General features: G+C 36.5%; 2 protein-coding genes across 4 annotated transcripts; both read left to right on the top strand.

Moving 5' to 3' along the window:
- Window positions 1–65,205: 65,205 nt before the first annotated feature.
- Window positions 65,206–78,048, top strand: LOC140791272 (E3 ubiquitin-protein ligase SP1-like). The gene is made up of 11 exons (XM_073141751.1): window positions 65,206–65,612; window positions 65,711–65,763; window positions 72,398–72,522; window positions 72,620–72,715; window positions 73,375–73,512; window positions 73,589–73,654; window positions 73,954–74,066; window positions 74,163–74,273; window positions 76,319–76,362; window positions 76,450–76,558; window positions 77,716–78,048. The coding sequence occupies exons 1-11, from the start codon at window positions 65,539–65,541 to the stop codon at window positions 77,816–77,818; spliced, it is 1,032 nt and encodes a 343-aa protein (XP_072997852.1). The 5' UTR covers window positions 65,206–65,538; the 3' UTR covers window positions 77,819–78,048.
- An 8,242-nt stretch (window positions 78,049–86,290) lies between these two features.
- LOC140791284 (sodium/hydrogen exchanger 1-like) lies at window positions 86,291–126,734 on the top strand. 3 transcript variants are annotated; one of them, XM_073141771.1, is made up of 14 exons: window positions 86,291–86,648; window positions 86,740–86,858; window positions 92,585–92,682; window positions 95,719–95,778; window positions 95,865–95,911; window positions 95,993–96,187; window positions 96,619–96,665; window positions 114,839–114,905; window positions 117,116–117,216; window positions 120,382–120,483; window positions 123,660–123,798; window positions 123,945–124,007; window positions 124,109–124,189; window positions 126,176–126,734. In XM_073141771.1, the coding sequence occupies exons 1-14, from the start codon at window positions 86,481–86,483 to the stop codon at window positions 126,521–126,523; spliced, it is 1,635 nt and encodes a 544-aa protein (XP_072997872.1). In that variant the 5' UTR covers window positions 86,291–86,480; the 3' UTR covers window positions 126,524–126,734. The 3 variants fall into 3 exon arrangements, with proteins under 3 accessions (XP_072997872.1, XP_072997874.1, XP_072997873.1); XM_073141773.1 differs by lacking the exon at window positions 95,993–96,187; XM_073141772.1 differs by lacking the exon at window positions 123,945–124,007.
- The last annotated feature ends 17,445 nt before the right edge of the window (window positions 126,735–144,179 follow it).

Genomic DNA, 144,179 nt, shown 5'->3' with positions numbered 1-144,179 from the left:
TGTTTAGACAGTTGGATGGTTTTATTCCTCTCTAACTTTGAGATGTTGATACCTTTTAAACTTGTGTTAATTTTATTTGTTGAAGTTCATGTGAACTTGTGTCTAGACTTTATATGTTTAAGGATATTTTATTTGCTTTTATGGTTGACAATGTGAACTTGTGCAAAGACATTTTATTTGCTTTTATGATTGATAATGTGAACTTATGTAAAGATATTATATTTGCTTTTATGGTTGATAATGTGAACTTGTGCAAAGATATATATTTGCTTTTATGATTGACAATGTGACCTTGTGCAAGAATAATTTATGTAATGCCCCCGCTCGGCAAAAGCACGTGCACGCCCACACGCCCACACGGCACGCGCGGTGCACGCGACAGGACGGGCGGGGCCCATCACGCACAGATACACTCATGTGCACATACAATCATGACATCATCAAATAACACCTGCTATCACATTCATACTCACATAATCCAATACCAAATATATCATACTGTCAACCAAACAAATATGTTAAAATATGAATATCCAAGTCCATAATGATACATACTATACCACTACCTACTCTGGCAGGACTCACACAGGCCACAACAAACTATCAAGATACAATTAAACAATTGTCACATGAGTACACTATGATTCGACCTGTATTATACAAATCATCGTCTAATACAAAAAAGTACAAATATCAATATTGGTACAACTCAATTTCTATATAAACTATCATTTATACCGTCTCACATCTATAGCTCACCTCATCATTGCTCTAAAATATCTTCTCAAGATATCACAAGTCGCTATCACTGTACCACATATCTGAGAGGTTAGAAAAGAAATAAAGAGAGTCATGAGCAAAAGGCTCAGTGAATAGACCTTACCCCGAATCAGTGATGTCAAACAGAGAGTAAATCATGTACTGGATAATATGAATAAGAAAGAGCATCATGTCATGAATGAGTATAAATAGAAAATAGATAACATGTCATAACTGATAAGAGTACTTAATCATCGACAATGAATAAACATATCACCACGTCATACAATCATCATAACTCTCTCTCAAATATGATACATAATGCATGCCGACCATGACAATGTTATGATATCAAATGCAACCATATATGATGTATATTGACCACTCAATAATTAGGTAATCAGATGATAATGAAATCATATGCATTTCTCAACATCTCAGTCATCAATGCCATCTCTATATGCCATCATCATACTAGACCACTATGCACAGTCAATACCCAGTACCCGGCCTCAACATCATGTCCAAAGGCTCAGAGCATACTCCGCCACCCGCAAGAGTATCTCTAATATAACCATACCCCGCCACCCGCTAGGGTATCAACATCCATCCAGACCGGGCACCCACATAGTTGATAGAAACCTCGTGAGGATAGGTCGCCACATATGCCCTGGCGAACGGCATGTGTCCGAATGTCTCCTGCACACACAGACTAACGACCTCAGACGTAAGGCCAATAGGATCGCGACTATGTCGAGTGATCAATCATCTCCAGGCACGCCCTAACCCTCGCGCCCACTCGGGTATCCTCACGCTTTCTATCAACTATCCTACCAATCACATTTCATGCTTTCCTTCTAAATGACAGATCATATGCATATATTCAGTACGATAACAAATCAATGCATAACAGAAATTTAGGTGGAATAGGAATCAAGAGAAAAATGATGCAATGTAGTCTCCAACTATATAGTCAACACATGCATACTCATGCTAATCTATTATATGCATACTCATGCTACAGACCAACTGGACATAACCTCACCACAGTATAATCATATCTCATCATCTCTATTTATCATCATCATACTCATATCCAAGATCAGCCTAATTATATGCATGATAAAAATATGCTCGACTGTAATCATCTCTAGATAAAGTCATATAATCATTCTAGAGGCCAAAACATGCATGTACATAATATATAATATAAGACTACTCACTGTCTGATCAGAAGACACGAACCACGCATCTCTCACGTCCGTCAGTCAAACATCAACTCATCGTCAAGATCCACGGGGTCTCACATAAGGGGGTGCGGGGTCTGAAAATATTTAAGTAGCATAAAGTTAGCCGTTCATCTAATTAAAATCTGTTCATGTAATATAAGATGATTTAGTAGGTTTTAGAATTTTTACTTATCTTTATAACTAGCTAGATTTTAAAAATAAAACTATAAATATAGATAAAAAAACCTAATTATAATTATATCTTAATTAATTAGAATTATATAATCACCACTTTATAAAATAATAAATAAATACATAAGCCTAGTATTTTATTTGTTACAAAATAATAATGTATAATAGATTATTAGAATTACTTAAAATGTATCTCATAAGAATAATAGTATATAAATTTGATAATTATAATTTACAAATCTATATATTACTCTAATAGGGATATAAATAATAAATATAAGTATTACCTATATTTATACCTAATTAATCATTAGCTATACAAATTATAATTAATAATAATTATATTGAAGAATATATAATATTATTAAAATAGTAAATGTCTAAATAATCTATTTGCATTAATTAAGAAGAAAATTACCTAAATAAATAACATAAATAAAATAATTAATTAATAAATTAATTAAATCTGCCATCAGTGCTGGGCTCGTCTGCTACAGTGCTCGGCCGAGCCCAGCACTGCGCAGAAAGAAAGAGACGGAGCTAAGGAAGAAGGAGAAAAAGAAAGAAAGAAAGAAAGAAAGAAAGAAAGAAGAAAAAGAAGAAGAAGAGGAGAGGAAGAGAAGAAAGAGAGGAGGTGAGGGAGGGGGTTGCGGACCCGGACCAGCGGGGAGGGCACCGGCCGCTGGTGGCCATCCAGTGGCCGGCCTCTCGCCGGCGGCTCGGCTCCGACGAGCCCGAGCCGAAGGCAAGAGAAAGAGAGCTAGAGAGAGAGAGAGAGAGAGAGAGAGAGAGAGAGAGAGAGAGAAGGAGTGGGAAAGTGGGAAACTTACCTCGGTGGTGGCAGGCCGGCGACAGCACGAGGAAAAAGTGAGAGAAAGTTTGAGAGAGAGAGAGAGAGAGTTTGAGGGGAGGAGGAGAGAGAGAAAGACCGAAAGAGAGAGAGTGGGGAGAAGAAAAATATATAGAGAGAGAGAGGCGGTGCGGAGGGAGGCTCGGGCGGCAGTTGGCGCGTGGCGCCTCACCTCACCACGCAAGCTGCATGAGCAGTTTGTTTAGGCACGAGTGCCCAAAAACTTTTATTTTTTTTAATTTTTTTAAAATTATTATTTTTTTTTTATTTAAACTTGATTTATTTATTTTTTCTTTCTTTATTTTTGTCTCTTATTTCGTTATTTTATACATTATTATTATTATTATTATTATTTTATTTATTTATTTTTCTAGGTTATTACATTATTTATTATTATTATTGTTATTTATTTATTTTTCCTGGTTTATTACATTTTCCTTACCCCCTTATAAAAATTTCGACCCCGAAATTTAGATCATACTAAAATACAAAATCAACATTACTGGTCTCACGAATTTTTTTTCCCACAAATCAACAATTCTAATGTAACTCCTTTAGATCCAAAACTCGTACATCATTTACTGCTCTCTAATCCCTAACTCCTAATTTTACATGATCAAAGATAATCTCAATATAAGAATGAATTTTCTAAATCTAAGCAAATCTGGTAATTGTACTATCGTTATGAAAACATCAGTTCTAGAAAAATATTTATAATAATACTCGTCCTTAACAAAAATTGTTAATGCTAACTAATCGCATACACTAATACTAAAGTATGGAAAGTGTTGACATCAATTAATTGCATCATGTTATACTCCAAGGTACCTAAATCTGTCCAAATCTATCACTTATTCTACTTACCGCCACCATATAACAATGTAATGCCATGATCACCTATGACAACACAATACAACCTATTTAAGTAAATTATCTCCAATTTACTGAATGTATACTCTAATACCTAACCATGCTCAAACGATCATCCATCAGTATTATCACTAATACTAAGTAGAACGGTAAATATATAGTATACTATGGAATGATCAAAACACTAAATTCTAACTTCTTTTCCAAAATACATTTCTCGCTGATCCCAATTTTCACTCATATCCACTCTGCTATCATCAAATACTTAGAAATTATTTTGCTCCTAGACATTAGTAGAAATTCTCTTATCCAAAGATACACCGCTCATATACTTAAACTATTATGCAAATTACTAAATAAATCAATAGAGATCACACATATCCATATAAGACTACAATATCACTTGTATTCATAATACATTTTATAAAATACTATACAGCACATCTGATCCAATCTGTCAAAGTTAATCATAATGCAACATCAAACAAATTTATACACCCTTCTGATTCTCCACATTATCTTCCTTCTTAATTTGCAATATCTGAAAAGTTAAATTCAAACTACCTTAAGAAACATACATGATAAAATTTATAATGATCTTTCTATCAATCATTTTCTATATCCAAACTATTCATTCCTCGATTCACATAATTCTAGTTTGATCATTATCTATTTAATTACTATCACTACTAGTATATCCACCAACATATCACTTAATGATAACGATATTCGGATCCAAAGACTATCTACTGAGTTCTACGAAGTAATCCAATAATCTCTTCAATATCTCGACAGATATAATATTCAATTCATAATATTAATCTATTGCTACACAGTTATTTACTAATCCGTCATACTTGATCTTTAAGAATACATAAACATGACTTAGACAAATCCACAAAATATTGTACAGGAACTAAAGCTATTAAGATTAATCTCCCAAATTAGTCATGCTATTATGATCTGCCAATAAAAATGACTGACACTAACTGATTCATATAGATCAGAAGACATCCAAAAATATAGGTTACAACCTTACTAGTATATCTTCTATTTTACTTTGATCAACTCACAACCTTAACTTTGCAATTCATTAAAAGATCAAATTTCCACAAACTATAATGGAACCAATCATGAAATCATTATCTCACAATCATGAAATCATTATCTCCCAATCAAATATTTATATCTTAAGACTTAAATACAAACATGTGAGTTTTTACAACCATTAAGATCAATCTCATCATTCTAAAAGGCTCGCTCAATAACCTCTAGTAATAATCGAACATGTAAGTCAACGGGTAAACAATTGCTAATATAATCACTTTCCTATACATCATTATCTGTTTATTATCTAGCAGTATAATAAACATCCATCGATACATTGTACATGAAATATCATAGTCCTCTATATTCCTTTCATTATCGTCCTATGAAGCAATTAGTTCAACTTCCAAATTATCTATCAATCATAACAAATGATCAAGTCTATAGGCTCTATGAATAACTCTATCAAATTATCTCTCCAATTAGTATCATTGAAATAACTAACATGTCAAAACACATAATATCTCAATTTAACATCTATACCAACATATCTCATTCCTAATTAAATCACCTAAACCTCATATTTCTTCAAGAGTCTCAATTTAATATTCTATCATATCCTCTATACAAAGTCCACTATATATACTGCACAATTTAATCGTATAGTATCATCAACATCCTTCTACAACATCATTAATATCACCTAATAATCATAATAAAATAAGTTTGTATACTTGTAATTAAAATTCATAACCCAACATACACGATCTTCAAGCTATAATATTCTTGTCCTCTAAATCAATGTCCAAAACTAAACTAATACTCAAAATATACTTTCACTGTCATATATGCCATGAGACTATCAGCTTAGTACTATCATCACCTTATATAATTTATTTCACTATCATTCTTTCTATCTAATCATATTTACATAATTAGCAACTTCTAAACCAAACTTACTATCATGTCATCCAGAACTATATACGTTACGTCTTAACTATTGACATCACTCACAATCCAATAACTGTATCCATGTCATATTTCCTATACCCATTATCCTATTTGGTAATCAACTCAAAGGTTTAAACGAGATGTTAATCCTCTAACAATATTGTTAGCTACACATATCGCTATTAAATCACCCATCTTATCGATACAATCAAAATTTCATACTTACTAACACAAATATCTTGCAAACATAATTTATCATACTAGTCATCCGAAAATTATTTTCTATATACAATCATCTATATCACAACACATAATTTCTTTTCCACTATACAAAATCATCATATGTCTTACTTATCCATCCATAATCCATAATTATAACCCTCATAAAGATCAAAATAGTCTCTCTACGCATATATCTCTTTACATCAATCTCCTAATGTCAAATATATCCATAAAAGATCAAAAATCCAAAAATATGCTATATCTGCTCAGAATAACTTCAAATCTACTTATAATAATTCTTTTGTACAAAATACATATCTCCACATATTTACAAATTTCTACACTTTATCACAACATATAAACAACTCTATATATCCAATATTATGCTCCACAGACTATGACACCTCAATATCAATATCAATGCATGATTTTAGTAATACCTCTTCCTATTCATTAGTCGCTCAGATAAATTCTCAATATACCAATATCATAAATTATTTCTATCAATATCGACAAGTATCAAAACTTAATAATCTTAACATCACAACCTAGATTCCTATCTCAACCAATTAATATCAAACTCATCGAGATTGACTACTAGGGTAATCCTAAAATTAACTGATAACTACTATACTTGATAGTTTGCCAGATCATCCTTAAACCTAAGCTCTGATACCACCTGAACTGTAACGCCCCCGCTCGGCATAGGCACGTGCACGCCCACGCGCCCACACGGCACGCGCGGCGCACGCGACAGGACGGGCGGAGCCCGTCACGCACAGATACACTCCTGTGCACATACAATCATGACATCATCAAATAACACCTGCTATCACATTCATACTCACATAATCCAATACCAAATATATCATACTATCAACCAAACAAATCTGTTAAAATTTGAATATCCAAGTCCATAATGATACACACTATACCACTACCTACTCTAGTAGGGCCCACACAGGTCACAACAAACCATTAAGATACAATTAAACAACTATTACACGAGTACACTATGATTCGACCTGTATTATACAAATCATCGTCTAATACAAAAAAGTACAAATATCAATATTGGTACAACTCAATTTCTATATAAACTATCATCTATACCGTCTCACATCTATAGCTCACCTCATCATCGCTCTAAAATATCTTCTCAAGATATCACAAGTCGCTATCACCGTACCACATATCTGAGAGGTTAGAAAAGAAATAAAGAGAGTCATGAGCAAAAGGCTCAGTGAATAGACCTTACCCCGAATCAGTGATGCCAAACAGAGAGTAAATCATGTACTAGATAATATGAATCAGAAAGAGCATCATGTCATGAATGAGTATATGAATGTATCCTCACTAATATATAAATAAAAAATAGATAACATGTCATAACTGATAAGAGTACTTAATCCTCGACAATGAATAAATATGTCACCACGTCATACGATCATCATAAGATAAGACTACTCACTGTCTGATCAGAAGATACGAACAACGCATCTCTCACGTCCGTCAGTCAAACATCAGCTCATCGTCAGGATCCACGGGGTCTGAAAATATTTAAGTAGCATGAAGTTAGTCGTTCATCTAATTAAAATCCGTTCATGTAATATAAGATGATTTAGTAGGTTTTAAAATTTCTACTTATCTTTATAACTAGCTAGATTTTAAAAATAAAACTATAAATATAGATAAAAAAACCTAATTATAATTATATCTTGATTAATTAGAACTATATAATCACCAATTTATAAAATAATAAATAAATACATAAGCCTAGTATTTTATTTGTTACAAAATAATAATGTATAATAGATTATTAGAATTACTTAAAATATATCTCAAAAAAATAATAGTATATAAATTTGATAATTATAATTTACAAATCTATATATTACTCTAATAGGGATATAAATAATAAATATAAGTATTACCTACATTTATACCTAATTAATCATTAGCTATACAAATTATAATTAATAATAATTATATTGAAGAATATATAATATTATTAAAATAGTTAATGTCTAAATATTATATTTGCATTAATTAAGAATAAAAATACCTAAATAAATAACATAAATAAAATAATTAATTAATTAATTAATTAAATCTGCCATCAGTGCTGGGCCGAGCCCAGCACTGTGCAGAAAGAAAGAGAAGGAGTTGAGGAAGAAGGAGAAAAAGAAAGAAAGAAAGAAAGAAAGAAAGAAAGAAGAAGAAGAAGAAGAGGAGAAGAGGAAGAGAAGAAAGTGAGGAGGTGAGGGAGGGGGTTGCGGACCCGGGTCGGCGGGGAGGGCACCGGCCGCTGGTGGCCATCCAGCGGCCAGCCTCTCGTCGGCGGCTCGGCTCCGACGAGCCCGAGCCCAAGGCAAAGGAAAGAGAGCTAGATAGATAGATAGATAGAGAGAGAGAGAGAGAGAGAGAGAGAGAGGGAGGGAGAGGGAAAGTGGGAAACTTACCCCAGTGGTTGCAGGCCGGCGGCAGCACGAGGAAAAAGAGAGAGAAAGTTTGAGAGAGAGAGAGAGTTTGAGGGGAGGAGGAGAGAGAGAAAGACCGAAAGAGAGAGAGTGGGGAGAAGAAAAATATAGAGAGAGAGAGAGGCGGTGGGGAGGGAGGCTCCGGCGGTGGCGGCGGCGGGGCCCATCGCGCCAGCTGGCCATAGCCTGTTGGCTGCGGCAGCGGCAGTTGGCGCGTGGCGCCTCACCTCACCACGCAAGCTGCATGAGCAGCTTGTTTGGGCACGAGGTCGGCCACGTCGTGCCCAAAAACTTTTATTTTTTTTAAAATTTTTTTTATTTTTTTATTATTATTTTTTATTTAAACTTGATTTTATTTTTTTTTCTTTCTTTATTTTTGTCTCTTATTTATTTATTTTATACATTATTATTATTATTATTATTTTTCTAGGTTATTACATTATTTATTATTATTATTGTTATTTATTTATTTTTTCTGGATTATTATATTTTATTTATTTTTATGGTTGACAATGTGAACTTGTGCAAATATATTTTATTTGCTTTTATGGTTGACAAAGTTAGAGAATCTCATGATTGTTATTGTTGTAATTCTTGGGTCAAGGTTTTTGCTAAGTCTATAATTTGATATCACAATGAAGTATTGCTATGTCTATTACATATTGTTATTCTATTGAGAGTTTTTTTTTCTTAGTAGTTATCTTTTTCAAAGATAGTTCCAATCATCAGTAAGATTCTTTCTTAGTAGTTGTCTTTCAACATACATGAGATATGTCTAAGTTGGAAGGCCATAATCTGTTTAAAATCCAATAAGTATCCGTTTAGGATCCAATCTATATTCGAAGACTATTTGATTCGTATCTAAAACTATCCTGAAAAAAACTGAAACTTACATGAATAATAATATGCAAAAACGTAAGAAACGCCCTAGGAGATAGAAACAATAACACGCTATCAATAATAATATGCAAAAACTAGAGTGTGAAAAAGACGATCGCAAACACAAGAAAATTTTACGTGAAAAAACCCAAAACTGGGTAAAAAACTACGAAATCAAACTCGGATCAAAACCAATCACTAAAACCTATACTAGTTAACAAAAAACTTACAAATCACCTGTCAAACCCCACGACTCAATCTGTATCAATCTTGTTCGCTAAACCCCACGACACACTGCTTCCCGTGATAGGTTTTCAAACCTTAGTGACCCTCGAGGTTGATCCTTCTGTCTTAGTGACCCTCGAGACGTAGTTCTTCTAGATTTGATACAGATGCATAAAGTTGAGAACGATTTAGCACTTTGTCTAAAGTTGAGAATTGATCTGCAATGGCCTCCAAAAGGTAATCTCAATATCATGAACGACAAGCTTCTCTAAAAAATGATCTCTAATTTAATACTTGATAGTCCTCATTTCTAGGGTTAGATTAAACCTTTTTATATTCTAGAGATAAAATAAATATCTCTTAGAGATAAGATAAGTATCTCTTAGAGATAAGATAAATATCTCTTCAAAGATTCTTCATAGATTCTCTTAGAGATAAAATAAATAGAGATAGACTCAAATCTAAGTCAAATCAGCCAAGGTCGTTCAAACACCCACAAGGCACATTTGAACGGGCTTGAATGCCTATTATTTTCTTCTTTCTTGGGAAAATGCGTTCGAATACCCAATAGTCCGTTCAAATGTCTGAGTAGACTATTGAATGCAGAGTTGTTGTTCCTGTGCCCTTGGATAATTTTTTATACTACTTTGACCATCATGACATCGTTTAAGCATTTTAATGACGATTCCAAAACCATTTCGAATACTTTGACTTTAAATTCAATCTTTCATTTCAAACATCTCATAAATTGTTATAACTTGTGCATATGCTTATATAAATAAAAATTATATTTTGAAACACAATTTGCCAATTACATTAGTACAAATAAAACCTAACATATCCGATCCATATCCGTTTTTTTCGGATATAGTTTTAATTTTTGCTATCCGTCAAGTATCTGTATCCAGATAAAAAAATATGGATCCAGATGTGGATTGAGCACTATATGATTCGTATCTGATTCGTTTTCACCTCTAGTGGTGACCACGTGTTAGTCTATTATTTAAAAGTAAAGACAAGTTGTAGATGTATTTAAAAAAGTATACAATTACCTCACACCGCTCATACAAGGTTAAATATTCTAATCCTACCAGTTTATATGTGAAGTGTCAACAGATGATATTTGCTAATGGAGAGTACGAGCATATATTCGTAATAGCCATGGGATGTGGGAAATAACAAAATACATTAGTCATCATAGTTGTCTCAACCCTTCACTAAATGAGGATCATCATCAATTAGATATCAAATTTGTGGCTCACGAACTTATAGATTCTGTGAGAAAGAATATAAGTATAAAAATAATTAGTCTCCAACAAGAAATTATCCATACTTATTATTATTGGATTTCATACTGAAAGGCATGGAGAGCAAAACAAAAGGTCATGGCAAATCTATTTGGTTATTAGGCAGAATCATGTAAGCTATTTCCTTCATATATGATAGAAGTAAACGCAAAAATCCTAATACAATGGTCCACTGGGATAAATTCAAATTAGATGACCCAAATATGGAGATGTTTAGGCATGTTTTTTGGTCCTTTGGAGCTTCAATTCATATATTCAAACATTATAAGCCTGTAATAAGTATTGATACCACATATTTATATGGTAAATATAAAGATGTCTTAATTATTGCTACAAGCACTAATCAAAATGATTAGATATTTCCTCTTCTATTTACTATTGTAGAGAGCCACAATGCATTGAGTAGGGGTTGATTTCTTGCATGTTTGCATCATCTTGTTGTGCATCAAAGACAAGAAATTTGTTTGATTTCAGATCGGCATCTTTGAGATATTAGAGTTGTGAATGACTCTTAACAATGGTTGAAAGGAGCTAATGGCTTATCACAGCATTTGTTGCAATATATAGTTAGCAATTTTAATAAATATTTCCACAATACTACTTTAAAGAATTTTGTTTGTCAAATTGCTATAGAAAATCAAGTCCAAAAGTTTGACTTTCGGATGTCACGAATTGAACGGTTACATCCAGATGCAAAGAAATGGCTTGATGAGATCCCAATTGAAAACTAGGCTCTAGCTCACGATGGTGGATATCGTTACGGACTCATTACTACTAATTTGTCCGAAATGGTTAATAATGTAATGCTTAATGCTCGATTCTTGCAAATAACAGATTTGGTGCAAGTAACATTTTATCACTCAGTCTCCTACTACTATAAAAGGCACAAATAAGGAGATGATTAGTTAAGAACCAACCAATGGTTCATGCCTAACATCACTGCTACTATTTGTGTAGATCTTGAGATAGCAAACTTACACATTGTGCGTGGGTTTCATCACCGTCGAGGTATTTTTGGCGTTACCACTGCATGTTCTTTACGAAGTACAGAAAGAGATGAAATTGAAGCATATATGAACACATGGGGACCTGAGCTTACGCCGTTAACGATCAAGGTTATTGGCCCAAGTACGTGGTCCAATGTTATTACCTGATCCATTAGTGAGATGGATTAGTAAAGGGCGGCCAAAATCAACAAGGATTCAGAATAAGATGGATGAAAGGAAAAGGCATCAAGCAATCACATGTGGGCGTTGCAAATAGCAAGGCCATAATCGGCGAACTTGTCATGTTACAAATGAAGAGTTAAACATAGACATTGCTTTAAATATATTAATTTTACACTTTTTTAAATATTTAGCATGTTTACTATTTTATGTGTCATGTTACTTTTTTTATATCATGATCTTTGATGTGATTCGGATCACACTAAGTCATCACGTGCATAGATACAACCTATGGACCCTATTTCTTATTTTGGTTTAGTTATTTTCTTCAGAAAATAAGAACTGGAAATCGCGTTCGAACGTGAGGAGATCGCGTTCGAACGCACTCGTTCAAACGCCTGCATACGTTCGCACATACAAAAAAACGTGAATTGTGCGTTCGAACGCACTCGTTTGAACGTCTGCATACGTTCGCACATACAAAAGACGTGAATTGTGTGTTCGAACGCACTCGTTTGAACGCCTGCATACGTTCGCACATACAGAGGATGCGGATTGTGCATTTGAACGCACTCGACCCACGTTCAAACACACTCGGCGAAAATACATTATTTCCAGGTTTATTAATTGTTAGTTTGGCTTATTAGGTTAGCCTCTTAATATGTGGATGGCAACCTAATTGGGGAATGAATGAATATTGAGTTTTCCTTCCTTCTCCCTCTACCCTAGCTCTTTTCCCTCCTTGCTCAAGCCCTAGCCATGTATCATCTCGATGCCGATTACTCCTAATCCTCTTCGACTGTCGGGTCCTCCCCCCTCCTTGGGATCTCGACCAACTTCTCTCCCCTCATCTTTATCCCTTCATCACTTTGTGACACTAAATCCATCACCATTACCACCACCTTTATCATCATCATCACCATCACCCACCATCTCCACCTCCACCGCAATATTGTTATTTTCGTCCTAGGTGCAGTCAGAATCTGCCAAGAGTGTGAATATCAAAAACATAGATAAGAAGATAGAAACGATCTCATATAGTTTCATAATTTTCTGACTATGAGAGAATATTTTAAAAATATTCTTCTCTGACTGCACGGACTGCTTCCCTGCATCCGAGCTTCATTGGAAACGGACGCACGATTCATAACAATCTTTAGCATACTTATGAATGTAATTTCGTGCAATTGTGAGCACATGACTGCACATTAGAATCCAAGCCCTATAGATGGATCTATTTTGAGGTTGCAAAAACAACATAAATTTGAGGCTATTTAGAGAGGCGAGGTAAGAGCTATCTTTACTTACCATCTTTCTTGTTCTCTTAAAACTTAATGAAGGTGGAATAAAAAAAGTTTACTATTAGTTATAGAATTTTTTATTGTTAAAAGCCTTGTTATAGATGGTTCATATGACATGCTCTAAGTGGTTCATATGACTTACTTATTTTTATTTTTGCAAATTACAGGATCTAGATAGCCTCACTTGTCGACATCGTTTTACACAAACTTTGAGATAGTAGGTGCCACATTCACAAGTTCTTCATCTTCTTGTTCAGAGCATATTCTACTTTGTATATAGAGTAGTAGAGATTACTATTGACTGAGCACTTATTACAACTCTAGTTGAGTGTTGGCAGTGAGAGACACACATTTTATATTGCAGTCAGGGAGGCCACCGTGATTTTGCAAGATATGGTGATACTTATGGGTTTGCGTGTCCATGGTCCAGTTGTCACTAGTAGCACAGATTACAGATGGCCGGAGTTGTATCTAGAGCTTTTAGGAGTTACGCCACCTCAGACTGCTATGCAAGGTCATGAATCCGAATGCAGTTGTGTGACACATTTGCGACACTACCCACAGATGCTAATAATCAAACTATACAGAGATATGCTCAGATTTCAACCCCCTTGTTCAAGACCCCATAGACTTAGCTATCGAGGCCTGATCGTTGTTGTAGCAGCGTGAACGAGTGGTTGTTTGGTAATTACAATGGTGGTGAGTAGTCTTATCCTCTAAACGCTTTTCTCAAATTAGGTTATTTTATATATTATGTACATGCATGTTTTGGCCTCCAGCATGATTATATGACTTTATTTGACAATAATTATAGTCAAGTATATTTTTATCATGCATGTAATTAGGCTGATCTTGGATATGAGTATGATGATGATAAATAGAGATGATTAGAGATGATTATACTATTATAATTTTATGTCCAGTTGATCGCACATGCCGTTTGCTATGGCATATGTGACGAGTTATCCTCACGAGGTTTCTATCAGCTAAAAGGGTGCCCAGTCTGGATGGATGTTGATACCTTTAGTGGATGGCAGGGTATGATTATATTTGAGATACTCCATACAGGTGGCAGAGTATGCTTTGACCCTTCGGACATGATATTGAGACTGGGTACCGAGTGTTGACTATGCATAGTGACTTAGTATGATGACATACAGGTGGCAGAGTATGCTTTGACCCTTCGGACATGATATTGAGACTGGGTACCGAGTGTTGACTATGCATAGTGACTTAGTATGATGACATATAGAGATGACATTGATGACTGAGATGTTGAGAAATGTATATGATTTCATTATTATCTAATTACATGATTATCAAGTGGTCAATATACATCATATATGGTTGTGATAGGCTACGAAACAATTCCTTCAGGATGTGAATTTATTGCAGAAAGCAGTCTGTGCAATCAAGGGAAAATATTCACAAAATATTCTTCCATAGCTAGAAAATTACAAAGCTAAGTGGAATCGATCTCTAACTCTCTGATCTACGTTTTTTGTATTTATGCCCTTTATAGATTCAAATTGCAACTGGGACGAAATTATGATTTAGTGCGAATGATGGTGGTGGTGACGAGTGGAGTGGATGTTAGGGTTATGGACGGTAATGAAGATGAGGATGGATGGTAGATGTTGTTTAAGTGATGAAGATGAAGGGGAAGAAGTGGTCGAGATCCCAAGAAAGAGGGAGGACTCGATAGATAAGGGAGATTAGAAGTTAAGAGAGACCTTGCCAATGGTAGAGGTGGTAGGTTGGTGAAGAGGGATGAGGGAGATTAGGGTAGAGAAGATAGAGAGAAGATAGGAGGTAAGAAACTAATAATCTAATAGCATAATAATTTTAGCTGCCATCCACACCTTTATAGAGGCTAGCCAACAAGACAAAATAACAATGATTAACCCTAATTCTAGAAGATTCCCAACAATTGTGTTCGAACGCACAAAAGATATTTTCTATCGATGCGAACGCGATGTAGGCTTTTGAACGCACATTTTGCATTCGAACACGCATTTCGTGTTCACTATTTTTACGAACCTAATGCAGACATTCACAAACGCATTTGAACGCGCTTTCAACCGTGTTCGAAGGCGACCTATAGAAAATTTATTTTAATAAAAATAAATAACTAATGTAATAATAAAAGACTCTAACTAAGTGTACCAGGTTGCATTTGATACAATAGCATGGTCATGGTCGGCATGCATCATGTGCCATATTTGAGAGAGAGTTATAATGATAGTGTGACATGGTGATTTGTTTATTCATTATCGAGGATTAAATACTTTTATCAGCTGGCCACGGCGGGCCCCCGCGCCGCCGCTACCCCTTCTCCACCGCCTCTCTTTCTCCCTCTATATATATCTCTCTCTATCTATCTCTCTCTCGGTCACTCTCTCACTCTACTCTCTCTCTACTCTCTCGCATTCCTTCCTCTCCTCATTGCCGACGTCGGCCCGCCGCCACCTTCCCAAAGCTGCCGCCGCCGGTGAGAAGCTCTTCCTCTCTCTCTCTCTCTCTCTCTCTCTCTCTCTCTCTCTCTCTCTCCCACTCTCGCTCTCTCTCTCTCTCTTGCCCGAGCTCGAGCTCGTTGGAGCCGAGCTGCCGGCGAGAGGCCAGCCGCTGGCAGCAGCCGGTGCCCTTCTCGCCGGCCCGGGTCCGCACCTCCCTCCTCTTTCTTCCCTTCTTCTCTTCTCTTCTTCTTCTTCCTTCTTCTTCCTTCTTCTTTTCTTCTTCTTCTTCCTCATTTGCTTCTTCTCTTCTTATTTTTCTGCAACAGTGCTGGGCCAAGCCCAGCACTAGTACTAGTGGTCCATTATCCTTTTTTATTTTATTATTTATTTATTTAGGTATTTCTATCTTAATTAATACAAATAGATTTAGACATTATTTATTTTAATAATAATACATATTCATCATTATGATTATTGTTAATTAAAGTTTATTGATGATTAATTAGGTTATAAACTATTACACATAAATATAGGTAATACTTATATTTATTTACTTATATGTATATTAGATTAATAGATAGATTTGTAAATTATAATTATTAGATTTATATTCTAATATTCTTATGATATACATTTTAAGTAATTCTATTAATTTATTATATATTGTTATTTTTGTAACAAATAAAATACTAGGCTTATGTATTTATTTATTATTTTATAAAGTAATCTTTAATTAATCAAGATATAATTATAATTAGGTTTTTATCTATATTTATAGTTTCATTTTTAAAATCTAGCGAGTTATAAAGATAAGTAGAAATTCTAAAACCTACTAAATCATCTTATATTACATGAATGGATTTTAATTAGATGAACGGCTAACTTCATGCTACTTAAATATTTTTAGACCCCGAACCCCTTATGTGAGACCCCGTGGACCCTGATGTTGAGTTGATGTCGGACTGACGGGCGTGAGAGTTGTGTGGTTCGTGTCTTCTGATTAAGAGTGAGTAGTCTTATCCCCTAGATCCCTTTCTCAAATTAGGTTACATTATATATTATGTACATGCATGTTTTCGCCTCCGGCATGATTATATGACTTTATTTAGAGATGATTACAGTCGAGCATATTTTTATCATGCATTTGATTAGGCTGATTTTGGATATGAGTATGATGATGATAAATAGAGATGATGAGAGATGATTATACTATTGTAAGGTCATGTCTAGTTGATCTGCCACTGCATCATGGCACGAGGCCGGCCATGTCGTGCCATATAATTAGTTTTTGTTTTTGTTTTTTGGGATTGGGTTGTTACAGTTATGCTGCTGAATCAATTGCATAAAAGATTGGGTCAACAAGGTAAATTTGATCTGCTACTAGTGGATCATATGTTCCCATATATGCCTCTAGTGATGATATTGAAAACGAATCCTAATAATTCATCGGGTGGGATGGCTCCACGAACCAAGAAAAAATTGATTTCTTAATCTTTGTCGTGGATTGACCCTACGAATTAAAGAGGAAAGAGTCACTATTCGCCGGAGAAGTCCCTCTCATCTATCTCACCCATCCTCGGTCGGACGATTCCCTAAATCTCCCACCTCATCAACCAACGGTCGGACGGATTCTCCAAATCTCCTTCCTCACCATACAACGGTCAGAATATCTCTGGATCGAACGGTCGGACGATATCCCATATTTCCCTCCTCAATTTCGTAATTTTCCCCAAATCCTATATAATTAACGACCAGCTGCCTAACGAAGTTTAATCCGAAACTTCTCCCACTTGGTCTTCTTCAAGGTTTTCAAGAACGATAGGGTGGGGAAGGCATCATCGATGATGGAGATGGAGGAACAAAGAAGAGGAGAAGAATACGATGATGACATTGTCGGTACCCACTTTATTCCCACAGAGGAGGAGCTCATCGTCGATTACTTGTGCCCGTGGGTCGCCGGCCACCCGATGGCCTCCGACTTCGTCACCGTCGCCGAGGTCTCCTCCATCCCTCCGTGGGAGCTTCTTGCCGGACACGAGGAGGCCTACTTCGTCTCCGAGCGGAAACAATTGGGCTCGTCGCGGACGAATCGGACGATGGAGAGTGGGAGGTGGAAGAAGGATTCCACCAGCAAGGAGGAGACGGCCGTCCTCGACTCCGGCGAGACCGTGTGGTGGAAGAAGAGCATGTTGTCGTTCCATCTCACAGGATACGACTGCAGCAGTGGGTTCGTCATGCATGAATATCAACTGTGTGAACCAGCCGGCTCTCGTAACCAGCAGAAGAAGAGGAAGATATCTAACTCGGTGGTGGACTCCTCGTCTTCTTCTTCTTCTTCTCCCCAGCCTCAATGGGTTTTGTGTTTCATTAAGATGAGCCCAAAAGCCCAGAAGAGCAGCAGATCACGCAAGCGTGCTCAAGAAGAAGAGGTTTCCTCGGTGTGTTTGACAAAATGCCCTCCATGGAATAAATAACTCGATACTAGCTTCTTTTTAATTGTGAGCATTACTAACTGGATAACTGTTGTTTATCTATACTTATTAGCAAATGCCTTACCTTCTAGCATGTATCCACCTCCTAACACGACATGTTTTATTTAAATTTGATTCTACAATGCAGCATTAGACTTAACTGTTTTTAGCAACTGTCCGTGCCCTTCACATTGGTTTCCTGATCTTACTAATGTTGTTTCCTTATATAGAAACAGAGACAAAGCAAGTTCTGTTCATTGCATTATAGGCAAAATGATCAATAGAAGCAAGTTTGACTTGTCCAAAAGAAAAGAATGAACTCAGAGGAAAGTCTAGTGTAGGAGTAATGACATCTGCAAATGTTGATAGTTTAAAGTCTGATGCTATTGTTATCCTTCTAGGTCCTAAATGCAAAATCAGAGGGTACAGCTATTATTCTTGGAGGTAATGCTGAATTTATGTATAGTTTGAAGTAGTGTGAGATGCTAATGCGATGCTACTTTAGATCGTACACCATTTAGTTGTCATTAGATCTTCAAGGTCATTTATGTACTACAATCACCATTGATGCTATCATAGGTCCATAACTGTATTTGTGCTGGTTCTATGATAATATATATGACACAAAGTAGTGAAGCCAATAGAAAGGATCTTTGTATCTGTGAAAAAACTTCCACCAAGAAAAACATGGAAGGTAGAACTGTGAATAAAATTATATTAGTATTGAATTTGATGAAATATATCCAGTCTTACTGCATATTTCCGGAATAAGGAATAATCTTTATGACTGGAATATTCTTTTGTAGTTTAATTGGATCTGTTGATATGCATGTCTTTTTTCGGGCAAGGAACTTAACTTTTCTTTGTATTTGATGAAAAAGGCTGTGAAATTGGTTTATAATGTCTTTTGTGCTTGGTAGAATTCCGGTTGTACTTTGTTTATGTTTTATGTGCATTCTTGCAGTCATATTATTAATAAATTAGCATTAAGGACATTAACCTTTTTGAAGTTAATTCTTAAGATTTTGTCATTTTGAAGTACAGTCTTCTGTTTTCTTTCTGTAATAAAGTAAAAATGCAGAAAAGACATTATTTTGAACTAATGGTACTAGTTTTCTTGACTCTTTGTTTAGGATGTGTGACCCACGAGGATTGTTTATTCATTTCATAACTTTTACTATGCTTTGTGGAGATTTACTTCATGCTTTTCCATGACGTTCTTACTGGTAAAGGTTTCAAGTTCCAACAGCATGTGTTTTTTCATGACATTATTCTGAGGGATGCATTCACCAAGATAGTTGAGGAGTATAAAGCATACACAGAGGAGGAAAGAAGGTTCTTTTTTGTCCACACGATGGTTTCACAAATTTACGCTATGGACCTCGTAAGATTGATAGTCAGATAAAGCTAAATCTTGCAATTACTCATTATCTCGAGTTACTTTATTGGTATCTGGAATTCTGAATTGCAATTTTCTTCCCACTTAGTAACTAAATTACATAGGAATCTGAATGAAGATGCATATCCAAAAAATTGTCACATTGTCTGGAAACACACTTCCTTTTTCTGTTATGCCATGGCTTATCCTTTTTGTCTTTGAGGATCTATCTAGTGACAAATGTTCAGATCGAATTATCATCTTAAGCTTAGAAAAGTTCAATGTGTAATTCGATATATTGAAGTAAACATGCTTTCACTCAACATCATCATCACTCATATATAATCATATGTTTGCACAAAAATTTCCCTCTGAGTACATTATGCACTCTATTTCTGTGAAGTGGTTAATACTGGATATTCTCTGCCTCGTCCATCTGACTCATCAATATGTTCTGTCGGATGTCCACAGCTATGTAGTCAACTTATTTCTATTTTTCAATGTTATGCTGTTATATACAATATAATGTGGGCTTGATTTCACCAGTAGGTTGATATTGTTATATAAGATCTACTTTGCCATTTGGACTGTTCCTTGGCTATATCAAACTATCACTATATGGATGACATAATCATATCACATGAGACACCCAAAAGACTTTATCAGATGTATCACAAACAAAATAGAGAGAAGGAGATGATGCTTTTTTGCACATAATCTTTTGCTTTATGTAAAAAGGCCTTCAAAGTTCAAAGTTCCATCATTGTTATATCCCCAGTTCTTACAATATGCTTCTGCTGATGTACCGATTTTTTTAGGTGGTATATATTCATACACCAAGATGGCAAAGGAAGCATCCTTCAAATAAAAGGGTTAAACTTTGTTACTCCGTTTTAAAGCTGATAATGTTTTATTAACTGTGCTACTCTATAAAATATAGATTGAATATTTATAATTAAATTCATATTTACTCATATATATATGTGTGTATTATAGTAATTTGTTATGTACTATCAGGTATAAATCATGAAGTAGTAATCTTACACATTTACAATTTTACCTGATTGGGTAATGACTGTTTCAGGGTAATTGATGATTAATCAAGAGCAATAATCACAAATATTTAATTAGATTTTTGTTAGTACTTATATTCTTATTTATATTTATAAATAACTCATATTTATATGTTTCTATATAAGAAGAGAAAAGCCACTATATGCTTACTCTATAATTAGTTCTAAAGCTAGAGTTACAAATAAAAAAAATATAGTTTGAAGTAGTTGCATACTAATGTTAATTAAATGTATTATATAAATCTAGTTAATTAAGAAAAGTAAAAGAAATAATTAGAAATCTAATAAATCATCATATTTTATACGAATAGATTTTAAAGCGATTAAAAACTAATTTTATTTTTCTTAAATATTTTTATATTCTAGACCCTCCTTATTTGAGATCCAGCTGACTGTACCACCAAGGAGTTAGCATTTGACTAAGAAGTATAAGGAATATGTAATTTAGTATTTTATGATTAGAGAATTCATGATATCATATTTTCGTTGAATTCTCTACCACAAAAAATTTTGATATACATGATTTATTATAATACTAGATAAATACATATGATCCATCATTTAAAAAGAATTTATGAAGTTATTTTAATAGGGCAGATGATAGTAAAATCATAGAGAATACCCGAGTAGATGCTATGGTGTTCCTGATGAGATGATGAAATCGGATATATTGACTTCGAGCAGGATTATGAAATTGAATACTGAGTGTGATCTTGATGGTTTAGTATGGTTGTGACATTCAAAGTTAAAATTGATGATACTATGATATTAAGAAATACATTGATTCTCTTTAATTTTGACATAAATGATTATCGAATAACTATCATAATCATATATCGTTACTTTCGAAATTATTACAACCCGATCATAATTGTCATGCATCATATTTTATCATATTTAATAATGTAATATTACGATCATATTATATATATATATATATATATATACATGTTGATGCTTTTTTTATATCAATCAGTATATGATTTACTCTTTATTTGACATTTCTGATTCGGGCTAACAAAGATGAGGTGGGCGAGAAGTTTTAATGATGTAGATGTGATGCGATCCAGGCCTAATCGAATTGAATCACGGGGATATTGGGCTCGATGGATTAAGTCTATCTATCTTTTAATTAATTCATGATGTAAGCCCTTAAGATAGTTAGTTAAGTCATGTAAGCCCATGAAGCAAGTCCAATTAAAGTTAAGTAAGCCCTTAAGGTAAGGTTAGATAAGTTAAGTAAGCTTTTAAGACAAGTTTAATTAACTCATATAAACCTTTAAGGCAAATTAAAGTTAAGTAAGCCCTTACGGTAAGTTTAAATAAGTTAAGTAAGCTTTTAAGGCAAGTTTAATTAAGTCATATAAACATTTAAGGCAAACTATAGTTTGAGTCATGTAAGCCTTTATAGCTAATTCTAATAAGACTCATTATACCTAGCAACTATATATAGAAGGGTTTGGCTGCTTTGTTTAAGCATTCAAGCAGTCAAGTATTAAGAAATTATTGAGTTTACCTAATTTATTATTATCATATTTACCATTTTATCTTTGTCATTAGATCGTCTTTATCTTTGTAGGGGTAGATCTTACTAGTAGAACCTTTTCGAACTTTCAAACCCTAGCCACCATCCTCCAACATGAGTCGACTTACTATTAGGCTATCCACCACCGCCTTTGGTCATCGCCACCCTCCAACGACTATTGCAACATTGTATATTTTCACTTATGTCATATCCTGACATTCCTTCACTATTTTATTTTTAACTTTTTCACGTGAAATAAGTCATTATCTAGATCTAGTTCATAAAATTGGTATCAGAGTGACGTTCCTCGTATTATCACGCAATCTAAAATGAATGAGGAAGGAACGACCATGGAGGATTGGGAACTCAATTCTATTCCTTTGGGAGTTTCTTTGGCGTCCCCTTCACCACTAGCAACTATTGATGATAAGCCGCCAACACTATTGGCCAGTCGCGGCTATGACCAAGCTATGAGGAAGGGGATGAGCCGGCGGCCCTACAGCCTCAACCCCTCCTCCGATCGTGGTGGAGACTAGTGACCACGGGTCATTTTCCCGCTTCAGAATGGAAATTAGGGCCAAAAACCCTAGCTTTCTACTAGCGGTGATCCAGCCACCACTAGCTGTAGGGGATGGCCGACCCAACAGACCATAGTGTCTCTATTCACTACAATGAACCAGAGCTGCGTGGCTGTAGGTCTGGAGCTTTGACAACCACCAACAACCACTGTTGGTTTCCTCAGGCCAACTGCCAGCTAGTGGTGGTTGTTGCAACTATCGGCAACTATTGGGTGGTGAAACTCAATAGCCACCACCACGAGAAGTTGCCCATATGTGAAGGCAGCTCCGCTAAGGTTTGCCGCTGCCACTACTCCCTTATAGTGGGGCCATGGGTCCCTTCTATGATCACCGGGGGCTGATGGACTACTAGCAATGCGCCCTGGCCGCCATGGTACCAATACAAGCCCGATCTCGATTTTGGCTTGCCACCATCTCTCGTTGTTGTTCCACCACCGTAGGGACCTGCCAGATGACAACTGTCAGCGACTAACCACCCTACTCAGCCGCCACTAAGGCTACAGCAACCTATGGCGGCACCCCTAGGCCAAAATCCTATCTTAGCATAAGGGTTAAGATTAGGGCAAGTGCATGGTGAAGATGAAGTGCATGAATTTTGAAGCATGCTAAATTTTCATGAATTAGTTCGATCACCTCATGCGAACCAGTTTGAGGCTTATATGCATGACCCTAAGCCCAAGTACGAGCTTGAGGATGACTGGTGAAACGACCCAGTGCACTCATGCCATCGGACTAAGCCAAACTTGCATGCATCCCAAGGACGACATGAGCTAGGCCCATGGGCCTAACCCATGTGACTGGCATCAACCATGAGGTCACTTGGCTGGCGATGACAAGGCCATATTTTATGATCCAAGCTCGGACTGTCAAACTTGATTTTCAAAATTCTCTTAAGGAGACCCGCTAGATTGGACGTATCCAATGGAGCAGTACTTCACCTACCATGGCACGCTTGACCACCAGAAAGTCTAGCTAACATCATTCCACTTGAAGAACAATGCGATTAGGTGGTACTAGTTGGTTGAGCGGACTTGACCATTCAAGTCTTGGCAAGATTTTATGGATGCAATTTGTGCTCAGTTCTGTCCGACCTAGTACGAGGACTTTTAGTCCATGTTGACTAAGCTGACCCAGTCAACAACATTTCAAGCTTACCAAGAGGAGCTCGAATGGATCTGCAACCAGGTCACCAAATGGTTAGGCTCCACCCTAAAGTGCATATTCATTAGTGGGCTCAGGCCTGACATTTAGGCTGAGGTCAAAGCTCTAAGGCCCACTAGTTCTTATGAAGCCTTCTCCCTAGCTGTATTGATGGAGTCAAAGTGACCAAAAAGAAGAGACGAGGAAGGTGACTCATACCTTGGCCCACTTCATCCAACTCTTATTCTTGCGCCAACAGATTACGCGCCAATTTGTACCTAGTAACTTGAAGGAGGGCAAAATGAAAGGGTTGTGCTTTTACTTTGGTGACCGTTTTACCCCGGGTCATAAATGCAAGCACCAACCAGCCAACATCATGTTCTTAGGCAGTCACAAAAATGATAAACTTGAGTTCACTAATTGTCATGATTAGTTCTATTGAGTACAAGGACGTATGAGTACAAGGACGTCAAAGATTAGCCACCTTGAGGATAAGATATTGGAAGCGTGGTGGGTTGATACGATTCGGGTTTGATCAGATTGAATCACGGGGACATTGGGCTCGATAGATCAAGTCTATCTATCTTTTAGTTAATTTATGATGTAAACCTTAAGGCAAGTTTAGTACAGTTATGTAAGCCCATAAGAAAAGTCAAATTTAAAGTCAAGTAAGTCTTTTAAGACAAGTCTAATTAAGTCAAAGTAAGCCTTTAAGCTCATATAAGCCTTTAAGGTAAATCCTAGTTCAACTTGTGCAAGCCTTTAGGGTTAATCCTAGTAGGGCTCATTATGCTCGGCCTCTATATATTGATGATTTAAGCATTTAAACATTTAAGCATTGAGAAATTATTGAGTTTAGCTAATTTATTATTATCACATTACTATTTTATCTTAACCGTAGAACTTTTGAGCTTCCAAATCCTAGCCACCATCCTCCACTACAAGCCGTCCTACTATACGGTCATCTAATACCATCCTTGATCATCCGCCACCCTTCGACGACCGCCGCAACGTCAAATATTTTCACTTATGTCCTGTTCCGACCTTTCTTTACTATTTTATTTTTAACTTTTCACCCCGATCTTCAATTCATATGAAACCAAAGCCATTATAACCCTAATAACAAGTCTACCACCCATAAAAATATCACATTTTTCTTACATTTAGATCAGTCCAGCCCAGGTTTGGTTCATCTTGAGCTTGAGTCGGCTTAGTTAAGACATTCTAATAAATATATCAAATTTCTATCATATAATACAAATTTTGAACATGCCAAATTATCTTCCTATAATCATTATTCTCATTTAACTGAATATCCGAAAGATAGCATGCAAAGGCTTTTCTCTTGCTCTTCCAATAAAACTCAATTTTAAAATTACTTCATAAGTTAGAATTTTTTTCTACTACTCATCCAAATAGACTCCTTTTATCAATACAAGGGTCAAAAACTAATCAACCAATTCACATAGATCTTCTATACGATTTTATGAAGTTTGAATTATTATGATTCTAATTAATATATACTAACAATAATTTTAAAAGATATTGTCATCAAATATATAACTTGTCACTAATGTCAATGATGCTTATTTAAACATGGTGAGTATCCTCATCTCTCCTAATTCCATATGGACAGAATTCTAGAGACTTGCAGAATTATTGGTAAACATCGCTTTGATACCATATTGAAATACCCACCATTGAGCACATATGCTCCTCACACAGATAGAACCCACATAGTACTTATGTGATTTGTTGGTCAAACATTTCAACAAGGTATCCAAAATAATAAACCAAATTTTGTCAAAATTAATCCAACAAAGAGTCCAAATTTATCATACGTCGCCATATGTCTCTAAAATGCATGTTCATAACATAATAGATAAATACCCACGCAGGAGTAACATAACTAATACCAAAAATTAATTAACAATCTAGCTAATCCTTGCCTATTTCTCTATGACCTTGATTGCATCAATTAATCTAAAAATATTTCACCAAAGGATAGGCAGCAAATATATACCTCTATAATATAAGAACTATATAATACAAAATGTAATAATATAAATAATACTTAAATAATAATGTATTAAGCTCATAAATTTAATAACAAAGATTCATCGATAAAACAAGATCACATGCTCTCCTAGAGCCTCAATCAATGAGGAGCAATAGACATCTAATGGTAATGTCGCTCGTACATGCCTAGCGATGCTGCATATAACCGGTTATCCATGGTCTCAAATCAAGGATCCCAATCGTAAGCCCATCCTCACACTCATCATTGTATCCCCTATGGGAAATCATGATCCCCCAGCTTAGAAAGAAGCCTTAACCCTATGTTATCGAGTACCGCTAGAGCTATAAACCCTATCTCATAAATATTATTTTTAAGATCAGTAAGTGTCTGACCTCCAACTCGATAGTAACCACATTTGGTCAAACTTGGCATACAGTTTACCTGATTGTCCTCCTAGGACTAACTGTCCTCCTAGTACTAACGATCTCAGGCATAGACAATCAATAAATAAACAAATAAAAAAAAATATATATATATAGTCTGTCTCTAACCATGGCTGAGTGAGTACAAGGGTACTACCAAAGTGGAATCTAACTATTTGGAATCTAACTATTTGGTGATACGTGTTCATGATGTAATGTCTAATACACATAGCATAATCATCATAACTAAAGTGCATACAGTATGCAAAACACATACGGTCCTCATAATTTAATAATGCATAAATACCAATAAATAACACATGAATATGGATGTCATAATATTACTATAGAATCAAAATACTAGCATCATTACATCATATTTATATTATCCTTAGATTATAGATGATTCATTTGCTTGAAAATGCTCATAGTTATTTGCTTCCCTCCACGTCACGAATATCCTCCCCGTTCGGATGTGGATCTCGACCGCTTAATCCGAATAATCTAATTTTTGCATCCTAATCATCGTCAGCACAAATTTTGATGCGCTCCACTATTGTCTTTCTCTTTCATTTTCTTCTTTTTTTCTCTTTCCTCTCTCTTTGGTTCTATTTATTCTCCCTTTCTTTTGTTTTTGTTTTTGTTTTTCTCTTTAATCTCTCTCAAGTTTGATTTTCTTTTCTCTTTTTCTCCTCGGTACTGTAACATTGCTACATTATCGCCCCAAATTTGCCTTTCTTAAACTCCCCTAGGTTTTCTTCTATGCCCTATTTTTATAGTTAAAAAAATATAATAAAGAGCCCTATTAGAATAAGGATTATAATTGTTGGTAATTTCATGTATTTGACATGAATTTTTTATTAACTTTGAGCTAAGTTTTAATTGGGGCCTACACATTATTAATGATGGTTTAATAGTAAAATTAATTTTGCTCAAAGAGTACTTTATTGTTATATATTCACTTAGTTAAATCCATGAAGAGAAGTGAATAAAAATTGGCTCTAAAGTGGGTATCATGGCAATGGAAAATAAAGGAAAGTGAGTTTAATACTATTAGGTTTTTATTTGTTGGCAATTGTGTACAAAATATTCTAAGTATATTTTTTCATGTATATGAGCTTTACACAAGTCTAGAATATCTCTGGTTTGAAGAATTGTAAGATTATTGGAGAAAAGCCGTCGAGTTCACACCGCGTTCACAAATGCGTTCGAACACGGATACTGCGTTCACACAGACAGAGAGCCGCGTTCACAAACGCGTTCGAACGCGGTGCGTTCACAAACGAGTTCGAACACGAAATCTACGTTCACACAGACAGAGAGCCGCGTTCACAAACGCGTTCGAACGCGGTGCGTTCACAAACGAGTTCGAACGCGAAATCTGCATTCACACGAGACAGAGCCGCGTTCACAAACGCGCGTTCGAACGCGGTGCGTTCACAAACGAGTTCGAACGCGAAATCTGCGTTCACACAGACAGAGAGCCGCGTTCACAAACGCGTTCGAACGCAACCTGAAGAATTCAAGCTGTCGCGTTCGAACGCACTCGAGCCCGTTCAAACGCACCAACAAAGTTTAATAATATTGGACTTTCATGAGTGCGGATAAGATTTGGATTTGGCTCTATCTTGAAGATCGTGAGTACGGATAAGATTTGGATTTGGCTCTATCTTGAAGATCGTGAGTACGGATAAGATTTGGATTTGGCTCTATCTTGAAGATCGTGAGTACGGATAAGATTTGGATTTGGCTCTATCTTGAAGATCGTGAGTACGGATAAGATTTGGATTTGGCTCTATCTTGTACTTTCGTGAGTACGGATAAGATTTGGATTTGGCTCTATCTTGGAGATCATATATAAGGATTGTGAAACTATCTCTAGGGTAGTTGAAGAAGCATTATTGAAGGAGACTTCTTGAGGCAACATCGGTTCTTCAACTAACAAGGTTCCACTCATCTAAAAATCTTAATTTTTCGTCTTAAGGGCTATCTAGACGAAAGATCAATCTCAAGGGTTACTGAGATTGGACTTCAATCACGAGAAGCGGTGAATCGTGGGTTCTAGCGAGCAAGACTGAGAGGAACAAAGTCATTTGGATCGACGGGTTGTTTTGAGAGTCAGTCTTGTAACTGCTACTATTCTAGTGATTGGTTTTGATCCGAGTTTGGATCCATGGTTTTTTCCCGTTTGGGTTTTTCCACGTTAAAATCTTGGCGTTCATCTCTGCTTTCGTTCTTAATATTTCTACGGACTTTTACTTAAGCGAACGAGTGATATCATTGCCTAGTATTTAGATACATACTTGTGTCTAGGGGTTTTTTCAAATACCATATTGGATATTTGAGAAATATTAGTATAGTATATAAGTAACAAACTTCTTTTAGACTTTGGGCCCCAAAAGGGATACCTATTTTATCGGTAAAGATTACTATGCAACTTAACTCACACGCGTCGCTCGGTTCGCACGGGTCAAGTCCAATTTTAATTTTTTGCCGGGTTCAAATCTGGTTTGGTTCGGGTTGGTTGGTTGGATGAACCTACGTTGAAGTGGTGTGTCTCTTCAATGAACAGTTAATCAGTCAGTTGGTTGGTTGAACCCGACCCGAAATGGTGCATCCCTTCACATTGTAACTGTTAATTGGTTTCAAACCCAAAATGGTGAATCCATTTGTGACCATTTGTATCTTTTCGTCGAGCTTGTTTAATTCTATAAATAGGCTGTCAGTCTGCATAATTTGATATATACAGAATTTTGGTTCATTCCTTCTAAGTCTAGGTCGAGTCTGAAAAATCCCTAGACACACGTATGTATCTAAACACTAGGCAATAATATCGCTCGTTCGCTTAAGTAAAAGTCCGAAGAAATATTACGAACGAAAGTAGAGATGAACGCCAAGATTTTAACGTGGAAAACCCAAATGGGAAAAAACCACGGATCCAAACTCGGATCAAAACCAATCACTAGAATTGTAGCAGTTACAAGACTGACTCACAAACCAACCCGTCGATCCAAACGACTTTGTTCATCTCAGTCTTGATCGCTAGAACCCACGATTCACTGCTTCTTGTGATTAAAGTCCAATCTCAGTAGCCCTCGAGATTGATCTTTCATCTAGATAGCCCTTAAGACGAAAGATTAAGATTTGTAGATGCGAATGACCTTGTTTGTTGAAGAACCGATGTAGCCTCCAAAAAGTCTCCTTGAATAATCTTCTTCAACTCCCTTAAGGGGCAACACTATCCTTATATATGATCTCCAAGATAGAGCCAAATCCAAGTCATATTCGTACTCACGAAAATCCAATAAATTGCAAACTTCATAGGTGCATTCGAACGCTGCCCGGGTGCGTTCGAACGGCCTGACTTGATCTCAGGTACGTTCGAACGGGCCCAAGTGCGTTCGAATGCGACAGCTTAAATTCTTTAGGTTGTGTTCGAACGCGTTTGTGAACGCTGCTTTCGGTCTTCGAACTCGTTTATGAACGCTGCTCTCGGTCTGTGTGAACGCAGTATCCGCGTTCGAACTCGTTTGTGAACGCTGCTCTCGGTCTGTGTGAACGCAGTATCAGCGTTCGAACTCGTTTGTGAACGCACCGCGTTCGAATGCGTTTATGAACGCGGTGTGAACTCAACAGCTTTTCTCCACTAATCTTGCAATTCTTCAAACGAGAGATATTCTAGACTTGTGTAAAGCTCATATACATGAAAAAATACACTTAGAATATTTTGTACACAATTGCCAACAAATAAAAACCTAACAATCTCCCCCTTTGGCAATTTGTGACAAAACACCTAGGTTACAAGATATTACAAAGACTTAAACTGAGCAATCAATAAGTCTAGAATATTTTGCACATCAATCCCTGCAAAGAAACATATACCAATCCAAGATCAAGTGAAAATAACTTGAAATGAAAAAAAATCAAAATACAAGTTATCACAAGAGCAAAAATTTAAACAGACAAAGATTAAACACACGTTATCACAATTACTTCAAGTTAAGTTCAAATGCCAACGACACTAAGACAAAGTAAGGTTTCAAACATTAAGTAAACTCCACTAAACTCCCCCTATGCCCATACTCCCCCTACACACCTAGACACCTAAACACTAAGACACTCTCCCCCTTTTTGGCACAAATGCCAAAGACTAGGAACTCGGAGGAAACTGACGATGAAGAATCATCAACACGGAATCAAGTACAATTCCCTGACGGGCTTGCTCAGTACGTAAATCATTCACCGCTGAATGGAGATCCTACACTTGAGTACTAAGCTGATCGAAACAGTCCGAGTACTGTGGTAACTCCCCCTCAGTGGGAGATGAGTCATCGGCAGAGCTATCATCAGAACTGTCGAGGTGCGATGACCGACCAGCGGCGGAAGAGGATGGTTTGAGAGGAGACGACTGGTCGTGAGTTTGACTCCGCTTCAGAGTTATCCGATCCAATGGTTTCTGCGAAGTAAGAGAAGGTTCCAAAGCATCTACTCGCACCCCACTCTGAGTGCACAAATTTGTAAGAAAAATGCCAAATGGTAATCCCTCACGAGGTGCTTCTTTCTGTGCAGCTGAGAGAATCGAATCATAGATCACTGCAGCTAAGTCAATAGAGACTCCCGATAACATGGCATGAAGAAGGAACGCACGATCCAAACTAATGCTGGAATGTCGAGTCTTGGGGGTAACATTGTACAGACAAAAGAGGTGAAGCATGCGAGCCACAGATGTCAGCTTTGCATGCGGCATCATGTTACCTTTCCAACGTTCCCCTTTGATCAGGACAATACCGGCATATTCATTGACATCAGGAAGTGGAGCAGACGTTGGATACTGGAACTCACCATCAGGAAGACGAAGTTCAGCACGAATAACATCGGAATCTAGGTATATAGATACACCATGAACAGTAGAATCTATACAGTGATAAAAAATCGTGGCATTACTAAAGAATTCTCGAACAACTTCCACATAAGCACTCCTGCTCATCCGACACACTGATAACCATCCTCGTTCAGTAAATATCTGTTCTATCCCCAAAGTAGAAAAATCCGAAATGACCACGGGTCGTTCACAGATGACGGGACGGGTGCCAAAATTATGTTTGTAGCGACCCGCAGCCGTTGTTGAAGAAAACTTGGGAGCTGAGGATGGCGATGAAGGCGGCCTTGGTTTCTTGGTCACTGTCGTTTTTTTAGGCATTCGTGAAAAGAAAACACGTTACAATATTCAATACATGCCCAAAGCAACCAAAAAAAATAGCAAGAATTCCAAAAAATGTTAGAAACCATGAAGCCCTAAAAGGAAAAACATCTTTCACTTGAAAAACGCTAAGATATCACGTTCAATCTCACAAGAACCATCAAGAATTTAACATTAACGTGATCAAAAGTTGAGAACGCACAAAATCAATCAAGATCAAGCATGTTTATTGAATAAAAAAACTAGGAAAATAATAGATGATCATACCTTGCAAATGTGAGGAGAAACTCAAACATTTGGTTGAAGGACACTAGATCCGGAGGAGATCTACCCCCAAAAAGGATTTGTAGTGAAAAATTCGATTAAAAACACCAAGATCTTGAAGATTGAAGAAGGGGAAAATGAAGGGTTTTTAGGGTTTTGAAAATGGAAGATGAAACCCTTGGGTTTGGACGCAGTATTTAAACAAACCCACGAGTGCGTTCGATCGCACCAGTCCGCGCGTTCGAACGCTCTGCGTTCGAACTCAAGAATCCTCGTTTGAATGCCCTTTTTTTTAATTTTAAAACTAAAAACAAGTTAAAAATCTTTTTGGAGATGAACTTCTAGAATTTCAAAATATATTCAAGACATAGAATATGACAATCAAATGAAATAAGTCATACACAGATCAATCAAATCATCAAAAGCAAATTATAATCAATTCGAATGCATCACTCAAAATTAAATTAATCTTGATTGATCATAACGATATGCATATGCAAGATGAGCATAGATAACATGAACCAATCTTCTTAAACAAACTTTACTATATAAACAATGATGCAACACAGTAGTCAAACCGACTTAGTATTAAATTTTTTCACTTTTTGACTTATTCTCCATAAAATAACAGGAATTTTTCCTGTAAACATATATGTGCAATGATGGCTTTCACACATGAGTAGGTAGCCCTTTTCTTGTAGTACAAATCAAACAATGTGCAAGAAGAAATTCACATATATCATTTTTTTTAATTTGCAAATAATGTACTGAGTCAAACTGGACTCGAAACAAGACGGCTTTCACACTAACTCATTGTAGCCCTTTTCATTGATCTTTTATAAAAATATATTTGATAACTAAGCATGAGGTCAAACTGTGCAAATCAAAGTTAATAGTGAGCTATTTTAAAAAAATAATTCATGATATCATACTCACTCAAGAATACACATACGTTATGAGTGCATTAAATTTGGTTTTATTATTATAGAAGTCGAGGGAGTGACAAAATCAAAATTGAAACAATATACTATAAGATGACAAAATTGACTATAATAACTCATAATCAAAAGAAAAATCATATTTTTATGTCAAGAGTATATTATTGAATCTAGGAGTGCATCAATTTTTTTTTATATGACAAAAACTCTCGACAAATCTGAAACTAAAAATAGGAGTTCTAGCATGTTTTGCATTTTCTAAACCAAATTTAGTCACAAGATTCTTAGCAGACTTGGTTTGAGCGATAAAAATCCCTCAGTCCAATTGAGTAATTTGAAGTCCTAAAAAGAACTTCAACTCACCCATCATGCTCATCTCAAAATGACTGTGCATTAGATCAGCAAACTCCTTAGCTAATAATTGACTCGTCGCCCCGAAAACAATGTCATCCACATATATTTGTGCCACAACTAAACTCTTGTTTTCACGTCTAATGAATAATGTCTTGTCCACTCCCCCTCGAGTGAACCCCGCATCCACTAAAAAGGTGGTCAACTTCTCATACCAAGCTCTTGGAGCTTGTTTTAGCCCGTAAAGAGCCTTTTTCAATTTAAAAACATGAGAAGGAAATTTTTGATCTTCGAAGCCCTTAGGTTGTTCCACATAAACATCTTCATTCAGAATACCATTCAAGAAAGCACTTTTAACATCCATTTGAAACAATTTAAATTTTAAATGACAAGCAATGGCAAGCAGTATACGAATAGACTCTCAGGAGCAAATGTCTCATCAAAATCTATACCCTCAACCTGAGTGTATCCCTGTGCTACTAGTCTGGCTTTATTTCAAACTATATTGCCATGTTCATCACTTTTATTCTTGTAAATCCATTTTGTTCCAATGACGTTCACATTCTTAGGTCTAGGAACTAAATACCAAACATCATTCCTAGAAAACTGCTCTAATTCCTCATGCATAGCATTAACCCAAGAATCGTCTAACAATGCTTCCTTCACATTTTTAGGTTCAAAAGAAGATGTATAACAAGTAAATGATACCTCACTTTGGATTTGTCGTCTTGTCTTAATTAGTTCATTCACGTCTCCGATCACTTGTGACAGTGGATGATTTGATTTCACTCTGGCAGATAATTTCGTTACGTTGCAGTCATTTTTGTTCATTTCAACTTTGTCCTCGTCATGATTCTCAATTTCCAGATCAAGCTCCTTTCCTATTTCTTCGTAATATGTATCTACAGAAACAGAAATAGGAGTAGCTTCAGTTAAGTCAGTCGATGATTCATCTATCATAATATTAGCTGATTCCATAACAGTAGAAGTGTTAAGATTAAATACTCTGTAGGCTCTACTATTATTCGAATACCCCAAGAAGATGCCTTCGCTACTTCTAGTGTCAAATTTAGTCAAATATTCTCGATCACGCAAGATATAACATTTACTACCAAAAACTCGAAAATATTTAACACTAGGTTTCCTACCTTTCCAGATTTCATAAGCAGTCATATTTGTACCTGGTCTTAGATAAACACGATTTATCACATGTACCGCTGTATTGACCGCCTCTGCCCAAAATCTTTGAGTAACATTTTTAGCGTGAAGCATAACCCTAGCCATTTCCTGCATAACTCGGTTTTTTCTTTCAACAATCTCGTTCTGTTGTGGAGTTATAGGAGCTGAAAACTCATGTTGAATACCAAGAGAATCGCAAAATATAAAAAAAAATTCATTTTCAAATTCTCTACCATGATCAGAACGAATCCTAACTAGGGTTGTAGATTTTTTATTCTGCAATTTTAAGCATAGTGATTTAAAAATTTCAAAGGTTTCAGACTTCTCACATAGAAAGGCATCTCACGTAGAAAGGAAACCCGGTATAATCTGGAGTAATCATCGACCATTAAGAATATATAGCGTTTACCTCCAAGACTTTCTGTTTTTGTTGGACCCATCAAGTCCATGTGAACTAATTGTAGCACACGGTCAGTAGTAGCTGCATTTACCTTCTTGTGTGAGATATGAATTTGTTTTCCAATTTGACACGAACCGCACACTCTTTTTGACATTTCTTTCATCTTAGGTATTTCTCTTACCACTTCATGTTTGGACAGAGTAAATAATTTCTTATGATTCACATGTCCAAGACGTTGATGCCAAAGATCTGCAATGTCGAAAGAGGCACTGTTACATTTCAGTTTATGTGAAGTTCTAACAACATAGCAATTATCAGATGTTCTAGATCCAAAACATATAACATTACATCATGATCTAGAATAGTACAATAATTTTTGGAGAATTTTACCTCAAAAATTTGCAATGAGGTCGAATATGCTCTAGAATGCCGCAATGATAGCATGTCGGAACAAACATTTTTCTACTCACCTTTTATCGAGGAGTGTGACTAGAGTTTACCTTTGGTACCGTCGAAGATTCACCAGTTTGTAGATTCAACTTCAGTTTGGAAGGATTCATCCAGGATTGCTTTGAAAATGTGATTGATGGCTTCAGGTATTCTTCCTTTTGTATACTTGTAGAAACAAAAACAGTTTTATTATTATTTGAATTACCAGTATATCCAACACCATACCTGTCTTTTCCAGAGATCTGAGCCTTTAGAATCTCGTCCAGTTTGTTCTTCCCTTTTAGAAATGTAACTTCCTTATGCAATCGCTCTAGTTCAATTTCATCAGCCTTCATTTTATTTTTCGCATTGCCAAGTTGTTCAGAAAGGTCTTTGACACGTTCAAGCTCCAATTTGTACTTCTCCTCAAATTGAATTCTTTCTGGTTCAATTACCTTGAGTCGTTGAAGTAGTCTAAGATTGCTTTTCTTGAGTTTAAACGACTCCAGGTACAAGTCATTATATGCCTTTTGAATTTCAGATTCATCTTCCTCAGGTGGTAGCATATCAAGATCATCTGTACTATTAGTATCATCAATAGAGTCAGTATTAAGCAGAGAAGAGGCAAAGGCTACAAAGTTTTCTTCGTCTTTTTCAGAATCATCATTAGATTCATCTGAATCATCCCAATTAACTTTCATAGCTTTACCCTTTCTCTTAAGACGATTAGGGCATTCTTGTGCGATGTGTCCAAAACCAGAACATTCAAAACATTGAACTTTATTCTCAGAATTTTTATTTTTCTGTTTGACATTGTTGTTGCTACCTCCTGAATTCGAACTCACAGTATTCTTCTTTTTCACAAAAGTTTTGTTTTTTTCAAATTTTTCAGCATTCAACTTGTTTGGCTTCCGAAAGAATTTATTGAACTTTTTGGCAAACCTAGCCAACATCTCAACATCTAAATCACCTTCATCATCAGACTCCTCTAAATTTTGTTCAACAGTGGATAGAGCCATCCCTTTGGACTTCCTCGGTTTTGAAAGACTAGACTCAAATGTTTGTAGATTTCCTACCAATTGTTCAACTTTCATAGAGTCGATGTCTTTACTTTCCTCAATAGCTGTAACTTTCGCCTGAAACCTTTCTGGAAGAGACCTAAGGATCTTATGGACAATTCTATTTTTAGGAATTTTCTCTCCTAGGTTGAAACTGGAGTTGACTATATCACTCAACTTTGCATAGAACTCATCAAATGTTTCATTCTCCTCCATACGTAGGGTTTCAAAACTAGTAGTCAACCTCTGAAATTTCGAAAGTTTTATAGCCATAGTACCTTCATGAGTTGTTTCTAAGATCATCCAGGCTTCTTTTGCTATTTCACAAGTAGATATTCTTCTAAATTCTTTCGAGGAAACACAACTAAAAATTGCATTTATTGCTTTGCTATTCCATCCAACTTTTTCATAATCTGTCTTATCCATGACTCAATCGGTTTCTCAATAAACTCATTATTCACCATGTACATTGGTGGACTCCAACCGTTCAAAATGGCCATCCATACTCTCTCATCTATAGACGTCAAATAAGCCCTCATCCTAGCTTTCCAATATCCATAATTTGATCCATCTAGAATAGGAGTTCTAATAGATGAGGGTCTATCTCTATGAAAATCCATGCCTATTTGATCTCTCTCAAAGGGTGAGAGAACCTACTCTGATACCAATTGAAAAATCTCTAGATATACGTATGTATCTAAACACTAGGCAATAATATCGCTCGTTCGCTTAAGTAAAAGTCCGAAGAAATATTAAGAACGAAAGTAGAGATGAACGCCAAGATTTTAACGTGGAAAACCCAAACGGGAAAAAACCACGGATCCAAACTCGGATCAAAACCAATCAGTAGAATTGTAGCAGTTACAAGACTGACTCACAAACCAACCCGTCGATCGAAACGACTTTGTTCCTCTCAGTCTTGATCGCTAGAACCCACGATTCACTGCTTCTTGTGATTGAAGTCCAATCTCAGTAGCCCTCGAGATTGATCTTTCGTCTAGATAGCCCTTAAGACGAAAGATTAAGATTTGTAGATGCGAAGGACCTTGTTTGTTGAAGAACCGATGTAGCCTCCAAATAGTCTCCTTGAATAATCTTCTTCAACTCCCTTAAGTTAGGGCAACACTATCCTTATATATGATCTCCAAGATAGAGCCAAATCCAAGTCATATTCATACTCACGAAAATTCAATAAATTGCAAACTTCATAGGTGCGTTCGAACGCGGCTCGGGTGCGTTCGAACGGCCTGACTTGATCTCAGGTGCGTTCGAACGAGCCCAAGTGCGTTCGAATGCGATAGCTTAAATTCTTCAGGTTATGTTCGAATGCGTTTGTGAACGCTGCTCTCGGTCTGTGTGAACGCATTACCCGCGTTCGAACTTGTTTGTGAACGCTGCTCTCGGTCTATGTGAATGCAGTATCCACGTTCGAACTCGTTTGTGAACGCTGCTCTCGGTCTGTGTGAACGCAGTATCCGCGTTCGAACTCGTTTGTGAACGCACCGCGTTCGAACGCGTTTGTGAACGCGGTGTGAACTCAACAGCTTTTCTCCACTAATCTTGCAATTCTTCAAACCAAAGATATTCTAGACTTGTGTAAAGCTCATATACATGAAAAAATACACTTAGAATATTTTATACACAATTGCCAACAAATAAAAACCTAACAGAGTCTTAAGTCTGAGTCTGCATTTGAGAGAGAGCACAGCACGGTTCAACAAGGCATTCGAATAGTTGCTTCCTTTCGAGTGCAAGACAATCGTTGTATCCTGGGAGACCGACGTTCACTGTTCTAGAAGCAATCGGTGGAGGGTGAATTGGTCTTAAGGAGATAGTGTTCAACACTAGACTTGACTATTCAAAATTTTATATTCTATAATCTATAAGTTTATTTAATTAATTTATTTATTTTTGATCGGGTTTTTTGTGACTCTTTGAAATCAGATTGTTACCGCCAACAATTATATCTTAAAGATATACCTTAAATTTAACTTGACTTAATTTGAATCTTTAAATGTAAAAGATAAAATTAAATCCCTTCTTATCTAAATGATTATCTCTATTTATTATTTGTGTTTCAAAATTCTGGGTTGTTACACTAGCTTTCTCTTGTCAATTGTGACGGGGGCAATAGATCTTATGCTATCTATCTCCATCTAGGACTTAGGGGGAGTAATATTTGCTTATTTAATTTGATTGTTTTATTTTTGTTGACATGTACTTGACTTGCATTCTCTTGACTTTATGCTTTTCTTGCTTATATTGACATGTTTGCTTGTTTGATCAAGTTTGATGCTCTACTACTTATTGCAATTTTTTACTCAGCGATGTTTTTACATTGTTGAAAATTGACTTGTGAAATTGATTCATACATGATTGAAATCGTAATAATTTTTTATATAACACATGCAATTCATGAGGTTTTTCTAGTGTTTGTGTTCTTCTCAAGAATTTATTGCAAAAATCTAAACTAAGCTCTTGTATTTTGACCTTAAGAAATTTTATAAATTCTAGAGAATTGTTTAGGTATTATGTTTTCTCACAAAATTGATAGGGAGATTGTAATAGCAATAATTTTGTAATAATAAATTTGTGAATAAAATTATATTTATTTGAATTGTATAAATTAGATTTAAGCCAAAAGAAGAAGAAAAGAAGACTAGAGCTCGAGGTTTTAGGACCTTGTCCAAATGGGGTTGAGAGAATCCAAACAATCGGAACAATTCACTTAAGGAAATGCATCTAGACGGGATGCATAGGACAGCAAAAGAAGTCCAAAATTAGAAATGATTTCGAGGATTTCTTTGAAGGCTTGTCCTAGTATGAATCAAGAATACTCCTAACCTCCATTTAAGGAGTTGATACCTAAATGTCGGATAGGGGATTGGAATGAGAACTCTAGGACGTTTACTCTTGTCTTCTCTAGCTTCCTCATGAAGTTTATGTTTTTGTGTGTTCGGTCGAAGGGGTTAAAGTAAGTCTTGTACTATTGCTTAGTGAAATAAGATTGATTCATTTTGAGCTAATTATGAGTTTTTTCCTCTTTATGTAAGAGATGATTTCCATGTCAAAAAAATGTGTGACTTGTGTTAGACATATTTAATTTTTCTAATAGTTTTTCATTTATTTTTCTTTTTTTTAACTCTTACTTAGGTTTCGCTGTAATAACCTAGCCCTAAAAAATCTTTAATTAAATTAAAAATTAAAAATTAAATAAAATAATGGTTACATGGCACGACCTCTTTGCATGGTGCCATGCAAACTGTGGCGTGCACTTGGGGTGCCATGCAGCCCCAACCGCTGAGCTAGGCCAGATGGTTGCGGCACGCCCTACCGCCACTGCAACCGCCATTCTCTCTCCTCACTGCTTCTCCATCCCTTTCTATTTCGTTCTCTCTCTCTCTCTCTCTCTCTCTCTCTCTCTCCCTCTCGCGCGCGCGTGTGCGCGCACGTGCTCTTGCCGACACTAACCTACTGTCGCCGTCAAGGTGAGCTCTCTTCTCCTATCTCTCTCTCTCTCTCTCTCTCTCTCTCTCTCTCTCTCTTCTCTCTTATCTTTCTCTCTCGAGTTTGCCTCCCCCTCCTCTCTTCTCTCTCGTTGTCTCTCGTTCCCCTTCGGGCTCGTGCTCACCGGAGCCAAAATACTAGTGGGAGGCCGGCCAATGGCTGGCCAGCAACAACCAATACCCTCCTGCTGGCCCGGATCCGCACCACCTCCCTTCCCTTCTCCTTCTCTCCTTCTTACTCTTTTCTCTCTTCTTCTTCTTCTTCTTCTTCTTCTTCTTCTTCTTCTTCTTCTTCTTCTTCTTCTTCCTCGGTTCATCTCCACTTCTCTACAAGACGGTGCTATAGCCCAACACTATAACAAAGTTTCCCAATTATTTTATTTATTTTTATTTGATTTTTGTTAATTATTCATTCTATGTTAATTAGTAAATTGAAATTAAAAGTTTGAACACCTAATTGTTTTAAGATTATGCACTCATTAATATAATTACTAGCTAAATACAACTAATACAATTGGTAATTAATTATACTTACAAGCATTTACATGTATATCTAGTTAATTAATAAATATAAAAGTAGTAACTCTAAACCTAATAAACCATCATATTTTATACAAACGGATTCTAATTGGATAAATGATTAACTTCATGTTATCTAACTATTTTCAGATACTGAACCCCTTATTTGAAACCGCATAGGTTCTACTAGATATGAGTTTATTACGGACTGGACTGATCTGAATGTAAGAAAATTGAAAAAATTTATATGGTGATAGCCTCATGAATTAGGGTTCAAATTTATATCGTAACAGTCAACCATGCTTTCGATACCTTGTCCTCAAAGTGACTAGTCTATCACATTCTTGTACTCGTACAACTTGTTATGCTAATCAGTGGACTCAAGTTCATCCACTTTGAGTTCGCCTAGGAACATGAAGTGAGCTAGTTAGCGCTTGCATTCACAATTAGGGGTGAATTGACGCTGTAAAAACACAAGCCTTTTCTTATGTGCTCCTCAAAGTCATTAGGTACAAAACGGCATGAGATCATCTGAGCCATCTATCTAGGCTGAGTCGAGGTAGATGTAGCCTGGAGAGGGTTGTGGGCTTGGGTTGTCTTTCTTCTCTCCTCCTTGTGGATCTAGTTCAATTGATCTGATTTGTACCACATAATCACCACACCCTCCAAGTAGAATGAGGCTAGCTAGACCTTCTAGTGGTCGAGCGTGCCATGGTACATAAAAAAGTGCTCTGCTAGATAGGTCCAGTCTAGCGGGTCTCCTCTAGAGAATTTTTGGAAATCAAGCTTGACGGCCCAAGCTTGAATACTAAAATGTGGTCTAGTGTCGCAAGCCAAGTGACCTCGTGGTCGAGGCTAGTCACATGGGTCATGAGCCCATAGTTTTGGCTCATGTTGCACCTGGGTTGCATGCAGATTCAGCCCATTCCGTTGGCACGGGCCCATAATGTTATTCCACTAGTTATCCTCAGGCTTGTACTTAAGCTCGAGGTAATGCATATAGGTTCCAAATAGGTTTACACAAGGTGGTCGAATTGGTTCGCAAAAATTTGGCCTACCTTAAAAATCGTGCACTTCATTATCTCAATGCAAGTGCACTAGCCCTGACCCTAGGGCTAAAATTAGATTTTGGCCTAGGGGTGTCACCATAGGCCACTATAGCCTAAGTGGTGGGTGGGTAGGGTGGTTGGCCGCCAGTAGTCGCCATTGATAAGTCTTTGTGGCAGTGGAAGGCCGAAATAAAGATCAGGCTCAAGCTAATTCCTTGGCAGCCAAGGCCCATAGTTGGTGGGTCTAGTAGCCCCTGGTAGCTATGGAATGGATCCATGGTGCCACTACAGGGGAGCAGTAGTGGTGGGAAGCCTGGCGAAGCCACCTCGATGTAGAGGTAGCTTCCCATGGTGGTGGCTGTTGGGCTTAGAAACTTGACGGTTGACGACGGCTACGAGGGCCACCATGGGTTGGCAATCAGCTTGAGGAAGCCAGCCATGGCCGCTGGTGGACGTGGGAACGTAGTGGCTATTGATGGCGGAGGCCAGATCGCCGTCTGCTATCGAATGTCGAGGTCACGGTCAACGGAGGCTAGATCGCCATTGGTGGAAAGCTACGGTTTTTGGCTCTAGCTTCCACTACGAGTGGGGAAGACGACCTTGACCCTTGTGGCGGCGGCTGTTCTAACGTGATAGTGGCAACTGTGAGGCTTTGCGATGGTGGAGGGACCTCCAACATGGTCGAAGGAGGGGTCGAGGCCGCAGTTTGGGCCGACTCGTCCTCTCTCTCATGGCTTGTGTAACAACCTATCTTACAAAAAAAATAATTAAATTATTGGATGACTGGCCACAATGTGGCTGGCCCCACCGCCGCCGCCGCAACCTCCCTTCCCATCGCCTCTCTCTCTCTTTCTCTTTTACTTCTCTCCCCTGTCTCTCTTTCGGTCTCTCTCTCTCTCTCAAACATTCTGAGTCGCTAGTGAGAGGCCGGCCGCCGGATGGCCACCAACAACCGATGCCCTCCCTGCCGGCCTGGGTCCACAACCCCTCCCTCCCCTCCTCTCTTCTCCTTGTCCTTCTCTTCTCTTCTTCTTTTCTTTCTTTCTTCTTCTTCTTTTCTTTCTTCTTCTTTCTCCTTCTTCCTCAACTCTTCCCCTTTCTGTAGTAGTGCTAGGCCGAGTCCAGCACTGTAGCAAATGGGTTGCTCCCTTTTAAATTTTTTTTACATTAATTATATGTTTTATTTTCTAAAATTTAGGTAAATTAGTTTATTTAGATGGTAGATTATTTTAATAATTACACTCACTAGTATAAGTATTATCTAAGTATTTACAGTATAATAATTTATTAATTATAATTATAAAACTTGCATATGAATTTATTTATAGTTTGGCCATTGCTTATTAGATTAATACATGTAATCATATTGATAATAATCTTATATTTTATATATTTAGTTTTATTAAAAATAATTAAATTATATAAGTTTCTATTAATGTTTATGTATATTTATACATGCATATATTTATTATATATAAATATATAATGTATTTCTAGCACCTTATTATTATATATTATTTTCTATACAAGAATATGATTCAATTAATAGATGACAACACTTTTTACATTGTAGAATCAATATATGTTCTTTCTTGTAGACTAATGGTATTATTGATGTCTATAGACATAGTATGATTACCCGACTGACCTAGATCTAGAAATTTTATTTTTGGTAAGGGAGTTACTTGTGGTTGTGTAATGTTAGGAGTTAATAAGTAAGCTAGTAAATGAAGTATAAGTTATAGACCCGAGAAAGTGAGATTGCACAATTGTGATTAGAAGGTAGTGGAACTAATATGTGGATTTTTTTACAATACCAACGTGATGTAAAAATTTCGGGGTCGAAATTTTCATAAGGGGGGAAGGAAAATGTAACAACCTGCCCTAAAAAAATTAAAAATTTAATTAAAAAGTTTTTGGGCACAACGTGACCGGCCACACTGTGGCTGGCCTCATGCCTATGCAAGTTTTCACTACCGCCTCTCTCTCTCTCTCTCTATCTATCTCTCTCTCTCTATCTATCTCTCTCTCTCCCTCTCAAATGCTCTCTCTCTCATTCTTCTCTCTTAAGCTTCCCCATATCGATATGCCAACGCCGGCCACTTTGGACCATCGTCGTCGCTTCCACCACCGTGCTACCGACGCCGACCCTGAAATCCCTTATTTGAGACCCCATGGATCTTGCTAGTGATGTGTGACGGTTGATTGACGAACGTGAGGGATACGTGTATTGGGTCTTCTAATCAAAGGTGAGTAGTCTTACGCCTTTCTCAAATTAAGATATATTATATAATTATATATATATATGCATGTTTTGGCCTCCAGCATGATTATATGACCTTATCTAGAGATGATTTCAGTTGAGCATATTTTATCATGCATTTAATTAAGCTGATATGATATAGGAGTACATTAATGATATATAGAGATGATTTTATACCGAGATAATCTCTAGCATGAGTGTGCATGTGATAGACTAGCAGAAATATGCATGTGTTAGATACATTTTTGGAGTCTCCATTGCATCATCTTTCTCCTGGCTTCTTTACCACCTAAATTTCTGAGTTGCATGATCTGTTGTAGTACTGGATATATACATATGATCTATCATGTATTAAAAAATCATGAAAATACTTGTGTATGTGATGTGACGACCTGAACGGTATCTGGTTTGGATTGGCACTGGACATACTCTTAGCGTATGGCAGAGTATGGTGATGGTTGATGGTTGTACTCTTAGCGTATAACAAGATACAACTATCATTGATATACCTTTAGTGTATGATTGTAACAACCTAATCCAAAAAAAAGAAAAACTAATTACATGGCACGACATGGCCGGCCACAATGTAGCCGGCCTCGTGCCATGCAGTGGCAGTGGGGGGAGCATGCCACGCCCCCCCCCCCTCGCATCGCCGCAGCCAACCGGCTGCGGCCAGGTAATCGCGGTGGGCCCCGGCGCCGTCGCAGCCACCGCCAAGACCCCCCCACCGCCTTCCCTCTCTCTCTTTAAATCTCTCTCTCGGTCACTCTCTCACTCTACTCTCTCTACTCTCTCTTGCACTCCTTCCTCTCCTCGTTGCGGACGTTGGCCCGCCGCCACCTTCCCGAAGCCGCCGCCACTGCTGATGAGAATCTCTCTCTCTCTTTCTCTCTCTCTCTCTCTCTCTCTCTCTCTCTCTCTCTCTCTCTCTCTCTCTCGCCCGAGCTCGGGCTCATCGGAGCCGAGCCGCCGGCGAGAGGCCAGCCGCTGGCTGGCCAGCAGCGACCGGTGCCCTCGCCGCCGGCCCAGGTCATGCATTTGATTAGGCTGATCTGGGATATCAATATATTGGTGATATATAGAGATGATTGAAGGTGATTATATTGTTATGATTTTATACCGAGATGATATGTAGCATGAGTATGCATATAATAGATTAGCATAAGTATGCATGTGTTAGATACATGGTTGGAGTCTGCATTACACCATTTTTCTCCTGATTCCTATTCCACCTAAATTCCTATTATGCATTGACTTGTTATCGTAGTGGATATATGCATATGATATGTCATTTAAAAGGAAAGCATGAAATGTGATTGATAGGATAGTTGATAGAAAGTGTGAGGATACCCGAGTGGGCGCGAGGGTTAGGGCGTGCCTAGAGATGATTGATCGCTCGACATAGTCGCGATCTTGTTGGTCTTATGTCTGAGGTCGTTAGTCTGTGTGCGCAGTAGACATTCGGACACATGTCGTTCGCCAGCGCATATGTGGCGAATTATCTTCACAAGGTTTCTATCAACTATGTGGGTGCCCAATCTGGATGAATGATGATACCCTAGCGGGTGGCAGGGTATGATTATATTTGAGATACTCTTGCGGGTGGCGGAGTATGGTCTGAGCCTTCAGACATGATGTTGAGACCGGGTAACCGGTGTTGACTGTGCACAGTGGTCTAGTATGATGATGACATATAGAGCTAACATTGATGATTGAAATGTTAAGAAATGCATATGATTTCATTATCATCTGATTGCCTGATTATCGTGTAGTTAATATACATCATATATAGTTGCATTTGATATCATAGCATGGTCATGGTCAGCATGCATCATGTGTCATATTTGAGAGAGAGTTATGATGATCATATGGCATGGAGATTTGTTTATTCATTGTCGAGGATTATATACTTTTATCAGTTATGACATGTTATTTACTTTTCATTTATGTATTATTAATGATACATTCATATACTCATTCATGACATGATGCTCTTTCTGATTCATATTATCTAGTACATGATTTACTCTTTGTTTGGCATCACTGATTCAGGATAAGGTCTATTCACTGAGTCTTTTGCTCATGACTCTCTTTATTTTCTTTTCTAACCCCTCAGATACGTGATACGGTGATAGTGACTTGTGATATCTTGAGAAGATATTTTAGAGCGATGATGAGGTGAGCTATAGATGTGAGACGGTATAGATGATAGTTTATATAGAAATTGAGTTGTACCAGTATTTGATATTTGTACTCTTTTGTATTAGACGATGATTTGTATAATACAGGTCAAATCATAGTGTATGGTAGGGAATAATTTATCTACAGAGATACTCTTAGCGTATGACAGGATATGCTCTGAGCTTGTGGCATGATGAGTATCGAGTTTAGGGCCAGGTACCGTAGTCCAACATGGTGGATGATATTCAGAATTAAGACGGATGATTGTGATAGTAAAAAATATGTTGATTATATCTAGCTCTGACATATACGATTATCTAGTGGTTATACATAATATGTTGTTATATTCAATGATGTTATATTGTAATTTCATCATGACATATAATTTTGGTTGAGGATATGAAACACCCAAACCTCCAAATACATCACATTACCTATCAGTAATAGGATTTCACGAGGCACATAACAGCACAAGTTCATACCATAAATAAACTGAACCATAAGAGTCTAGATACAAGTTCCACAGGCCACAACAAGCCTTCTAGATACACATCCAAAATACAACACTAAAGTCTAAAATACAACGTCAATCATAACGCCCTCGTAGGGGCTCAATACAACTAATAGACATAACTGAAATGAAAAGGCAACTACTCCTCGCTACCCACACCTGCGTCCCCTAGCTCTGAAATAATGCCACCAAGAGGTGGTGAGCTCACAGCCCAGCGAGTAGGTTCCATACAATCTAAAATAATGAAATCACATGTGCATATCCAATGCATGCCTATAATTGCTAGCAAGAACAATATGCTTGTTGAAATGACTTACTATGAGTTACTAAATCAATGCAATCAATAAAGATTACACGTCACTGTCCTGGAACATGCAAGTTCCTAAACGTATCAGGATAAGTCCACACGAATATCATGCTTGATAAAGTCTTTTATTCATAGAAATCTCAATCATAGTGTTTACATGTTATACACAGCAATAAAAGAGTAGTTTAGTCATCTCATGCCCACCAAGGCATTAATCATATTTATCATAGCTCACCGAGCCATTCACCACACAGGGTAGATACTCTCAAGAAAATCATCTATTACATAACCATTCATCATCTCATACATTGAGGGGGGATATATACATATCTAGCGGTAATGCCACATACACATGCATGGCGACACTACATGTGACTGGTTGTTTATGGCCATCAGGACCCCGGTCGTAAGCCTATATCTCACTCTTTCTAAATCATCACCGCCCTCAGCGAGAGAATCAAGAGCCCTCGGCTCATCAACGGACGTCTTAACCCTGCGTCGTCGGGTACTGCTAGACATATATCCCTGCCTCACAATCATGTTCTTCTATCATCATAATCTAATTCTAACTATATAATATAATTACCTGAATGCCACACAGGCTCCCGACCTCAGGTGTAGGCCGCTAATAGTATAGTCATATAAGATACACTCTACCCTTAACCCCAGACTGAGTGAGTAGGGTGATGCAGTGTCCGTGAGTGTATAAAGCATGTCATAGTCATCATGATCATTATATTCTATATTCACAACAGATATATATACAAGGGTATATCATACAGGATACATGTAGAGCATCGTTACACTAATGCATATGCTAGCATTCTCATAATATCATGATGAGTAATCTATCAATAACTGCACATGTCAAGATACATCATAGTACACTAAATGTATATACTAATACTAACATTCCTACAGTATCATGGAAGGTATAATAACTATAACTATATTATTCTAGACTTGTATCAACTCTACTCGCCTGGGGGGTCTCCACAGTACACTAAATCTCGTCAGCTAACCAGCTCCTCTAGAATCTCAAAATCCTCCTCACGCAATGTCAATCCTATTAATTCATGCAAGTAAAGCCATACGTAAGATTAGTGAACTAATATAATTAATTATCTTATTAAAGAATTTATGTTTAGGCGTATACATGAGTCAAGGGTCCCCTAGGGTGAGTTCTATGTCATCCTAAAATTCACACTAATTTAGTGATAATAATTTGTCCTTAGGGGAGTGGTTTGGCTAATAAATCAGATGGAAATAGATAAACGGGGTTATAGGGTCCAAATGGCCCCAAATGGGCTAGGCTGGGGTATTGGGTTAGCCTCAAGCCTACCCAATAGGCAAGGGGGCCTTGGTGGGCTGAACTGCAGCCCACAAGGTTGCATGAGGTGGGCTGGGGGTCCAACCACAGCCCACCAAGGCTGATTGTGGGCTACAGTCCAACCGCAGCCCACCAAATTCGGCTTAGTGGGCTGTAGTCCAGCGCAGCCCACTAAGGGGATGTGTGGGGGTTTGTTTAACCCCCACCCTCCCACACTATCTCTTTCCAAGGGAAGAAGACCGAGGGGGGAGAGAAGAGGCCCATGAGGTCGCGGTGCCGACGGCGCAGCCATGAGGCCGGCGACGTAGCACGAGGCCGGCGGGTAAGCGAAAGGGAAGAAAAAGGAAGAGGGGAGGAAGGCTCGACAGCGGCGGGGCACGCTCCATGGTCGGCAGCCATGGAGGTCCCTCCTCCCTTCAATAAGGGCCCGAAGCCCAGAGAGGGTTTCTCTCCTTCCACCAGAGCCCTCGGATCGGCGGCTAGAGTGTAATAACCCAAAAAAATAAATAATTAAATAAATAATAATAATAATAATAAATAATAATGTAATAATTGAGAAAAAATAATAATAATTAATAATGTATAATATAAATAAATAAATAAATAAGAGACAAAAAAAAAGAAAAAAAGTTTCGGTGTTGCATGGCACGAGCTCGTGCCATGCAAATAGTGGGCGCACGTTGAGGGCGCCACATGCGCCCACAACCGGGCAAGCTAGCTGCAGCGGGCCCGGTGTCGTCACAGCTGCTGCCTCACCTCCTCCACCGCCTTCCCTCTCTCTCTTTATCTCTCTCTCTTTCTCTCTCTGTCTCTCTCTTTCTCTCTCACATATTCTCTCTCTCTCTCCCTCTCTCTCTCTTTCTCTCACATATTTTCTTGCCGACGCCGGCCTACCGCCACCGTCGCCGTCGCAACACCACCCTCACCGTCTCTCTCTATAGCTCTCTCTCTCTCTCTAAAGACTCATTCTCTCTCTCTCGAGCACTGTCTTTCTCTCCTTCGCTTATCGACGTCGGCCTACCGTCGTCGCCGTTGCCACCGCCACCGCTATGGCCGAGGTGAGCCTCCCTCCCTTCCCTTCTCTTCTTCTCTTTCTTCTTCTTCTTCTTCTTCTTCTTCTTCATTTCCTCTACTTCTTTTTCCTCTGTTCGTTTTACCTTCTCTGGTAATAAAACATGTGTAAAGTACTTATGTTATTTAGTTAATCTAAATTAGATCTTTAATTTAATTTGTCAAGAATAGATATATCTATTAACATGGTAAGTGTTATTAGTGTAATTTCAGTTAATTATAATTATAAATATTTGTACATAAATATATTTTTAACTTCATATATTTTATTAGATTAATACATGTCTTTATAATTAGGTATATATATATATGTATAACTTATTATACATTATTATGCATGTAATATAATCGTAGGCTTACTTAATGTTTATATTACATGATTAAGTAAAGATTATTTTATATGCAACTCTTAATTTGTTTAGTAAGAGTAGTAGTGACAAAGTAATTAAAGTATAATTATATAATATTATATAATATAGGTGCTTGTATCTTAAATTATATTATTGTACATGGAGCTCTTTTACGTTTTTTTTTTATCAAAAGAGATTGACTATTATATACTTAATATATAATTAGCAAACTATGATTTTATAAATAAATCTACAATTAGAATAATAACATACTAATATTATTATAATTAAATATATGATATAGATCAAATTATTTAATAAAAACAAAATAAGGAATTTTAAACCTAATAAATCATCATATGTTACACAAACGGATCCTAATTGGATAAATAACTGACCTTATATTACTTAAATATTTTCAGATCCCGAACCCTCTTATTTGAGACCCCGGGGACCTTGTTAGTGATGTGTGACGGTTGATTGATGGATGTGAGGGATACATGTGTTGAGTTTTCTGATTATAGGTGAGTAGTCTTATACCTTAGACGTATTTCTCAAATTATGTTATATTATATATTATGTACATGCATGTTTTGGCCTCCAGCATGATTATATGACTTTATCTAGAGATGATTACAGTCGAGCATATTTTTATCATGCATTTGATTAGGCTGATCTTAGATATGAGTACGATGATGATAAATAAAAATGATAAGAGATAATTGTACTATTGTAAAGTTATGTCCAATTGATCTGTAGCATGAGTATGCATGTTATAGATTGATGGATGTGTTGACTATATAGGCATGCATGTGTTGACTATATAGTTGGAGACTACATTGTATCATTTTTCTCTTGATTCCTTTTCCACCTAAATTCCCGTTATGCATTGACTTGTTATCGTACTAGATATATGCATATGATTTATCATTTAGAAGGAAAGCATGAAATGTGATTGATATGATAGTTGATAGAAAGCGTGAGGATACCCGAGTGGGCGCGAGGGTTATGGCGTGCCTGAAGATGATTGATCGCTCGATATAGTCGCAATCCTATTGACCTTACGTTTGAGGTCATTAGTCTATGTGGGCAGCAAACATTCGGACACATGCCATTCGCTAGGGCATATGTGGCGAGTTATCCTCACGAGGTTTCTATCAACTATGTGGGTGCCCGGTCTGAATGGATGTTGATACCCTAGTAGGTGGCGGGGTATGGTTATATTTGAGATACTCTTGCGGGTGGCAGAGTATGCTCTGAGCCTTCAGACATGATGTTGAGATCGGGTACCGGGTATTGACTATGCACAGTGGTCTAGTATGATGATGGCATATAGAGATGGCATTGATGACTGAGATGTTGAGAAATGCATATGATTTTATTATCATCTGATTACCTAATTATTGAGTGGTCAATATACATCATATATGGTTGCATTTGATATCATAACATTGTCATGGTCGGCATGCATTATATATCGTAATTGAGAGAGAGTTATGATGATCGTATGATGTGGTGACATGTTTATTCATTGTCGAGGATTAAGTACTCTTATCAGTTATGACATGTTATCTATTTTCCATTTATATATTAGTGAGGATAGACTCATATACTCATTAATGAAATGATGCTCTTTCTGATTTATATTATCCAATATATGATTTTCTCTCTATTTGGCATCACTGATTTGGGGTAAGGTCTATTCACTGAGCCTTTTGCCCATGACTCTCTTTATTTCTTTTCTAACTCCCTCAAATATGTGGTACGTGATAGCGACTTGAGATATCTTGAGAAGATATTTTATAGCGATGATGAGGTAAGCTATAGATGCGAGTTGGTATAGATGATAGTTTATATAGAAATTGAGTTATACCAGTATTTGATATTTGTACTCTTTTGTATTAGACGATGATTTGTATAACACAAGTTGAATCATAGTGTACTCTTGTATTAGTTGTTTTAGTTGTATCTTGATGGTTTGTTGTGGCTTGTGTGGGTCTTGCCAAATTATATAGTTGTCTAGTATATATCATTGTGGACTTGGATATTCATATTTTAACAAGTTTGTTTGGTTAATAGTATGATTTAGTTGGTGATGGATTATGTGATCATGGATAGGTCAGCATGTTTTATTTGATGATGTCATGATTATATGTGCACAGGAGAGTATCTGTGCGTGACGGGCCTCGCCCGTCCTATCGCGTGCGTTGCGCGTGCCGTGTGGGCGCGTGGGCGTGCACGTGCCCGTGCCGGGCGGGGGCATTACATAGAGGGATTACCGAGGCGGGGTTGGTCGACAGGCTCATCAGCTCCGGGTCCGGGGCTTCGTCTCCGATGTCGGCAACCCACGAGAAAGGAGAAGGAGAGAGGTAACGAGGTGGAGAAATGGTGCAGTGGGAAGGGAGAGAAGGGGGTTAAAGGAGGTGGGGATGGTGGCGTGCACAGCAAGGGAAGAGGAAGAAGAAGAAAGGAGAAGAAGGACGGGGGGTGGCAGTGGTGCTGGGACCCCCCCATATTTTTTCTTTTTTTTAATTGGGGTGTTACAGGATATAATATGCTCATTCATGAGAATTGATTTTACTTATATATATGTCATTGAGGATACATATATAAATGCTCATACATGGCATCATGCTTTTACTGATTCATATTATCCAGTACATGATTTACTTTTTGTTTGACATCACTGATTTGGGGTAAGGTCTATTCACTGAGCTTTTTGCTCATGACTCTTTTTATTTCTTTTCTAACCCTCTTAGATATGTGGTACGTGATAGCGACTTGAGATATCCTAAGAAGATATTTTAGATTAATGAGGTGAGCTATAGGTGCGAGACAGTATAGATGATAGTTTGTATAGAAATTGAGTTGTATCGTTGATTGTTATTTTTGTACTTTATTATATCAGACGATGATTTGTATAGTACATGTCAGATTATAGTGTACTCGTGTATCAGTTGTTTAGTTATATCTTGATGGTTTGTTGTGGCCTATGTGGGTCTTGCCAAATTATGTAGTGGTCTAGTGTATATTATTGTAGACTTGGATATTCATATGTTAACAGGTTTATTTGGTTGATAATATGATTTATTTGGTGTTGGATTATGTGAGCATGGATATGTTAGTAGGTATTATTTGATGATGTCATGATTATATGTGCATAGGAGTATATCTTTGTGCGACGGACCCCGCCCGACCTGTCGCATGCGCCGCGCGTGCTGTATGGGCGCGTGGGCGTGCACGTGCCCGTGCCGAGCGGGAGCATTACAATAGAAATTAGGTTGTACTATTATTGAATATGTTTGTACTCCACTATATTAGAAGATGATTTATATACAACATGTTATATTATATTATACTCGTGTATTAGCATATAATTTACTCTCTTTTTGATATCACTAATTCGGAATAAGGTATATTCACTAAGCATTTACCTCATGACTATCTTTATTTCTTTTCTAACATCTTAGATATGTGGTATTTAATAACAATTTGAGATATCCTAAAGAGACATTTTAAACTAAAGAAAGCTAAACATGAGACAATATAGCAAAGAAATAATTTTAAGTTGTATCTTGGTGGATTCTAGTGGCATGTGTGAGTAATGCCAACTTATGTTGTGGTATAGTATGCTTCTTGTAATTTTGGATTTCTATATATTAATATGTTTATTAGGATAATAGTATGATTTATCTTGAAATAGATTATATGAGTACATATGGATTTCTGCTTGATGACTCATCCGTCCTATCGCGGGCGCCGCGCGCGCCCTGTGGGTGCATGGGCGAGCACGTGCCCGTGCTGGGTGGGGCCATTACATCCCAATATTGAATTGAGTTTGATTTTCATTATGGAAGTTAGATTCATAATTTCTAATTGGTTTCATTTTCAAAGCTAAAATCTTATTCGATTTTTTAAAGCTTAATAGCACTCGATTTTTCCTAAGCCAATTTAGATTTGAGCTTTGCACTTCTCACTCCAGACTGTGCATGGTGTCCGCACGTTGTGATGCCGTGGCCAGACCGAGACCATAAACCTTTGGTTCTTCATGATTTTTTTTTTCAAAAAGAAAGAAAACCAGATCTCCCACCTTTTGTTAGTTTTTATTTCTAAAAACTATAGCATAAGATATTATGCACAGAATAAATCTAGTTTTATATTTTTTTAAAAATAAAATAAATATTATTTCGGGCTTCCCCAAACTAGAGTCACATAAACTAGAAACTTCTTCCAACTTCACATATTTTTCTCCATCTCTCCAACTCAAACCCTTTTTTTCTCCCCCCATCTTTGAGGTCGCAAGCAACAATGTAGGCTTGGCGTTTGGAGAGCTCTAAGATCTCCAAGGCTTAGAGTTTGGAAGCTCTAAGATTGCCTTGGCATTTAGGCCATGTTTTCCATGATTTGGAAAAAAGCAATAAGTATTATAACGCCCTCGCCCGGCACGAGCATGTACACGCCCATGCGCCCACACGGCACATGCGTCGCACGCGACAAGTCGGGTGGAGCTCGTCACGCACAGATACACTCTTGTGCACATATAATCATGATATCATCAAATAATACCCGCTAACATATCCATGCTCACATAATCCAACACCAAATAAATCATATTATCAACCAAATAAACTTGTTAACATATGAATATACAAGTCCACAATAATATACACTAGACAACTACCTAATCTGGCAGGACCCACATAGGCCATGACAAAACATCAAGATATAATTAAATAACTGATACACGAGTACACTATAATCTAACATGTACTATACAAATCATCGTCTGATACAATAAAGTACAAATATAACAAACAACGATACAACTCAATTTCTATACAAACTATCATCTATATCGTCTCGCACCTATAGCTCACCTCATCAATCTAAAATATCTTCTCGGGATATCTCAAGTCGCTATCACATACCACATATCTTAGAGGGTTAGAAAAGAAATAAAAAGAGTCATGAGCAAAAGGCTCAGTGAATAGACCTTACCCCAAATTAGTAATGCTAAACAAAGAGTAAATTATGTATTGGATAATATGAATCAGAAAGAGCATCATGTCATGAATGAGTATATGAATGTTCCTCAATAATATATAAATAAAAAAAATAGATAACATGCCATGTCATAACTGATAAAATATATAATCCTCGACAATGTATAAATAAATCTCAATGTCATACCATCATCATAACTCTGTCTCAAATATAACACATGATGCATGCCGATCATGATCATACTATGATATCAAATACAACCACCTATGATGCATATTGACCATTCAATAATCAAGTATAACAGGTGATAATGAAATCATATGCATTTCTCAACATTACGATCATCACCGACATCTCGGTATAATATCATCATACTAGACCACTATGCATAGTGAACACCTGGTACCCGATCTCAACATCCTGCCCATAGGCTCAAAGCATATCCTGTCATATGCTAAGGGTATCTTAGTCATAATCATACCCTGCCATACGATAAGAGTATATCAAAATCCATCTAGATCGAATACCCCACTAGTTAATAGAAATCACATGAGAGTAACTCGCCACATGCATGCCCTAGCGAACGGCAGGTGTCCAATTGTCTATACGCACAGACTCAACTGACCTCGGACATGGGCCACGAGATATCGCACATTAGCGGCCATAATCATCACTACAAGCACCTCTAACCCTGGCACCTAATTAGGTATCCTCATGCTTTTTCTATCAACTTTCCTATCAATGAGATTTATGCATTTTCTTCTATATGATAGATCACGTGCATATATCTAGTACTATAACGAGTCATGCATATCAGGAATTTTGGTGGTAAGGAAGTCAATAGGAAAATAATGTAATGTAGTCTCCAACCATATATCTAACATATGCATATCACTGCTAGTCTATTACATGCATACTCGTGCTAGAAATCACCTCAACAGAAAGTCATAACAGTATAATCATCTTCAATCATCTCTATATATCACCAACCAATGTATTCATATCCCAGATCAGCCTAATCAAATGCAAGATAAAATATGCTTGACTGAAATCATCTCTGGATAAAGTCATAAAATCATGCTGGAGGCTAAAACATGCATGTACATAATATATAATATATCCTAATTTGAGAAAAGCGTCTAGGGAATAAGACTACTCACCTCTAATCAGAAGACACAACTCATGTATCCCTCAAATCCGGCAACCAAGCGACAACTCGTCCTAATAGGGTCCACGGGGCCTCACATAAGGGGTTCGAGATCTGAAAATGTTTAAGTAATATAAAGTTAGTTGTTTATCCGATTATAATCCGTTCGAGTAAAATATGATATTTTATTAGGTTTAAAATTGATTAGATTCATAATATAAGTTCAATTATGATAATATTAATATGCTATTACCATAATTTTTATTTATTTACTAAAAATCTTAGTTTGCTAATTATAGAATAAGTAATAAGTAAATAGTAATTTATCTCCTTTTTGTAAATAACCAAGACGACTATATATATATAATTTAATAAAAATAATATTATTAATACTTATTTTGTAATACCTACTTTTATTTAATTAATCATAAATTATACGCAAAATAGTCATTAGCCTATTATACAAAAATACTATGCAAGTCTAGTATTCCATTTTATACAAACTATTAGACAATAATAATATACAAAAAATAGTTATAAAATATAAATATAAATGTAAGATTATTATGAATGAGACTACATATATTAATCTAATAAATAATAAGTAAACTATAAATAAATTTATAGCCATGTTTATAATTAAAATTAATAAATTATTATACTAAAAATACTTAGTAAAATTATATTAGTTAGTGTAAATTATCAAAATAATTAATTATCTAAATAGACTAATTTACCTAACATTAGAAAATAATTATATATATATAATATAATCCTCTATGCTATAGTGCTGGGCTCAGCCCAGCACTGTTGCAGCAAGAGGAGGGGGAGGGACCGAGAATGGAGAAAAAGAAGAAAGGAAGAAGAAAAGAAAGAAAAGAAGGAAGAAGAAGAAGAAGAAGAAGAAGAAGAAAAGAAAGAAAAGAAGGAAGAAGAAGAAGAGAAGAGAAAGAGGAGGGGGAGGGAAGTGCAGAGTCGGGCCAGCAGGGAGAGCACCGGCCGCTGCTAGCCAGCCAGCGGCTGGCCTCTCGTCGGCGGCTCGGTTCCAACAAGCCCAAGCTTGGGTGTGAGCGAGCGAGAAGGAGAGAGAGAGAGAGGGAGAGAAAGGTGCTAACCAATGCTTGCGGAGGTGGCGGCGGTGGTTTCCAAGGACGGCGGCGGCGGCGGCAGTAACAGTAGGAGAGAGAGAGAGAAAGAGAGTTTGAGAGAGAGAGAGAGGGGAGAGTGAGAGTGAGAGTGAGAGTGAGAAAGAGAGAAATATAAAAGGGGGATAGAGGCGATGGGGACGTCGGCGCTGCGGCTGCGGCACCGGTGGGCTCACCGGATCTAGCTGGCCCGGCCTGGTTGGCTCGACTCAGTTCGCACCCAAGGGACAAGTCGAATTTTAATTTTTTGCCTGATACGGGTTCAAATCTGGTTTGGTTTAGGTTGGTTGGTTGGTTGAACCTATCCGAAGTCGAAGTGGTCTGTCCCTTCGATGAACAGTTAATCAGTTAGTTGGTTGGTTGAACCCGACCCGAAATGGTGCATCCCTTCACGTTGTAAATGTTAATTGGTTTCAAACCCGAAATGGTGCATCCGTTCGTGACCATTTGCATCCTTTCGTCGAGCCTATTTAATTCTATAAATAAGCTGTCAGTCTGCATAATTTGACACAGAATTTTGGTTCATTCCTTCTAAGTTTGGGTCGAGTTTTAAGTTGGAGTCTGCATTTGAGAGAAAGCACAGTACGATTCAGGCTCAACAAGGCATTCGAATAGTTGCTTCCTTTCGAGTGCAAGGTAGTCATTGTATCCTGGGAGACCGACGTCCACTGTTCTAGAAGCAATCGGTGGAGGGCGAATTGGTCTCAAGGAGATAGTGTCCAATAGTAGACTCGACTATTCATAATTTTATATTCTGTAATTTTTAAATTTATTTAATTTATTTATTTTTGATCGAATTTTTGTGACTCTTTGGAATCAGATTGTTACTGCCAACATCATTTTATTTAGATTGTTAGTTTTAACTTTTAAAAACTTTAACATAAAATATTCATGCACAGAATAAATGTAGTTTTATATTAAAAAAATATTATTTAATATAAATAATAATAATAATAAAAGTTAAAGAACTATGGCCTCTGACGCATACCGAAGCGTAGCTGCCCTAAAGAAAAATGGCGCCCTCTATGTAGGGTCACCCGCCTCTCTTTCCTCCAAGGCACAACCAAGAATCTCGTTCCTACGTCGTCGGATATCATAATACTTCGACGCTTCTTTATGAAAACTGCACTCATCCAATATGATCAAAATAATAGATAAGAAAAATTAAGAGAGAAAAGTAGCTAAAACTTGACTTGGAATTTTTGCGTTGTTATTGTTTTTCTCATGAACAAATGGGGTATATATAGATATTTATGGTCTTTTGAATTTCTTCAAAACTTGTAACCCCCAAATGATTAGCACATTAATCATTTTAGTTAGATTTTTAGTTTTTATTTCTAAAAACTTTAACATAGAATATTTATGCACAAAATAAATCTACTTTTTTTAAAGAATAAAATAAATATTATTTAATATAAATAATAATAAAAAGTTAACGAACTTTAGCCTATGAGGCACACCGAAGCGTAGCTACCTTAATGAAAATTGGCGCCCTCTATGCAGGGTTACCCGCCTCTCTCTCCTTCAAGGTACAATCTAAAACCTCGCACAATGCTTCAACACTTCTATGTGAAAACTGCACTCTTCTAATACAATCAAAATAATAGATAAAAAAAATTAAGAGAGAAAAGTAGCTAAAACTTGACTTGAAATTTTTGCGTTGTTATTGTTTTTCTCATAAACAAATGTGGTATATATAGATATTTGAGGTCTTTTGAATTTCTTTAAAACTTGTAACCCCAAAATGAATTCAGCCCATTAGTCATTTTATTTAGATTGTTAGTTTTTATTTCTAAAAACTTTAACATAGAATATTTATGCACAGAATAAATCTAGTTTTATATTTTAAAAAGTTAATGAACTCTAGTTTGTGAAGCACACCAAAGTGTAGCTGCCCTAAAAGAAAGTGGTGCCCTATGTGCAAGGTTACTCCTCTCTCTTTCCTCCAAGGTACAACCTAGAATCTTGTTCCTATGTCGCATCTCTGTGAAACCGCACTCCTCCAATTCAATCAAAATAATAGATAAAAAAAATTAAAAGAGAAAAGTAACTAAAACTTGACGTGGAATTTTTGTGTTTGTTGTTTTTCTCATGAACAAATGGGGTATATATAGATATTTCAGGCCTTTTGAATTTCTTCAAAACTTGTAACCCCCATATGAATTCATCCCATTAATCATTTTAAAATGACCATTATAGTCATTACAAAACTTCTAAAATTATTACAACGTTTTAGTTTTAAATTCTTTTAATTACTAATTTTAAATTTAATTAAAATTATGAAATTAAAATACCATTCTCGTTCACAAGAAGCTTTACTGTTGATCATGATTTTCAGAGGTATTTGGGCTCAAATTTCTTCGATCCAAGGTAATTCTTCCATAGTCTTCATCAATATTATAACATCCAATAAAAAAAATGTGGCGTGCATGTTCCTGGCACATGTGCTGAACTTATGGGCATGCACATGCGCCCCTTTCCTTCTCCCTCCCTCTATGTTTTCTTTCTCCTTCCCATTCATTCCTTCTTGTCTTTTTTTTCTTTTTCTCTCTTTTTTTTTCTTCTCCCCGCCTGCAGCTATCATTAGCCCCTTTTGGTTTATGCCGCGTCGGAGCACCGTGGAGGCTTGCACGCCAATCGATTCGCCCGTAAGTGCTCTACCCCCTTCTTGTAGTTAATTTCAGTTAATTTTAGGCTAGATCGCATGTTCTTCCGTTTCTTCCCCTTTTGGCCTCGTCGACGATCTGGCCAGCCAGCGACCTTGGTCACCACTATGCCGGTCTAGGAGCTTAACCTCATAAAGCTCTCCTAGTTGCTGCCTTTATTTGGCCCTTTTCGCCCTTGTTGAGGCTTTGTATCGAGGCTTATCCTGGCAGCCTTGTGAGCTATTTTTTGGCTGCCATTGTTGCCGGCTTCGCTACCCAACAAGTAGATTAGCTTCCTCTTCGTGAGGAGTCTCCGTAGGGTGCCTGCATTTTGGCCCTTGTGGCTGGAGTCGCCAGACGGCCCCTCGCCTTGGTTTGCGGCTGATGCGAGGTGGTTTCTCATCGCCGACCACCTCTAGCAGTAGGGCTTCCCCTCGATTGGCTTCTACATGGTGATGGGAGCATGTTGGTGGGTTCGGCTAGGTCGCCAATGGCCGGGTTCGCCAGCAACTCTCACCGGGTGGTCCTCATCTTCCCCATCGGCTGGGTAGGCACCGTGGGTGCCTTCCTTCGCTTGCAGGGCATCGACCGGTCAGTTGGTCCCGATTGCCAGTGGCGGTGGCCATCGGGAGCCACCCTTTCTTCCTATTTTCATTAGGGTTGAGGAAGGAGGGGTTGTGTCTTGAAGCCAGTCCAAGTGCTTGCTCAGGCTGGCTGCAGCCTATTCCATGTGTCGGGCTGGGTTGGGCTGGGTGCAGCTCGACCCGTGTTAGGGGTGTGGTTGGACTACATGCAACCTAGCCCAAGTTTTTTGTGGGTTTGGGCTGCAGGCAACCCAACCCAAGTAGTTTCGGGCTGTAGGCAGCCTAGCCCAAGTTTGTTGGTGGATTGGGCTGTGGCCCAACCCATAAGTGTAACGCCCCCGTCCGGCACGGTAGCAGTGTTTTATTTATTTGATGTTATTTATTTAGTAAACCATCAAGATACAACTAAATAACTGATACACGAGTGCTCTATAATCTGACATGTACTATACAAATCATCATCTGATATAATAAGGTACAAATATAACAGACAACGATACAACTCAATGTCTGGTTAAACTATCTTCTATACCGCTTCACGTCTATAGCTCACCTCATCCTTGCTTTAAAATATCTCATCAGGATATCTCAAGTTGCTATCACGTATCATAATACCTTGGAGGGGGGGTTAGAAAAGAAATAAAGAGAGAGTCATGAGTACCCGGTCCCATGCTGGACATCATGTCACAAGCTTTACATATCTCTCACTTTCACAATCATCCGTCTCAACTTTGAATATCATCCACCATGTTGGACTACGGTACCCGGCCCCAAAGTTGATACACATCATGTCACAAGCTCAGAGAATACCTTGTCATATGCTAAAAGTATCTCTGTAGATAAATCATACTCTACCATACGCTAAGGGTATCTCTGTAGATAAATCATACCCTATCATACGCTAAGCGTATCTCAGAAAAAAAGTAATCATACCCTGCCATACGCTAAGGGTATATCAATGATAGTTGTACCCTGTCATATGCTAAGAGTACAACCATCAGTCATCACCATACTCTGTCATACGCTAAGAGTATGTCCAGTACAAGTCCGGACCAGATACCGTTCCAGCCACCACATCACATCACATCACATACACATGTATTTTTATGATTTCCTATACATGATAGATCATATGCATATCCAGTACTACAACAGATCATGCAACTCAGGAATTTAGGTGGTGAAGAAGCCAAGAGAAAAATGATGCAATGCCTACTCCAACCATGTATCTAACACATGCATACTCCTGCTAGTCTATCACATGCATACTCATAATAGAGATCATCCCGTCATAAAACCATAACAGTATAATCATCTCCAATCATCTCTATATATCATCGATGTACTCATATCTTATATCAGCCTAATTAAATGCATGATAAAATATGCTTGATTGAAATCATCTCTATATAAAGTAATATAATCATGCTGGATGCCAAAATATGCATGTACATAATATATAATATATCCTAATTTAAGAAAGGCATCTAGGGGATAAGACTATTCACCACCACTACAAATACCAAACAACCACTCGTTCACGTTGCTACGACAATGATCAAACCTCGATAGCTAAGTCCACGAGATCCTGAATAGGGGGGTCGGGATCTGAAATTATTTAAGTAGTATGATGTTAGCCGTTTATCTGATTAAAATCCGTTCATGTAATATATGATGATTTAAAAGGTTTTAGAATTTCTACTTATCTTTATTACTAGCTAGATTTTTAATTACAGATAAAAATAAAAATAAAAATAAAAATAAATAGATGAAAACCTAACTATAATTATATCTTGATTAATTAAAAATTACTTAATAAAATAATAAATAAATACATAAGCCTAGTATTTTATTTGTTACAAAAATAACAATATATAATAAATTAATAGAATTACTTAAAATGTATATCATAAGAATATTAGAATATAAATCTAATAATTATAATTTACAAATCTATCTATTAATCCAATATACATATAAGTAAATAAATAGTTAAATAAATATAAGTATTACCTATATTTATGTGTAATAGTTTATAACCTAATTAATCATCAATAAACTTTAATTAACAATAATCATAATGATGAATATGTATTATTATTAAAATAAATAATGTCTAAATCTATTTGTATTAATTAAGACAGAAATACCTAAATAAATAATAAAATTAAAAAGGATAATGGATCACTAATAGTAGTGTTGGGCTTGGCCCAGCACTAGCCTGCTATAGTGCTGGGCCGAGCCGAGCACTATTGCAGAAAAATAAGAAGAGAAGAAGCAGCTGAGGAAGAAGAAGAAGAAAAGAAGAAGGAAGAAGAAGGAAGAAGAAGAAGAGAAGAGAAGAAGGGAAGAAAGAGGAGGGAGGTGCGGACCCGGGCCGGCGGGGAGGGCACTGGCCACTACTGGCCAGCCAGTGGCCGGCCTCTCGCCGGCGGCTCGGCTCCGACGAGCCCGAGCTCGGGCGAGAGAGAGAGAGAGAGAGAGAGAGAGAGAGAGAGGAAGAGAGAGAGAGAAAGAGGGAGAGAGAGAGAGAGGAAGAGCTTCTCATCGGCGGCGGCGGCTTCGGGAAGGTGGCGGCGGGCCGACGTCGGCAACAAGGAGAGGAAGGAGTGCGAGAGAGTAGAGAGAGTAGAGTGAGAGAGTGACCGAGAGAGAGATAGATAAAGAGAGAGAGATTTAAAGAGAGAGAGAGAAGGCGGTGGAGGAGGGGTAGCGGTGGCGCCGGGGCCCGCCACGGCCAGGGGTAGCTGGTGGCAGTGGGCACGTGGCGCCCCACCACGCAAGCTGCTCATTCATCTTGCATGGGCACGAGGCCGGCCACAATGTGGCCAGCCACGTCGTGCCCAAAATTTTTTTTTTTTTTTAAGGTTGGATTTTTACAATATGGCTTTTAAGCCTAGTTCCCTTGGGGCTTCAGGCCCAAAATTTAATGAGTTTGTGCTTGGCCTTGAGTTGGCGAAGCCGATTAGTTGCATCATAATCATTTTATTTATATTAATCATCTTATTATTTTATTCTTGTCAACTTGAGCCTTAATCTTAATTATTGATAAAGAATGATTGGTTCATTTTAATAATTGCTCTTAATAGGGATTTAGTTCTAGGTAGCATTTAGCATGGTGGATTTTAACTTTGGTTAAACTAATTTTAGCAAATGAGTCAGTGATCTAGTTGTATGTGTAGTAATTGCTCCTGTTGGAGAATTTATACAGATTATTGTAAGAAAATGATATTAAGCAAGTTGCATTATTTAACGAAGCTTATTAATTAAATATTATCTATGCGATCTTCTCTAAATTTGAGGAGAATATTTTTTATTACGTCTAATAACGCGTCAGGTCTTGGTACAGCTGTGCTAGCTCTACCTGATTAATAAAGGTAGGAATTATGAGATGAAACTACCCAAGCCTGTCGTGAACATTGGTGAACTGCATACCCTATGAGGATGATCCCATGGCGTAGTTGCAACTAATATCAGGTAAGCGATTTAGGCAAATGAAACTTTTATAATCTAGGAGTAGTATAGAGAATGAAATAACTTACCTTATGACATCATTATATTCATAGCATGCATGTGTCTACGTGTTCCTTACCGTTATTATTGCACATCATGTATGTTAATCTTATTTTGCAGTTCGGTAAGATTTCGCATATTATGATTTCTACGCATATGCATTGGGCATGAATATGTGTGTTAGTACGTAAAACATGATAATAATGTGTGTTTAATTAAAAGATTTTCGCACGATAATGTGATGATGTAGAGTTGATGGCTCATTTGATAGTATCGATTTGCGATATTGACCTATGTGAGGGGCTTACAATTGAGGTCCTTAGTCTGTAATGGCGGACAATCTATTATGTTATTCGCCGGGTGATAGGTTGGCAATTCTATCACTAAGGTCTACTTGGTATATGTGTGTTCGTGTGTGAGTATTTGATGTGGCCTATGGGCGTAGCTCTATATGAGCCTAAGCTATAGAGTTGATAGTATGAGATGATGCATATTATGTGATGTAGTTTTGTCATGGCCTATGGGTAAAACTTAGTGTGAGTTGAAATTGAGGAAATGTTAGCCTGAATTTGGTGCATGACATGTTATTGTTTGTTAATGAATGTGCGCATTAGATGAACATGATGAGTATGTGGTATTGATGTATTCTATTTGACCATGATACGCATATTTATATTTGTCTATTATTGCATCATTTTTTACACTACTTGTGGACCGTAGAAGTAGATACTTTATGCTCACCATTGTTTTGTGGAATTATTTCAGATTTGTAAATAACCCCCCCCCAGCTCGCAAAGGATCTGCGATGGCTTCTAGTCTTCTTATTTTTATTCTATTCATATAAATTAAGCTAGATGGCTTGTAGCTCCTGCGTAGGCTTTGACTTATATTTTATGGATTTGTATTTTGGGTTTGTTGTGGCTTTGGTGTTATGGGCTTCCTTATCTGTTTTATTTATGAAAATGTGGGCTTTTCATTTATATATTGTGTTGAAATATTAATCAACGGGTCATGTGATAATCTCGTGAGTTCTACTCACATGAGGGGCACCTGTTTGATAGCTGAGTGTTACAATTATCCTTAGATTTTCTTTTAAAAAAAATTGTTCAGGTTTGTCATGAAAAACCTTACAAGTACGTGGGATTTTCATGAGGATCAAAAACTTATCTCTCGATCGTCCGTTGTGATCTCGAGCTCAAGCCTGGCGAATCGAAAGTAAGCTCAGCGTTCTGATCGAGTCAAGTAGGGCCTTTGATCCCCTCTATTGTCCATATCAGTATAGACATTAATAGTTGTCCCTTCCGTCAGCGTTCCGATCGAGTCAAGTAGGGCCTTTGATCCCCTCTATTGTCCATATCAGTATAAACATTAATAGTTGTCCCTTCCGACTAAATGGAGCACTAATACCTTGAGAGGTCAGAGGCGAGTATTTTTGTTCAAAAGTATAAATGTTTTCCTGATAATATTACTTTTGAAGAGACTTATCCACAAAAATATTTTAAAAGCGAGGATTTGGTCTGCAAATATTTATTTTTCATTGTTTCTTTCTGCAAATTAGTAAAAGATAATATGAAGTCAATACGCAAAAATACTAGAAAAGGCCCTACTCTTTTTTTTTTTTATTCCTAAGCAACGACAGAAACTCAGAGCATTAACTTGATGGATAACACGTATTCCTTTTTCTTTTAGCCATAAGTCCATAACTCATAAAGTGGGTCCCGCGTTCCTTCATTTCTTTCACAACGTCCCTCCTCCGTTTCAGCTCTGTTCAACTTCAAGTCGTCCGCCTTCCGAGTTCTGATGTCCAAATTCGCTCCTCCTCTGAACCAACCATCGCCCCTCCTCCTTAATTAGCCATTGCAAAACCTAACTATATATATTCTTCTCTTCCTTCTCGCTCTGATTTCTCCTAAATTAACCGAGTCTTATCTTGGTCGCATCATGTTTGTGGAATTGCCTATTAAGAAGTCGTCTTTCTTATGTTTTTGGTGTATCGTTTGATTTTTCTGGAATTTGAGCTTTTGGGGATTTGGGTTTTGAAGTTCTGGTGAGGATGATTCCGTGGGGTGGATTGGGTTGTTGCCTGAGTGGTGCTGCTTTATATCTCTTGGGGAGAAGTAGTGGAAGGTGTGAATTGGGTTTTATTGTGGATTTTGTTTATTAGGAGTTTGCCTATGTATTTGGTTATTTATCCGTTTCTCACTTTGAAGAGTTATTTGGTTCAGGGATGCTGATGGTCTTCGATCCGTTACCAGGGTTAGCCGATTGAAGGATCTGGGTGAGTGGTATTCTCGCGTTTTTCTTGTTATTACGACAGATGAACTACTTCGACTGATGAGATTTGCTGTTTGAATTGTTTCAATATGTTTTAGGTTGAAAAATTTATGTGATTATGTAGATGAAAGTTGATTATTGTGATTCTGTTTTCCACATTATGTCAAACAATTTGTAGGAAGATTGTCAACAATGATCTTCCAAACTCCAGGTAGATTTTTCTCCATCAGCACATGTTTGAATGTGATGCAGCGATCTACATCTTTCGCAACAGTAGAATAATAATGAAGTAAACTTACTTATCTTCTTACAGGAAACAATAATAAAGAGTCCCTTTGCTTTTGAAATATCAAGACGCAAGAAGAATGACTGTTTGAGAAAGTAAATAAATTGGCTTGTAACCCTATGAGAATGGGAAGTTAGAATCAAGGTTCCCAGTATCGGGATCGGGATCGGGATCGGTATCGGCCGTCCAGAAAAACGGTACGTATCGGCCGTTTGTATCGGATCGGACTATTTTTTAATTATATAAAATTTTAAATATTATTTAAAAATGCAGAAAAATACAGAAAAATTTAAAAAAATAAGAAAACAAAAATTACTCACATATGAAGTCTAAAAACTTTAAAAAATGTATTAACTTACTCAAAATTTAAAACTTTGTTGAATACCGAGCTGGTTCTCGTAAATTTCTATAGTCTTCATCATCATAATCACCATAAGTTTGTAAATGTTGATGTCTGGGACCTGATGCTCTAAAAAGTGATTCCATCATACTAGTCATATTGTATGGATCTTGTTGTGTGACTTGTGTTTGAGGAGGATAATAATCAACATTTGAATCTTGTGCCTGAGAATACTGAGGATACTGAGGACAATAACTAGTATATGGATCTTGTGATGGCTCCAAACAATAAATATTCGATGTATCATAATCATAGGAACTAAAATGCATCTCATGACGTCGCTGATATATATATATATTCTCAGTTTCTCTGTCTTCACTTCTTATGCCTCATTGACTTTCCTCAACAAATGTAGATGGAATGATCTCACCACCATATGTATCATTAGGACTATGACTAGTACTAATAGGTATACTATCTCTCGCTGTTGAATGACTCGTACCAGCCTCTACCCTCGTCGTGGTCTCTCCTAATATTTCATCTAACCATGGGTTATCTCTGTCATCTAATACCCTGTCCTCTATCTCTCTGATCCATGGAGTCAAGGGGTCTTCTTCATCAAAAACATGATTTAAATCAATCAGTTGTTAATTTTCTGCCTTTCTTCTTAAATTTCTCTCCCTCAATCTCATATTATAATGACAAAAAACTAACTTCTCCAATCTTTTCATTGTCAATCGGTTGCGTATTTTTGTGTGGATTAAGGAAAAAGTAGTCCAATTTCTTTCACACTAAGATGAAGACACAGTTTGACTTAAAATCTTCTTTGCTATTGGCGTCAAATTTGGTGCCTCCTCCCATCCATAAATAGACCACCATTCAGCTGGAGTGTTATGAGATATAGCTGCAGCAACTTTAGCAGTACTGAATTGCCCAGGTCTCAATCTATATCTCCCCATTTGAAATCAGAAATATATTATTAGCTTATTGATTATATTGATTATTGAAAGTTAAAACTTGAAACAAATAATAATAAAATTATTTAATTGAATCATAACTTACTTCTTTATCGCACAGGATTTGTTTATGAATATCGGGCTCAAGCTTGCTGATTACCTTTCTTATTATTGACATTTTTAGAGACTTGAAATCTTGGATTAAGAAAATACCCTATAAAAATTTAAAAATTGTAAGCATTCAAATTTTTAAATATTCATAAATAAAAGTAAATTAAAACTTAAAACTTAAAAGCATGCTTACCAGCAGCGTGTATATCTCTATGTAGTTGTTTGTTCCATCTAGAATCAATCATCTTCCACCACTTCTTATAACTTTGGCCCACATTTTTTTTTTATTGATTTTTTAGCTATGTCCATTGCCTCATATAAGAAACTCATCTCAGACTTGTCATTACTGTCTACAAGTCTTAATACTTTGACAAGAGGCTCAAATACTGCGGTGGCAATTGTAATATTATCCCAAAATGTATTTTCAAGAGCCATATTTTTCAAAGTTTCACCTAAAGATTTATCTTTAGGTTTCATATTCTTAATTTTCATAGACCACTCCTGTGATGTAAACATCCGTATAATATCATCCTTGTAGCGCATGATGCTCTCCAAGGCTAAAAAGTGAGTGGCAAATCTAGTGACGCCGGGTCTGATGATCTCCCTACCACCAGTCATCTGCCTGAGTAAATTAAGAACCCAACCATGGTTATATATAAAATTTGTTAACCTCTGACCTTCACATATGACCATGTCAATTTCAGGCTCTTATGTAATATCCTCTAACATCAGATCAATACAATGTGCAGCACATGGCGTCCAATATAAATGAGGTCTTTTAATCATCAGTAAATTTCCAGCAGCTTTATAATTTGCCCCATTATCAGTAACCACTTGGACTACTCTTTTTTCACCAATTTCTTGTACTACCTCATCCATCAACTGACAAATATAATCTGCATTTTTAAAATGAGCAGTAGCATCCACAGACTTCAAAAATATTGTCCCCATGCCAGAGTACACTAAGAAATTAATTATATTTTTCTGTTTTGTGTACTCCACCCATCACACATCAGTGTACAACCAAATTCATCCCAATACCGTTTAAATGTCTCAATATAAGTATGAAGTTCATCTACCTCTGAGTCAAGATATTTAGTAGCAATATCATTTGAACTACGAGGGGGAACACCAGGTCCTACTGATTGTATAGCATCCACCATAGTGTGATAGTAAGGGCTATCAGCTACATTGAAAGAAATATGGTTGTAGAAGAAAAATTTAGAGATAGCTCTACCAATGTGTTTCTTTGCATTTTTAATTCCTTTGAGAGCTATCTTGATTGAAGTCTGTGTACGACCCCTTTTTTCTAAAGATATGTATCCATTGGTCCAATATTTCCAGACTCTACTGTAACACCAGGAGTCCTATGGGTAGAACTGCTGCCCCCATATTCTCTCTCTCCTCGTATATTAACTGATCTAGATCTCTGAAAGTTACCATCAGTGCTTCTTCTCATTTCTTCCTCTTCTCTATGCATATTTCTGCTCTCTTTCATTGCTCTCCTCATCTGTCTCTCCTCCTCGTCCTCCTCACTTTGCTCACTGCTATCATCATCAATCTGTACAGGATTATGCATCAATTCTTCACGAATCATTGACTCTCTTTATTGTGCAAATTATTTATCCTTCTTTTTGCTAATTAAATGAGCCAACATTTGTTTTCTAACTTCCAAAGACACTTGAGTGCAAGCTGCTACATTTCCTTGTCTTCCAGCTAAATATTCTTTCAAACGGCTGACACCACCACTCATTTCCTTTCCACACCAGTTGCATTTAACACGCCTTTTATCTTGCCTAATAATGCTACAATGTTGCCACCCAATGTCGGTATCATATGACTTCTCTTTTGGAGCTATTGATATTTTAGCTCTGCAAGACTGCAACTAAAAAACATAAACAAAAATCAAAATAAAATATAAAATAATTTAAAATTTATGAGGCATAATTGCATAAGCAGCACCAGGTGCTGCTGCTTCTGCTGCTGTGCTGAGAAGCAGCAGCAGCTGAGCAGCACCTGCAGCTTGCTGCTGCTGCAGGCACTGCTGTAGCAGCAAGCTGCAGCTGCAGTGCAGCACCTGCAGCTTGCTGCTGCAGTGCTGCTATAAAAGGGAAAAAAAAACTGAAAAAAAAAACTTACCGAAGGTCGCCGGAGATCGAGGTCGTCGGAGAACGTCGCCGGAGATCGAGGTCACCGGAGAGACGGAGATCTACTCACTACTCAGTCGCCGGGGAGAAAGAGAGTAAGAGATCCGTGAGAAAGAGAGAAAGAAAGAAAGAAAGAAAAGAGAGAAAGAGACTAAGAGAGGAAAAGAGAGAAAGAGAGAGAGAAAAGGGAGAGAGGCAGGTGGGGGATGGGGGATGGGGACATCAATTATTGATGTCACCCGGGTCGGATCCGACCCGTTCCCACCCGTTTCGGTCGGGATCGGCCGAAACTGGGAACCTTGGTTAGAATAGTTAATCACTTCCAAATCTGATTCTTGAACAATGAATTTTGAAATATAGAACTCCAAGATTAATCTCATGCAATGTAACAATTAGAAGAACCAGTAAGAGTTTGAGAAAATAATCTGATATTGTGTAGACCCATCTTTTCTTTTCTTCTTTGTTGAAAATCAGTTAATTTAGATAAGAGAGATTGAGATTTGGAGAACATTTGTAATTGCTTCTGATTTTCCTTAGCCTTTGGGTGTAGTTCTTGTTTGGAATAATGTGAGTAACAATTGATTTCTCAGTATGGAGTTCCTTTCTTCCTTTACTTACGTTTGATCTATGTACATGCATCATTTAAGATAGATATGAGAAATCGAGATATAGAGAACACTCATAATTGCTTCTGATTTTCATTAGCCTTTGGGTCTAGTTCTTGTTTGGAATAATATAACTGATGCATAAATTCTAGTACAAACTACAAAGTTCCTTCATCCTTTACTTACGTTGTTTCTATGTACAAGCATCATTTAAGATATTAAAATCATGTGGTTTTGGAAGTTTGTACTTATTTAATATTTTTCCTTGTTATTTAGACAGTTGAACTCTTTCGACTGATCAATCCTATCTATTTGACCAGTATTTATATGTTTTAGTTTTGAAATACTCATCTAGTTAATGGCAAGGTTCTAAAACTTGGTATTAGGATTGAGATTGGCCATTAGAAAAAATGACACGTATTAGTTGTATCAACTGCATTGGTCGTTTCGGTCACTTATATCGGATTAACTATCTTTAATTACATAAAATTCTAAATATTATTTAAAAATACAGAAAAATTTCTAAAAATTTTAAAAAAATTAATAAGAAAATAAAAATTAGTCACGTATAAAACCTAAAAACTAAAGAAAAAACTTGCTCAAAACTATAATGAATTTCAACTTGAATTTGATAAATTTTAATTCGTAAATTACTACTATAGAATACATGTGAAAAGAGAGATTTTTCTCTACATTGTTGTTCTATAGTAGTAAGAAAAATGGGTTAAAAAATGGGTGAGAAAGAGAGAAGAGAATGAGGGAGAAAAAACTCACCGGAATTTACTAGAGTGCGGAATAGCTAGAGGGACTCATTGGATCAGTCATAGGATGAGCTCGGTAAATATGAGGGGCGGGAAGATAGTGTGTGAGAGAGATAGAGGGTAAAAACTAAAAAATTTAGAAAAAAAAGCAACTGAGGACATCAATTACTATGTCTTTAAGGTTAGATACATTTTAGATTCGATCTGAATCCTAAAAAAAAATTAGTTTGAAGTGAGTTTTGATCGATATGTTTGAGTTTGGTACGATCAAGGCGGATTAGCCGATCCAGCCAATATGGCCGAAACTTGCAAATTCTAAATTAGACTTGTTTCGGGATTGGGATTGGTATGGCCGATTCGACTCGGGTTCTGCTGATTTTGGAAACCATTATTAGCCGTCATGATCCAGTTTTTACAAAGATGTAGGTAATTTTTAAGGCAGCTATATAATTGTCTTCCAAACTCCAGAAAAGAAGATTTGATGCTGTGAGCGTATGCTTGAACATTAAACTACATTGAGTATATTCTTTATCTTTTTAGATTGTATCAGTAATAAAGTTAGTTGACTTCTATCATCTTATAGCAAACAGTTATCAGGAGTCACTTTTGCTTATAAACTATGGAGAAGTTACTTGACTTCTATCTTCTTATAGGAAACAGTTATCAGGAGTCACTTTGCTTATAAACTACAAAGAAGATTATTCCATATGTTAGCGGGAGTTAGTGTGAGCAAGAAGAGTGACTATTTGAGATAATAAATCATTTTGGGTGTAACCTAAGTGAAGTGTGAGGTGCTAAGTTAGGACATTAGGACTCTAAGATTCATCTCATGCAATTAAAAATCAGTGAGAATCCATTAAAAGAATTTGATTTTGTGTAGGATCATCTTTTCTTTTATTTTTCTTTTCTTACTATATCAGTCAGTTTGATTAGAAAAATTGTGATTTAGAGAAAATTGTTAATTTCTTCTAATTTCTGTATCTTTTGGACCTATTTCTTGTCTCCAACAATGGACTGTTTCTTGAAACCTGATCAGGAAATTCCTTTCTCATTTGCTTGCTTGATACTGTGAATCGTGAGTAGGCAATAATTAATATATGAAAATCATGTTTATTTTTTGAAGAGGTTTTGGAGTACCTTTGGGATAACTGGAATGTCTTCTATTGGAGTTTTTCTTTAGAGGATCTTTGCTGCATCTTTTAGTTTCTTGCTGTTTTGGATGCTATTATATATTTCACAGTTATCTGATTTAGTTGAAGGTTCTCTTTAAAAGTCTTTCTTTGTTTAAAGGAAATTCGCTTTATGGTGGATTTTATTTTGTCTTCTATCAATATATTGATTAAAATGTTAGGAACATTTTATTTTCAGTTTTCTACATTTTCTTGTATAAAGTGAGTGAATTTATTTCTCTATTACTACCGGTCTTTTGTAGCTATTCTTCTAGATACTGCCAGCAAAGTTCTTCCTCTTATTGTTACTGTTTCTGGAAGAGTTGGATCGGAAACACCTATTAACTGTGAACAAAGTGGTCTCAGAGGTGTAATAGTTGAGGAGACGGTTTGTCCTCATTTCTTATAAACCCTTATTCTGTTGTGTAGACTGAAGAACTTTTTTCATTTATCTTTGACATGACTTACTTGGCTGCTCTTTATAGGCAGAGCAACACTTCTTGAAGCACAATGATGCTGGGTCATGGATACAAGATTCTGCCTTGATGTTTTCTATGAATAAAGAGGTTCCTTGGTACCTTGTAAGAACTGATTACAATTCTTCTATTTTGTATTTCTTTTGGATGTAGAATTTGATTCAACTTTCTGAAACAAGTGGCATTGGGGTAAATAAAGTTATTGCCTGCATGGCTGCATTCATCATCATATGTTGGTATAATACTATATTACTATAATTTGTCCTTCAACCTGACTTTTGTTTGTCAATGATTCCATTAAGGCCTTATATTACTAACCTTTAAGTTGAACAAACTTCCTTCCATTATGCTTTGCTATCATGAATCATGATGAGTGAAATATAGGACTATTAGATTCTAGCTTTTGCTGGATTTAAGTGTGGGGGAGTGAGGGCAACAACTTCCAGCTAGTCTATCCAGGAACACTTCAGATACTACTATACAATTGGTGGGGGTGATATATCTCAAAATCAAGTGTTGTCATTTTTCATCCTTTTAAAAATGTTTAACTGAACTAGGAAATGGCTTTACTATTGATCGTTATTTCTAATGATAAACTTATAACAATCATTAAAAAGTTCTTTGAATTGTTTGTGCATGAAATTTGAAAATTAATTATTCTAGGATTCTACCATCTTTTTTGGGGTATTTTTTTTGTAAGATGGTTCATGTACAATTGAATCTCTGAGATCTACTTTCCTTTTTGCTAATCTATTTGCTGCTAGGATGATGGAACTGGCCATGTGTATGTTGTTGGGGCTCGTGGTGCTACTGGTCTGGCATTAACCGTTGCAAGTGAAGCTTTTGAGGAGTCAGGGAGATCTCTAGTACGTGGAACACTGGACTACTTACAGGGTCTCAAGGTTTGCCTATTTGATACTTTGAATGCAAATGCTAAGCCTAAATTCTTCACTCTTTGATATTACTAGTACTCTGTAGATGCTTGGAGTTAAACGAACTGAAAGGGTTCTTCCAACTGGAACTTCATTGACTGTGGTTGGTGAGGTAATTCCTTTTATCTATAATTGGAATGAACATCTATTGCTGAATGAACCTAATTTTTGGAATCCAAGAAATTGTCACGATTTTGTACTTAATAAATTTATACTGAATGAGTGCTATTACCTTTCAGTTAGTTATTGGATCTTGTTCATCATCTTCTTCCTAGCATATCATGTGCTATTCTATGAGATTGATCAGTGCTTTTTGCAGGCATCTAACTCCAACCTACCATAGATAACAAATGTTGAATTGTTTTTTGGTCTCTGCTCATTGCTTTTTTCTTTCCTTTACCCCATGAACAGGCTATTAAAGATGATATCGGGACAATCCGAATTCAAAGACCCGATAAAGGGCCATTTTATGTGTCCCCGAAAGGCATTGATCAACTAATTGCAAATCTTGGAAAATGGGCTAAGTATGTTTATACTTGTAGAATATGTGATTCTCTTATTTCTTTGCATATGTAAGTGTATTTAGTGGTAGAATCTAATATTGAGATGATGTCCAATAGGTGGTACCAATTTGCTTCTATGGGCTTTACAGTTTTTGGTCTGTATCTTCTTACAAAGCATGCGATTGATTATTTTCTGGAAAAAAGGCGTCGTTCAGAATTGCAAAAGAGGTTGGATATAACTTCTCAACTTGTATATATTCTGATACTCTATTTGTATTTTAGTTGCTATTGTGTGAAAAGTTAGCTATTGATCTTTCCTATTTATGTATATTCATTTATATAATTAATGATTTGCAGTGCTGGAATCCAAGGTCTTCCATAATGAGTAATTTAATTTTCTTCTTTCTTAGTGAGCCTCAAGTTTTTCAGATGGTCATAGTCTATAACTTGGTCCTATATGAGAAAATGAAGTTGCCCATGGTAGAATATTACTGTCTCTTCAGAGTTGAGCTTTATTTGATTGCCAATAAGAAACACAAAGAGGAAGGGATAAACATCTGGTTCAAGGGGTATGATAATTTGGTTCGCGGGGTATGGTAATCTGGTGTAATGAATTATACCGACTAAAGTTGGAACATAGCCTTTCCTGTCAAACCTAAAAAAGCTGCTCTTAGAATTTGAAGAGGAAAGTCAAGGAACAAGCTTGTGTTGGAAACATGTCAGGTGTGGTTCTCGTACCCTCATATCCTGATATCCCTTGTTAGGGTAGAATGGTGCCAAATAACCAAAATCTGAAAACTCTCCAACCGGGGTTAAATTGCGGTTGGTTATCCCTGTTACATGGAAATCATTTCCCTATGAATTTTGATATCCCTGTTAGATCCAAGATATGATCTTTGATTTCACTGTGGATATTGACCTCTTTTATCTGGCCATTTATTTTGTTTTATGAGCACCAAGGGTAGAGGGACTTTCTGTCAGGTCCTTTTCTTTCCCATCTCTTCTCCAACTGAGCCCAGCAGATATTGAGCTTAAATAGCTAGATTTAACATGTTATAGTAGATTCATCAGTAACTCTGGTTAAGAGAAATTCTGTGTCTTAAGATCATTTAGCCATATTATTCATGACTTTTCATTTAAATTTGAACTAAACTGAAGCAAAGTGACCATATATGTGAAGTTTTCATGAAGCAACTGAGCTCCTTCCAGCGATCCCATGAAACCATCTAGATGGTCCTTGCAGGATATTATAATGAATCATTCTAGTATGGTAAATTAGTTCCTTTCACATATACATCTTGCTAATTGGGCTAGTTGTGAAGTTTAGTAGTTCAGATGTGCCTTCATGTATCATAATGCTTTTCCCCGACCATAATCGCAGACTTTTTTCGTATTAAAAGGCATCAACACCCATTGGAGCAATAACTGCATGCGTCACCTAAATTCGTAGAACAATAAGTAACAAACTTGCCACCTCTTTTCATCTCTTCCCATTTACTCTTGTCATGTCCATACTTTCTAGGGTCACCTTTCTATCTTAGATATGCAAATTGGATCTTTCTCATCTTAGGCATCTGGTGCTGGGAAAGAAATTACATTTACCTAAGTGAACAGATAACTAAGTAAATAGGCATTATGTATCAATATGTTCACAAAGATGATGCATTTGTATTGGATGACTCAACTTTGAATGTAGCTCTTACCCATTCAATTTTTTGACCTTAGAGAAGTGTTAATAATTATAATCTGTTCAAAAGGATTTTATATGATCATTTAAATTGGACCTCTTTCTGCATTGTAAAAGGTCCTTTGAAGTAGATTTTTCTAACTCTTTGTTTTGAGGACCTGAACAGAATAGATTTTGATTTTTGATTTCTTTGTTGTAACTTGTGATGTAATATATCTATTTGCAATGTTGATTGTGGGTTTCTATTAGAATAATATCTGAATCTGCTGATGAAACAAAGGTGATGTTTGCCAAAGTTTGCTTTGTGAAGCATCAATTTCAAAGGGAGCACATTAATGATGCTGAAGGGGTCTGTATACTGTAGTAAACTTTTGTAGTTCTTTGAGGCTCTTATACTGCCATAGTTTGAGAAGACAGTTATTTTAAATTTAAGTGATCTGTCTGTGTCCTTTGGAGATGTTCTATTGGTTTCATGCTTTAAATATGTGCACTGTATCTCTCTATGCTTTGGCTCTACCTAGTGTAATCAATATTCCAACTCTTGGAGGACTAGTTTCAACATGTTTATGATATTTGGATTACCCAGGGTTCATGCTGCAGCAGCACAAAGACAAGCAAGAGAAAATGAAGGTTGGTTTTTTAAGTTAACATTGTACTGCCCTGTATTGGCGGTGCATATTTTTGTTGCAACTATGACTCTTATATGAAATTTTGCAGGACTGACAGAGAAGTCTGAGGAAGTATCTGATGACATAAAAAATGATCAACTGATGCTAGACATATGCGTGATCTGCCTTGAACAAGAGTACAATGCTGTTTTTGTACCGTAAGCACCACATGTCTTCTATTTTACCTTTTTCTTCCCAATTCATACTTTTTAACCTATTGGAATTGACTGGACAGTTTTGAGTCTTGGTGTTATATGCCATTGACTACCATGGTAAAAATTGTGGAAGTATTTTGACTTCAATTCCATGGGGAAAATGCTGCAGGATATTGATCCTGCTGTGTTGCATAGTTTGGAAAAATCATTTACTTTTAAGATAAATATGATAGTCTGATGCAATCCTTCATGTCTAGTCAAGTCAAAATCCAAATAATTTTAAGAAATGAAAAAGGTAGATCTCATCCAATCATTTCAAATAAGCTACATATAAACATGACTTGGTTTCTTGATTTTGCATCTTCTGTTAGTGACTTAATTTTATTGGCGCCATAGAAGTGACTTGAAAGCTAACTTTCTGCATATTTTTTACATGCGCTCAAAATTAAGGGCATCCAAGACGATGAGTCTCCCATTAATGTTACTGCAAGGTCTGGGGAGGGAAAATGGTTGCAACCTTAGGCCTGATGTTAGGGCAGTTGCTTGTGTTAGGAAACATTTGCTGTCGCACGAAGTGGCACGGTCCTTGTGTTCCATCAATGCACAATTCATCAAATTTGAGCTTTCCTTTTCCCAGTCTTTTTATCAACCAATAATGGGTTGATAATCTAGACATCATGGGATACCTGTTGTGCAATGGGATGTGCATGTTAGCTAGTGGCATAAAGCACCAAGCACAGGTGCTATTGCAACACTTCGCACAAAAGCACAATATTCATACAGAGACCCTTCCTTGTGTACTCTTTGACATACATTGGCATGGTATGTTGGCGCAGATGACAGTTGTGAGACTGCACATTCCTTCCAATTTTTGGATTAAGTCAAAATAATTCTTTCCTCATCTTTGTAACAATCTAATTCAAATGCCAAGGAATTGTCTTGATCCAATGCCTTAGACAATTAGCCAATAACTATTGCAATTATACAATTTCTGAACTTTTCCAGTTACTTGAGTGCACATGTACATTGTAATTTGCTAATTCATTTCCTTGAACTTTTCTTAATCTTTTTATGGTACTTGGCCTAAGATGTATAATACATGATTTGTTTCTGTTTGTGTTAACTTGAAAAGTTTACTTATAAATTCTCAAATTTTCCAGGTGCGGTCACATGTGTTGTTGCATGACATGCTCTTCACATTTGAGCAGCTGCCCACTTTGCCGCAGAAGAATAGATCAAGTTGTTAAGACATTCCGGCACTGAATGTGGTGGATGCTAGAATTAGTCCTGTTAAGTGGTCCATACCGGTGAGAACTCAGCAGTGCAGACTATCAGCTGAAGCATTAAAAACTTGCTGTGGATATCCAGTTCACTTTTAAATCTTTCATACAGAGATGTTATGGTTTTCTCATTTTCAGTTTTCGTTTCCTTTGTGTGAAAAAGGATCCCGCACTGCCAATGTTCTGGAAATGAAAGCTGAAACTTTTCTTTCACCTGATCGCATGTGTATATGATTTAAAGTTCATTTATCCTTGATGGTAAGTGAAGAACTTTCAAATGCTCTCAACGAAGAGGTTTGCTGATAAACATGTCTGGTTACAAAGTTTGAAGCACAAGGAAGCATGTTTCTCTGATATACAAGCATGCAAGCTTTTTTTGTCAAACTGAGAATATATATTTAAATATGACACCATTCAATTCAAGTAGTCTTGAAAGGATGTTGGTCTATTTTGAAAAAAATTCGCACTCGTAAGGATGCATTGTATCCAATGACAACTAATGCTAGGTACCAAAGAGTTCCGCGGAGGTTGGTCATAACTAATATTTGAATTTTATTATTTAATATTATTTTAGTTAAAAAAAAATAGTAGTAGTAAGTTTAAATTATTTACAAATTTAGGTTTGTCTTTTTCCACGTCGAAGAGAGAATATTTGGGCATAGTTTGGAACTCCTCTATGTGAGTGTTCTCAGGAGTGAAACTAAAAGCTCCCATTCACTCCTAGAATAGGAATAGACTTATTTTAGAATAAGTTTTCTTATTTTGATGTAGTAGTTAAATAACTTATCTTATTCTAGTATACCGATTCAATATTCTCTCATTTTATTCCATACAACTTTTAAAAACTAATTTATTAATAAACTAAAATTACTATTTTACATTTTTGAGATGACAGTACATAATAACTACTAAGATTAGCTATAATTGTACTTTCTTTTCTCTCTCTCCTCTCTCTCTCTCTTCTCTCCAAAGGTAGCCATAGCTTCCTTCACCGAGCCCAGAGCTAAGCTCTCTCATTCTTCGCACACTTCTTCTCCGGCAAAGCACTGTGAGTATGCTCTGCACATACTTTCATTGCAAGAGCATACCTCTCCTATCTTTTCGATCAACTAACGAAAGGCAAATAAGATGATCCTTTCCAATCAATGAGCAACCAACGAGGAGCAAAGCACCGAAGATCGACATCCCCACCTTTTGCACCATCCACCAATGTCCATCTGTTAGATTTGCTATTGCAACCTCCTACCATCACAAGTAATTTCTTTTTGTAATCGCTATTGCAACCTCCTACCATCACAAGTAATTTCTTTTTGTAATCGTCGCTTCTATTGTTTTCTAATTTTTTTTATTTCCCTTTTACTTTTTATGTATGAGGGTAACTTTTTTCTGAGATATATTCCTATCCTTTAACTAATATGCTTTGGTGTGAATTTTTTTTCTATGATTATAGATTTATACTAGGGCGTGCGGATTTATAATTATGTTCTTATGAATTTTTAAGTAGTTAATGGGGGCTTACAGTATATAATGTAGACTTATTTTATGTTGTGTGGATTTATAAGTACGCATACATGAATTTTTTGGTTGTTAGCGTGGACTTATAGTATGTAGTGTGGACTTTTGTTATTACAAAAATGTATGTAGTGCGTCATTCTATTACACAATTTATGTTCTTAATTATATTGAAAATAGAGAGAACATGTAGAGAAAACATGAATCTGAGTCCTCTAGCAAAATGATTGACAACTAGACTACCGAGCAAAATTCAGTTTTATTAGACCTACTTCATCCAACATGATGTAAGGAGAAGGTCCGGTAAAAGCTATACCAAAGATGGTTGGAGGGAAATAACAAAAAGGTATATATTAAGGACCGATAGAAAATTAAATGTCGAGCTTTTGAAAAATAGATGGAAAACCCTTTGTGAAACTTATTGAAATTTTAAGGCTCTTTTGGAGAGAAGTGGATCGGCTTGGAATCACATCAACTATGTCCCTATTGCACCATCCGAGGAAGATTGGAATATGATAATAAAGGTATAAAATGTACCACATATTTTATCTTATTATTTACTCTGTGTGTGTGTAATATATATATATATATATATATATATTATGATTACAATATAAGGTTGTAGCTGATTATATTTTTTTTCTCAATAATTAGATAAAATTTAAATATACCAAATGCCAAGAGAGGGGCTTTATATACTTCGAAGAAGTTGATTTCCTTGTGGGTGATAATATTGCCATAGACCATTATACTTTCGTGTCTAATGCACCTACTGTATTAAATGAAAGCAATAGGTCTTCGGATACACTTTCATTAAAAGTTGTAAATTTGGAGGGTTGTTCTGAAAATTAATTCAAATTTCTAGAAGATGAGTTACTTCAGTTTATTAAATAGATGCAAACTTTTAATTTGTGAAATGATATTGTGCTATTATTTAATTTTTTGTTTCTAAGGAAATGGATGCAAATTTTTACAATCTATTTTATGCAATCTCAATGTATTAATTTCTAAAAAAATGAGTGCATTTTATTTTTATTTTTTGTTAGTTAATTTATGTAAGATGAGAGCATTTAGTTTGTTAAGCAGATGCATATTTTTTAATTTGTGTAGATATGTGTTGTATAGTATAGTGATATTTTCAATTTCTTGTAAGCCTAGATGCGTACCTTATTAAAAATTACAGCATACATTTTGCATATTTAATGCATATAAATTACATTAGTGATGCTTGACGTTTTTTATGAAATCTCAGTGTGTGCCTTAATTTAAACTGTAGCATATATTTTGCATATACAATGTGTACAAATTATATAAATAATGCGTAACATTTTTTTTAAATCCTAATGCATACCTTGTTTAAAATTGTAGTGTATATTTTACATAGATGATATGTATAAATTACATAGTTGATGCACAAGATTTTTTTAAAATTCTGATGCGTACATTATTTAAAATTAGAGCGTCTATTTTGCATAGGCAATATGTACGAATTACATAAGTAATGCATTATATTTCTTTTTAAAAATCTTGATGTGTACCTTGTTTGAAATTAGAGCATATATTTTACATAGGCTATAACAACCCAAAAAAAAAAATGAGCATGCACGTGTGGGGCACCTGCGCCCTTTCCTCTCTTCCCCACTCTCTTTTCTTCTTCCCTAGCTCTCTTTCTTTTCTTTTTCTTTTTTCCCTCATTTCCTTCTCTGCGCCCATAGCTCACTCTCCCTCTTTCTTCTTCCCGCTGCGTTGGACTGTCACCAGAACCGCCAACCCCATGGATTGAAGCACTGGAGCTGCCTCTCTTGTCAGGTAAATTTAATTTAAAAATGTGTTAGCGTGTGAGTTTTTCTTCTCCGAGATTTTCCCTCTCAGTTTTGCCATGATTTGGCCGGCCAGCTGCTTCGTGCCCTGCCGCGCCAATTCGATGAGCTTCCCCTTTTCGCGAAGATACCCTTGGTGGTATCCTTTGGAGCCCTCACAGCTGAAAACTGTCGAGCAGCCCCTTGCTTTGGCCAGTGGCCTTAGTGAGGGCGGTTCTCATCGTCGGCCACCTTTGGTGGCTAGGCTCCCCCTCAGCTAGCTTCTGCTAGCCGAGGGGAGAGTGCCGGTGAGGTCGGGCAAGGCTACTGGTGGTCAAGACCGCTAGCAGCTTCCCCTCCCCATCGTTAGGGTTTTTGTTGCCTTGTTGGTAGCCGTCGCCTCCTCCGTTGGCCGATTGGCATCATGGTGCCTTCCTCAGTCGACGGGGAGTCGATCAATGTACCGACTTGGTTGTAGGCGACGGTGCACATTGGTAGCCCTTTTTCCTTCTTTTCCTCAGCTAAACTGAGTTGAGGAAGGGGGTTTGGTCGGGCTCGGGCTAGGCCGCTTGCGCTAGATGCAGACCAGCCCGAGTGCCGTGTCGGGCTAGGTGCGGCCTAGCTCGAGTGTCGGGTCGGGTTGGGTGTGGCCTAGCCCATGGGCGGGGCTGGGCTAGGTGTTGCCCAGCTTGTGTGTTGAGCTGGGCTGGGTGTAGCCTAACCCGAGCTTGGGGTGGGTTGGACTACCTGTAGCCCAACATAGGTGAGTGGTGGGTTTGGGGCTATAAACAGCCTAGCCCAAGCTTGGGTTGTAGGCCGCCTAGCCCTAGTTTGTAGGTGTAGCTTGGCTCATGTGGCTTTAGTGGATAGTGTGGGCTTCGGGTCCATATTTTAGTGGGTCAAGTTGGTGGTCTTTAGGTTGGTTGCAGCCCAACCCATTTCTTTAGGTCTGATCTAAATAGATCATTTGTTTTTCGTCTATTTTAATATAATTTAAAATCCTTGTTCTAATTATCTATGTCAATGAGAAATATATTTAATTATTTTAGAGGGTCGCTTGCTAGTCATATCATGGTTGTAAATTAATTTTAATGAATTATACCGTGAGCCTAAATTAATCAATGTTTTAAGTTAGTAGTAGAGTTCGCTACATTAATTGTTTTATAAATTAATCTTAATGAGCTAGACCAAGGCCTGAGAGTGCCGTTACAAATAACACATATCAGGAACTAGCTCCAATTGGATATTAACATTTGTTGATTATAATTTTGGGCTAATTCAATTTAATCAAAGGAGTTGGTAGTCGGAGAATTTATACAGATAAATGTAGGAAAATTATATTAAGCAAGTTACATCATTTGACGAAGCTTATTAACTAAATATTATCTATGCAATCTTCTGTAAATTTGATAATAGTGATTTGGGCGATAATTTGAAGAGAATATTTTTATTACGCTTAATAATGCGTCAAGCCTTGGTATAGCTGTGCCAATTCTACCTGATTAAAAAAGGTAGGAATTACGAGATGGACCTACTCAAGTCGGTAATAAACGTCAATAAAATTATTTAACTAATTAGTGATAGGAATATTGTGCTCATGCTTTTTATTTACTTTTCTTATTGAGGTGGACTTCGTACTCTATGAGGATGATCTCGCGGTGTAGTTACAGCTAATATCAAAAAAGAGATTTAGGCAAGTGAAACTTCTATAATTTAGGAGTAGTGTAGAGAAAATATCGTACCTTATGAAATCATCACATTTATATCATGCATGTGCATGCGTTTTTATTACCGTTATTATTGCACATTATGTATGATAATTATATTTTGTGGTTCGGTAAGATTTCGCATATCATAATGTATATGAATATTTATTGGGCATGATCATGTGTTTAGCACGCAAAATATGATAATGATGGGTGTTATATTATGCTTGTTGTGTTGTATAATATCATGTCACTTGCATATGTACACGACCATAAAGGGGATGACTGCTATGTCTTGATAGTATCCGATACCTCCCCAGCAAGGGTTAGGGACGGGGAATACTATTATACTTATATATATTAAAACTTATGCCTGAGGTCTTAGTCTATTGATCATAGACAATTAAGTAGCCTTTCGTCAAGTGATGGGCGATTTACTGTCGATCAATAATAGTCATACTCTTTAGGGTGTTTAAGATCGAGAAAAAAGGGTAGGATGACGTAGATCTAGCGGGTACTTGATGATGCAGGATGAGGGCGTCTGTGAGCGACGGCTCATATTTCCATACGATAGTGTGATGATGTGGATCCGAGTGCTCGGATGGTAGTATTGATGTGTGATATTGACCTATGTGATGGGCTTACGATTGAGATCCTTAATCTGCGGTGATAAATAATTGGATATGTTGTTCATCGGGTGATGGGCTGACTATTCTACCAATAAGATCTACCCTCCCTTGGGGGTATGTGTGTGGTCGAGTGTGAGATGATGTAGTCTTTGGGCGTAGCTCTACAAGAGCCTAAATTATAGCTTGGTAGTTTGAGAGGATGCATGTTATGTTGTAGCATTGACATGGCCTCTAGGCGGAGCTCGATGTGAGCTTGAGTTTGAGGACTTGATAGTTCAGATGATGTGTGGTAGGTTATTGATTGCTAATGCATATGCGTTGGATGAGCATAATGGGTATGATCGTGATGCGCATATTCGTATCTACTTATTGTTGCATCATTCATTGCATTCTTTTAGACTATAGAAGTAGAAACTTATTGGGCTTTATGCTCACCACCTTCCGGTGAAAATATTCTCAAATTAGTAGAAGAGCCGGAGTTCATGGCGAAGCTAGTGAAGAAATATCATTAATTTCTCTTATTTATTTACTCTTGTAAATTAAGCTGAGGGGCACGTATTTGGTGGCATGTGTTACATAGGTGATGCGTTTTTTTTTAAATCTTGATACATATATTGTTAAAAATTACAACGTACATTTTATAGAGGTGATGCATATAAATTATATAGGTAATACGTGATGTTCTTTTTTATTTTAAATCTAGACGTATATCTTATTAAAAATTAGAATGTATATTTTGCATAAGTACTGCGTATAAATTACATAGGTGATATATAACATTTTTTAAAAATATCGATGCATACATTGTTGAAAATTGCAGTGTATATTTTGCATAAATGATGTATATAAATTACGTAGGCAATACATGACATTTTTTTTTTTAAATCTCGATGCTTACCTTGTTTGAAATTTGAGCGTACATTTTGCAATATGTATAAATTATGTAGGTGATACGTGAGTTACATATCCCACATATTTGTGTTTTAAAATTTGTCATTGTTAATTTAACAAAATGATGGACTTCTATTTCTATTTAATATCATGTTAATTTTTTTATTAGTAATTTTTCATTTCATGGTAAAAGAAACTAATAGTTTCTTTATTTAGGTTTTGATGCCTACCTTGGCTAAAAATTTCTATTGATGTTCTATGTACTTTTGGGAATATTTTGCACAGATAATGTGCATGATTTTTTTACTAGGTTTAGATGCATAGCTAGACCAATATGATGGTATTAGATCCTAAAATATATACAATTTTTTATTGTCGCCTTACCTCATTGATGTCTCACAAAAAAGCTAAGAATGATATTTTTATCTTAAATTTTATTTTCTTAAAATTTAGCCTTTATATACAACTATATAGATTGTCTTTCAGAATTCTTCATTCATTGATGAACAAGATGAGGAAGATGAATAGTGAAAGATGAGAGAGATGTTGAATGAGGAAGCTATCTTCTAGGATTGCCAAATGAGACTATTTTAGAAGAGAGAGTATTTGAATTATTACTGATAAAAATATAAAATGGAGGAATAATAAGAGAAGAACAATGAGAGGTAGAAAATGGCAGAAGAATGAGAGGAAGAAAAATGGTAGAAGAATGAGAGGAAGAAGATAATTGGTTTTCCAGTCGTTGCAAAGACTTTACGAGAACGATCAAGGGTGGCGCGAGGATGCGATTGCCAAGCTAGGGCAAACAAAGCTGTCTAGTTGTCCCTAATGGAATTAAAGAGGAAATTTTGCCTTTGTATTGACCGAATCTCTATCGTTGGGTGACGTCGGCGGAACTGGTAAACCTTGCGAGCTGGTTAGATGCGAACATTTGCATGTCGATACCAAAAACCGATGCCTTACCACTTGGCTATACTCCACATGCTTAATCCCTAGGGAGAAGGGGAAGGGAGAAGTAGGGCTCGAAGAAAATGAGTCGTGCAAGGATGCGGGGATATAGCAAGTAAGTTGCAAGGTTCTCCTTGATGGACTGACTACAACAAGCTCGCGACTCTAATAGAAACAAAGGGTTAGCTTTCCGCTCTATTTGCTTACAATGCATTGCTTATCAAAGTAGGCGAATGCAGGAGGACGAAGATGGAAGGGAGTAGGTATTTGGGAAATCACATTAAGAAGGACACATAAGTCCTTGTTTTAGTTTGTTAGGCCTAAATTATTAAAAGAGGTAATGCGATAATTTGACGGATATTAGTTGTGCTGTTTTAAGATACGATAATCTTTTTGGGATTTGTTAGTGCTAAATTGATAAAAAAGAGTAGAAATTGCAATTCGAGAATTAATGGCATATTTCTATCAAAATTCAATAATGGAGGAGCTTTTTGCTGCAAGTCGCCTACGAGGATGAGCGAAATATTATTAATCGAATGCCACGAACAAGAGACGAGTGCTTAACTAACCATATATTACTTACATATTATTTGAAATTAAAAACTGACATGATCCAAAGTTTATTTTCAACACTATAATAATATGAAGCGATAAATATATTAGTCAGGTGGGGCCAAATAACTCAATTTATGTGGAATCATGATCGAAGAAGAGGATGTTATATCTGTTCATCAACGGATGCTTCACAGTTGACAGACCCATTTTCCTTTGCTGGTTGACAAACCCATATGCTCCATGCCCATTCATGAGTACTAATGTTCATATCAGGTTAATTTTTTGATTCGATAACTTTAGAATCAAAAATTGCAAATTCATAATATAAATGCAATTAAGTTGTAAATTCATAAAAAAATTTGCAATTAAGTTGCATATCGTCGGCTTGTGATCGATAAGAGAAACAAATGAAAAAGAAAACCTCTGGGAATCAATACCGACCACATCCAGAGAACGTTTACGTTCCAACAGAAATTCAAAGTAGGAGTCAATTTCCGACCTACCATTCCTCTCTCGCCCCGCCATCTTTTCCTTCTGTTACCAATGAAGAGTTCAAAAGTACGCAAAGCCCAACACACACATCCAGTTCCCCTTCCCCTTCCACAATGCTGGCTTTCGCTGTTTCCGAGGCGCTTCCTTTCTCTCTCTCCTCCCTGTCTTCCGCTGTTGTCTCGATCTCCGTGTTCGTCGCCCTCCTCTGCGTCTGCGTCGTGATCGGCCACCTCCTCGAGGAGAAACGCTGGGCGAATGAGGCGATCGTCTCGCTTTTGTTGGTTTGTATTATTTTTTTCGTTTCTTTCCTTCCCTTTTTTCTTTTTTTTTGGGAGTTCTGTCATAATCAAGCTTTTGATTTGGGATTTCTAGGGTTTGTGCTCCGGGCTAGTGGTGCTGGCGTGTACCAAATGGAGGAGTTCACATATTCTCGTGTTCAATGAGGAGCTCTTCTTCATTTATTTGCTACCTCCTATCATCTTCAACGCTGGGTAAGAATCTGTCGTCTTGCTTTGATCTTGTCTATTATTTTTCCCTTCCTATATAAGATTTTGAAATGTTACATATTTCTCGTCGATGGATTTTGGCTGCAATTTTTGTTGATAACTAGGCTGGAGTAGCCTGGTTTATCCCATCTTCCTAAACAACTGTACAGTATCAACTGGTACAGGCAAGTTAAACAATTGGGGTTCCGGAAAAAGTAAAAAAAATCTTTTTTGCACAAAATTACCACCCATCTCATCTGTTTAATGGGGAAATCTACTTCGAATTAACCTATTTGAAAATTCAAAAACTTGACTCTTCCCATTAGGGGATATCAACACTGTATTCCCCTCATATTTATCAATATACCCTTGACTAATTTCTCTTCTCTTATTAGTAAAATATTGTATTGTGTGTCTTCATTTTGGATTAGGTTCAGTGTAAACTAGCTAAAGTTGGTTACCTAACACAATGAAAGGAAGCAATGGTAAGTGGCCCAAGGAGTCCTTCTGTAACCAAAACTGGACAGGGAGGAGTCGAGTTTCAAATAGGTCTATTTCAACCTGGTTTTTGCCTTAAAATGACAAGGCAGATAGTTGTTTGTAGAAAAAAGAAAAAGGAAAAACTCAAATTAGAAGGCATTTATACCTGGAATAGTAACTTCACCAAAATGGTGGGAACCAAGCTAGTTATTCCTTTGTGCTCAATGAGTAAAGGCTAGGGGTGCTCATAGACCAGGTCGGGCTTGGCCCGGTCAAAATAATACCGTGCTTGGAATTGGGCGACACTTGGCTCAGTCCATTACTAAACTAGTATTAGAACCGGTCCGGGCTCGGACCGGGTTCAAGTATTCTGACCCAGTCCAGTCTGTGCCATGTTATTGGACAAGCCAAGTATGGGCGGACAAACGGGCCGGGTCTAATAGACGGGCCAAGTATACAATCTTGGACAATTCATTGTATCCAATTCAAAAAAATAAATAAAAAAAGTAATATTTAGAGTTTGGAATCTAATTATTTGGTAAGAATGTTTTTATGTAGTTGATGATAATCACGACTCTCTTAACTGTTGGTTTGATTAATTTAAATTCTTCTCTTAATTTTTTTTATTATCTCCTTATTTTGTGAATTATGCAAAAAAGAAAAAGGTTGTCAAAGGCATTTATATTATAAATTATGATTTTACCCTTCAAACTAAATCTTATTGCTATTAGGGATGGGCAAAATTATGAAAAATTTAAATTTTGTTAGAGGTAAAATAACAAGTTTAAAGGAGTCAAATTGCCTAAACTTTGCACCTAGTATACCTTTTTTAGAAAACAAAATCAAACAATCCTCTCTTTACAATCTGGACAAAGTGATGGACTATAAGTAATTTAAGAAATAAAATAGAATTTATTATATTTATATCTAATGGACAAATAGGCCAAGCAAATTATGGGTGGACAGAGTGGGCTCGGGCTGGGTCGGGCTTGGACAAGGGTTAACCCGAGCAGTTCCAATAGACTTTCGGGTCGGGTCAGGATAGGTCCAAAGCGGGCTTGGATTGGACTTTGGTCCAATTTTATTAGGTTGGACATGGATGGGCTTCGAGCCTATGGGCTTTTTGAGCACCCCTAGTAAAGGCTAGTGTGATAGGTACGAAATGTCCTCTTCGATATCTGGATCGGTTGCAAAAAAGCAGTCCGCGCAACCGAGGGAAAATATTCATTAGATATTCTCCTGTAGTAAAAAAATTACGAAACTAGGAGTGGTCAATCTGTAACTTCCTGATCTACGTTTTTTGGTATTTACGCTCTTTGCAGATTTAAACTGCAATTGGAACGAAAATACGCAAGAGTGGGGGTGATGGTGGTGTTGATGGGTCGAGATGATGATATGGTTATAGATGATAGTGGAGATGAGGGTAGATGGTTGATGTAGTTTAAGGGATAAGAATGAAGGGAAAAATTGGCCGAGATACCAAGGTGGAGGGAAGACTCGATAGACGAGGGAGATTAGAAGATAGATGAGACCTTGTCAACGGTAGAGGTGGCTGGTTGGTGAAGAGGAAGGAAGGAGATTAGGGTAAAAAGATAAGAGAGAGGATAAAGGAAGATAGAAATTAAGATTCATTCATCATAATGATTTTGGTTGCCGTACACACCTTTAAGAAACTAACCAAACAAGCCAAAATGATAATTATTAATCCTAAAAATAGTGGACTCTCGCTGATCGCGTTCGAACGCATCAATTGTGTTATCTGTCGATGTGAACTGATGTAGGCGTTTGCATGCAGGTGTTCGAACACGGCTGACCGCGTTCGAATGCATATTTTGCGTTCTCTATCGATACGAATTAATGCAGGCGTTCGCAAGGGCGTTCGAACGTGCCTCTTCCCGCGTTCAAACACGACCTACAAAAACTTTATTTTTTTGAAAATAAATAACTAATACAATAAGAAAATGCTCTAGTAAAGTGCATTACTTCACCACGCTTCCCCCACCTTGTCCTCAAAGTGCAAAGTCGGGAAAACGCTCCAAGATGTCCGTCTCCAGCTCCCATGTCGCCTCGTCGGATGGTTTGCAAAGCCACTCGACTAGGACCTCCATCTCTAATTTGGTACCATGACGTTGAACTCGCAAGTACACGAACTGGCTCCACAATCGCTGTCTCCTCCAATGGCTTCGGTAAAACTAATCCAACGATCTGGTGATCTCCAATCCGCTCCCTCAGTAATAAAACATGGAAGACCGGATGTACTCTCGACCCCTCAGGTAGCTCCAAGCGATAAGCAACCAGACCAATACGCTCTAACATCCGAAACAGACCAAAGTAGCGATGTGTTAACTTCTGGTTTCGTATCGGATGCAAGGTCACCTGTCGGTACGATTGCATCCTCACGAACACCCAACTACCGATGTTGAACTCTTGCTCCCAGTGGCTGCGATCATAAACTTGCTTCATGTGGTTTTGAGCAAGTTTAAGATGGGCACTTAACCTCCTCAATGTGGCGACTCTATCCATCAATGCCAAGTTCACCTCCGTCTGATCCGCAGATGCCACAGGGTCATAGGCGTCTAATGTCGGAGCCGTGCTCCTATACACCACATCGAATGGAGTTATGCCAATACTGCTGTGGTGGGTGGTGTTATAAGACCACTCCGCCTACAGTAAGAACTCCAACCAGCACCTTAACATCTCTCACACAAAGCACTGCAAATACTGCTTAATGCTTTGATTGACCACCTCGGTTTGGCCGTCCGTCTATGGATGGTAGGCCGAACTGAAGTTCAATTGAGTCCCCTACAATTTGAAAAACTCTATCCAAAAGTCGCTCACAAATATATGATCAACATTTGAGACAATCGTGCGTGACATGCTATGCAACCTAGCAACATCTCTTGCAAAATTTCAGCCACCGACTTAGCTGAATGAATACGACATTGCGAAAAAGTATGCATACTTGCTCAATTTGTCAACCACCACAAAAATAACAGAGTAGCCACGTACTAGCAGAAGACGTTTAATGAAATCCATAGAAATGTCTTCCCAAACACGGTCCGGTATCGGTAAAGGCTAAAATAATCTAGCTGGTTTCAATGTGGTTGCCTTCGCAAGCATGGACAAAACTCCTCACATCTCGTCTTAGTCCTGGCCACATGCAGCTCTGTGATAGCCTCCTATAAGTCTTCAAGACACCCTCATGACCAGCCTCCCGAGTTTGGTGGATGTGCTCTAATAATTTCTGCCGCAATTCGTCATTCGCGGGCACCCGGATGCACCTGCGGTCCAGCAGCAAACCGCCTCAGTTCTCCAACTCCGGATGGCGCTTCAGAATATTCAATACCTCCTGTAACAGCCTCTTAACATCTGGGTCAGATGTACATGCATACCTCAGCTCGTCAAGAAAAGGAAAAATGGGAGAAGAAAAGGCTGCGAGCTCGGTGGTATCACTTTGGCACGATAGTGCATCCGCCGCTCTATTTTTCCCTTTCTTGTACTGAATTTCTTAATCATACTCCAGCAATTTTGTGACCCACCTCCGCTGTGCCGAAGTGTGAATACGCTGTCCCATAAAGCATGGAAGATTTTTTTGATCGGTTTGAATAATAAATCGCCTACCGATCAAATAAGACCTCCACTTTGTCACCATATGTAGGATTGCCAACATCTCCCTCTCGTAGGTAGATAATTACTGGGATTTTTGTGATAAAGCCTTGCTGAGAAAGGCTATGGGGCGTCGTCCTTGCATTAGTACAGCTCCTATGCCAACCCCCGACGCATCGCATTCCACAATGAACTCTTTGGTGAAGTCCAGTAAAGCTAGAACAGGCGCCGTTATCATTGCTGTTTTTAATTTTTCAAAGGCTGTAGTGGCTTCCTCCGTCCATCTAAAAGAGTCATTTCTCAGTAATGAAGTGAGAGGAGCATCGATCTTGCCATACCCTGCGATAAAGCCGCAATAATACCCGGTTAGCCCCAAGAAGCCGTGCAATCCTATGGTAGAAGTAGGGATCGGCCAAGCTCTCATGCATGCCACCTTTTGAGGATCCGTTGCCACTTATTCCGCTGTTATGATATGGCCTAAATACTCCACTTGTGGTACTCCCCATAGGCACTTAGTCTTTTTAATCTTTAGCTGGTTTTGCTTCAACAAATTCAGCACATCTTCTAAACGTCGCCAATGCTCCATTTCAGTTCTGCCGTACACCAAAATGTTGTCAAAGAATACCAAGACATATCGTCACAGTAGAACCTAGAAAGACTAAACTGCCCTCAATATCAAAATTTCTGTCATGATGTCTAATATAAGAAGCATGGACATAGACATGGGTACACGGATACGACACTATATATATATGGAGATACGACAAATCTTAAAAAATAGGACATGATACGTTTAGGACACGGCAAAATAAATAAATAAAAGTATTATATATATTATTGATATGTTTAAAGAAATATTTTTCTAAACTTATGAGAATAAATAACTAACTACCATTACTTAAAGTCAATATTTAAAGTAAAAAATGATAATGATAATACATGACAATACAATTCAATATTATGATAATAACTAACTAACTACCATTACTTAACTATAGTGGATGGCATAAGCGAAACTGTGATTTTACAATAACTTGCATTAATATTAATATTATGGGATGCACTAATATGTGATTGTTGCATTATATTTCTATAGCATATGCAGGAAATTCCTACAATAGATAATTTCTATTATAAACGTTTATAGCATGTGGTAAATCTTATATTTAAAAGGTGTCAAGAGTATTTAAAAGTGTCCAAGGAGTATTTGAATTTATTTTATAATTTCTTAAATATTGAATATGTTGTAAAAGTGTTCGACACATGTCCAACGAGTGTTCGCTGAGTGTCGATATCCAACAAGTGTTGGACACAACTATTTGTAGCGTGCTTAATAGTGTTTGATTAATGATCTAGTTCTGGCACCACTGTGGTATTTGAAAATGCTACTCGACCTTCACTTCAGGGGGCTTCAACTTAGGAAAATAAGGGTAATTGTAGTTCAATTACCATCATAAACACTTCAGGACTATGATTTAATCTAATGATGCTTTTCATGAACTACAACTCTATCTGCCTAAGAGGCCAGTAGTGTCAATTTCTTGTGTAGCACATTGAATGACTTCATTTTGGCAAGTTTAAGCTGCTAATTATATTCTTCAAATTCTAATCCTTATGTTATCTGAGAGTTCTAAATTTACATCTAGCTTTCAGGTCAAGAAGAAACAATTTTTTAGGAACTTTTCAACAATTCTACTCTTTGGTGTGTGCGGCACAATATTGTCTTTCTTTGTAATCACAGTAGGTAAGCATTAGCTTGTTTGAACTTTGACTTATTAAAGCTCTTTTCATTACATTGTAGTCTGTCCATCTCTCCACTTTAAGATCTAGCTATTGTCTTTATTTGAATTGATGATTCGATCAAATCTTAATACACTCAGTTGGCATTCTCTATTTAACATGTTATTAAGTAGACTATTTTCTGTTTTACTTGGCCTGGAAACTTCTTTGCTTTACACATCCATTAAAATGAATACCATTCTCAGTTATTGGAGAAATAATTATAGAGTGATTTTCTTCATTATTCTCTTTTTATTAGACAAAAAGAAATTTGTGTTTAAATATTATGTTGATAGTTTATACATAGAAAGTGAAACTGTTCTGTTCAATTATTTGGCTTCCACCAACTCCCTGAAACTTAATTAATGAAATCTTTTAATTGTACTGATGATAACGATCCAGAATATTTGCATGAATTTAGGGTTTATGTCACTGACTGAGATACATGCATATTATTAGAGTATTATGAATCATGGATACGCGATATGCTATACTAAGGATACGACAAATTTTGAAAAATGTGGATATAATCAAGGATGGCCGTGCCGGTCCGGATCCGCAACTTAAGTTTTAACCGATAAACCCTCTCTCTCTCTCTCTCTCTCTCTCTCTCTCTCTCTCTCTCTCTTCCTCTTCCCTTCCCTTAGCTAGGGCACCCGATGCGAGCTCGGGCGAGTGGCGACGGCCAAGGTGATACATTTTTCTCTCCTTTTCTTACGGCACGGCCGGCAAGTGCCGCGGCATGTGTTGTGCCTATGGCACGGCTATCGTTAGATATAATACACTGATTTGTTGTGTTTATACTATTTCTATAAGATATAGTAGATATAAGCCTTTACAAATAAAATATCAACCTGTAGATGCCTGTATCTGATCATATTTTGTGTAACATGTGAATGGTGCACATCTCTAACTTATTCATAGAAAAAAAGCTAAGCTTTTTGTACCAAATGGCTAATTAGTAATATTGGGTCCAAAGGAGATAAATTTGATCTGTAAATTTTGATTTCAATGTGGCATGGAACCGGTCTCCTTCAAATTCATATCATTCCAATAAAAAAATTGTTGGTCTCCTTCAAATTCATACCATTCCAATAAAAATATTATTAGTGTCGAATTTTATACAATTGGATCTTGGAACCCTCTGAAGCATGAAAAAATAGGAAATTTTGACTTCTGCTTGAACTTTCAAAAGTACCCAAGAAGTATCGAAGAGGTATTTTTATTTTATTTTTTGAAAAAATAGGATAGTAAAGGCAGTATCCGTCAAGTATATGTGAAGTATCTTACAAGTATTCGATACAATATGACTAAGTTTAGAAGTATCCATGCTTCCTAGGTGGAGTACATTGTTCTAGAAAAAGGTATATTGCATTTAAGAATCATTTTCCATAATCAAGGGATGCTGAAAATATTCCTATAAACTAATAATAATTCTAGCCTTCTAAGCAATAGATACCAGGACAACCATTTCATTGTCTTATGAATTTATTGATCCAAAAGATATATCTATGCAAGGATTTCCTTGCTAGCAGGACCTGTAGGCACTAAGCATACTTACATCATTCATGTACCTCTCAGAATAAAAGTTGATACATGGAGGAAGAAAGGCAAATCATTCTTTCCATATTTTCACAACATCATATTTTGTGAACAAAATAGATAGTTCAGCACAAAATTACTCTATCTTTTAGCCTATATCTTTCTTGTCTGAGGTTTGATTAAATTCCGGTCAAACTCATTACGTTCATTTCTCTTTCATCTTCAGGGCGACATATCATATGTCTAAAATGGACTTTTAATTACAAAGTTATGCCCTTCTAAAAAAATTTATATTATTAGTATTTTGATAAGTATATCGTTTTATCAAGTTAATACGCTTTAATCTTTGTTGCTGTCTGAATAAATCATTTTTCGGAAGAGCAATTTATAAATCACCTTATGAAAGAGCAATTTATTAATCGCCTTCTGGGAGAGCGATTCATTAATCACTTTTCTAACAATTTCTTAGTGTATCAAAAAATTGATTAATTTACTAAGAATTATTGTCTTAGACAGCGATTTCCTTTTTATAGTAGTTAGGGAAATAGTTTAAACAGTATTTTTTTTGGGAAGGTCTAAGCCTAAGTATATTTAAATGCATTTTGGTAGTTAATGCATCAAAGTGGAGAAGAAATTTTCTTTGTTGATAAAAAAATACCTAATAATCAATAATTTTGTACCTTGGATTTGTAGTTAATGATAATGATGAAGACATTGCACATAGAATTGAAGTAGGATGGCTTGAATGGAGAAATGCCTTCTAATGTTTTTTGTGATTGTCATTACTCATTACCCTTAAGCTTAAAGAAAAAATTTATAGGACGGCTATAAGACTAGCTATTGTTATGAATTAGGATATTGGGCAACTAGAAAAGAAACATACTCAAAGTTGTGTCTTGCAGATGAGTTATTAAGGTTGATGAGAACAGACATGATTTGATGCAAAACTGTTGCACTAAACAGAGATGAACAGAGGTAAGGAACCATCGAAGGAAACCCAAATATTTGAGACTACAGGATTAGCTGTCATTGTTGGTATTGTTGTAAAAACAATCAAACAATTCTTTTTGGTAAATTGAGCCCTAAACATGGAGGTAGATGATTATAACATTAACTAGACTCTCATGTTTTTTTGGCAAGCTTTGCTTTATAGAAACTTGGTGCCAGTTTTTGAAATGTGAACTTCACATTCAGCAGAAGACATTATTGAGGTCTTTCATGTGTTGTTTGATAACTATTAGTAATTATATTTTTGATGGCCAAATAATTCATGTTCTTGTTTTTCTTTTTTCCTTGCACCATTTTGTAAAGGTTTCTAATATATGAACTATTTATGAATTCTAAAAAAAATGCCTTTGTCCGAAAATTATTCAATTAATCTGTCACTCCTTGCATTTTCCATGATAGACTGATAGTTAGCAACTTAGCAATACTTTGACACTCCTTTTCCTTTTTACAGGTTCTTATGTCCTCTTCCATAAAATATTTGAAATGTCCTTGGCGATTCAAGATTATCTAGGTATATTGCTATATTTGATCAGGTTCTGGTACTGCTGCTTCATTTCTTGTCCTATGTTGTAATGATCTAGTCTGATATTGTTGTAGCTATTGGTGCTATATTCTCGGCCACAGATTCAGTGTGTACATTACAGGTAACTTATCATGTTTGAATATCTAGTTTATAAATTACCTTCCACTGATTCTATTGTCAAATTTTTCCCTTTCATGTAAAGGTTCTCAGTCAAGAAGAAACACCACTACTTTACAGTCTAGTATTTGGCGAGGGTGTTGTTAATGATGCTACTTCCATTGTGCTTTTTAATTCAGTCCAATCGCTGAACATCAGCAATATTGATGCAATGACAGCCTTAAAACTGATTGGAACCTTTCTTTATCTCTTCTTGACGAGCACTGCACTTGGTATATCCGTAAGTTTTAGTTTTTTCACATATAAAATTTGGTCAACTGCAATGCATTTGTGTTAAATGTTAGTAACAAAATGCCATATACTACCAATTCCTCTTTCACTGACCACCAATGTTTTGGTAATTTGATAAAATTTCATCTTGATTTGTCACTGATTTTTATTCCTGGTTCATAAGTCATCTTCTGTTGTTTGTCTCATACATGATATAATCTTCCACTATATATGTATATAATTTTATTTTTTATTTTTCTTTGACAAAGGGAATTTTCCACTATATGTATTTCAAGAGGTTGACAAAAGTATGCATAGATTCAACAAGTAATCCTGAATACATATATTTTCTTTGAACAGTCATCAGAATACTACTAGGATATTCTCTCCAGAAAATCATATTCTTGTGCGAACTTATTGACTTTTCCTTTCTCTTTTCAGGCGGGACTCGTAAGTGCCTATGTCATAAAATGGTTATATTTTGGAAGGTTTGCTTAATAACTTGATTGCTTATAGATTCATTACACGATAACCATTTGATTTGCTTAATTATTTCTGTATTATTCTGTTATTATGTACTAAGGAAGATACTAGACATCTTAGATCTTAAATAAATTGCAAGCAACTTCTTGATTTAATTCTTTCCAGAAAAATGTTTTTTAATGTTTCATCAAATAGTATTCCATATTAACAAGATAAAAATGCTTTTTTATCCTTACTTGAAAAGTGATACTAGCAATTTTCATAGTTTTGTTTAAGCTTTACAAATATGGCTTTTGTTGTGAGATCCATCTGCTAACTCAACAAGGATTTTATAGAAGGAATGCTAAAGAAGAAGAGGAAAAAATGACTTCTTTTCTTCACTATATATTCTAGAGAAGGTATAAACTATGATCGATGATCTGCCAAAGCAGTTTTGACATGTGGGACAAGGGGTGCTGCACGACACCCCTCGTCTTGCATCCTAGCAACGATGAATTGTTGCGAAGAGCTCCGAGAGGTGGTTAATAGCGAAGGGTGGCTCAAGGAAGTGTTTCTAATTGGCGGAGGGATGGAGGAGATGATGGCGAAGGGGATCGAGGTGATAACGTGATAGAGTCTACGATACTAAATTGATAGGCTCTGATACCAATGATAGGTTACGAAACAATTCCTTTAAGATCTGGATTTATTGCAGAAAGCAGTCCGTGCAACCGAGAGAAAATATTCATCAGATATTCTCCCGTAGTCAGAAAATTACAAACAAAGTGGAATCGATCCGTAACTCCCTGATTTATGTTTTTCGTATTTATGCCCTTCGTAGATTTGAACTATAACTGGGACAAAAGTACGATTTAGTGCGGATGATGGTGGTAGTGACGGGTGGAGTGGAAGTTAAGGTTATGGATGATAATGGAGATGAAGGTGGATGGTGGATATAGTTAAGGGATATAGACGAAGGGGAAGAAGTGGTCGAGATCCCAAAGAAGAGGGATGATTCGACAGACGAGGAAGATTAGAAGTTAGGAGAGACCTTGCCAACGGTAGAGGTAGCTGGTTGGTGAAGAGGAAGGAAGGAGATTAGGGTAAAAAGATAAGAGAGAGGATAGAGGAAGATAGAAATCAAGATTCATTCATCATAATGATTTTGGTTGCCGTCCATACCTTTAAAACACTAACCAAACAAGCCAAAATGATAATTATTAACCCTAAAAATAGTGGACTCTCGTCGATCGCGTTCGAACGCACCAATTGTGTTCGCTGTCAATGTGAACTAATGTAGGCGTTCGCACACAAGTGTTCGAATACGGCTGACCGCATTCGAACGCACATTTTGCGTTCTTTGTCGATACGAACTAATGCAGGCGTTTGCAAGTGCGTTCGAACGTGCCCCTTCCCGCGTTTGCAAGGGCGTTCGCAAGAGCGTTCGAATGCTAACTTTTGGTTACGCATCGGACGTAAGGTCACTTATTGATACGGTTGTACTCGATTTGGCCGTTCATCTGTGGATGTTAGGGCAAACTAAAGTTCAATCGAGTCCCCTACAATCTAAAAAACTCCATCCAAAAGTCGCTCATAAATACACGATCACGATTCGAGACAATCATACGTGGCATGCCATGTGAAAGCAACATCTCTAACAAAAATTTCAGTCATTGACTTAGTTGAAAATGGATGTGACAATGCAGAAAAGTACGCATACTTGCTCAATCTGCCAACCACTACAAAAATAACGGAATAACCACGTACCAGCGGAAGACCTATGAAATGCATAGAAATGTCTTTCCAAACACGGTCCGGTATCGGTAAAAGCTATAGTAATCCGGTCGGTTTCAATGTGGTTGCTTTAGCCCTTTGACAAACTTTGCAAGCACAGACAAAACTTCTCACATCTCGCCTCAATTCTGGCCACGTGCAACTCTGAGATATCCTCCTATAAGTCCTCAAGACACCCTCATAACCAACCTCTGGAGTTTGGTGAAAGTGCTCCAACAATTTCTGCCACAATCCATCATTTGTAGGCACTCGAATGCTTTCGTGGTCTAGCAGCAAACCGCCTCGATTCTCCAACTCTGGATGGTGCTCCGGATCATCCAACACCTCCTGCAACAATCTCAAAACATCTGAGTCAGATGTACATGCATACCTCAGCTCGTCAAGGAAGGAAAAAGTAGCAGAAGAATAGGTTGTGAGCTCAGCGGTATCGGGTTGGCACGATAGTGTATCCACCGCTCTATTTTTCGTTCCCTTCTTGTATTGGATTTCAAAATCATACCCCACCAATTTTGTGACCCATTTCTGCTTCGGATAATGAATCGCCTATCGATCAAATAAGGCCTCCATTTTATCACCGCATGCAGAATTGCCAACATCTCTTTTTTGTAAGTCGATAATTGCTAATATTTTTGTGATAGAGCCTTACTAAGAAAGGCTATGGGACATCCTCTTTGCATTAGTACAGCTCCTATGCCAACTCCCGATGCATCACATTCCACAATGAACTCCTTGGTGAAGTCCGGTAGAGCTAGAACGGGCACCGTTGTTATTCCTGTTTTTAGTTTTTCAAAGGCTGTAGTGGCTTCATTCGTCCATCTAAAAGAATCATTTTTCAACAAAGAAGTGAGAGGAGCAGCGATCTTGCCATGCGATGAAGCAGCGATATTATCCGGTCAGCCCAAAAAATCCTCGCAATCCTGTGGTAGTAGTAGGTATCGGCCAAGCGGTCATGCATGCCACCTTTTGAGGATCCGCCGCTACACCTTTCGCTGAGATGATGTGGCCTAAATACTCCACTTGTGGTATTTCTCATAGGCACTTGGACTTCTTGATTCTCAACTGGTTTTGCTTCAACAAATTCAGCACATTCTTCAAATACCGCCAATGCTCCAATTCAGTCCTGCTATACACTACAATATCGTCAAAGAATACTAAGACATACCTTCACAGTAGAGGCCAAAAAATATCATTCATGAGGCCTTGAAAAGTAGCTAGAGCATTGGTAAGATCGAAGGGCATCACCCGGAACTTGCAGTGCCCGTCCGGAGTCCAAAATACAATTTTATGCACATCTGTTGGGTAAACTCTAATTTGATGATACCCGGCTCTCAAGTCAAGCTTGCTGAATATCGTTGCCCCTGCAAGCTCGTCCAACAGCTCCTCTATAACCGGAATAGGATACCGGTCCTTGACAGTAATAGCGTTTAGTGCTCGATAGTCAACACAAAAATGCTATGTCCCGTCCTTTTTTCGCACCAATAGCACGGGCGATGAGTATGAGCTATGACTTAGTTGAATGAGGCTTTGCTTCAACATCTCGGCTACCACCTTGGAAATAACTTCTTTTTGCACATGTGGATACCGATATGGCCTCACGTTTGCCGGTGCAGCCTCGGATACAATCTCTATGCGATAGTCCGCCGTTCGTCTCGGTGGCAACTCCTGTGGCTCCTCAAACAGTTCAGAAAAGTTATCTAATAAATTAGACAATTCAATTATAGTACATGAACTCATTTGAGGCTCATCTCTTGCTGGTCCTAACTAAAGATAGATAGGCCAAATCATACGCACAAGGCAGCCCCACTATCAGCTGCATTGCAGGAATTGGCGGAGAATAGACACCATCAAGCCGCAAATCATTGTTTCATTGTTCAAATTTCATCCACATGATCGGTTCGGCATCCAAGCACAATCTCCTCACTAACCTCTCGTCTAGAAAGTTGTGTACTCCCGGAATCGATATGGATATGCATACAGTGCTTTCTAACGAGTCCATCTACCCGTAATGTCCTTGGTGCGGAAGTATCCGAATATGCATGCATTGATATTTCAGCTTGGATATCTTCCTCTGCGCCCTCCTCCATGGCCTCCTCATGGACCTCCTCTGAACAATCTCCATCGCAAACAACCTTATCGTCCTCCTCGAGACCGTTGATGAGCATCACACTTCCGATCGGTTTGGAACACCGATGATCGGAGGTGAAACGTTCATCACACCGAAAGCAAAGGCCCTTCGCTCTTTGCTCCTCCAGCTGGGTAGGTGTGAGAGTTCGAATGGGGGTCTTCTGCCTCTTCTAACATCAGAAGAAGGTCTCAAAGGTGGTCGTAGTCTAGTACTAGCAGCCACTATCTTTGAACTTGCAGAATTTTTAGCCGGCATTCTAGGCGCAAACCATCCATCTCGGTTGCCTCAACTTATTTTCGCTGCCATCTTGAGAGCCTTATGCTTTTGCTCCATCCTCACGGCCTTCTCAAAGGCCTCCTTAAGAGTGGTTAGACATAGAACACGAACATCCGCTTGTATCTCCTCTCGTAGCCCTGAAATAAATATGCTCATCAATATCGGTTCAAGCCAAGGTGGCTTAATGACTGCTAACTCTTTCAAATTCTGCTTGGTACTCCAATACGGTCGTCCTCTGAACCATATTGTTTAATGTGGCAAAATCTTCATATGTCGTCCCAAATCTGCGTGTAACCCTCTTACAAAAGTCAGCCTAATCGGTAAATCCTCTACTACGAATAACCGATCTATACCAATGTAATGCCATTCCTGGGAGGTGAAAGCTTGCCATCTGGATCTTTGCGTCCTCCGCTGTCCCTTGACTATCAAAGTATTGTTCAACTTGAAACACCCAAACCGTTGGATCACAGTCTTAGAATTTTGGAAAGTCCAAGTGTGTGGTTCTCCTCTAAATAGTATTGTCGGGTTCACAAAAGATCCTTGGTTTAGGTCTGAACCTTTGTGCATGTTGATCTCCATCTCTATATCCTCGAGCACATCCATCACCATCTCCAAAGGGATCAACCTTATCCTCAAAGTGCCAATCCTCCTCATCGATGAAGCGCACCAGTGCCGCACGCCTCTCGGGTTCCACCACTCCCGGTCTTGAATTTTGTAATGGAGGTGGGGGATGATGTGTAGGCATAAGTAAAAGAGGATTATTGATACTAACATATCGCACCTGGACCTGTGGGGTATCGGTGTGGTCCCACCACTGGTCCTTCATGACGCACCGATTATCGTCGAGGAGATGACGAAGCTGATCGGTTCATGACATATTCCTTTAGATCATTGTGATCCTTTTGAATTGCGTCAACTCTATGCAGCAATGTTTGCAACATGCCCCTAAGTTCATTCGCCAAGCTTATGTTCACACCCATGGACATTGGTTGACTCGGTCCTGCCGTGGTTGCTCCAAGGGAATCGGCCTCATGGTTAGGGTTATCGTGGATTGATTCTTCCCTTGTCGATATGCTCTTTATTGGTTTCTTTATTGATGCCATTTTTCTTGTTTCCACCATTAATAGAGGTCTGAGGTTCGCTTGGCTCTGATACCACTGATAGCGTCTACGATACTAAATTGATGAAATCCCTTCTTTCCCGCTGCGCACCGGAGAGGGAGAGGGGAGGGGCTGCACGTGCAGAGCACGTGCACCCTCCTCTCTCAACCCATATTTTATTTTTTTATTTTTTTATTTTTTCTGGTCCTAACAACTACTCTCCAACTCTACATTTCTCTCTCTCTCTCTCTCTCTCTCTCTCTCTTAGACCTTGTTTGGATGGAGAGAATAAGAGAAAAGAAGAAAAGAAAATAGGAGAGAACTATGTTCTCCCATTTGTATGAAATTTTAGGAGAAAATAGAGGAGTAAGGGAGAGAATAAAATGGCTGCTAACTGTCACTTTTCTTTGCTCTCCAAAAGTGGATAAAAAGGAAGAGAAAAACCACAAAAATGAAAATCTAAGCTCATAATTTACCAAAATCACATGGAAATAAACTGCATTACCTCAAATCGGTAAGAAATAAAAGATTTGGAAGAAATTCCTCAACATATTTCTCGCCCAATGTTTAGATCGAAGGCATATGTCGAGGAGTTAGTGATTTAAATTGAGAAACAATTTTTTATCAAAAAAATTTCTGCTATATCTCATTGAAAAATATGTAGAGAGTGGCTGTACATATAGAATAACCCTAGTAATAGAAAAGGAAAGTAACTAGGCTATCAGATCCCATGAATTATGGAATATATTAACAGAATAAGAAACTAACCAAATCTGCGTAATTCTAGGGATACAAAGGGTTACAAAACCTCCAAAAAAGCTACTTGTACACTAATCACGTTTTCCCACACTCTCTCTTACTTGGTGAATAGATGTTTTCCATTCTTAGCTTGGACACTCCCTCTTACTTGGTGAATAGATGTTTTCCATTCTTAGCTTGGATACTTAACCCTTTAGTAAGTACATCTGCAAGTTGGCCATGTGTAGACATGTAAGGGGTACAGATCAAGCCCCTCTCCAGTTTCTCCTTGATGAAGTGTCTATCAATTTTGATGTGCTTCGTTCGATCATGTTGTACTGGGTTGTGAACTATGTTAATTGCGGACTTCTTCACAAAGTAGTTCACACAACCTTGAGCCATTGCTTGGAATTCTACCTCTCCACTAGACTGTGCTACCAAATGTTGTATCTTGCTCCTCCACCAGGTTATTGCTAATAAAAGTGCAATATATTGTGGTTGACCTCCTGTTGACCATTGATCTAGCATAACCAGCATCTGTATATGCCTCAAGCACCGATCTTCTAATTCTTTTGAATAGAACACCCTTTCCTGGTGTCTGTTTGAGTTACTGTAACACTCAGTGAGCTACTTGCAGATGGACTTCCTTTGGACTATGCATGAACTGGCTAATCATACTAACTGTGTATACTATGTCTGTTGTGTATAAGACAGATAAATAAGTTTTCCTACCAGGTGTTGATACATTTCCTTATCTATTGTAGAGTCTTACTTTGCCATTCCAAGTCAAAGAATTGGGTCTAGTGGAGTATTTTCTGGTATGCATGCTATCTTGCCTGTTTCTTTAAGGAGATTCGTAACACACTTTTGTTAGGAAATAAAAATGTTCTGGTTAGGCTGTGCCACTCAATCCCAAGAAAAGATTTCAGCCTTCCTAATGCTTTGATCTCAAACTCCTTAGCCAAACACTGACTTAGAAGCTATCTCTCCTTATCATCATTCCTCGTCACCATGATGTCATAAACATACACTAAAAGTGCTATGACTCCCCCTGAAGATGAGTGTAATGAACAGTGTGTGATCCCTTTCTCTATACCCCATGGCAATCATAATTCTTGCATAGCTGCCAAACCATGCCCGTGGTGATTGCTTAAATCCATATAAGGCTTTCTTCAATACAAATTTGCATTCTTTACATCAAACTTCTATAACTCCAACCATAATTAGCTGCTAATGATAAAAGGATTCTAACAGTTTTCATTTTCGCAATTGGAGCAAAAATCTCTAGGTAGTCAAGCTCATAGGTTTGAGTATAGCCCTTGGCTACAAGCCTTGCCTTATACCATTAACCCATATGCTCTATATTTCACTGTATACATTTACACCCCACATGTTTGTTTCTTACTAGCAATTTCACCAACTCCCATGTTTTGTTTTTCTTTAAAGCCTCAATTTCTACATTCATGACTTATTTCCATTTCTCAGTAGACAAAGCCTCGGATAAGGTGGTAGGGATGGCAATTGTATTCAAGTTAACTAGAAAGACTATGTGATGGTGAAAAATGTTTAAAGGACAGGAAGTGTGTAGGAGGACATGGATGGCCATGCCGTAATGGCACCAAGACTTGGCCGAGCCGTGTCGGACTAGCACGGTTGTGCTGTCTGGCATAGCCGCGTGCTAGTCATTATGCCATGTAGAGTCATTTTTTTAAATTTTTTTCTATTTTCATCGATTATTATCAAATGAACTAATCAATTGATCATTTAGAAGGCTTAGATAAAATTGATGTTCATAACGGTGATGGTGATGGTGATAATAACGAGACTCAGTCTGGTGGCGGTGATAATGGAAATGAGGCATGCATCCCTGTTATACAACCTTCTCAGAGAGGTATTTTTTTTACAGAGGACTTGAGTTTGTAGATTGAAGGACATTAGGAGAGGTGCACCTATAGGATAATATGTGTTCATCATAATTACTATTATATCAATCACATTCACCAGAGCTAGAACACCATTATTATACTCTATATCCACAATCTGTATATGCTTATGGTATGTCCGTGTCTGTCCTTGTGCCAGTGCCGTTCATTTTCTTGCATGTTCAATATCCATATCATATCATAGAAAAATTATAAAAAATTTATTTATATAAAAACTATGTGAGATGTTACAATGAGCAATACTATCAGTGAATGAGTTTTGAAGAATATTAGCAGTATTTAATGCTACATTCTCGTGTTATTCTTATGCCGACAAATAAAGTTTTTGATCATTTTCATCATTTTACGTTAAATTAGATATTAATTTTAATTATTAAGTTATTATTAATTAATATTATGTGTTTATGGAGTGTTCAATCATTAATATTAGTTTTAATGAATGTCTTCAATCATAGTATGTGTTGAATAATATTTATATTTAACTGTTACTTTATCTTTAATAAAATGCCATTTACAAAAATAATCTAAAGATAAATATTATAATATAGGTTTTAAACTTTTAATACATATATTTAAACTGAAAACCAAAGATCGAGATATCGAAGACCAAACATCTTTAAATATCCTAAAAAATTTATTAAAAATATTATAAATGCGTGCCACTAGCACGGTGGGGCGTGCCGAGGCGTGTTGTGCCGATGGTGGTACCGCATGGCACGTGCCACTAGCACGGCTGAGGAAGATATAAAGGTCGTTTTCAGCACTTTCTAGTTCCTTTTTTAATAGCAATGGGAAGGTCTTGGTCATCATTGCCTACATGTGATTCAATTCTTGTAATAAAGAAGTAGAAATTGTTACCTCATTCTCATGATCTGGATTGGATTCTTGTACTTGCACTGATTTAGGGACAACCATCTTCTTTCTCAAGTACACCTTGCCAAACCTTCCATTCTCAAAGGAAGAGTTGGGATTTAATGAAATTTCAGGCATAGGTTTAGACATAGGATTTGGCATAGATTCAGACACAAGATTTGGCATGGACTTAGATATTGAAAGTGGTTTAGACATTGGAAGTGATGACAGATCAAGCAAGAAATCCCCATCCTTATCTTCAGGTATGTAATTCTCCCCCTAAAGATAAGATGTGGTGAAGGTGGTTGTTCATTGAAAGTAATGTCACCGAGACATAGAACTTATGTACCCTTTCTGATTTGAGGAATAACCCACAAATACACATTTTAACACCCTTGGGTCTAGTTTCTCTCTATTTTTACTATGAATATTGACACATACCCAAATATACTAGTGATGGCCATGCCAGTGGCAGCGGCACGCCCCCCTCGTGCCAGTGGCACACCCCCCGTGCCAGTGGCACACATTTATAATATTTTTAATAATTTTTTTAGAATATTTAGAAATATTTTTTGGTCTTTGGTATGTCAATATTTGATTTTTTTGTCTAAATATATATATTAAAATTTAAAATCTACATTATAATATTTTATCTTTAGATTATTTTTATAAATAACCTATTTTATTAAAAATAAAACAAAGTTGAATATAAATATTATTCAACACATAGTATGATTGAATACATTCATTAAAATTAATATTAATGATTAAACACTCCATAATATGACTGAATACTCCATAATATAATTGAACACATAATAACATTCAATACATAATTGATCATTCAATATATAATTGATAATAGTTCAATAATTAAAACTAATATCTAATTGAACGTAGAATGACGAGGAGGATCAAAGATTTCATTTGGTGGCACAAAAATAACACCGGAATGTTGCGTTAAATACTGTCGATATTCTTCAAAACTCATCCACTGATAATATTGCTCATTATAACATCTCACATAGTCTTCATACAAATAAGAATTTTGTAATTCTTCGATGATATAATATGAATATTGAATATGTATGGGAACGACCGGCACAGGCACAGACACACCATAAGCATATGCAGATTGTGGATATGGAGTATAATAAGGGTGTTGCGGCTCTGGTAGGTGTGATTGATATGATGGTAATGATGATGAACTCATATCATCCTGTGGGCGCACCTCTCCTAATGTCTTTCTATCTAAAGACTCAAGTTCTTTCCTCATTTGACTATAATCATATTGAGCTTGAGATGGTCTTTTTTTTTTCTTTTGTCTCTGATAAATTCGGTTTTGTGGTTGTCTAGGTCTGGCAAATGAGTTGTCATTCTAATTTTAAAAAATGACAAATAAGTTGTCATTCAAAAAATGACAAATAAGTTGTCATTTCAAAAATGACAAATGACAAAAGTTAATTGATGGAAATAAGAAAAAAATTAAACAAATAGGTTTCACAGGTCATATCATGTTTGTTAAGAAAATAAGTAAAGTTGATTTGATAAAGATTGATGGAAATGGAAAAAAAATTTAAAAAATAATTGGCACATGACCGGCATGAGGCCGTGCCGAACGGCACGGCACACGTGCCGGTCGGCACGCCCGCCATCCTTGCTAGGGACAAGATTATAAGTGTGAATATTTAGATAGAATGTTGAGAGTGTTTTGATTCTACTTTTGAATCCCAAGACTTGGGAAGGCAAACGATTTATATGATAAGCGGCTATAAGAATTGTTCGCCCCCAAAAGGGTTTAGGCATATTTTTATGGAATAAGAAGGCCCTGGTTGGCTTAAGTAGATGACCATTTTTCCTTTCTTCAACTTCGTTTTGTTTTGGTGTATTAACATAGTATGACTCTGTACTGCCCGTTCCTTTTAAATTAAGGAGTTAGGATTTAGTTGAAATAATCCCCTGGCATTATCTGATCTAAACCTTTTGATATTGACCCCAATTGGTTCTTAATAATGGAAAAAACATTTGGGAGAATAGTACTGACATTAGATTTATGTTTAAGCAAGAAAATCCAAGTATCACAAGTACAATCATCAATGAATAACACTAACCATTTTGCCTTAGAAACATTAGGAATAGTAGGACCTCAAATATCACAGTAAATAAAATAAGAAGAGAGCTTCTTTTATTACTTACTGAAAAATGTACATGTTTTTGTTTAGCAAGTTTGCACACTTCTCAAGATCTAGACCTTGAAATAAAGATGGAAACAGAATTTTAGTGATTCTAAATGATGGATGTCCAAGTTGGCGGTGCTGAAGCCAAACTTTGTCTTTATTGGATGAATAAAGTTCTGAAACAAAAGAAGAAGGTACTTAGCCCTTGGTAATGTTTGACTGGCTTGGTGCTTCAAGGTAGTAAAGCCCTTCCTGTTCTCTAGCATGTCCAATCATCTTCCCCGAATCCTTGTCCTGTGAAACGAACAGTGAAGCTCTCATTCATGATAATTGTATATATATGTTAATGTAGGGTAGGTTGCCCCTCATATATACATTAACATCCCCTTCAAACTCAAGGTGGATCATACACAAGGAGTTTGCCAACTAGATATTTAAAATGTGGAGTGGGATGCGATTTAGTGAAGAAATCAGCTACCTACTATATGGATGATATATTAGGAAGACTGATTGTGCCAGCTAGAAACTGATGTCAAACAAAATGATAGTCCATGTCAATGTGTTTTATTCTCTCATAGAAAACAGGATTGCTTGCAATTTGTATAGCACTTCTGTTATCACAATAGAGAGTAATGGGCATGGAAATTGACACACCAATATCCTCCAATAGATTACGAAGATGAATAATCTCCTTAGAAGTAGTGGACATGACTATATTCTGCTTCAATACTAGAGAGAGATAATATCTTGTTTCTTGCTCCACCATGATATAAGAGTCATAAAGAAACACACAGAATCTAATGGTAGAACGACGAGTGATGGGATCACCAGTCCAATCAGCAAATAAATACGAAGAATAAGAAAGGAATGAGCGGACATCAGAAGAGAGCGAGTAATAGTCCCCCGAACATGTCTGAGAATCCGCTGCATAATGAATAGATTGAAGGTCTGCCACAAATGGACAAATTGTGCTCACAGCATGAAAAATATCTAGTCTGGTGATGCATAAGTACACATGCTGACCAACAAGTTGTCTATATCTAGTCGGATCTGCCAAAGATACACCATCAGTAGGACAAAGCTTCATATGAAGCTCAAGAGGTGTATTAGCTGTAGTGGTAACTTGAATAAAATCCAAGCAAAAGGCTTTGTCAATAGAGGCAATCAAATATGCTCAAACATCACGATCACGAGCCTTCCAAGTAGCATATTCCTTATGGCCGTTGAAGGGCACAAGATTCGATTTGTCGAGATGATCGGAGAGATCACGTCCATCAAGTGCACTCTCTACAGTGGCAGACCAATATGACCAATCAGCAGTAGTGACAAGGAAAATGTCAGGGGAAGGATGGAAGGTAATCATGAGTTGGATCAACATGTGCCACTGGAATTCAACAATAGAGTAATTAATTCTTGATCAGACCTCAGACAGAATTCAACAATGGGCACAATTAATTCAACAAATGCGCAATTAATTCTTGGTAGACTTCACACAGCAGCAGCAATGAATTGAGTCCAACCAGCAAATCAGTCGACACAACAAAAAACAGTAGAGGAAAGAGACGACCTGTTGGAGATGAAAAAAGGGCAACCTCTCACTACTGCAATCTCTCGGATTTGGCCTCGATAGAGCCAGAGATCAAGAAAGTGATCGGAGAGCCACTTTTGCCTCGATAGAGCTGGAGATCAAGGAGATTATCGGAGAGCCACTTTAAGAGAAGGGTGAAGTCGAGAGCGATCTCTCAGTGGCGAAGTTGATGAGTTGACGGAGCTGGTGATCTCTCATTGTCACTCGAGCTGCAGAGTCGACGGAGATCTCCCATGACCCGAAGAAAAATGACCCAGAGAGAGCGGATGAAGCGGAGATGACTCAAGCTCGATAGATGAGTGTGAAGGCCTTTGCCTTCAACTGTGAGTGAGATCGACTGGCAGAGTTGGAGATCCTCAGATGGTGGAGTTGACTAATGAGTTTGCCAGCAAAGTTGATCGGCGACAATAATCCTAGGTTGGCTTTGATACCATGGTACGAATAGACAAGCTCTCATTGAGAATAAATGTATATACATGTAGGTAGGTTGTTCCTCAGGTACAATATAACTATATACATTAACATCCTGAAATACAGAACAACTATGATGAAAAACTACATTGCAACATAGAACTTAAGGTTTTGGATAGAGAAACGGTTTGTGGAGAATCTAGGGATATGAACATTTTTTAAGGTCAATGATGGGCATATTTTAACATCTCCTACACATGCTACAGTAGTAAAAAGAAAACCATCAATTGTGGCTATTTTCCTATTGCTTGGACATAGGGAGTATGTGGAAAAGACATTCATTGAGTGGGTCATATGGTTGGTAGCTCCTAAATCCATGATCCAGTAGTCAGCAAAGGTTGTATCTGAGATATTTAATACAATAGAGGATGAAACTTACTTGAGAACGCCAATGAACAAGTACCTGAAGGTTTGTCAAAGTTGCCAATTTGAGATCTCAACCTCTGGACCTCTTCTTGGTTGAGACCACTTGACTCCTTCGGTGCTGCTTCATTCTTCTGCATCATCACAGTATGGACCTGACCATTGTTCCTTGGTTGCTCTCTTTTATGTCCCCACTCTCTTCTCGGAGGTTTGCCATGAAGCTTCCAACACCTCTCATGAGTATGGTGTGCCTTCTTACAGTAGCTGCATCACAAATTGTCACGGTTAGTGGCCTTTGGTTATCCAGGTTTTTCACTTCCATAAAATGGTGCTTTTCCAATGTTTGCGGTTGAATTATTGCCACCACTAGGTACCATAGTTGAGCTGTCTGTGCTTTGTGGTTCGAGCATAAGTCCTCTTCTGCTTTCCACCTCTCGAACCAGTGCTACCACTTCATTAAAGCATGGAGCCTCTTGCTTGCCAAGAATCTGGATTCTCACTTGATCAAATTCTAGATTAATTCCAACAAGAAAATCATAGACTCTATCTTGCTCAATGAAATCCTGTATAAAAAGAAAATTTTCAGGATATAAGGTTTTTATCACCCTATAATGATCAAGTTCTTGCCATACACTCTTCAATTGATAGGCATATTCAATAACTGTATTACTGCCTTGTTTAGCAGCCATTGTTTTCACCTTCATCTCATATACTTGAGTCACATCTCTTGCCTTTGAATATGTCTGTTGTATTGCATCCCAAATATTCTTAGCAATAGCCAAGAATATTACACATGTCAATAATATCATGAACCATTGAATTCCACAGCCACACCATAATCTTCGAATCTTCTTCATCCCATGCTTCAAACCTAGGATCTCCTAGTTTTGGTCCCATACCTGTAAAATGACTTAGCTTTCCCTTTCCTTTAAGCATGGTAAGAATGAGATGGGAATCTAGGGTCATTTGAGATAGTTTTTTCATTCAATTTATAGGCAGCCTGGATGTTTTGCAATTCTCCAGGTTGTTGAGATCGAACGACCTCCTCAGGTTGTGCTGTACCAGTTGTTTCTGCAACTCTAACATCTTTCACAAGTTACATCTTGCTGAAAGACCAGTGTCAATCAGGGAGAAAGCGGCAATGAAGGCCAAACAACAAAAAAAAAGACCACCAGTGATGAAGAACAAAGGAAAAAAACCAGCTATGAGGGCTGGTAAAAAGAACACACAAAATACTCTGTTTTATCTTTAGAAAACAGAGAAAAAAACCAATGATGAAGTTTGGAAGGAGAGAACCTAGAACTGAGCCTAAAGCACTGATAATATGACGTAAGTTGAGAAACAATTTTTTATGAAAGAATTTTCTGCTATTTCTCATTGAAAAATACAAATAGAGTGGCTGTATATATAGAATAATCCTAGCAATAGAAAAGGAAACTAACTAGGCTATCAGATCCCATGATTTATGGAATATATTAACTAAATAGAAAACTAACCAAATTAGCCTAATTCTAGGGATACTAACTGTTACAAAATCTCGTAAAAAGCTGGTTGTACACTAATCAGTTATCAGGTCATCCCACAGTTAGAATGAGGAATGACATGGATACGGGATGGTTCTGACCATTCTGTCTTGTGTCAATCGAAAAGGATAATCATCTAGTTGAATGGTGCACAAAAGGCCCTACATAGGTTGACCAATGCTTAATATAGTAAGCCGTGGTAGTCGACTGCTATATCGGATGGTCCTAACTTCTAACCCAAGTCGAATGAAGTATGAATGCAATAATTCTCAGCAAAAAAAATTCTGAGAAACATAATGGGATTAAATCATGGAAACTTGTATAAATTCTGCAAAAGGACTTTGGCCACATTCATAACACTCTACCTAATGCGTTAAGCTCAAAATTTCGACCAAAAACTCATTATGGAGTAATAACTCCAATTTAAAACTCACAAGGAAATAAAGATATTCAAGTTATACAACCAATATCTTCCAAATAAAAGTAAGGTAACTAGTAGTTTTTCAAATTTAAATTTGAAACAACTACTACAATAGAAGATAGAAAGAATGAAATCCTAAGTGGAGGTAGATCATCAAAGAAAACATCTTAAATTCATTCACCATTGGAAGTTCATGAATTTTCCGTTCTACCTACTCTGCTCCCATCATGGGTGCCAAATAAGCTTGACATCCTTTCCTCAATAGCCGGTTGCCTAAAAGGTTGAGATAATACCGGTTGCAAGATCTTCCGCTCACCTTGAAACATGGTTCCTAGTTTCGGCCGTAGCCGATCCCGATTCCTGGCCGAAACCAATCTATTGATTGGTTTCGGTCAAGTATCAGCCGAATCGGCCGATACCCGATTCGTTTTGAGTCGGGATAGGCCGTATCGGCCGATCCCGCCCGAGACGAGCATGGGTAAGAGAGAGAAAGAGAGGGAAAGAGAGGGAGGAAGAGAGAGAGGGAAAGAGAGAGAAACAGAGAGAGATGGAGCAAGAGAGAGTGAAAGAGGGAGAAAGAGAGAGAAAGAGAGAGATGGAGCAAGAGAGAGTGAAAGAGAGGGAAAAAGAGAGGAAAAAAGAGAGAGAGGGAGAAAGAGAGAGTTTGTGGGTTGCAGCAGTAAGAGGGAGAGGGAAGAAGAGAGAGAGGGGAAGAGGAGAGAGAGAGAGACATGGAGAGAAAACAAAAACTATGTTAAAGAGGTGGTAGTCGGTAAGGGAGAGGAAGAGTTTTTAAGGGAGAGAGTTAGTAGGAGAGAGAGAGTTAATTAGAGAGAGTTAGTGGGAGAGAGTTTGATAAAAAAGAAAATTAGTGGAGAGGAGGTAAGAATTTTTTTTAATTTGTGTGGGAGAGAGAGAGTGAGTGGTAGAAAAAGAGAGAAATAGAAATTGAGAAAATTAGATTTATTTTTTAGTTTTTAGACTTTATATATGAATAATTTATATTTATATCTTATTATTATTTTTCTAAAAAATTAAGAATTTTTTTGTATTTTAAAAATTATTTTAAAATACAGACGGCCGATACTGCCGATACGGCCGATATGTATCGTTTTTTCAGACGGTCGATCCCGATCCCGATTCCGATACTTGAAACCTTGCCTTGAAAGAAAAATTATGGCCTCTTCTTGGATAGATTACATGACTCTTCATTCTAAAATCGACTATCACATAATGCGCAGACACCCATTCCATGCCAATATGACATCAAAGTCGTGTATGTCTAAACAAATAAGATCTACAAGGAGTTTCTTGTCATATATCTCCATTTAGAATTTTGGTCTTTCTATCTTAAGTTGTAGTTGAAAAACTATTAGTTATTCTAGTATTATTTTGAGAAATATTGTTGTCTAACTTGAAGATATTTATTTCCTTGAGAGTTTTATTTAATTAAGTTGTGGAGTTATTAATTAATATTGAGTTCATTTATATTGTCGATTTGAATAATTATTGTTAAGGCTCCATGTATCTCAAGCTTTGTTGAGGTACATGGTCAGTCATTACTTTGAATTCGGATTGTCACAGAATCAGTGTAGGAACTTCTATTTTGTTGATATGGGACATATCATCCAATATAAAAGCCATGCTTCTTAGTTTTGTTGACTAGTTTCGGTGGGTATCGGCTGATATCGATCTAGATTGGCCAAGTTCCAGTCGTTTCGGCCAAAGCATACCAGATCAGCTAAGAGAAAGGGAGAAAAAGAGGGAAGATAGCAAGAAAGAAAAGGAGAAAGAGAGAGAAAAGAGTGAAGAGCTCATCAGAGAGAGGTCGACGGAGTCAGATCTACGTTGGAAGAGTTCATCGGAGGTTGATAGAGCTGGATCTACATCGAAGAAATTCGTTGGACATTGATGGAGGTTAGAACTATGTCAGAGAAGCATCACTTAGGAGAGAAAGGGAGTAAGAGAGGAAGATGAGTGTGTGGGAGAGAGAGAGGGAGGGAGAGAAAGGAGAGATTGGGATCATAGGTTTTTTAGAGAGGGAGAGTGGGATTGGAGATAATGAGAATATAGGAGAGAGAGAGTTAGTGGGAGAGTTAATAGGGGAGTTAAATAGGAGAGAGAGTTAGTGAGAGAGTAATGGAAGAGTTAATAAGAGATAGTTAGTAGGAGAGAGAGTTAGAAAAGGAAACTACTTGTATGAGAGGGGGGAGAGAGAGTGCATGAGTGGTTTATTTTTATTTTTTAAACTTCATATATAAATAATTTATATTTATATTTATATTTTATTATCATTTTTTTCTAAAATTTTAATTATTTTTATGTATTTTAAAAGTTATTTTAAATAGCCGATACTGTAGATATTGCTGATACGATCAATACGTATTGGTTTTTCGAACGGCCCATTCGAATTCTGATCCCGATCTCAATACTTGGATCCTTGATAAAAACATATGGCTGGTACATGAATCACTTTTTCTAGCATAACAGTGAGGATATGGCGAGATACTTTGTTCTTGTGGTAAACTTTTAAGCTTTTTTGTATGTTTAATTCATATGAGTAATTGGTTATTAGTTGACCTAAATTGCAAGTTAAGCAAGGAAAAGTAGTTCAAAAGGGAAGGAAGAAAGTTAGAAACTTGACTAGGGCAAATAATTGCTCATTGAAATCTTCAATTTGGAACATGGAAGGTTAGAAACTCATTCATTTGATATTAGATTACCACCATGTTGTCAATATTTACAAATATAGGGAAGAGAACCATTTATGGTTTTTTGATGCTTCTACTGTTTTTAGTACTACAAGTAATGCTTGTCTACTTTTTCAGACATTCAACAAATCGGGAAGTTGCAATTATGCTGCTTGTGCCTTATCTATCTTACATGCTTGCAGAGGTAAATACAAACTTTTTCCTCATGCAACTTATGTCAGGCTTTTGTTCAGCACTTCATCTACTTTTGTTTCCCTTAATTAGCCAGGAGTTTTTATGTACATTCAAGCTTCCAATTTCGTATGAGCTCTCAAGGGAAGAAACTTATTTCTATCTGTGGTTTGGTGAGCACTGAGAATTCCAGTGAGTTTGCTACAACCTTAAACAAGGGACCCATATTTTTAAGGTCTCACTCAGTGTGATGATAAGGCTTGCCCCTTGCCTATGAGAGATCATGGGTTTAAGGAAACAGCTTGATGCTAAAGCATAAAGGTTGATGACTATTCCAGATTGTAGAGTCAATAGTTAGTCTTTGGGAGATCTTTACTGAGTCAAGTCTATTTTGGATTAAGTTTATTTGGGTTATTTTTCTACTTTCATTATTTATTTGATATAATTACATCATTTTCATATATTTGGGTCTCTGGGAGATCTCCTTCCTTCGTGTGAAGCGTCAACGTGTGTAAATTCAATACTTTTATTTCTTCTCTTCTCCATTTTCCTTTTTTCTATCAAGTTCTTTTGGATTGTTGTTTCCCTGACACAAAAAAAGATCATAAAAAGTACTTGAATAGATGGGAGATTCCTGCATTAATGTGCTTCTTTTTTTTTATTTCAATACTGAGCTATTTTATATTTCTTTCCTTTCTAAATATGAAAATGATTCTCTCTTCTTTAATGTAAGACCTTTAAGAACTTGCAGTCTTAATCATGTTTGGGTACCAAGTGATTGTAGTTAAAATCATGTAACTTTGGGATCTAAACTATTCTAGAGATCATATAGATAACAGAAACCTATGGAAGGTTATGCTAATCTACCATCAGACCAGGGTTTAACAATTTCCTTTTATGGATTGAAGAACATGACATTGTAAATTAATTTCATTCATTTATAAATAAACAGATTGTCATCACTTCTGTATTCAACTTAAAGAATTGAGAAGATAAATATGCCAGTTACATCTATCGGGGGAAAATAGATGGACAAGGGAGGGAACTCAAAGACCTAACAAGAAGTTAATTCCACAGGAGATGTATATAATCTCTCTTTCAAGAAATTCATTGTATTCCAAACCAGAATGATAATAAAATTGAAGAATGGCAAGCAGACATGTTTTCTCATAGTCAAGAAAAAAGGTGACAGGTGCATTCCAAAAACTACTGTGATAATTTTAATAGTGAAATTTTTTTGAGATGATCTTCATGGACTAAAATTCATAACTATATCTTGGAAATAAAGATAGTCAAAGGCAATCATCTGGATAAATTGGAACTTCAGTCGAGTTCTTGTGCTTCTCTTATAATAAGGAACACATGAATATGCAAGAATCAATCTATCCTCCTTTATGAGTAGTGCATAATAGTTGTTATTCACTTATTCTCCTGTGTTGTCATTGATTTTCTAATTTCTAGATTGTGCTTGCCACATTCTAATGAGTGGTGCACAAGATTGTAAATCAATACTTGCTTTGGAAAAAAGATTAACACCTTTGAGTCATCAGTTACTGTGATTTGTAGAAGACTTTTCAAAGTGAAGAGAAGAAAAAGATTCCCACCTCTGGATTGAATTTTTGGATCCCAAAATATACGCAATGCTGCAAATATGTTATATTATTTGGCTTTAGCATTATTTGTTAACATTTGAGGCTTTCCAATTGGTGATCCAACTTATTGTACTTCATCTTGAAACAGACTTACCTGTAGGTAGTTGTTTCAGAGAATATTATATAGCATTATCTCATTGTGAGTTGTGCTTACTGCTTAGGTCATTTTAAAAAAGACTTATTTCATCAGGCAACCTACACTGAGGTGCTAGAAACCTAGAACCTTGATTAGAAAATAAAACTAATTATGGATGCTCGCCTAATCATTGTCATGATACTTTTAATTACAGAGTTGTGATTATTTTTTATTTTACATGGTTCAAAGTTTGTAGAGCATCAAATTTCGGGCCTAGATGCTTTAGGATGAAACTGTTATGGATTCATGCCCACTGCATATAGCTAACAATTTTGGTGGTCCACTGTTTTATCTTAGATAATTTATTAATAATGATATTGCATCATGATTCTTTTTTTGAAACTTTTTTCTCTTTATTCTGTCAAATTACTCAGTTTGTGGATCTTACATTTGATTCTAATAAACTGATATTTTTCGATTTTCCCTTGATAACAGCTTTTCTCGCTCAGTGGGATACTCACTATTTTCTTTTGTGGCATAATCATGTCACATTATGCATGGCATAATATTATGGAAAGTTCACAAATAACTACTAGGTAAATCTTTTTTCAAGAAATTTTCTTCATTTTTCAGCATTTGCTAGCTGCTAAGTGCAGTCCAGATTTAACATGCAAAATATTATGAGTATATAATATAATATGATACTGTGTAACCTCAATAGTGTTGTGCTCTGATTCGGTTTATACTTTAACAAGTGGCACGATAACTAACAAAGCTAGTTCTATATCTTACTAATCAACAGAAAAGTCTTGATCTTTGCTGGCATCTCGAGTTTTCTATTAACTCACTACTTTTTGATGCGCACACTTGAGCCTTCATGTTGACCAAGTAATTAAAATTATCAGAACTAGGCAATGATTGTATTCACTAACATGATGTTACTAGTATCTTTGATTTTAAATGCCGTATTTGACATTTATTGAATTAATTAGGAAAATCCTAATTAATCTTTGACCTCAACATCTTCAGTAAATTTTCACTTGCCAGCTTTTATTCATATGTTTGAAAGCTAAACTTTGAGGCGCATAATAAGTAGACAAAATGATGACAAGGGTTTATGCACAATATGGTGCAGCAAAGGCTCCACTACCTTCGATAGAGCATGCATAACTTAAAATTGTGTACGTTGGTCATAGAGTGGCATTTGATTGATATTCGTAAATCAGTGAAGTTTAATTCACAAATAACCCTCCCTTATGCATCAATCGAACTACCCCTTATTGTTCACGAATAAACTTTTTTCAATAAATATTTTCGTCATACTTTTCATCATAAATTTATCATACTTATATGGAGAACCTATGACCAAGGATTGTCGTGCTGGTCTACGCTAAGCATGTTGACCGACACATATAGTTCCAATGGACTATCAGCACATAGCATAAGGGTGTGCCAAAGAACTCCCCCATGCCACCATGTATCAAGCTTAATAAGAAAAATTAATGGAAAACCAGGAAAAACATATAATTGGAGCTTAATTGTTGTAATATTAAATAGATCTACTACATAGACATTGATCTTAGCCCAATTGCATTTATAGATTGAAATTTCAACAACACACACACACACACACACATATATATATATATATAATTTGGGTTTTCCCTAAATCATCTACCCTACTTTCAAAAGTGTCGAAAGTAGGAAAATCACCAATTGGAGTATAATTGGTAAAAATCCAAGTGTATCTACTTTATATAGGATGTTTTTAACCATAAGTTGTAACTTATTGGTGAATATTGCACACATGACATAAATCAAAATTAGGGTTTTCCCAAAATTTTGCCTGTTTGAAAATGAAAATTAAAAAAGAAATTGTAGAAATCATCAATCTGGATCTAATTGTTATATGATTTAAGTAGATCTACCTTCTAGACAATGTAACTTTCCTCTTAATGGCATTTTTTTACCTTGACGATGACTTCCTATTTCTACACAAATTTGATGCATTGCACCAATATGTAAAAGCTAAAAGACTTTCAATTACCCATAAAGACCAATTTTTAACTCTAAAATTCCGAAACATCTAAGGGCATATTCCATTTCCCACTAACCATAGTGTGAGACTATCCAACTCTGAGTCAATATTTTCTTTTATTGCCTATGGTAGCACTAGAATTATATGCCCTAATTTGCTAAACAATAGTAACTGAGAATAAATAAAGTAATAAACTATGTCATACTACTACCTTGCTAGGTAGATCTCTAGTGGAATAATAGTAGACACTTAACAAGCTGAAAGACCTAACACTTTAGAGATAGTTTGGTATGAGTCATTTAAAAACAAAGACATGCCAAATCATCCACATCAACGATGCCGTGCAGACCGGCATGCCCCACTTACCACGCCGGCGATGTACCGGCACGTGGCACAATGGGTGCCTTACGGCACCCCTTCTAGCCATGATCCGCTCGCCGTTGAGCTTCCGTCGCCACCATCATCACCTGGAGAGCTTTGTCGATGAAGGCGTTGTCTCATCGCCGCATCCCACACGGGGATGCCCTAGCCCCAACCCCAGCCTGAGGAGGAAGAAGACCTCGGGCGAGTTGGTGTGGGTGAATAAAGAGTTAAGTTGCAGATCCGAAACACTTTTGATGAATAATACTCATAAGCTAACCCAACTGGAGTTTAACCTGGTTGGCAATTTTAAGTTGAAAGACTGATTTAGGAGACGGTTATTCAAGTTGAGAAAGATGAGTGATAAGATCCTATCCATCAGAAGATATGTCCTCAATCCCATCTAATTTCTTTGCCGGCGTTCGAATGGCAGCAACATTGTTCAAACGCTGTTAAGTCCTCAATAGGGTTTCATGCTCCGTCATTCAAATGCCTTTCAATGGTGGTCATCTTCATCTGTCATTTGTTATTCATCTGTACAGTCATTGAACAGTTGTTATTGTGGAAGGTTTTCTTCCTGCAATCAAACAGTAGACATGGCATTCGAATCTATCCGATATACTGCTGAAAATGAACCTGAAACTTGATTTTCTTCAATCTAAGTCATGTGTACCTTAACCATGTACATTAAAATGAAGCTTGTACATAAGGATTTTTCATGTTCACAAATTTGCCATCTGACAACCTAAACGCTAACAATGCCCCATTAGCAATTTCATGGCAAAACACATTTCCTAATAAATCCTTACACTTGAGACAACCATGTAAATGATACAAAGCACATATTAACTTAGAGCTGTACACCTGCACTGTTCATAAACTAGATACCAAGTGAAGCAAATAATTAAATCTGTTTGACATAAAATATGCAAATGCCAAACCAAATCGATTTGTTACCAACATGAGCAGTTTAATTTCAGCACTAACCATTCTATGCAATATGCAAGTGGCACTATCATAACTCATAAGTTACCAAGTTTAAATCTTTCCTCTAGGAGTGCTTACACATATGCAAGAAATCCCTAGCACTATAATATGCCCAACTTTCTAAAGCAATATATCATGCACCCATATTCCAAGGAATACGAAGCAGATCCATATGTCGTATTGTCTAAAGGGTTATATAACTCGATGCAAGTGTTTTTGTTCAGGAATTTTCCATCTAATAATTATAACACTAGTAGTAACTATCCTTTGCTGCAATGTAGTTATTCTACGAGTGCAAATTCTTTGTGATAGACATAGTTTGTCATAAAATTTGCATCAACATCACATTTAAATACTCAATAATGGATATACTCAGGCACACATTCGCAACAATGTCTTTTATTTCGGAAACTTTTATATTTCTTTATGTTGGTATGGATGCTATGGACATTAGCAAGTGGAGGAGGAGTAAAGCCAGGTTAGAAGCTTCTTATAACTCGAGAGTTTTGAAACTTTAACTTGTTGCTTATATACTACTTTGACTATTGAATTATTTTCCTTGAAAGGAATAAATTAGTCTTCTTTTGTTGAGTAGAAATTAATTTTTTTACTTTTCAAGGCAATAAGGCCAACTTTGAGATCATTTTTATTTTATTTTTCCGGTTAAGATTTTATTTTAATTTTCTTATTATTTTGTGATATGAAGGTTGCCTTTTATATGCTTTGCCTAGTTAATCTCCTGAAGCTTCTTGATTTGCTTTAACAGTATGGTATCATTGAGATTTCATTGTTACATTTTTCTTAGAGATTGAAACTCAATTTAGTGTTTTAGAGACTACTTTGCCATGTTTATGAGTTAGATCTTGCTTCAATTGATCTTTCCTAGCTTAATGACTCTAAATTGCTGTAATTTGATGTTTGTTTTAGTAACATGGAGATCTCTTTAATTTGGTTTTCACAGTTTACTTACACGGAGCCTTGGAGGTTGGCATTTATGCATTAGTTTAGTTGGCAAGTGTGATGTCATATAATTTTCTTGATTTGGATTGTCCACAACTTGGTGACAACTACGAGGTTGCCTTTGTTCAACACTGACAGTTCACGAAAAGCTAGTTTTGTATGCTTTGAATACTAGTGTAACTAGTCATGAGCATCTCCATTGGATTGAGCATACAGATATATCACGTGAACCAATGTAGCTTCATTTAACCACGGTATTAGGTCTACCACAAACGATTATACTTAGATTTCACTCTATGAGCTATGTACTCTGTGGCAGCATGTTGCTTTCTAAAAAGAGAAACCACTTGATTAGGGATCAGTTTTATGTTTCTTCTTCCTTCACTAGGGTTACTGATGCATCAAGTAGTGCTTGACAGAGAAATTTATTATTCAAATTCAATAATAATGAAAAATATCAGCATATCTATAATTTATTGCATTAGAAATTTTGTAGATAAATAACTTGTTATTGTGGTCAGCTGAGATCATGATCGCAAGTCAGTAATTTTATGATGGAACTGAAGGATTTTGTGGGAATGTTAGAGAGTACTATTTAGTATGACATTAGAAATTAGTATTTGAAAGGATTTGACTAACTTGCTTCAATCATTAACTTTTGGCTGGAGATCCAAAGTTATTTATATAATTAGGTGCAGTACTATAAACAGTCAAATAGAATTTTATAGGATATGAACTGGAACAACTTTAACTTCCAACCATTATTCTGAGAAGCGAAGTAAACACTAGATATGGCACGAAGACGAAATTCAATTCCCACTCATAGTGGGAGGCATGTAGATCCTTCTTTAAAGAAATAAAGTTGGTCAGCTGGTGGAGCAAACTGAATAAAATCACACAAACAGGAATTCAATATATTTGTGGAAATTTAAAGTATGGTCAAAAGAATGTCCTAGGATTAGAGGCACTAAGTTGTCGCTATCCCAAGAACAAGATTGTGCGAGGTTTCCAGCAATTTCTCTCAGAGATACAACGACCCTTGGACCACTCTCTTTTATGTCAGCACGTCTCCAAAGGCCACACAATGAATCAACCTTAGATAGCCCAACAAAATAATTGGAGAATATAGATGAAAAATAATAGTGGAGAGAGGAGAAAAGTGATAATGGTACAAGGAACAAGAGATCTCTTCATCTCAATATAAAGAATGGTGTGTTTGTTATTTCAGGAAAATCTTATTAAAGATGGAATTATGTTTGCTTCTTCCGTAACATGTAAAAACCTTTCAAATTTTAAGTCTACCTAAATTAAAATAAATAAATAAATAGAAAGAAAAGTTGTTCCCTTTAGAATAGTCATTAACAAATGTAGGAAATAATTGAAAAAGAAAATAATAATATAACAAAATTCTTAAATCATTAAATAATTTCTTACGTTCCCTCACATGATTTAAGAAGTTAAAATTCTTTCATAAATAGAGTAAATTGAAAATAAATAAGTTAGGCATTACACTATGCAATGAGGGAAGATATGTTTTGGGTTTGAATCTTCACTTAGGGTGTGTTTGATTGATGGAAAGTATATTATCTTCTTTTAAAAGAAAAAGATTTATAGATTAGCCACCACGGGTATAAAAAGCTCCGCTAGAGTCAGAGACCAAAAACTTCACCAACTTAGAAGGAAAACCCCTATCCCACATGCACCCATATATTTAGATGAAGAAAGTGGAGTGGGTAAGTTCTTTACTTTCCTAACGAAACCTAACTTTCCTTATCTCACTTCCTACTCTAAAAAGAGAGCGGCACTTCCCACCTTTTATATACTGCATGCAATTATTAATTTTAATCATTACTCACTTTTAATAAACACTTCTAATTTTTATCAATAAAAAGTTATGATTACTTACTAAATTCACTAAAAAATTTCACTACTTTTTTCCTCTACTTCTCATCATCCAAACATACCCATACTCTTAGTGACAATTATATACATCTATGGTGCCTTGAAGTCTAGTCATGCCAATAGAGCACGACACTTGGCAAGGGTGTGCCAGTGGCACAGCGTCATGCTGACTAGCAAAGGACCATACCGAGCCAGCCACTAGTCAAGTGATGCTCCACAGCCTCCAATAATCCAGGAGAGGACTTAAGCTAGCAACTTGGAATATAGTAAAATGTGGGAAAATGCAAAGAGCTAGTAAACACAATGATGAGGGGAATCAATATAATTTGTTTATACAAAATTAAATGGACAGAGGAAAGTTCTCGATAAATTGAGCATACTCAATATAAAATTTGGTATATATGCTCGGATAGAAAACATAAGAAATGGAATATCATTACAGATTAAGATTAGCATCTAAAGAAAAACTGTTGCAGAGATAAATATGGTGCAATATGATGTCTGTTCTAGTATATACGTTATGCAGATGCAGTTTATGTGTGATTGTCAATAGAACATATACGATATTGCATGCACAGCTTTTTAGAAGATTAATCTTAAGAGAATTGTTTTGAGACTTCTTTTTATTTTATTTTTTTTGCAAGCCTTAGTCCCAAAATAGTTTACCAGTTTTTGTGGTGGTAGATGCACTTGATTGAAAAAATCAGTTAATTTGATTTAGCAGGACTATTCTCTTCCTGTATTCTATGACTTTACACATTTTTTATTACTTGCTTGTAATCTTTGATTCAGTATAGGAACAACCGTTGCTGTTAGTGGAACTTTATTTGCATTAGTAATGGTGGGAAGGGCTATATTTGTCTTTTCTCTAGCAAATATTGCAAATTGTTGTCAAGCTGCAATCAGTACAAAGATTAATCTTCGTCAGCAGGTATCTCCACATGATTAGCATGAAAACTGCTTTACTAAAGTTCATAATTTATATGACAATTCGTCAGCAGGTATCTCCACATGATTAGCATGAAAACTGCTTTACTAAAGTTCTTCATAATTTATATGACAACTAATTTAATTCAGTTTGTAATTTGGTGGGCTGGCCTTATGAGAGGTGCAGTTACTATAGCTTTATCATACAACCAGGTGAATTTTGTAGCAGTTACTTTTCATTGTCATTGGGTTGCTAGTAATTCAGCAACCTTCCCATGTACTATCTTATATCTTTTTTGCATCTATTGTTGCAGTTTACATGGACAAGTTCATCATCAGAGGAGGATGCTTTCATGATCACCAACTCCATCATTGTGGTACTCTTCAGTAATGTGGTATGCCATTTAAACAGATTATTTATAGGTTAGCTTTGTATGTTATTATGATCCGTAATATCATCTTGATCAATTAATATTCTGATTATCATTATATGACTAGAGAATTGACCAGCATATTTACTAGCGAAGGACAAGTGCAATAGAGTGGACTATTGATCACCAAGTACAATACCTCTAGGAATAAATGAGCACCAAAGATATCATAAATTTGTAATTATGAGATAATTGTAGAGTTGCATTATATTTTTGTATGCATTTATCTTTCTCATAGAGATATATTCCTTACACTCCAAAATAAAGTTAACCAAGGATATTTTTGTGTGCAAGACTTGGCTCGACACAACACGTATCCAGAAATGTTCATCCCGAGTATGTGTGCTACTAAATGGTCTCATAATGAACTTTTTTAGGTCATTAAAGTAAATTTTATAGGCTAATTGAAGTCTTTTAGGATTTTAGCACTAGATATTAGTGCAACACTTGCAATTCTTATAGAAAATGATAAATGACTTGCCTCATGCACCAATTAGATTTAATCTGATGATTTTCCCCCAAATTTTTTTGGCTATAATTGGGACAAATAACTTAGGGAAAAAATGGTCATTCCATTATTGAAGTTTAAAGTTTGATTTGTATCAAGGAGCCTAGTTTCGGTCAATCCCTAGACGGATCAGTCGAAATAGATTTGAATCTGTCAAGCTAATCCCGAACCCGACCCAAAACTAGTTTGGTGACTAGTTTTGGTGTGATATCGACCAGATCGGTTATTTCTCAACCCATATTGGGTCCGTTTCAACCAAAACTACCTGATACAGTCTTTTAAAGCTAAATTGGTCGGATCTATGGGGTATTCAACCCGTATCCGATCCAAAGACATTGAGTAATTGATCTCCTTGGCCCTAGATGTTTTTAGGATATTTAAAGATATTTTTAGGTTTTCGGCATGTTAATCTTTAGTTTTTAGGTTGAATATATATATATATTAAAACCTATATTACAATCTTTTATCTTTCTTTAAATTATTTTTGTAAATGACCTATTTTATTAAAGGTATTACAATTATTAAATATAATAATTATTTAACACATAATATGATATAATACATTTATTAAAATAATATTAATGATTGAACACTCATTATGATTGAATACTTTATGATATAATTAAACACATAATAATTATTTAATAATATAATTTAATAAATGTAGAATGATGGGAGGACCAAAAACTTCGTTTTGCTGGCATAAAGAATAATATGAGAATATTACATTAAATATTGTCGATAATTTTAATCATATTGATGATAACGATTTCATTTGTTGGCACAAGAATAACATTAAATAAAAATTATAGAGAGAAAAGAAAGGACGGGTTACAAAATCGGGGTATGAGTTACAAAGTAGGTAAAATATATGATGTGATTTATAAAATTTCTCTTTTTCTAAATATTGAGGTTAACCGATTTTACTTGGTCCAACCATCAACCTGTGTAGAAGAAAATTTTGCCTTTTGGACTGCTTGTTAAGGGCTTTTGTGAGATTTGACACTGAAGGCTTTGTCAATACCTTCTAGTTCCTTGAATGGTACGGTTGATACTTGAAATAATCTTTTGGACAGTTTGTGACTCGAAGGGTTCAAAAGTTTGTATAACTTCACTTTGAGATTGAGCTATTTTACATCTTTATAGCAAACAATATCCAGAGATCCTGTGCTCTTGAGAGAACGAACTTCTCATTGGAGTTAAACAAAACAGTTGCATGTTAAATATACTCTATTATAAGGATTACATGCTTCACTTTAACATTTTCTTATTTACATTTCACGTGCTTTTCTACACATGATTATGGTTTTGCACTCGCTCAGTTGTTATCTCTGGAATCAGTTACTATTGCCGATTTTTTTGGAGTCTAATATTGTATAATCCGTAATAGTGAAGCTAGAGTATAGATAATTTCATTGCTAACTCAGAATATTGATGAAAAGGTATTTGGATCGATAACGAAGCCCTTGGTACAAGCTCTTCTATCCTGTAACTCGAAATCACTAAATGATGAGGACACTAACCAGTCTGGCCTTGAAGATATCCACTACTTGTTTCTTGAAAATGGCAGAGCAAATGAGAGCGAAAACAATGGGGCAAGTCTTCGGAGGAGTCTGGGCATGTTAATAATGCATCCTACCCACACCATTCACTACTTTTGGAGAAAGTTTGACGATAAATATATGAGGCCTATATTTGGTGGGCGTGGTTTTGTGCCATCTGATCCTGGTTCATCTTCAAATGATGTAGAAGATCATGCACGAGAACCAGACATTATTACACTTTCTTGAATTCGCAAAATGTCAATTTAAGTTACGTACTGGAATTAGGTGTATATAAAGTAGAAATGCTCAAAAATTACTTTAAGGATTTTATGATCATGGTAGAGGATGATACAGCATTGTGTGTATATTTAAAGGTATGTCAATGTTAATGTGGAATTAATGATCTCTGCAAAATACCATTGGCAGAAATTTTAATGAATGGATTCTAATATTATAATGAGTTCTTAAGATGCTAAAGCTTCTTTAATAATATTTTCCGTATCAAGAGAAGTGCATGCATTTCCGTAAAAGAGTTGTGTGTGGATACAATTTGCAAGTTTTTCTTTCTCCTTTATTTATTACTCGTGTTTAGAATGGTTACTAATCAAGGGATCCTCCTGCTTCGGGAGCTTAGTCTCCCTCTAGAGTGGTGTTGCTCCTTTCCTTCTCCCTTTTGTTTTTATTGGCTTAGGCTCTCTCTCTCTCTCTTATCCCTCTCGGCCTCTTTGCCCCTTGACTATTTAGGGTGTGGATGGTCCCTCTCCTCTCCCTCTCCTTGTCTGTGTTGCCTCTTTTCTCCTCAACGGCGAAATTCGAAGTACTTCTTAGGCATTTCTTGTGCCATTCTTTCAGAGAACGGCATGGTGGAAATTATTTTCATGGGCTGTGTTCACTTCAAAAATAAGGCTAAAATAAGCATTATTATTCTAATTTTTAATACTAGAAAAAGAGAGCTAATATTAGTATAAGTTATTCTAATTTTTAGTTTAAATTCTAGTACAATGAGTAATAATTATACTTGTATTGGGCATTGTTGATGTTTTAAATCAAATGATAGAAATATCCTTGAGTATATATTAAAAGTAGTAGTAGTAAATAGTATTTTTATGAAAGAATATTATTTTTTAATTACAACTACGGATTTAAAATCTTTATATACTCGCACAATAACCATACATTGTAGGATAACATAGGGTTAAAGCCCACACTTTGGAAAAATAATTCTGTACTGCATGTAAGATAATTATACACTAGAGAAAATAAAAAAGCACTACGAAGTAATGCAGAGTTATAAATTTGCACTACGAAAAAATAATCCGGCACTCTATGTAAAATAACCATATACTAGAGGAAATAAAAAGGCACTCCAGGGTGATGTAGGGTTATAAACTCACACTTCGGAGAAATAACCAAACACTAGAGGAAACAAATAGGGACTCTAGGGTGATGCGGGGTTATAAGCTCACACTACGGAGAAATAGCCACGCACTCTATGTAAAATAATCATGCACTAGTGAAAATAAATAAAAAAACACTGTGGGATAATGCGGGGTTATAAGCCTATATTGCGGGAAAATTTTTTGCACTCTATGTAAAATAACCATGCATTAGAGGAAATAAAGAGACTAATAAGTAATGTAGGCTTATAAATCCCCACTGCAAAGAAATAACATCACATTAAAATAACTATGCACTAGAAAAAATAAAGAGGCACTGCGGGGTAATACGACGTTATAAGCCCGCATTACAAGAAAATAACCCTTCATTCTATGTAAAATAACCATGCATAAGAGAAAATAAAAAGGCACTATTAAGTAACGTGGGCTTATAAACTCGCACTACGAGGAAATAACACCACATTAAAATAACTATGCACTAGAGGAAATAAAGAGGCATTGCGGGGTAATATATCATTATAAGCCCGCATTGTGGGAAAATAACTCCTCACTCTATATAAAATAACCATACACAATGAGTAAATAAAGAGACAGTATGGGTTAATGTGGGATTATAAGCATGCACTGTAGGAAAAGAGTGCGTGCTTAATATTTTTTTAAATTTTTTGCAGAATTTATTAGTAAAAAAAGGATAAAATCTCAACTATAGGTGAGATGACCAATATTTAAAAGAGGAGATAGAGGAGAGAAAAAATTCTAAATTATAACTAAAATGATTGGTATTTAAGAGAAGAGATATATGATAGAGAAGGAATCTCAACTATAGTTGAGATGATCAGTAATTAAGTATTGTCTAATCTATGGGCAAAATAATAATTGTGGATAATTATTAAATTATTTTTTAAAAGTTGTATATAATAAAATGAGAGAGAATGATGAATTACTATACTAGAATAAGATAAGTTGTTATTTAGTTACCACATCAGAATTAAAAAGCTTATTCTAGAATAAGCATATTCCTATTCCACAAGTGAACAGGGCTTGGAGAAAGATTAGTCAATCTCAAGCTAGAAGCCTAATATTTGTCTAGTTGGCAAGCTCCTAACCAGTAAGACCTTCCATTTCTTCTCTAATTTGAGTTTACACATAATAAATAGAAGGTCTAATTTGGCACACCATAGTCCTTTAAGAGAGTTTTTCTTTGTGCTTTCCCTTCTTCTACTTTAATCTCCCCGTGGAAAAGTGGTGCTTCTCATTCTCTAAAATCTTGATGCAGTTCCACGGATTCCCTATTGACTTCATGTCCTTAAGAACTACCCAAGCCCTCGCTATGAGAGTTGGCGAGCCTTTTGATCAGTCTTCTCTCTGTCTCTCTTCCTAAGAGCTCTAACTAAGAGATCAGTGTCATATGAAGAGCTGTCCAAGTACTTTTTCTTCTATGCTCATATTAATCATGAGTGTGCGTGATTGTATGTTTAGGAGCTTGCTTGAAGAAAATGTAAAGAAGGATTAACTCCCACAAATAAGAAGCAAACTTTTAAAGCTCCCGCGACCTAATTTTGCTAACTTGGGAGCTTCTCATAGCTTGCTTGATCATGTTTCTTGCGATGGAGAGATAAATGCAAACTTCTTAGCACCAACTCCTTGTTCAAAACTAGCACCAAACATCATGCATGATGGAGGTCAGTCCTAAAGCCTAGTGTGTGTTTTCTTTTCTTTTTGAAAGGTCAAAAGACCATATTCATTGATCAGAAGGATTACATTCAAGACTTTGAGGTGGATCCCGCCAGTCCATATTTCTACATTCACGAATAGCATAACTAGCTAGGGGATGAGCCTTATAGTTGTTACACCTGCTCGTATATGCAACTCTAACATAGAAGATAGTATTAATCCACCTGATACATTCATTGATTATCGGTCTGATGGTCTAGTTGATATGGACACTATGACCATTGACTGCATTGACGACTACTTGCAAATTTGAGAAGATTCAACAATCCTCCTCCGTCGCAAAGGTTTGTACCCTTTTCGGCCCATGTAGAAGATGGATTTGCCTTCTATGACCTGGTTTGGATAGGAGCTGATAAAGAATCCAATGCCTCCCACTGAGCCACCTTGCCAAGTGGCATCTACCCAACCAATAAGTTGGCACTCATGAAGAAGACCAGTATTGAGCTCAGGACCGACTTGATTAGCATTAGTCTTCCTACACGAGAGAGCATTTTAGCTTTCCAGCCTAATAGTTTGCTTTGGATTTTGGAACTAAGAGTGGGCTACCCAGGTATTTGTCCTCTACAGCTAATTGCTTCACTTTAAATATGGAGAAGATTTGTGATCACTAAGCCTGATTTGTGCACTTATCGGAGATTATGGCTAACTTCTCCAGATTGATAGCTTGACTAGAGAACTTATAGTACTGATCTATTGCACTTTTGAGGTTTCTCTCATCCCTAGTCGAAGCTTTACAAATAGCAAGAGATCATCAGCAAACAATAGGTGGGAGAGTTCTGGTGCTCCTCTAGCAGGTTTGATGCCATGTATTTTACCCATCCGTGTTTCCTCCTTCAATATTAAGGATAGGTTATTTGATCCTAGAATAAACAAGTATTGCGATAATGGACATCCTTGTCGAAGGCCTCTTGTGTGCAGGATTCTCCCACAAGGTTCTCCATTGATCATCAATCACATCATAGGAAGAAGTGGTGAAGTGGTGAAGTGGTGATGCAGCTCATGATCCGATTAGTGAAGGTTTGAGGGAAACCATATAGCTGTAAACAATCTTGTAAGAATGTCCACTCCATTCTATCAAATGCCTTAGTTAAATCTGCCTTGAGGACGAAACCTTCGGTGTTGCTCTTAGTGGACTTGAGGTAGGCAAGGGTCTCTTGAGCGATGATGTGATTGTCAGCAATCTGGTGGCCTAACACAAATGCATTCTGTTCCTTAGAAATCAAATCTTCTAGATAGAGCTTCACTCTTAGAGCTAGGATTTTAGCTATCACCCTGTAGATTATGTTGCATAAACTGATAGGCTAATAGTCGCTAGTGGTGACGGCATTATCTTTTTTTGGAATCAGGATGATGTGGGATCTGTTGAGGCCAGGGTCCATAGAACCAGTCGAGAAGAAGTCTTTAACTTCCTTGTAGATACTTTCCTTCATGACCGGCCAGAACACCTGAAAGAATCAGGCATTTAGTCCATCCGGTCTAGGTGCCTTGTCCGGGTTCAAGCTTCGAAGGCTAGTTTCAATCTCCTCATCAATAGGGGCTTTGTTAAGCTTCTCAGCATCAGAGTTAGGAATTCGGGGGGATCAAGTTGGCCATTGTTAAGCTCTGGTAGTGAAGATCAGTTTGAGGTGTTCAACAAAGGTCTCTTTAATAACCTCTTGTTGCTGAGTCCAGTTTCTAGAGTTCAGTTTGAGGGTGTTGATCTGGTTTCTCCTTTTCCTCACGCTAGCATATGCATGAAAAAACTTGCTTTTGCGGTTGTTCGCTTTTAGCCAATCTACCCTAGATCTTTGTTTCCAATAGATCTTGAGCTTGTGATATAGGTCTTGAAGAAGGTCTCTTTCTAAATCCTTTATGGTCTTTTAGAGACAGTGTCACTCATGCCCATCTTATTATGCTTTTGGTAAGAGATTGGACTTTTTTGGACAGCAGTTGTAAAGTGGAGAACGAGCTGCCCCATGTGTCCTTACAGAACTCATAGTAGCCATCTATCTTGAGCCACCAATTCTCCACCCAAAAGCAACATGGATGCCTCTTCTTGGTAGGGTTTGTATCCATTAAAAGATGATTGTGGTCAGAGGATATAGCTGGTAAGTGAAAAATGCATGTTGAGGGAAAGAGGTAGTTCTAATCCGACGATGCTAGGGCTCGATCGAGGCGCACATAGATTAAATGTTCCTTAGTACGTCTGTTTGACCAAGTATAGGCTGGCCTAATATATTCCCAGATCCAGAAGTCCGACAGAGTTGATCTTAGAGTTAAAATCTGAGTAGGCTAGGGCTCGGTCGAGGCCTAGTGAGTGTTGCTATCTCAAAATGTCACGTTGCCTTCTAAAAGGATAGAGTTGCACAAGCATCCCAAAGTGTGGAGTAAAGGGAAGGCTATCGTTTAGAATAGTTCTCTCTTATCAAAGTATGCTTCATCGACAAGGTGCCTATTGTGACTTCCCTTCTCAAAATTTTTGTGACTTCACGAAGACCGCTTCCCCCTCCCCACCATTGCGCCAGTAACCTATCTCTTATCACCCCATCACCTATAAAATATCAAAACCAACATGTCATATCATCTCCTCCATCTGATCCCTCAGCTCCCACTATTGGGAATAGCCAGCCAAATCTTGACAACGAGAAAGTAGCTTTCACAAAGTTTTCGACAAAGCTAGGCCTCTTTAAAAACTTATTTCCCCAAATAAATTATATCTCAAACTTAATACCAAAATGAGTCTATACATTATAGCCCTACATAAAATACTGATAAGTTTAGTATTTTATCCAACCAAAAGTAAAACGCTGAAGAGTTTAGTGTTTTATCATAAAAAACTAAAAATAATTAGAAGTAAAATTTGGAGGAGCTACGATCTTCTTTTTTATTTGTAATTCTGAGCGTAGTTGGCTAGGGAGAGTGATTATATGATTCCAACTTATAGAACTTTTTCGTATCTTCACAATGACATTTTATAACTAAAATCGATAACCGAGCATAAATTTATGATATTACAAACTTTTTCTTTATATTTTTATCTATATATTTCTCATTTAATATTTTTAATGATAAAATGCTTAATTTTCTAGCATTTTATATGTATCCTCTTTTTCTAATAAAGCATTGAATTATTCTAAATTTTTTCTTTCAATAAAAATGGTGATCATATTGGCGTTTTATTTTTGGCTAGGTAAAACGCTTAACAATTTAGCGTTTAATTAGCATTACAGTGAAATAGACTCCTTTTGGTATTAAGTTTGGGATATAATTACTTTGGTAAATAAAGTTTAGAAAAAAGGTCTAGTTTGGTCAAAAACTCGCTCACACCTCTCCATCTTATTATAACACATCTCAGCCTAACCTATCACCCAAAATTACCTCAAAAACAAAAAACCCTCTCATCCTTCCCATGCATACCCTAATCAAACCCTAAAGCCACTTCATCCACAACCCAAAAATGTCAAGGATCCTCTCTCAAACTACCAAATCCAAAATGTATGTCCACCTCTGTCACTACTAGGGGTGAAAACGGGTCGGATTAACTCTGACCCGACCCGCTATCCGACCCGATTTGGATCGGATTTGGATAAAAAATTTCTATCCAATTTGGATACGGATTCGGATACGAATAGAATTTTTGAAAAAATTCGGATAACAGATTCGGATATGAATAGAATTTTTGAAAAAAAATTGGATACGAATTCGGATAGGGGTCAGATATATTTTTCGGATTCGGATACGAATATCGGATATCCGTTTATCCGCATATTTTTTTAAATGATTTACAGTTTTTAGTTTGCTTATTTAAATAATAAATATTAATATTATTACTAATAATACATTATATATTATTTATAGAGATTAATTTCTCTATTTTATAAATTTGACATACAAAAAAATTATTTATCGTAAAACTCTTAATAATTTTGTGTTAATTATATATAAATAAAATCTTATAATTATTTTAAATTCAATCAATATCCGTTTAAGATCCGATCCTCTATCCGAAAATTATCCGTATTCGTTTAATTAGGATATGGTTTTAAAGTTTGCTATCTGTCCAATATCCGTATCTGAATCTCTATCCGGACTAAAAATATGGATCTGGATATGGGTTGAGCACTATCTGATCCGTATCCGATCCATTTTCACCCCTAGTCACTACCCATTATTAGAGGATGAAGAAGATATTCATTTTACTCTTGTAGTGACCATGGCTTCATGGCATAGCCTCCAATGAAGGTCATTGCCTAGAATTATTGGGGGAGTGGAGGCTCCTCGATAACTTGATACCTCGCATCCTCCACAACACAAAAGCTTTTACAGCCTTCTTGTTTGAAACCAAGTGTGGAGAGTACAAGGCCAAAAAAAATTATTGCCTCTCCCTCTAAATAATAGCCTCATGGTTAACTCAGTTGGCCTCTCTAGGAGGTTGTGGCTCCTTTGGAATGATAATACTAAGGTATATATTCTTGAATCAAGCAACAACTACATGTTTGCTTGTGCATGGTATTTCTAAAGATTTGGACTGGATTCTAGGTGGATTTTATGGCAATCCTCACAGGGAGGACAATGCCTCCATGTGGAATAGGATCTCCTTCTTTACTGATGGCACTACACTTCTATGCTGCATGGGAGATTTCAATGTCATCTCTTATTATTTTGAGAAGATTAGCAGGCTTTGCGTAGATGGTGCTCAAGCTAGAAGGTTTAATTCCAATATCAATGTCTTAGGTCTAATTGACCTCGATTTTTTGGCCTGGCTTATTCTATGTTAAACAGAAGAACGAATTACTCTCTCATCAAGGAATGGTTGGACCAATCTCTAGCCACTACTACTTGATGCTCTTTCTTTTACTTCTTAGGATCCTCCATCTCTACGATCTCCTTAGATCAAAACCCTCTTCTTACTCTTCCCCAATCATCAAGGGCAAGCCTCATCATTTTCACTTAGAAAACTAGTGATCGTAGGATAAATTATTTGCTTATTTTTGCAGGGATAGTTGCTTGCATTTTACTCTCAAAATAAAACTTTCTCAAAACCTTTTTTCTTTAGACCGGCACATCACTTGGGCTAGAAGCAATGCTAGGAACCTAAACAAGCATAAGTGTTGGATCAAGAGCTTCTATTGTCTAAATCTAATCTCAACTTAGATGACTACCAATTAAAAGAGAAGGCTCTTAGAAGCATGCTCGAAGACCTTCATCTTAAAGAGATCTTCTGGAAACAACAGTCCAAAGTTAATTGGCTCAACCATGGTGATCAGAGCAGAGCACAAATTTTTTTCATCCCACACCCACTGCCCATAGAACGAGGAATCTTATTTTTGCCATCAAGCTTGAATCTTGAACCTGGATACATAAATAACGTGCCATCACGAATATATTTACCTCCTACTTTAAGTGTTTATTCTCCTCTACTAACCCATCGTCGCTCTTTAATGTCTACCTCAACAAGCTCAACAAGGTTTTTAAGATCCAAATTGTCAATTAGGGCAATTTGTATGCTCCTCGTTCCCTTGAGGAGATTGAAGCTGCCCTTAGGAGTCTTGGCCCAGACAAAGTGTTGATCTGGATGGGTTCCATGTGAGGTTCTTCCACATCCACTATATTTTTCTAAAATGACTATCTACTCGTCCATTATCAAGTTTTTACCATAGGAATGCCTCTACTTGAGATTATCACCCCATCAGCCTTTGCAATGTTATTTACAAGGCTATCATCAAGATTCTCATAAGCCGAATGAAGCCCCTACTAAATAATCTGATCTCCAAGGCACAAAACACGTTCATTCTTGGGTAGTTGATCATCGACAACCAAGTTATTGCCCAAGAGATGATGAGAGTGTTGAACTCCTATATAAGTAAGAAAGCCTCTTTGCTCGAATCTGTTGAAAGCTTTTGGTACAATGGAGTGAGTCTTTATCAAGGATTGTTTAACTCTCCATGGCTTCCCAAATACATTCTCCAACATAGTCTTCAGTTGTATCTCCTCCTCTCTAGACATAATGGTGAATGGAGTCTCCAGTAATGCATTAAAATCTTCTCGGGGTCTCCATCAAGGATGCCCTCTCTCCTCTTTCTTGTTCATCGTTGGGTCAAATATACGCTACTTTCTTCAAGAAGAGAAAACTAATATAAACAATTATTGTAATGCTCCTGCCCGGTGGCCACGTGCATGCCCATGTGCCTAAATAGCATGAGCGATGCATGTGGTAGGACGGATGAGGTGGCCACATGGAGATAAACTTGTACTCAAGATAATCCATTACAAAGGTAACTCATGCTACAAACTAAATAAACATATTAGCATATAAAAATATAAATCTATAATAACCATACTAGACCACTACATAATTTGGCAAGACCCACAAAGGCTGACAAACTATCAAGGTACGACTAAGACACATAATTATGAGGTAGGCTTCCAACCAAAGATAGACTTTATAACTATGGTATTGCAATAAACCCTATATGTAACATGTGTGAAAAAGATGCGGAGATGATTGAGCATCTTTTTATAGACTATGATGTTGCTCGCCAATTTTGGGACCTCACCATGTCTGTTTTGGTTATACATCTTTTATTTAAAGAAAACTGGATTATGGGTGAATGGATTAATGATTTTGATGACCTAGACAAAGACAAACAAATATTTATATCTTGCGGTTATTACAAACTCGTTGTGGTAGATTTGGAAAAATAGAAAATGCTCGCCTTTTAAAGAATGAAAGTGTCTCCAATTATCACATTTGGAGGAAAACGATAATGATGGTTGTGGATTATTACAAAAATCATACTGTTGACAAAAGAAAGAAAGGCAAATTAAAGGTTGACATTAAGTGGCACCCCCAAACCAAAATGTCTGCAAAATTAATGTTGATGGTGCTTTCGACATTCACAATAGCATAAGGGGTGGGGGTGGATCTTCAGAGATTCTAATGCTATTGTTTTATTGGCAAGTGGAGGTCCATGTACAAGAACTGAACTACTACATAATGAAACGTGGGCACTAAAGGAAGCTCTTCTTAAAGCAAAGGACTATGGATTTAGAAATATTATGGTGGAGACTGACTCTCAACTACTAATCCAAGTAATAAATCAGAGGACAAGTCCGTGGAGGATCAGAGGAATTATTAAAGACTGTAGAAACTTGATAACTTATTTTACAAATTTTAAATTATGTCATATTTACCGTGAAGCCAATCAAGCAGCTTGAGATTACCAAAGTTCCAAGCTATTTTGGCTAGAGAGGCTCTCAGGATGTGCTATTCCTAGGGCGATTAGGTTGTATTTTGGATCCTCTGGCTTTCTTTTAATAAAGTTTTAACCATTAAAAAAGAAAAAAAAAAACATCTTCAACTTACACATCGGTCCAGCTTCCATCACTAAGAGATGACCATTTAATCTAGAAGCCCTCACGCGACGGTATCTTTACTTTCAAATCTGCATACTACTCGCTCACCAACAATGACTGGAAGGGTCAAATTGTTCATTTGGAGCTGCATGGCAGCTTCTATTTAGATTTTAAGGAGGTGCTTCATTGTAACAACTCAGGATTTTAAAAATAAATAGAGATAATTATTTAGATAACAAGGGATTTGATTTCATCCTTTATATTTTAGATTCAAATTAATTTTTTTGGGTATATCTTTTAAGATATTAGAATCTCTATCCTAAAAGGACTCTTATTATATTTTTAACTATAAAAATGAATGCCTAGAAGAAAACTTAAGTGGGAGTTTAAGAGAGAAGTTTGGGGTAGCAAGAGAGGGAAGAAGAGAGATTGAGAGAGAGGGAAAAGGAGCTTATCATACCATATCATACTAAGGGAAAAAAAAAAGGAAGGCAACAGTGGAGCTCATCGAAATCCAAGTAGACTATAGGATCAAAAAAATATATTATTTTGAATTAAGTGATCGAGATAAGTTCTTACTTATATTTTCTTAAATCTTATTACTCTAAATAATACAGAGTTGATGAATTGAAAAGTATATCTTTTATTTATTTTTATCATGTTCAATATTATGAGATAAGAAATTTTGATATGATAATATCAATTATGCTACATGTATAGGAAATTAAGAAATATATTGTTTTCAGAATTTTTATTGAAGAAATCTATGTCATTATTATAAAAGTTTCAGATTTACTATGTGATGAGAATAAAAAGAGATTATGATATTATATTTCTAACAGATTTGAAATATTTTAAATTAAAGGAATTTCAAAGTTAAGAATATTTTACTATATTTTATATCCAGAAAATGAAATATAAGAGGAAATCTTTATTCTAATATATTTTATTTACTTTAAATAAAATATAAGAGTTCTTATTAGAAAGAAAGATTTTTAGAAGATTTTTGATAAAATATTATTTATAAGATGAATTATGAATGTGATAAATATTACATTATTATTTATTCATGTGTTTTTATGTTACTTACATAGAAGAATTGAGATATATATTTAGAGAAAATATTAGTATTTGGATTTATGAATAACTCATGCCTAAATTGCATTTGGAATAATTGAGAATTTTGATGATAGAGTAATTTGATACTTGAGATTCAGAATAAATTAATATTATCTAATACTGATAAAAATATATTTGAAATCCAATTTATTTTCAAAAAGATAAGTCCAGAAAAAATATTCTTGAAATGTACCATTGTGACATGCTACTAAATGGCCCTGCCGAAATTATTTGACTCAATGTTGCGACGTACTACCAAGTGACTCTAGCGGAATTAGAGAAAATTTTCTCAAACTTTTTATCGTAGTGACTCTAATCTTACTAAACGGCTAAAGTAAAAGTCAGTAGCGCACTATAGAGGTACCTACTGTGACCCTAGACATATTTGCTATCTAAGAAAGTTTTGGGTGCCATCCCAATGGTGACTAATAGTGCAATGTGGTCATAGGTCAGAGTATACATTATTTTGGCATTTTATTGGTGTGAATCAAGTCAGATCATATCACATCATGAGGACATTAAGTTTAGTCGATCGAGTATATTTATCTTTTAATTAATTCATATTTATCTGATGCAAGCCCTTAAAACAAGTCTTGTTAAGTTACATAAGCCACTAAGGTAAGTTCAATTAAGTTATGTAAGTCTCTAAGGCAAGTCCTAGTTCGACTCTTATAAGCATTTAAGGCTAAGTCCAAGTGAAATTTATTATATCCGACCTCTCTATATAGAAGGGTTCAGCTTCTTTATTTATTCTCCAAGCATCCAAAAGTTGAGAAATTATTTTAGTATTTAGTTTATCTTAGGAGTAAGAGTAAGATAATCTAGGAGTAGAAGTAAGTCAATCATAGCAGTTTATTTTTTTTAAAAGTAGTTCTCAGTTAGAAACTCTAATTCTATCTTCAAACCCTAGCCACCATCACCTCCACGAGCCACCCTATCCTGGCCGTCCACCACCACCCTTGGTTGTTTGTCACCCTCCGACGATCGTCACAATGTCGGATATTTACTGTTCCACCCCATTCTAATCTTGCTCCACTGTTTTATTTATATCTTTTTATTTTGATTTCCGATTTAGGTAAAACTAGAGCCATTAGAACTCTAACTCATGAGGCTACCAGCACCTAAATTTTCATAATTTTCTTAGCTCCAGATCGATCCAAATATGGTTCATAATATTGGTATCAAAGTTGACATTCCTCGGACGATGGTGAACACGTGATCCAAAGTTAACCCGAGAGAACAACTATAGAGGACCAAGAACTCATCTCCATCCTGACTGGGTCTTATCCAGTGTCATGCCACCACTGGTGATGAACCACTTGTGTGGGCATAGGTGTTTTTTAAAGATTTTTCTGAAAAGTTTGCTAGATCCTACACGAAGAGCACCGAGAGGATGAAAAAGATTATTCAAGTCTTGGTAGCAACCCTCCTTACCCAGCACCACCCCCCCTGCACCGCTAACGCCATCGATCGTAGCGAAACCAACCTCCCTACAAAATGAAAGTCCAAACCATGAGGGAGCCGAAGTGCCAGCCCAACCAACAACTAAATCACCACCTCCAGCTGCGGTGGAGATCCTACCATCTCTACAAACCATTTCCACAACCAACGTGACGCCGAAGCAACCCTTAGCGACCACCCCATCATCATCTTCCCTAGCCGTGGTGGAAAGTAAAGGTTGAACCCTAGTTTTCCACCAACGATGATCTAGACACTTTTGGTCCAAGCCACCACTGCTAGCACCTTCCTTGGACTACCCGCACCCGAGTCATGGCCTAAACCGCATGCATTAAGACCCTGGCTCGAACCACTATGATGCGAACCGGGTCAGATCAGATCACATCAAGGGGAGATTGGGCTCAATGGGTTGAGTCTAGTTATCTTGTCTGCTTATTTTGTTTTAATTAGAGTCTTATTAGGTTAGAATTTGTTAGTTAAGTAATTTAGCTCTGCACAGTTTTGAGAAAATATTCTAAGGATATTCCATAAATGACCAAATATTATGAAACCATCTAGAGAAGATCTAAGACATCCTATTTTGTATTCAAGGTTTCTCTAGATTCGAACTCTATTTGCGGCAGAACGAAGAATCAATCTGAGAAAGATAACGAAGGCAGGTTTAGTTAAGTCATGTTTATCTTTAGGTTATGTTTATCTCTTATGTAAGCACTTAAGGCAAGTCTAGTTAAGTTATATAAGACACTAAGGCAAATTTAATTAAGTCATGTAAGCTTCTAAGGCAAGTCCTAGTTCGAGTCGTATAAGTCTTTAAGGTTAGTCTAAGGCAAGTCCTAATTCGAGTCATATAAACATTTAGGGCTAGTCCGAGTAGGACTCATTGTACCCGACCTCTCTATATAAAGGGGCTGGGCTTCTTTGTTTAGGCATGGAATTAAATGGAAGGAATATTGAGTTAATTTAAGTTAAGTTTATTTACCTTGCATTACTTATCGTCTTTGTTTTTTATCATAGCAGTTAGATCGTCATTATCTTTCTAGGAGTAGATCTAACTTAGAAACCCTAATTCTACCTTCAACCCATAGCCACTATCACCTACAGCAGCCACCCTATCCTACGGCTATCCACCACCACCCTTGGCCGTCTGCCACCCTCCGACGACCGTCACAACGTCGGGTATTTACTATTCTGGTCACATTCGACCTTACTCCGCTATTTTTGTTATATCTTTCCATACGATATCCTGATTGACGTGAAACTGAAGCCATTAGAACTCTATCTCATGAGTTACTACCAAATTTTTATAATCATCCTACGGACAGATCTTTCCAGATCTAGTCCGTAACACACTAGTGGCTAGAATTTGGCCTAAATCACCCACGATTAGGGTAGAGTATCGCTCAAACAAATGGACTCTTGAGACAAGACTTTTTAAGTCATGAAGCTACTAAAGCAAGTTTACTTAAGTCATATAAGCCACTAAGGCAAGTTCAATTAAATCATGTAAGTCTCTAAAGCAAGTCATAGTTCGAGTCGTACAAGTCTTTATGGCTAACTCCAAGTAGGACTCATTGTACCTGACCTTTGTGTGTAGAGGGGCTAGGCTTCTTTATTTATTCATACAAGCATCGAAGTATTGAGAAATTATTTTAGTCTTGAGTTTATCTTAGAAGTAAGAGTAAGATAATCTAGGAGTAGATCTTTGTGTGTAGAAGGGCTAGGCTTTTTTGTTTATTCATACAAGCATCGAAGTATTAAAAAATTATTTTAGTTTTGAGTTTATCTTAGGAGTAAGAGCAAGATAATCTAGGAGTAGAAGTAAGTTAATCATAGCCGTTTATTTTCCTATGAGTATATCTAAGTTATAAACCCTAATTCTACCTCCAACTCGTAGTCATCATCACCTCCACGAGCCACCCTACCTTACGGGGTCCACCACCACCCTTGGTCGTCCACCACCCTCCGACAACCGCCATAATGTCGAGTTTATACCGTTCTGCCCCATTCTGATCTTGCTCTACTCTTTTATTTATATCTTTTCATCCCGACCTCCAATTTACATAAAACTAGAGCCATTAGAACCATATTCACGAGACTACTAAATTTTCATAATTTTCTTATGTCCAGATTGGTCCAGATCAGGTTCGTAACATTTATCAATTTTGGATGGTTTCTATGATAGTATAATTTTACAAAGACATTCTTGTTATATTGATTTGTTCAATATGAGATATTATGAATGATCTATGATTCAATTTATCATATATTGGATTTTGAAATTAAGTATAAGAGACAAGAAAACTATTTAATTTCCAAGACAGCTTATATATATATATATATATATATATATATATATATATATATATATATATATATATATATATATATATATATATATATATATATATATCTTTCTACTAATATATGTATCATATGTTGATATTTTTTATTAGACATATTCTGATAAAGTGTTACTTGATGGGCATCTAGCTCATGAGAGTTTGTCATTTTGTAGGAATTTAAGAAGCTAATTATTAGTGTGGACTATGAAGGCTGAGTACTTTTTCGATGTGTCAACTTATATTTTTAGAATATGATTATTATTTAGGCTTTCGTATTTCTCTAAGTTTTATCATAAAAATTCACAGCCATCATGTTCCCATAATCGGGTATGGCAAAATGGTATCAGCACCTAAGTTTTTGATCTACCTTGTAGATTTATTGTGGAAATTCAGCACTGAGAATCCTTTAGATCTAACGGTCAAGATTTGTATGACAAATATTTTCTTATAAAATCATTTAAGTTAGATAGTTGTATTAATATAGTATGTTATTATCAAAGTAGAGCAAAATAGACTGCTTTACGATGATGATGATGATGATGATGATAGGATACATAGAATTATTATAATTTAATAGCTTGAATATAAATTTATTGTGGAGAGAAATACAAATCAAGTAACTATTTGGGTTTGGACTTTGGTGTTATAGTATTCAATTGAAGATCTAGCCATCTCTAGAAAAGGATTAAGATTTGAATTTTGATGTTTGAAGGTAATTGAAATTATTTTTGGATTATTAATTCATCAATTCATCTAATTGAATTATTTTTGATGATTTGAAACTTATGTTTTGGATTAGAAAGAAAAGATTTGATTATGATAGTGTATAGATACCTAAACTTATGTTTGGATTATTATATTTTATAATTTTATCTGATTTAACTGTGAATGATATGGGATTCTAGTATAAGAAAATTATACAAATTAGGAGGAATCGTATTTGAATGAGAATATTATATAGATTAAATTCCTATTATTATTATTGTATTATAATTTTGAGATTGAGGATTAATTTGAAAATTTTTAGTATTGTAAATATGCAAAAGGAAGTGATTGCATTTAAAATTTTGATTGGTTATGACACTTTATGTTGACTTGATTGACATGAATACTTAGAATATTAGATAATAGCATAAAATGATATCCTAAAAGGTAGTACTTATAGAGTGGGGAAAAATTTTAGATGATCTAATTTTCATTCTTAAAGATGAATTATTTTAGTCAATATAATATCAACTATTTTGAGGAATCACATGTGAGACATTTAGTCTATATTGATTTCTCGATAAAATATAAAACTATTCATTTGAATGTCGATATGAATTTTGGTGAGAATAAATTAAATTCATATTGATGTTATAATTAAGATAATTTTCTATGATAGATGAGTAATTAGATATTTAATTATAAAAAAATGTAAGAAAGAGAACATATTTTAGATAAAGTATATTTATCTTAGTTTATGTATGACTTATACTCGGAGAAAAATATTAGATTTACCTATTGTTGAAGAGACAACGCGAGGATGACATATAATATATGTTTAGACATCAATTATATTATATGGAAAGATACATTTGTTAAATTTTTATTAGAGTATCTAAAATTTTTATTTCTCTATATACATTTGTTAAATTTTATAAGTGATCAATTTATGATTCAAATGTTGAGAATTATACGAGAGTATCTAGTGGAAATGAATATGCAAACTATAGTTTGAAGATGATATTTTTCAAGATTTATTGACAAGTGTGAATTATGATCATAAAAATTCAAATTTCAGGGAATTGTATAGAAAATTCATGTTAATTGTTGATAAGCTTTTTGACTCTTGTATTGGTAAAATAATCTATTGGATGAGAAATAGAAAAAAAAAAATTCTAATTTATGAAGGAAATTTTAAATTGCAAGTTTCCGTTGAAAGAGAAAGAGAAATGCCATTTAATGCTATCTTTTGAATATTTAGTTGAACGAGAATAATGAATTATATGAAGGTTATTTGACATATTTAAAAAATTAAGTATTTAATAGAAATTTGATATATTTATTAGAATGTTCTAATTAGCTCAAGCTTTATTACCATAGAAATTGATTGATCATGATTATTTATGGAGGTTTCCAAGTTTGGACAAAACTTATTTTAAGGAGGGTAGAATGTAACAATCTAAAATTTTGATAAATAAATAGAGATAATTATTTAGATAATTAGGGATTTAGTTTCATCCTTTAAATTTTAGGATTCAGATTAAATCAAATTAAATTTTTCTGGGTATATATTTAAGATATTAGAATCTCTATCATAATAGAACTCTAAGTGGAAATTTAAGAGAGACAAGTTTGGGGTAGCACTGTAGCTACTGTCTAAGGAAAAAAAAGAGAACAAATAGTACCAAAGAAAGAGAAACAAGAGAGAGAGAGAGAAAATGAGCTTATAGAACGAAATCCGTGCAGAGTATGATTAGAATCTAAAAATTAAATTATTTTACATTAAGTAAGTTCTCACTCATATTTTCTTAA

Source organism: Typha latifolia, chromosome 6 (genome assembly GCF_019914945.1).
Source record: "Typha latifolia isolate L0001 chromosome 6, TyphaL0001v2, whole genome shotgun sequence".
Lineage (NCBI taxonomy): Eukaryota > Viridiplantae > Streptophyta > Magnoliopsida > Poales > Typhaceae > Typha > Typha latifolia.
The sequence above is the reverse complement of the archived record's forward strand: the minus strand, read 5'-3'. Positions and strand labels throughout refer to the sequence as shown.

Coding starts and splice junctions, on each gene's coding strand:
- LOC140791272 (XM_073141751.1), top strand. CDS start 65,539: ATGATTCCGTGGGGTGGATTGGGTTGTTGCCTGAGTGGTGCTGCTTTA. Junction 73,513..73,588: donor ACTACTTACAGGGTCTCAAG/GTTTGCCTATTT, acceptor AGTACTCTGTAG/ATGCTTGGAGTTAAACGAAC. Junction 74,067..74,162: donor AATCTTGGAAAATGGGCTAA/GTATGTTTATAC, acceptor GATGTCCAATAG/GTGGTACCAATTTGCTTCTA.
- LOC140791284 (XM_073141771.1), top strand. CDS start 86,481: ATGCTGGCTTTCGCTGTTTCCGAGGCGCTTCCTTTCTCTCTCTCCTCC. Junction 117,217..120,381: donor AGTTCACAAATAACTACTAG/GTAAATCTTTTT, acceptor GGATATACTCAG/GCACACATTCGCAACAATGT. Junction 120,484..123,659: donor TGGAGGAGGAGTAAAGCCAG/GTTAGAAGCTTC, acceptor TCTTTGATTCAG/TATAGGAACAACCGTTGCTG.